At 43.1% G+C, this 144,179-nt stretch overlaps 1 protein-coding gene across 2 annotated transcripts; it reads left to right on the forward strand.

Moving 5' to 3' along the window:
- Positions 1–23,663: 23,663 nt before the first annotated feature.
- On the forward strand, positions 23,664–120,071 carry GTF3C3 (general transcription factor IIIC subunit 3). Of its 2 annotated transcripts, XM_089673545.1 has the most exons (19): positions 23,664–23,764; positions 29,928–30,091; positions 33,212–33,326; positions 36,940–37,121; positions 41,809–41,932; positions 45,510–45,701; positions 48,348–48,513; positions 51,750–51,897; positions 71,238–71,304; positions 73,468–73,565; positions 77,485–77,656; positions 81,036–81,238; positions 86,464–86,565; positions 89,609–89,744; positions 91,382–91,619; positions 102,114–102,304; positions 108,044–108,168; positions 113,604–113,756; positions 119,882–120,071. In XM_089673545.1, exons 2-19 carry the CDS (start codon positions 29,990–29,992, stop codon positions 120,002–120,004), a joined length of 2,637 nt encoding a protein of 878 aa, XP_089529671.1. In that variant the 5' UTR covers positions 23,664–23,764; positions 29,928–29,989; the 3' UTR covers positions 120,005–120,071. The 2 variants fall into 2 exon arrangements, with proteins under 2 accessions (XP_089529671.1, XP_089529672.1); XM_089673546.1 differs by lacking the exons at positions 113,604–113,756; positions 119,882–120,071 and having other exon boundaries at positions 102,114–102,404; positions 108,044–108,169.
- The last annotated feature ends 24,108 nt before the right edge of the window (positions 120,072–144,179 follow it).

Consider the following 144,179-nt stretch of genomic DNA (forward strand, 5'->3'; position numbering starts at 1 on the left):
AAATGTGGGTGTCGGATTATAACTTTTTTTTTTGAATGGTTAAACTGGATGTCTTGTCTTTTTTCAGCCAGACTATGTAACTATATCAATGATGGAGAAGGATCTGGGAGTTCTGATAGATCTCAAGCTTAATAATGGCATGCAATGCCAAGCTGCGGTTTCTAAAGCGAACAAAATCCTCTCTTGTATGAAAAGAGGTATAGACTTCAGGAAGGAAGGATCAGGGGACTGTGAGGGGGTGTCACCATCACTAACACATTAATATTATTATTATTATGTATTCTGGAATTGTGATATATTTTCTATTTTTGGATTATAGCACATTAATCTGTATGGTTTGTATAAGGGGGTGTAACCATCACTTCTAGTATGCAATCAGCTGTTGAGTTATTGAGTAGTTATTAGTATCTTTTTATTGAGTATATTTTTCCAAGTTGGAGGAGGAAAACATTCTATATGCGAATGATTTGATCTTTTTTATAGACAACACAGATTTATCCCTGTGGGAAACATTACACATCTAACAAACTTTTCCACATATTCAGGTCTAAAAGTGAAATGGGAAAATTAAACAAACCTGCCAATAGACCTTCCAAGGTCTACTAATCTACAGTCATCTGCTCCACTACATCTGGTTCCTAAAATAAAGTATCTTGGCCTAGAAATAGCTAAGTCAGTGCTTGAGTTCATCCCTCTGAATATTTCTCATCTGCTCACCTATCTTAACAATAAATTGGATGCCTGGAGAATCCTCATATTGTCCCTAAATGGGAAAATAAAGCTTATTAAGCTGACCATTCCACCCATGTTCTTATATGGTCCCAAGAACTTTAACATGTGCATCTTGAGAGCGATCTTTAAACAAAGTGATAGGCAGGTCTCTGGTATTCTTTGGAATAAAGAGAGGTGCCCAGGGTGTGTACAACAATATTACAACAACCTTGGCCGGAGGGGGGAAGCTGGCAGTAATCAACTTCTAATAATATATTTTGGCTGGGCAGATGGTCTATGTACATGGGTGGTTGATGTTAACCAGATGACTGGGTGTATTCACTGTAAGCACCAATGATGGGGGTCTTACGTAGGTTTTGACACACCAGGTCCTTAGAGGACCTGTCTTGTCACAACCAAAAACACTATTGATAGAAAATGCTGTCAGGGCATGGCAGAATATCCATAGCTAAACCCTCTCTACCTCCACTTCCCTTCTTCCCTTTACACCATTATGGAAAAATCCCAAGTTACCCCATTCTTTTAGTTATATCTATTCCAGTCATATGGACTGCCCGGGGAGTCAAAACCTTGCATTGTGTTTAATAGAATGGGTCCTTTGAAACTCTTAAATCCTCACATCAACTTCCAAATCATTTTTTCGGATACCTGCAACTGAGACATGCTTATTATTCCCAGTTTTGGATGAGCCGTTGCCCTCCAGCCAACAAAATTTGAGCTTCTGAGAGTTGTGAACCTTCATAAACCACTATTGTGTATTTATAAACTGTGGTACCGAGAGGATCACAAATGATCACAATCAAGTAGATTTGCCTGGTTGTAAAGCTTTCTGGGTTTTGATGAATGATGGGTTGGATCCGAACCCAAGCTTATCACTAGTTTTGATGGAGAGGACTGGGAAGACATGTGGAGACCACTCCTAACAATACTGGTTTCTGTCAGAGGACAGTTGATCATCTATATATTTATACACTGTACTTTGTAAAATTTACCTAACTCACCGTACGAAATGCTGGTGGTGCCCCCAAGATTTCCTGCATTGGCAAACCTCTCTCCAGACTCACTACTATCCTACTTACTATTGAACCAAACATCTGTCTGTTGGGTCTAGTAGAACATTTGGCCAATACAGTGGTCAGATCCTTTTTGAATGTATTATTCTTTCATGCTAGGAAAATTCTTATCCTAAATTGGAAAAAACCTAGCCCACCTACTGTACAAGCCTGGAAATCGTTTATCAACCCATTGTTGCCTTTGTATCAAGCTACTTATGCCAGTAGGGCTAAACACTTAAATTCAGAAGAGTATGGGACAGCTGGTCAGAATCAGAACACACTATAGATGAGAGACTCTTAAGCGTCAACATCAACTTAGACCCCCGAAAAGTGTTGGCTTTTTGAATTGTACCCCTGAACTGTAATGGAATAAAGTTGCTGCTGGACCTTTTAGCAGTGGTGTGGTGCTTCAGTTTCAACTCTTTTTACAACATCAACTCTCCTAACCACTGGATATGATGGAGACCACCTCTCATAAACTTATTTGTCCCAGAATTAATTCTGGACATTTATTTCATTCTTTGACTTAGACAACAGTTCCCTCGGAATCCACATTGGATGTTATATTATTGAAGAGTGTATTTTGCACTGGATTGGCCTGGCAACATTCACCCTGCCCAAATGGTCACTCTAGAAGAAGGCTAGCATCTCCACCAAGACCAGAATTCACCCTTTCCCAACACTGATCCTGCAGTTCACCCGTATAAATCGAAAACATGAACTCTACTCAAACCTTATATGAACAAACTTGAGATCTTCCAAATGCAAAGCCTGAGACAGACTTTGAGTGTTTCTCTTCAAGATCGCCATCAGAATGAGACAATTCGGAGAAGCTGTGACCACCAACCATCAGTCAATGTACAAATCTAAAAACACAGACTGCTATGGTTTGGCCATGTTTTCAGAATGAGCAACAGCTGGCTGCCATATGAACTCTTCTGGTAAAAGTGACCTGTCCACTGGATGGTTTTACAAGCAGCACCAAAGAAAACATGACTCAAACACATCGAGGAAGATCTAAGGAGCCTGCAACAGACCTTAGACGTGGCCAGGAATTTTGCCAATTTCCAAAGGTGGACTCGTATTGTGAACAACACATGGAATTCAGTGGCACCTACAGAAGAGTACTGGTTGAAAGGATGACCTGCTCCCCAATAGGTAACTATGGATTAAAGAAGAAGAATGTAGTACTAGCTGCAGTTATATGAGTCAGTTTTGCTTGCATGCACGCAATGTCAGTTTGCTTGAACTTTGGTTTTATTGGTCTGTGACCTTTTTTAACTTGTAATTGTATGTCTTTATTACATGATTAAACTAAATAAAATGAATTTACAAAAAAACAATTACTAAGAAGGAGAGAAAATACTTGATGTCATACAATCCATGGATGCCATAGTCAAATGGAAGACAAGAAAAATTGCCAAAGGTAGAAGCATATTGTGAACACATGGAATGCAGTGGGGTCCTACTGGAGCATATTGGTCGTGAGGACCCCCTGCTCCCCAATAGCCAGCTGAGGTCCTCCAAATGCAATGCTTGAGACAGATTTTGGGTGTCTCTCTTCATGATCGCCATCAGGACAAGACAATTTGGGCAAGTTGCGATCACCGAGCTTCAGTCAAAGAACAAATCTAAAAAGACAGATTGCTATGATTTGGCCACCTTTAAAGAATAAAAACCAGTTGGCTGCCATATAAACGCCTGTTGTGAGGGATTTGTCCATTGGTGGCTTCAATGAGTAGCAACACAACACAGTTTAATCACTTTGAAGAAGACCTTAAAGAAGAAGAGGAAAGAATGAGAAACCGGGACTAGTTGTAATTAGATAGTAAATCAGTTTTGCTTGCAGGCTGGTAATGTCAGTATTCTTGAATGTTTTTATTGGTCCTTGACCTTTTTTAACTTGTTACTGTGTGTCTTTATTACATTATTAAACAAAATAAAAGAAATCAGAAAGAGAAAATTCTCTGTTGTAGTGGGTGGCAGCAAACTCATGGATGCTAAACCCAAATAGAAGGTCAGAAATATCTCCACTGATCACCAAAGGTGGACAAAATACAGAATCCAGTGGCACCTACATTAGTGTTTTGGTTGAGAGGTTAATCTGCTCCCCAATCTTTAACTGTATGTCTTTATTACATGATCCAACTGAATGGAAATCAATTACAAAAAATTGACTATAAAGAAGAGAAAATATTTTGTTGATGGAAGGCAATCCACAAAAGCCATAACCAAATAGAAAAGTGAAGTGATGTCAGAAAAAAAGACCTAGTGGACCATTGAGTCTGCCCATTTTTTTTGGCAATGTCATGGTTTTTGTGAATGTTTTTATTGGTCTGGGACCTTTTTTTAACTTGTTACTGTATGTCTTTATTACATTATTAAACTAAATAAAAGAAATCAGAGCAAACATTTTGTTCTGATTAGTGGCAGGCAACCCATGGATGCCATACCCAAACAGAAAGTTGAAAATGTCTCCATTGATAGCACATGGAATCCAGCGACACCTACAGAAGCATATTGGTTGACAGGACAACCTCAACCTTTTTCATCTTGTAGCTGTATGTTTACAGTGCATTATTAAACTGAATAGAAATAATGTACAAACAAATGACTGTAAAGAAGAGAAATATTTTGCTGAAGTTGGTGGCATCAATCCACGAATGCCATACCCAAATACAAGGTCAGAAATATCTTCAATGATCACCAAGGATGGAAGCGTATTGTGAACAACACAAAGAATCCAGTGGCATCTACAGCAGTTTGTTTGTTGAGAGGACAACCTGCTCCCCAAAAGCCAGCTAAGAATTTGAAAAAGATGAAGAAGAAGAGCATACACAGCAGTGTGTTGATTGAGAGGATGATCTGCTTCCCAAAAGCCAGCTAGGTATTTAAAGAGGAAGATGAAGAAAAATAGTGTACACAGCAGCGTGTTTGTTGAGAGGATGACCTACTCCCCAAAAGCTGGAAAGAATGTGAAGAAAAGAAGACGAAGAAGAAGAGAGTACACAGCAGTGTACTGGTTGAGAGGATGACCTGCTCCCCAAAATCCAGCTAAGAATATGAAGAAGAAGAAGAATATGAAGAAGAAGAGTGTACACAGCAGCGTTTTTGTTGAGAGGATGACCTGCTCCCCAAAAGCCGAAAAGAATGTGAAGAAAAGAAGATGAAGAAGAAGAGTACACTCAGCAGTGTGTTGGTTGAGAGGATGGCCTGCTCTCAAAAAGCCGGCTAAGAATGAAAGAAGAAGACAAACAAGAAGAAGGTGAAGGAGAAGAAGACAAAGAAGTGCGTACACAGCAATATGTTGGTTTAGAGGACAACCTGCTCCCCAATCTTTTTTAACTTGTATGTCCTTAGTACATTATTAAGCTGAAAATAAATAATTTACCAAAAAAGACCATCAGGAAAAGAAAAAAAAATTGGTGAAGTTGATGGTAGGCAACCCGTGGATGTCATACCCAAATAGATGGCAAGAAACATCTCCACCAAATGCCAAAAGTGGAAGTGTATTGTGAACACCAAACAGAATCCAGAGACACCTACAGCACAGTGTTGGTTGAAAGGATGACCTGTTCCCGAAAGCCAACTAAGAATTAAAGAAGAAGACGAAGGAGAAGAAGAATGTGCACACAGCGTGTTGGTCAAGAGCATGACCTGTTCCCCAACCTTTTTTAACTTGCAACTGTATGTCTTTGTTAAATTATTAAACTAAATAAAAATAATGTAAAAAAAACAAAAAGAGGAGAAAATACTTTGCTGAAGTTGATGGCGGGCCACCTGTGGAACTGATACCCAAATAGAAGGCCAGAAGTATAACCACTAAGAACCAAAAATGGAAGCATATTATCAACAACACATGGAATCCAGCGGCACCTACAGCATTGTGTTGTTTGAGAAAATGATCTGCTCCCCAAACGCCTACTGAGAATTAAAGTAGAAGGCAAAGAATTAGAAGAAGAAGACAAAGAAGAAGGAAAAGAGGAAGATGAAGGAGATGAAGACGAAGAAGAAGACAAAGAAGTAAGAGAGAAAGAAGACAAAGAAGAAAGAAAGAAAGAAGAAAACAAAGAAGAAAGAGAGAAAGAAGAAGAAGACAAAGAAGAAAGAGAGAAAGAAGAAGAAGACAAAGAAGAAAGAGAGAAAGAAAGAAGAAAACAAAGAAGAAAGAGAGAAAGAAGAAGAAGACAAAGAAGAAAGAGAGAAAGAGAAGATGAAAAAGAAGAAAGAGAGAAAGAGAAGATGAAAAAGAAGAAAGAAGATGAAAAAGAAGAAAGAAGGAAGAGGGAAGAGGGAAGAAGGAAGAAGAAGAATGCATGCAGCAATATTTTGGGTGAGAGGACAACCTGATCACCAACCTTTTTTAACTTGTAACTGTATGTCTTTGTTACATTATTAAATTAAATAAAATAATGTACAAAAAAAGAGGAGAAAATACTTTTCTGAAGTTGATGGCAGGCCACCTGTGGAAACCATACCCAAGTAGAAGGCCAGAAGTATCACCACTAAGGACCAAAAGTGGAAGCATGTTCTGAACAACACATGGAATCCAGCATTGTGTTGGTTGAGAGGATGATCTGCTCCACAAAAGCCAACTAAGAAGATGAAGAAGACAAAGGAGAAGAACAATACAAAGAAGAAGACGACAAAGAAGGAGAAGAAGACAAAAAAGAAGGAGAAGACAAAAGAGAAGAAGGAGAAAAATAAGGAGGAGAAGAAGAAGAAAACAAAGGAGAAGAACAAGATGAAGAAGAAGGAGAGTAAGAAGAGGAAGGAGAAGAGAAAACAAAGAAGGAGAAGTACAAGACGAAGAAGAAGGTGAAGAAGAAGAAGACGACAACGAGGAAGATGAGGCAGAAGAAGAGAAAGAAGGAGAAGAAGACAAAAGAGAAGAAGAGGGAGAAAAAGAAGGAGAGGAAGGAGAAGAAAACAAAGAAGGAGAAGAACAAGACGAAGAAGAAGGAGAAGAGGAAGATGAAGGAGAAGCTGAAGAAAAAGAAAACAAAGAAGGAGAAGAACAAGACGAAGAAGAAGGAAAGGAAGAAGATGACAATGAAGAAGATGAGGCAGAAGAAGACAAAGAAGGAGAAGACAAAAGAGAAGGAGAAAAAGGAGAAGTAGAAGCAGAAGAAAACAAAGAAGGAGAAGAATAAGACGAAGAAGTAGGAGAAGAAGAAGATGAAGGAGAAGAAGATGAATAAAAAGAAAACAAAGAAGGAGAAGAACAAGACGAAGAAGAAGGAGAAGAAGAAGACAATGAAGGAGATGAGGCAGAAGTAGAAAAAAAAGGAGAAGACAAAAGAGAAGAAGGAGAAAAAGAAGGAGAAGAAGCAGAAAACAAAGAAGGAGAAGAACAAGACCAAGAAGAAGGAGAAGAAGAAGATGAAGGAGAAGAACAAGACAAAGACGAAGGAGAAGAAGAAAATGCAAGAGAAGAAGAAGAAAAAGACAAAGATGAGGAAGAAGAAGACACAGAAGAACAATGCACACAGAAATGTTTTGGCTGAGAGGACAACCTGCTCACCAACCTTTTTTAACATGTAACTGTATGTCTTTATTACATTATTAAACTAAATATAAATAATTTACAAAACAATTCCTATAAAGAAGAGAAGATACTTTGCTGATGTTGATGGCCATCAGTCCATGGATGCCATACTCAAATAGATGACAATTTCTAGTATTTATGAAATTTCCTTCACTTCTATGGAAATTGATTGGGAATTAAAGAATTCTTATGTATCCAAAAGAATAAAAAATATAATACAGCAATGATTGTGAGAAGCAATACAGCCCTTCGGAGATGGACTGGAGCCAAATTATCAGTCTTAAGAGCCCATCTCCAAATATCACCTTCCCCCCCCCCCCCCCCCCCCTACGCTGCGGTTTATTCCCGACATTCCTTTCTTGCTTCTAACCGAAGGAACAATATCAACGGAGACTTAAGCGTCAAAACTTTTCCCTGCTCTATAATTAGATATAAAATGATAACATTCCCCCAAAAAGCCTCCAGCAGGGAGAACGCTCAGACACAATGCATCCCATCGCCACCAATGGCCGCGGCTGGCGGGCACGCATATTTAAACCCACCGGAATTCTATAATTAAAACGCCGAGTTCTCCCTGTAAATACAATTGGAAAATTATCCGTAATTTCGAAAGCGAATCTCGGAACATCGAGTCCGCGTAACAAAAGTAAGAAGAAATAACATACCAGATTACACATTTTTTTTTTTTCGGTGAATTGTAATCTTTCCAAATTATCTTTAATTAGTGGGAATGTTTTGTTTTTTTTTTTCTTTTTTTTATATGAAGCGGAATGTAAATGCTTGTATGTTACTGAGCGCATTGTGTAATTCTATAATCCCTTCATTTTCACAACTTGATAATAGGGTAGGAGCTTCGGAAGGCAAGCTTTCTCTGAGGGTGGTCTTACGGTGTATTTTTATGCATCGTGCTTAAAGCTGGACTCCAGCCTCCGCCTTCAGTCTCACACAGTTGTATCGGCTCCTCTCCTCCTGGACTGAAATGGCTTGCTCTGATTTCACTGCACGTCTCATTTCCTGGCTCCAAGCATCATCTAGCCCTTTCCTCCCCAGCCTGACTGTCCCTGAGCTGCCCATTTCCTGGCTGGAGGACGTCCAGCACCATTTAGCACTTTCCTCCCCAGCCTCCATTTCCTGGCTGGAGGACGTCCAGCATCATTTAGCTCTTTCCTTTCCAGCCTGACTGTCCCTGGCCCCAGCCCCTTCTTTCATTGGATTTCAGTTCTGTCAATCCTGAAGACTCAGCATCACAAGTAGGCGATACCTAGGGTGGTCTGTATGCCTAAGAACCCCCCTACTCCTCCAGAATTATATCCACCCATCATTTGCATAGCTCCTCCCAAGAGCCTGCCCACTGCTTGCTTTAGGACGTCCAGCATAATTTAGAGCTTTCCTCCCCAGCCTGACTGTCCCTGAGCTGCCCATTTCCTGGCTGGAAGACGTCCAGCACCATTTAGCACTTTCCTCCCCAGCCTCCATTTCCTGGCTGGAGGACGTCCAGCATCATTTAGTCCCAGGGGTGGACTGACCATTTGAGCACTCAGGCAGTGCCCGAGGGCCCAGGGTCAGTAGGGGGCCCCATGAAATGCCTCTGGTACCTTTTATAGGCTTTTTTGGGTGTGCTTTGAGTGTGGGCAAGGACACAGGGGCCCCATGAGTTGTCAGTCCGCCCCTGTTTCGTACAGCATCATTTTAGTTCTTTCCTCCCCAGCCTGACTGTCCCTGGGCTGCCCATTTCCTGGCTGGAGGACGTCCAGCATCATTTAGCACTTTCCTCCATAGCCTGACTCTCCCTGAGCTGCCCATTTCCTGGCTGGAGGATGTCCAGCATCATTTAGTACTTTCCTCCCCAGCCTCCATTTCCTGGCTGGAGGACGTCCAGCATCATTTAGCCCTTTCCTTTCCAGTCTGACTGTCCCTGGCCCCAGCCCCTTCTTTCATTGGATTTCAGTTCTGTCAATCCTGAAGACTCAGCATCACAAGTAGGCGATACCTAGGGTGGTCTGTATGCCTAAGAACCCCACACTCCTCCAGAATGACATCCACCCATCATTTGCATAGATCCTCCCAAGAGCCTGCCCACTTCTTGCTTTAGGACTTCCAGCATAATTTGGCTATTTCCTCCCCAGCCTGACTGTCCCTGAGCTGCCCATTTCCTGGCTGGAGGACGTCCAGCATCATTTAGCCCTTTCCTTTCCAGTCTGACTGTCCCTGGCACCAGCTTCTTCATTCATTGGATTTCAGTTCTGTCAATCCTTAAGACTCAGCATCACAAGTAGGAGATACCTAGGGTGGTCTATATGCCTAAGAACCAGGGGCGGACTGACCATTTGGAAACTTGGGCACTGCCCGAGGGCCCGGGGTCAGTAGGGGGCCCCATGAGATGCCCCAGTACCTTTTTCATAGGCTTTTTTGAGTTTGGGCAAGGACACAGGGGCCCCATGATCCCCTATTGCCTGGGGGCCCCATGAGTTGTCAGTCCGCCCCTGCTATGAACCCCCCACTCCTCCAGAAGGACATCCACCCATCATTTGCATAGCTCCTCCCAAGATCCTGCCCACTGCTTGCATTAAGGCTGAGGGCTCTTTAGAGAAGTACCGAGGCAGACTGCTATGATGTTTTCAGGAAGCTATGCACAGCCCCTCCCACCAGCATTGATCTCCCTGCATTGCATAGAGAATCACAGAGACCATTTCCGTCCTTTATTTCTTAACCCAGCATCACTGGGCAGCCAATCTTTGTTCCCGATCATGATCCCACCGGCTCCCATTTAGGTGACCACTATAACACCCAATCACAGCAGTCACAATCTTTTGGTGCTTTTTAAAAGGACGTTGGGGCAGGCGGGAAGGGGTTAAAGAGTATCTAAACCAGCTTACCGTTCCTTAGATGTGGTGGCTGCATTCGTTTTCTTTTTTCAGACTTTTCCCCCATGGAAGAAAAATATATTTGAAATATATTTTTTAAATATTCTTCTCAAATATAGTGACATATACAGTTAGCTCCATATATATTTGGACACAGGAACGATTTCAGGTATTGACCAAAACATATTCAAGCTCTAGTTATATGATGGATATGGGCTGAAAGTGCACACTCTCAGGTTTAATTTGAGGGTAAGTACATCCAAATTGGAGGAACGGTTTAGGAATTACAGCTCTTAAGAGTAGCCACCCCCCCCCTTTTTTCATGGGACCAAAAGTAATTGGACAATTGAATCAAAAGCTGTTTCATGGCCAGGTGTGGGCTACTCCTTCATTATTTCTTCATCAATTAAGCAGGTAAAAGGTCTGGAGTTGATTCTAAGTGTGGGATGCAAGTGAAACAGGCCATTGTAAGGAATCATCAGAGAGATTGCATCAATATTAGGAGTGGCCAAATCAACAGTTTGGTACATTCTGAGGAAAGAAGAACACACTGGTGAGCTCAGCAACATAAAAAGGCATGGACGTCCATGTAAGACAACAGTGGTGGACAGGGGCGGACTGACCATTTGGAAACTCGGGCACTGCCCGAGGGGCCCGGGGTCAGTAGGGGGCCCCATGAGATGCCCCTGGTACCTTTTTCATAAGCTTTTTTGAGTTTGGGCAAGGACACAGGGGCCCCATGATCCCCTATTGCCCAGGGGCCCCATGAGTTGTCAGTCCGCCCCTGGTGGTGGATGATCGCAGGTTCCTCTCTATGGCAAAGAAAAACCCATTCACAACATCCAGACAAGTGAAGGACACTCTCCAGGAGGTGGGCGTATCATTGTCAAAGTCTACAATCAAGAGAAGACTTTACGAGAGCAAATACAGAGGGTTCACCACAAGGTGCAAACCATTCATAAGCCTGAAGAATAGAAAAGTCAGATTAGACTTTGCCAAAAAAAATCTAAAAAAGCCAGACCAGTTCTGGAAAAGCATTCTTTGGACAGATGAATCCAAGATGAATCTGTACCAGAATGATGGGAAGAAAAAAGTGTGGAGAAGGCTTGGAACAGCTCATGATCCAAAGCACACATCATCTGTAAAACATGGAGGCAGTGTGATGGCATGGGCATGCATGGCTTCCAGTGGCACTGGGTCATTGGTGTTTATTGATGATGTGACAGAAGACAGAAGCAGCCGGATGAATCTGCAATGTTTACAGATATACTGTCAGCCCAGATTCAGCCAAATGCAGCAAAGGTGATTGGACAGCGCTTCACAGTACAGATGGACAATGATCCAAAACACACTGCAAAAGCAACCCAGGAGCTTTTGAAGGAAAAGAAGTGGAATATTCTGCAATGGCCGAGTCAATCATCTGATCTCAACCCAAATGAGCATGAATTTCACTTGCTGAAGGAAAAACTAAAGGCAGAAAGACACACAAAGAACTGAAGACAGCTGCAGTTAGAGCCTGGCAAAGCATCAGAAAGGAGGAAACCCAGTCTTTGGTCATGTCCATGGGTTCCAGACTTCAGGCAAAGCATCAGAAAGGAGGAAACCCAGTCTTTGGTCATGAACAAGGGTTCCAGACTTCAGGCAAAGGAAAAGAAAGGAGGAAACCCAGTCTTGGGTAATGTCCATGGGTTCTAGACTTCAGGCACAGCATTAGAAAGGAGGAAAGCCAGTCTTTGGTAATGTCCATGAGTTCCAGACTTGAGGCAAAGCATCAGAAAGGAGGAAACCCAGTCTTGGGTAATGTCCATGGGTTCCAGACTTCAGACAGTCATTGCCAGTAAAGGATTCTCAACAAGATATTAAAAATGAACATTTTATTTATGATTATATTCAATTGTCCAATTACGTTTGCTCCCTTGAAAAAAAAGGGGGGGGGGTGGCTACTCTAAACAGCTGTAATTCCTAAACCCTTCCTCCAATTCGGATTGTGTCCAAATATATATGGCCCTAACTGTATTTGAAATGCTACAATTTTGGCCGAATTCAATATATTTCAAAATATATGTCAATAAATATATATATATATATACTTTATGTTGAAATGCATTTTTGTTACAAAATATATGAAAAATATTTTAAAAAATACATTTCAAATATACTATATGTCTTTAAAAATCTGAAGATTATATTTAAAAATATATTTTTTTTTAAATATATTCTTCAGATTTTTTTTAAACAAATAAAAGTCATTTTAACCTACATTTTGACATATTTGTAAATGCATTCCAAAAATGTAGATTTGTATTTTTAAAGACATACGATATATTTGAAATGTATTTTTAAAAATATTTTTCATATATTTTGTAATAAAAAACGCATTTCCACATAAAGTATATATAATATTTTTCATAGGCGCTGCGCAAACTGTTTGCACTCTATAAATCCTGTATAATAATAATAATAATATATTTTGTAATAAAAACGCATTTCAACATAATATATATATTATATATATATATATATATACTGTATATATATATATATATTTATTGAAATGTATTTTGAAATATATTGAATATGACCAAAATTGTAGCATTTCAAATATATGTCAATATATTTGGGAAGAATATTTTTTAAATATATTTCAAATATATTTTCCTTCCATATGGGTTGTTTCACCTGGTGATCCTGCCAGCTAACCCACTTTCTGTCCTAGGGTGACAACGCTCACTCACCCTACTCTATCAGGACAACAGAAACCTCCCCCTCTCCTCTATACCATAGATGGGTGGCTGCGTTTGTTTTTTTCTCCTTTATTTTGTACCTGGGGAATCCTTAATAACAAATTTCTTGTTCCTGAGTGACTACACTCACTCATCCACTATATTTATGGAGGGAGCCGTGGTCACCCAGGCTGGACTACAAACATTTCTGCCTTTGTTCATCTCCATTACAGTTTACAGAAGAAAGATGACATTGATTTTTGCTTCTTGTTCACCTCAGGAGAAGTGACAAGGATGCAGCATTTCTGGCAGGATCAACAACAGGTACTTTCTGAACATGCCGCTAGCTTGAAAGAAAAGAAAACTATTGCAGCCACCACATTTAAGGCATGCTATGCTGAAATATATTCAAATTTTGTTCTTGGGTTTAGTTTTACTGTGGAAGCTGTGCCCCAAAAAATGAATGGCCACCAGTATTGCCTTGCGCCCCTGTGCAGCTGATCTTTCTGCCATTAGTGGCTTACCATGCCTTTTGTCTCCATGTTGGATTGGCCATGTTGGTAGAGGCAGGGCTTTGCTTCCTTATATCGGAACCTCCAGCAAGGAGAACCAAATCTCACTCCAAATCTCCTGGAATGAGCAGTCAGAGGCAGCAGCTCCTAGGACTTTGCTTCCTTATGTCGGAACCTCCAGCAAGGAGAACCAAATCTCACTCCAAATCTCCTGGAATGAGCAGTCAGAGACAGCAGCTCCTAGGGCTTTGCTTCCTTATGTCGGAAACCTCCAGCAAGGAGAACCAAATCTCACTCCAAATCTCCTGGAATGAGCAGTCAGAGGCAGCAGCTCCTAGGGCTTTGCTTCCTTATGTCGGAACCTCCAGCAAGGAGAACCAAATCTCACTCCAAATCTCCTGGAATGAGCAGTCAGAGGCAGCAGCTCCTAGGGCTTTGCTTCCTTATGTCGGAACCTCCAGCAAGGAGAACCAAATCTCACTCCAAATCTCCTGGGATGAGCAGTCAGAGGCAGTAGTTCCTTAGATGATCTCATTCTACAGATATCCAGCTATGAGCATACAGAACGGATTTTCTTAGGCACAGGTCCAGAGAATTAATAAAGTAGAAGCAGGGAGCTCCTTGCACTGCAGATCCTCAGGTGCAGCTTCATCTCCAGCAAGGAGAACAATGAGCAGAACAGTAGTGAAGTCACCAAATCTCATTCAAAATCTCCTTAGGCTAGCAGTCAGAGGCAGCAGTGCCTTAGATGATTTTACACTGCAGATATTCAGCTATGAGTCTACAGAACATTTGTGCCTAGATGTGCCCACATTTCAGGAAGTGCACTCCTATTTTTCAGGAGGAATTTAACCATTTGCCGACTGCCCATAGCAGATATACTGCTTCAGGGTGGCTGGGCTGTGCAAAATCATGTATATAAACGTTAACTTACTGCACTTCCTGGTCGTGGGTGCATGCATGCTGGCTAGTGGATGATATCTATCTACTGTATATATATATATATATATATACATACACACACTATATTGCCAAAAGTATTGCCCCCCCCCTTCCAAATCATGTGATTCAGGGGTTCCAATCCCCTCCATGGCCACAGGTGTGTAAAATCAAGCCCCTAGGCATGCAGACTGCTTCTACAAACATTGGTGAAAGAATGGGTCGCTCTCAGGAGCTCAGTGACTCCAAGCGTGGTCCCGTGATAGGTTGTCACCTGTGCAATAAGTCCATCCGTGACATTTCCTGGCTACTAAATATTCCACGCTCAACTGTTAGTGGGATTATAACAAAGTGGAAGCAACTGGGAACAACAGCAACTCAGCCACCAAGTGGTAGGCCACGTCACATGACAGAGCTGGGTCAGCGCATGCACAGTGCGCAGAAGTCGCCTACTGTCTGCAGAGTCAATAGCTAAAGACCTTCAAACTTGGTGTGGCCTTCAGATTAGCCCAACAACAGTGCGTAGAGAGCTTCATGGAATGGGTTTCCATGGCTGAGCAGCTGCATCCAAGCCTTAAATCACCAAGTGCAATGCAAAGCATCGGATGCCGTGGTGTAAAGCACGCTGCCACTGAACTCTAGAGCAGTGGAGATGTTTTCTCTGGAGTGACAAATCACACTTTTCTGTCTGGCAATGCGATGGACGTGTCTGGGTTTGGGGGTGGCCAGGAGAACGGTACTTGCCTGACTGACAAGTGTAAAGTTTGGTGGAGGGGGGATTATGGTGTGGGGTTGTTTTTCAGGGGTTGGGCTTGGCCCCCTAGTTCCAGAGAAGGGAACTCTTAAGGCGACATTTTGGACAATTTCATGCCCCCAACTTTGTGGGAAGAGTTTGGGGATGGCCCCTTCCTGTTCCAACATGACTGCGTACCAGTGCACAAAGCAAGGTCCATAAAGACATGGAGGAGCCAGTTTGGGGTGGAGGAACTTGACTGGCCTGCACAGAGTCCTGACCATAATCAGGTGAACGTACTGAAAAAAAAAAGCATGAATAAAAGAAAATGAATGCAGCCATCACCTCTAAGGACTGGTAAGCCACAATATATAACATTATTGTTAAAGAGATTAGATCTGATTTAAGCTTCTTCTGCTTGTCTGTTATATTACAGTTTCAGTAAACTTCTCAAGCCAAACTTTTATTTTTTTTAATGCAACAGTGCCACCAAGTGGAAAAATACAATAACTGCAAGTTATCTTTAAAAAAAAAAAAAAAAAAATAATGATAAAAAAATAATATTCATAATAATAAGAAATGTTCTGTAATTACCAGAAATAGTGCACAGAAGTTTTGTGAGGTTTATATACAAATAATAAATACAATTAATAAATAATAACAATAATAATAAATAATATTCATAATAGCAAGAAATGTTCTGTAATTACCAGAAATAGTGCACAGAAGTTTTGTGAGGTTTATGTACTTAAATAATAAATACAATTAATAAATAATAATACTATATAATTATCATAATAATAAATGTTCTGTAAATACCAGAAATAGTGCACAGAAGTTCTGTGAGGTTAATATACTTAAATAAAAAATAATAATAAGAAGAAGAAATAATATTCAGAATAATAATAACTGTTCTGTAAATACCAGAAATAGCGCACAGAAGTTCTGAGGTTTATATACTTAAATAAATTAAATAAATAAATAATAATAATACTAAATAATATTCATAATAATAAGAAATGTTCTGTAATTACCAGAAATAGTGCGCAGAAGTTTTGTGAGGTTTATATACTAAAATAATAAATAAAATAAATAAATGAATAATAATAATACGAAATAATATTCATAACAATAAGAAATGTTCTGTAATTGCCAGAAACAGTGTGCAGAAGTTTTGTGAGGTTTATATACTTAAATAATAAATAAAATAAATTATTAATAATAATAATAATAATAATAATAATAATAATACTAAATAATATTCATAATAATAAGAAATGTTTTGTAATTACCAGAAACAGTGTGCAGATGTTTTGTGAGGTTTATAAACTTAAATAATAAATAAAATAAATTATTATTAATAATAATAATAATAATAATAATAATAATAATAATAGTAATAATACTAAATAATATTCATAATAAGAAGAAATGTTCTGTAATTACCAGAAACAGTGTGCAGAAGTTTTATGAGGTTTATATACTTAAATAATAAATAAAATAAATTAATAATACTAATACTAAATAATATTCATAATAATAAGAAATGTTCTGTAATTACCAGAAACAGTGTGCAGATGTTTTGTGAGGTTTATATACTTAAATAATAAATAAAATAAATTATTAATAATAATAATAATAATAATAATAATAATAATAATAATACTAAATAATATTCATAATAATAAGAAATGTTCTGTAATTACCAGAAATAGTGCGCAGAAGTTTTGTGAGGTTTATATACTTAAATAATAAATAAAATAAATAAATGAATAATAATAATAAGAAATAATATTCATAACAATAAGAAATGTTCTGTAAATACCAGAAATAGTGCACAGAAATTTTGTGAGGTTTATATACTTAAATAATAAATAAAATATATAAATTAATAATAATAATACTAAATAATATTCATAATAATAACACATGTTCTGTTATTACCAGAAACAGTGTGCAGACATTTTGTGAGGTTTATATACTTAAATAATAAATAAAATAAATAAATTAATAATAATAATACTAAATAATATTCATAATAATAAGAAATGTTCTGTAATTGCCAGAAACAGTGTGCAGAAGTTTTGTGAGGTTTATATACTTAAATTATAAATAAAATAAATTAATTAATAATAATAATACTAAATAATATTCATAATAATAAGAAATGTTCTGTAATTACCAGAAACAGTGTGCAGATGTTTTGTGAGGTTTATATACTTAAATAATATTTAAAATAAATTATTAATAATAATAATAATAATAATAATAATAATAATACTAAATAATATTCATAATAAGAAATGTTCTGTAATTACCAGAAACAGTGTGCAGATGTTTTGTGAGGTTTATATACTTAAATAATAAATAAAATAAATAAATTATTAATAATAATAATAATAATAATAATAATACTAAATAATATTCATAATAATAAGAAATGTTCTGTAATTACCAGAAACAGTGTGCAGATGTTTTGTGAGGTTTATATACTTAAATAATATTTAAAATAAATTATTAATAATAATAATAATAATAATAATAATACTAAATAATATTCATAATAAGAAATGTTCTGTAATTACCAGAAACAGTGTGCAGATGTTTTGTGAGGTTTATATACTTAAATAATAAATAAAATAAATAAATTATTATTAATAATAATAATACTAAATAATATTCATAATAATAAGAAATGTTCTGTAATTGCCAGAAACAGTGTGCAGAAGTTTTGTGAGGTTTATATACTTAAATAATAAATAAAATAAATAAATTAATAATAATAATAATAATACTAAATAATATTCATAATACTAAGAAATGTTCTGTAATTAGCAGAAACAGTGTGCAGAAGTTTTGTGAGGTTTATATACTTAAATAATAAATAAAATAAATTATTATTATTAATAATAATAATAATAATAATAATAATAATAAATAATATTCATAATAATAAGAAATGTTTTGTAATTACCAGAAACAGTGTGCAGATGTTTTGTGAGGTTTATATACTTAAATAATAAATGCAATTAATAAATAATAATAAGTCCTCTCTGTTGGAGGGACTGCGGGCAGGTTGGGAATCTGTATCCTATTTTTTGGGCCCGCAATAACCTAATAAGCTTTTGGAAGGCAATTTTTAGATCCCTAGCTGATATCATAGGCGTCATCATCCAGCCCAACCCAGCATTGGAAATCTACAAATAAATTAAATACCCTCCCCCCCCCCCCACACTTCGAACTGTAGTTAATCATATTCTCTTAGCAGCCAGAAACATCATAGTTAAACGTTGGAAGGCCTCCCTAGCTCCCAATGTGATGGAAGTGATTGCAGATGGAAAACCTTTGGAATGGAACCCGTAGGCGGACTGGTGTAGCAGACACCATACCAATCTTTAATGCTGTTTATTGATATTTATTGATCCTGTGATGTTGGGGTAACAACTCTTTATGTGTACGTGGAACACTGACCTCTTTCTTTTTCTCTCTCTTTTTTATTCTATTTTTTTTCGTTCTTTTATTGCCCTGCGGGTAGGAATGCCTTTTATGGATTGTCGTGTTTTGTTGATGCTCAGACCTTCCATGTGCTATTTTTGAAAACTCCAAAAAAAATTGGTTGATAAAATAAATAAATAAATAAAAACATGAAATAGTATTAATATTAAACAAAAAAAAAATAGTGTCAAATTATTTTTTACAGACACTATGTGGGGACTGGGTGAACATAGCCACCCAGGACTTTATTTGAAAAGAAGTGCCTGCGCAGTCCCAAGACGCGCGGAGGGATATCAGGGTTGTACGTTCTATTTACTAGCCAATGCAGCAAGCCTTCCTACCAGACGTCAATGGGAGTTTGACTTGGGGGCAAAGGCGGACTGACAACTCATGGGGCCCCCGGGCAATAGGGGATAATGGGGCCCCTGTGTCCTTGCCCAAACTCAAAAAAGCCTATGAAATAGGTGCCAGGGGCATCTCATGGGGCCCCCTACTGACCCCGGGCCCTCGGGCAGTGCCCGAGTTTCCAAATGGTCAGTCCGCCCCTGCTTGGGGGAGACTGTAGTGTGGGTACAATGATCAATAGACGTGTGCGGTTCGTTTTGTTCTGAATTTGAATTTGGACAAATTTTTCGCTATTCGGACCTTCGGATGTCTCAGAATTTCCAAATTACAATAGTAACGAATCAGAAATAACAAACTGAAATTCGATTTCGAATCGCATTAGAATTGAATTCAAATCAAATTTGAATTGATTTTGAATATGAAAAGAATAGAATAGAACATAAAAGATTAGAGTTGAACAGATTAGAATAGAATATAAAAGAATAGAATAGACAATAAAATAATAGAATTGATTAGAATGTAAAATAATAGAATAGATAATAAAAGAATAGAATTGAATATAATATAAAATATTAGAATAGATTATAATAGAATATAAAATAATATAAAATAATAGGATATAAAATAATAGATTAGATAAAATAGAATAGAATAAAAAAAATAGAAAAGAATAAAAAAGAATATACCTGTCTTCCACAATCTGAATTCCAAACAGAATAATTTTGAATTCCAACAGAATAGATTAGAATAGAATATAAAAGAATAGAATAAACAATAAAAGAATAGAACTGAATAGAATATAAAAGAATAGACTATAAAAGAATAGATTACAATAGAATATAAAATAATAGAATAGAATATAAAAGTATAGAATATACTAGTAAAGAATGCAATAGAAAAGAATAAAATAGAATATAACTGTCTTTTAAAATCTGAATTCCAAATAGAATAAAAAAAAACCAGTAGAAAAGAATAAAATAGAATATACCTTTCTTCCAAAATCTGAATTCCGAATAGAATAAATTTGAATTCCAACAGAATAGATTAGAATAGAATAGAAAAGAATAGAATAAACAAAAAAAAATAGCATTGAATAGAATATAAAAGAATAGACTATAAAATAATAGAATAGATATCTGGTCTCCCCGGACTCTGCATTCACTATATCTGGTCTCCCCCAGACCCTGCATTCACTATATCCACTCTCCCCGGACCCTGCATTCACTATATCTGGTCTCCCCAGACCCTGCATTCACTATATCCGCTCTCCCCGGACCCTGCATTCACTATATCTGCTCTCCCCGGACCTCGCATTCACTATATCTGGTCTTCCCAGACCCTGCATCCACTATATCTGGTCTCCTCGGACCCTGCATTCACTATATCTGGTCTTCCCGGACCCTGCATTCACTATATCCGGTCTCCCTAGACCCTGCATTCACTATATCTGGTCTCCCCGGACCCTGCATTCACTATATCTGGTCTTCCCAGACCCTGCATCCACTATATCTGGTCTCCTCGGACCCTGCATTCACTATATCTGGTCTTCCCGGACCCTGCATTCACTATATCCGGTCTCCCTAGACCCTGCATTCACTATATCTGGTCTCCCCGGACCCTGCATTCACTATATCTGGTCTTCCCGGACCCTACATTCACTATATCTGGTCTCCCCGGACCCTGCATTCACTATATCCGGTCTCCCTAGACCCTACATTCACTATATCTGGTCTTCCCAGACCCTGCATTCACTATATCTGGTCTCCCCGGACCCTGCATTCACTATATCTGGTCTCCCCGGACCCTGCATTCACTATATCTGGTCTCCCCAGACCCTGCATTCACTATATCTGGTCTCCCCGGACCTCGCATTCACTATATCTGGTCTCTCCACTTCATGGCTGTTGTTCCCAGTTGCTTCCACTTTGTTATAATCCCACTAACAGTTGAGTGTGGAATATTTAGTAGCCAGGAAATGTCATGGATGGACTTATTGCACAGATGACAACCTATCACGGGACCACGCTTGGAGTCACTGAGCTCCTGAGAGCGACCCATTCTTTCACCATTGTTTGTAGAAGCAGTCTGCATGCCTAGGGGCTTGATTGTATACACCTGTGTCCATGGAGGGGATTGGAACACCTGAATCACATGATATGGAGGTGATTGGAATGCCTGAATCACATGATATGGAGGTGATTGGAATGCCTGAATCACATGATTTGGAGGGCGGGGACAATACGTCTGGCAATCCAGTGTACGTCAGTGGCAGTGAAATGACTAAATCAATAAAACGATCAATCACAAATATAATATCATTTGGACACGATCAGTCGGTAAATAACGAAACAATAAAAGTAAATCATATTTTAGTAGTTTGAAGACTTCATTTTCAAGAATTAGCCGCAGAAATCCCAGGCAGGCGTCATGAAACGAGCGCGATGCAGCGAGCCGCGACATGTTGTTTATAACAGAGAAAACACACAAGAAGACGGATAATATAAACATTTCATCAGATTATTTATTACAGATTTCATTTTCTCGGTATGTGTAAACAGCTCAGCAATGGAGAAGGTGCAGCCGGTCCGGTCTGGCGGGAGGTAGTCTCTCCTCTGTCTTCGGTGGACTTTTCCAACCTTGTTTCCAGGGAGGAACCCCAGAAATCAGCGGAAGGTCTCGGGGACCCCCTGTTCAATATTATTACACCTTCAGATCCCGGGACGTTGCAAGGATCAGAAAAGTGTACAAAATGTGAAACAAAATGTTAACAAGCACCCCATCACACACCTCACCTCCATGTTGAGGATTCGACTCGATAAAATTGAATTAAAATTGATGAAAATTAATATTGTTACCAAAACGTAGATAGTGAACGCTGCGGTGAGACCCCAACATTGAGGGTTAGTATAGAGAGAACCCCTTTTTAAATAGAAAATTGCCCCCCTGAGTTGATGCTCGGGGGGGGGGGATATCTAAAGGATGGTCTAGAATAAAAGTAATATTAACAGACCACCGCACCCCATCACACACCTCACCTCCCCCGCCGCACCCCATCACACACCTCACCTCCCCCGCCGCACCCCATCACACACCTCACCTCCACCGCCGCACCCCATCGCACTCCTAACCTCCCCCGCCGCACCCCATCACACACCTCACCTCCCCCGCCGCACCCCGTCACACACCTCACCTCCCCCGCCGCACCCCGTCACACACCTCACCTCCACCGCCGCACCCCATCGCACACCTCACCTCCACCGCCGCACCCCATCGCACACCTCACCTCCACCGCCGCACCCCATCGCACTCCTAACCTCCTCCGCCGCACCCCATCACACACCTCACCTCCACCGCCTCACCCCATCACACACCTCACCTCCCCCGCCGCACCCCATCACACACCTCACCTCCCCCGCCGCACCCCATCACACACCTCACCTCCACCGCCGCACCCCATCGCACTCCTAACCTCCCCCGCCGCACCCCATCACACACCTCACCTCCCCCGCCGCACCCCGTCACACACCTCACCTCCCCCGCCGCACCCCGTCACACACCTCACCTCCACCGCCGCACCCCATCGCACACCTCACCTCCACCGCCGCACCCCATCGCACACCTCACCTCCACCGCCGCACCCCATCGCACTCCTAACCTCCTCCGCCGCACCCCATCACACACCTCACCTCCACCGCCTCACCCCATCACACACCTCACCTCCCCCGCCGCACCCCATCACACTCACCTCCCCCGCCGCACCCCATCACACACCTCACCTCCACCGCCTCACCCCATCACACACCTCACCTCCACAACCACACCCCATCACACACCTCACCTCCACCGCCTCACCCCATCACACACCTCACCTCCCCCGCCGCACCCCATCACACACCTCACCTCCCCCGCCGCACCCCATCACACACCTCACCTCCGCACCCCATCACTCACCTCCACCACCTCTCCCCATCACATACCTCACCTCCACCACCTCCCCCGCCGCACCCCATCACACACCTCACCTCTGCACCCCATCACACACCTCACCTCCGCACCCCATCACACACCTCACCCCATCACACACCTCACCTCTACATCACACACCTCACCTCTACATCACACAACTCACCTCCGCACCCCATCACACACCTCACCTCTACATCACACTTCACCTCCGCACCCCATCACACACCTCACCCCATCACACACCTCACCCCATCACACAACTCACCTCCGCACCCCATCACACAACTCACCTCCAACATCACACCCCATCACACACCTCCCCTCCACACCCCATCACACACCTCACCTCCAACACCACACCCCATCACACACCTCACCTCCAACACCACACCCCATCACACACCTCACCTCCGCACCCCATCACACACCTCACCTCCGCACCCCATCACACACCTCACCTCCGCACCCCATCACACACCTCACCTCCGCCTCACCCCATCACACACCTCACTATCAGATTGTAAGCTCATATGACCAGGGCTCTCTTAACTCTCTGTTGTATTATATCTGTATTGTCCCCTTTATATTGTACAGCGCTGGGCATACTGTTGGCGCCATTTACATCCTGTATTATAATTCCATCCCTCTACTCCTAGGACGGTGTACTCGGCGCTCAGCATACACCCATCATACCACACCCCCTGACAGCCTCAGCTCCTCCCCCTCCTGCGCTCATTACCCCCGCCCAGCACACATGCTATCGCTGGCAGTGCGGGCTCCGCCCCATGTCCTGACGTCAGGTCCGGCTCCTCCCATCGCCCCTGACCGGTGTCTTCCGTAGAGCGGAGAGGGGTGAGCTGTGTACCGGGAAAGGGGGGGGTCATGTGACCTCCGTGTACCGAGAATGATACAGAGTGTTACATTGTATCCTCTCCTCATACCGGAAGTATAAAGGGGCGGGGACTGGAGCGGGGCGCGCGGCAACCAATCACAGCTTCGGCTTCTTCCAGTAAGACTGGGAAATGAGAGCTGGAAGTTGATTGGTTGTCCAGGTTTGCTGACCTCCCTCCAAGGAGAATGTTGTATATTGTGTGATTTCATTATTGTTACCTCAGGTGTGGTCTGCAGCCTTTATTATAGTAATCTGGAGGCAGGGATCCTGCCATGATGGCCACTTCCTGTTCCAGGGTGACAACACTCCGCACCAGCCCTCACAATCCTCTCCTGCGTTGTCACCCTGCCATGCTCTGTACTGGACGCTTCTCATATCTGGGGATGTGTGTGGTGAAGGAGGGAACTCGTGTGTTAGGGGTGTACGCCCCAAAATGTACCACCCTGACTGTGAGTCATGCTCAGTACAGTGCTCAGACGCCGAGTCTTTCAGCCCATTGTAGATGGGGATTGGCTGCCCGCAGTGGGGTTGGAAACAGCAGGATTTCATGCCGGGGGGCCACACCACCCTGCGAGGGGTGAGCCGAACATCGGAGTCATTGTTGGGGGGAGGGGCTGACCTTCTGAGTCATTGTTTGGGGAGGGGCTGACCTTCTGAGTCAATGCTGGGGGCTGAAAGATGTGCTGCTGAGAGAATGACAAGCTTCATTCCTTCTGCTGTGAATTTTGAGAATGAATTCTCTTCCCACTCAGAGCCTCTGCTTTAGGTTTACCTGGAAGCTGAGCCACTGCTGGGAGGGGGGAGCAGGGAGGTCTGCAGTGTCACTGCTGGGAGGGGGGAGCAGGGAGGTCTGCAGTGTCACTGCTGGGAGGGGGGAGCAGGGAGGTCTGCAGTGTCACTGCTGGGAGGGGGGAGCAGGGGGAGCTGCGGTGTCACTGCTGGGAGGGGGGAGCTGCGGTGTCACTGCTGGGAGGGGGGAGCTGTGGTGTCACTGCTGGGAGGGGGGAGCAGGGTGAGCTGCGGTGTCACTGCTTGGAGGGGGGAACTGTGGTGTCACTGCTGGGAGGGGAGAGCAGGGAGGTCTGCAGTGTCAATGCTGGGAGGGGAGAGCAGGGCGAGCTGCGCTGTCACTGCTGGGAGGGGAGAGCAGGGCGAGCTGCGCTGTCACTGCTGGGAGGGGAGAGCAGGGCGAGCTGCGGTGTCACTGCTGGGGGGGAGAGCAGGGCGAGCTGCGGTGTCACTGCTGGGGGGGGAGAGCAGGGCGAGCTGCGGTGTCACTGCTGGGGGGGAGAGCAGGGCGAGCTGCGGTGTCACTGCTGGGAGGGGAGAGCAGGGCGAGCTGCGGTGTCACTGCTGGGAGGGAAGAGCAGGGCGAGCTGCGGTGTCACTGCTGGGAGGGGAGAGCAGGACGAGCTGCGGTGTCACTGCTGGGAGGGGAGAGCAGGGCGAGCTGCGGTGTCACTGCTGGGAGGGGAGAGCAGGGCAAGCTGCGGTGTCACTGCTAAGGGGGAGAGCAGGGCGAACTGCGGTGTCACTGCTGGGAGGGGAGAGCAGGGCGAGCTGCGCTGTCATTGCTGGGAGGGGAGAGCAGGGAGGTCTGCGGTTTCACTGCTGGGAGGGAGAGCAGGGCGAGCTGCGCTGTCACTGCTGGGAGGGGAGAGCAGGGCGAGCTGCGCTGTCACTGCTGGGAGGGGAGAGCAGGGCGAGCTGCGCTGTCACTGCTGGGAGGGGAGAGCAGGGCGAGCTGCGCTGTCACTGCTGGGAGGGGAGAGCAGGGCGAGCTGCGCTGTCACTGCTGGAAGGGGAGAGCAGGGCGAGCTGCGGTGTCACTGCTGGGAGGGGAGAGCAGGACGAGCTGCGGTGTCACTGCTGGGAGGGGAGAGCAGGACGAGCTGCGGTGTCACTGCTGGGAGGGGAGAGCAGGGCGAGCTGCGGTGTCACTGCTGGGAGGGGAGAGCAGGGCGAGCTGCGGTGTCACTGCTGGGAGGGGAGAGCAGGGCGAGCTGCGGTGTCACTGCTGGGAGGGGAGAGCAGGGCGAGCTGCGGTGTCACTGCTGGGAGGGAGAGCAGGGCGAGCTGCGGTGTCACTGCTGGGAGGGGAGAGCAGGGCGAGCTGCGGTGTCACTGCTGGGAGGGGAGAGCAGGGCGAACTGCGGTGTCACTGCTGGGAGGGGAGAGCAGGGCGAGCTGCGCTGTCATTGCTGGGAGGGGAGAGCAGGATGAGCTGAACCCTCAGCTCTTATGCCCACTAGATGGAGATGATGATCACATGATATCAAAGTATTAAAGTGGAGCTCCAGGGTCCCCCCAAAAATTCCTGCATCTGCTGACTTTTCCTGTCCAGGGGTCCAGTGCCGTCCTCATCCGGGCAAGTTCCTCACTAGCCTGCGGGTTCCCGGCATCGGCATTGCAAGTAAGGGAAACCACTTTTGGGCGGATCTCTCCGCTTTAAGCAGGTGGCGAGGGTGGAGGTTCGTCCAACAAATTTTTTTTTTACAGAAAAGTTTTGCCTGAAGAGGTGATGATAGAATCCTGTGTCCTGGTTGGTGTCAGGATAGAATCCTGTGTCCTGGTTGGTGTCAGAATAGAATCCTGTGTCCTGGTTGGTGTCAGGATAGAATCCTGTGTCCTGGTTGGTGTCAGGATAGAATCCTGTGTCCTGGTTGGTGTCAGGATAGAATCCTGTATCCTGGTTGGTGTCAGGATAGAATCCTGTGTCCTGGTTGGTGTCAGGATAGAATCCTGTGTCCTGGTTGGTGTCAGGATAGAATCCTGTGTCCTGGTTGGTGTCAGGATAGAATCCTGTGTCCTGGTTGGTGTCAGGATAGAATCCTGTGTCCTGGTTGGTGTCAGGATAGAATCCTGTGTCCTGGTTGGTGTCAGGATAGAATCCTGTGTCCTGGTTGGTGTCAGGATAGAATCCTGTGTCCTGGTTGGTGTCAGGATAGAATCCTGTGTCCTGGTTGGTGTCAGGATAGAATCCTGTGTCCTGGTGGGTGTCAGGATAGAATCCTGTGTCCTGGTGGGTGTCAGGATAGAATCCTGTGTCGTGGTGGGTGTCACGATAGAATCCTGTGTCGTGGTGGGTGTCACGATAGAATCCTGTGTCGTGGTTGGTGTCACGATAGAATCCTGTGTCGTGGTTGGTGTCACGATAGAATCCTGTGTCGTGGTTGGTGTCACGATAGAATCCTGTGTCGTGGTTGGTGTCACGATAGAATCCTGTGTCGTGGTTGGTGTCACGATAGAATCCTGTGTCGTGGTTGGTGTCACGATAGAATCCTGTGTCGTGGTTGGTGTCACGATAGAATCCTGTGTCGTGGTTGGTGTCACGATAGAATCCTGTGTCGTGGTTGGTGTCACGATAGAATCCTGTGTCGTGGTTGGTGTCACGATAGAATCCTGTGTCGTGGTTGGTGTCACGATAGAATCCTGTGTCGTGGTTGGTGTCACGATAGAATCCTGTGTCGTGGTTGGTGTCACGATAGAATCCTGTGTCGTGGTTGGTGTCACGATAGAATCCTGTGTCGTGGTTGGTGTCACGATAGAATACTGTGTCGTGGTTGGTGTCACGATAGAATCCTGTGTCGTGGTTGGTGTCACGATAGAATCCTGTGTCGTGGTTGGTGTCACGATAGAATCCTGTGTCGTGGTTGGTGTCACGATAGAATCCTGTGTCGTGGTTGGTGTCACGATAGAATCCTGTGTCGTGGTTGGTGTCACGATAGAATCCTGTGTCGTGGTTGGTGTCACGATAGAATCCTGTGTCGTGGTTGGTGTCACGATAGAATCCTGTGTCGTGGTTGGTGTCACGATAGAATCCTGTGTCGTGGTTGGTGTCACGATAGAATCCTGTGTCGTGGTTGGTGTCAGGATAGAATCCCGTGCGCTGGTTGGTGTCAGGATAGAATCCCGTGCGCTGGTTGGTGTCAGGATAGAATCCCGTGCGCTGGTTGGTGTCAGGATAGAATCCCGTGCGCTGGTTGGTGTCAGGATAGAATCCCGTGCGCTGGTTGGTGTCAGGATAGAATCCCGTGCGCTGGTTGGTGTCAGGATAGAATCCCGTGCGCTGGTTGGTGTCAGGATAGAATCCCGTGCGCTGGTTGGTGTCAGGATAGAATCCCGTGCGCTGGTTGGTGTCAGGATAGAATCCCGTGCGCTGGTTGGTGTCAGGATAGAATCCCGTGCGCTGGTTGGTGTCAGGATAGAATCCCGTGCGCTGGTTGGTGTCAGGATAGAATCCCGTGCGCTGGTTGGTGTCAGGATAGAATCCCGTGCGCTGGTTGGTGTCAGGATAGAATCCCGTGCGCTGGTTGGTGTCAGGATAGAATCCCGTGCGCTGGTTGGTGTCACGATAGAATCCCGTGCGCTGGTTGGTGTCACGATAGAATCCCGTGCGCTGGTTGGTGTCACGATAGAATCCCGTGCGCTGGTTGGTGTCACGATAGAATCCCGTGCGCTGGTTGGTGTCAGGATAGAATCCCGTGCGCTGGTTGGTGTCACGATAGAATCCCGTGCGCTGGTTGGTGTCACGATAGAATCCCGTGCGCTGGTTGGTGTCAGGATAGAATCCCGTGCGCTGGTTGGTGTCAGGATAGAATCCCGTGCGCTGGTTGGTGTCAGGATAGAATCCCGTGCGCTGGTTGGTGTCACGATAGAATCCCGTGCGCTGGTTGGTGTCACGATAGAATCCCGTGCGCTGGTTGGTGTCAGGATAGAATCCCGTGCGCTGGTTGGTGTCACGATAGAATCCCGTGCGCTGGTTGGTGTCACGATAGAATCCCGTGCGCTGGTTGGTGTCAGGATAGAATCCCGTGCGCTGGTTGGTGTCACGATAGAATCCCGTGCGCTGGTTGGTGTCACGATAGAATCCCGTGCGCTGGTTGGTGTCACGATAGAATCCCGTGCGCTGGTTGGTGTCACGATAGAATCCCGTGCGCTGGTTGGTGTCACGATAGAATCCCGTGCGCTGGTTGGTGTCACGATAGAATCCCGTGCGCTGGTTGGTGTCACGATAGAATCCCGTGCGCTGGTTGGTGTCACGATAGAATCCCGTGCGCTGGTTGGTGTCACGATAGAATCCCGTGCGCTGGTTGGTGTCACGATAGAATCCCGTGCGCTGGTTGGTGTCACGATAGAATCCCGTGTCGTGGTTGGTGTCACGATAGAATCCCGTGTCGTGGTTGGTGTCACGATAGAATCCCGTGTCGTGGTTGGTGTCACGATAGAATCCCGTGTCGTGGTTGGTGTCACGATAGAATCCCGTGTCGTGGTTGGTGTCACGATAGAATCCCGTGTCGTGGTTGGTGTCACGATAGAATCCCGTGTCGTGGTTGGTGTCACGATAGAATCCCGTGTCGTGGTTGGTGTCACGATAGAATCCCGTGTCGTGGTTGGTGTCACGATAGAATCCCGTGTCGTGGTTGGTGTCACGATAGAATCCCGTGTCGTGGTTGGTGTCACGATAGAATCCCGTGTCGTGGTTGGTGTCACGATAGAATCCCGTGTCGTGGTTGGTGTCACGATAGAATCCCGTGTCGTGGTTGGTGTCACGATAGAATCCTCTGCGCTGGTTGGTGTCACGATAGAATCCTCTGCGCTGGTTGGTGTCAGGATAGAATCCTCTGCGCTGGTTGGTGTCAGGATAGAATCCTCTGCGCTGGTTGGTGTCAGGATAGAATCCCGTGCGCTGGTTGGTGTCAGGATAGAATCCCGTGCGCTGGTTGGTGTCAGGATAGAATCCCGTGCGCTGGTTGGTGTCAGGATAGAATCCCGTGCGCTGGTTGGTGTCAGGATAGAATCCCGTGCGCTGGTTGGTGTCAGGATAGAATCCCGTGCGCTGGTTGGTGTCAGGATAGAATCCCGTGCGCTGGTTGGTGTCAGGATAGAATCCCGTGCGCTGGTTGGTGTCAGGATAGAATCCCGTGCGCTGGTTGGTGTCAGGATAGAATCCCGTGCGCTGGTTGGTGTCACGATAGAATCCCGTGCGCTGGTTGGTGTCAGGATAGAATCCCGTGCGCTGGTTGGTGTCACGATAGAATCCCGTGTCCTGGTTGGTGTCACGATAGAATACTGTGACCTGGTTGGTGTCATGAAGTAATCGACTTCTTTGTGTATTTTTAGGATCGTTGGTTTTCTCGCAGATATTCTGCCACCCGAAGGATGTCCCCCTCTCCCCCCTGACAATGTCTGGCTTCAGTCCGGAGCTCATCGATTACCTGGAAGGGAAGATCTCATTCGAGGAATTCGAGAAACGCCGAGAGGAGCGACAAGCCAATGAGAAGAAGGTATTTGTGGGGAAAGAACAGCCGCAATGCTGCTGCCCTGCTCCTGATGTCCAGCTTGGGGGCCACATGTGGCCCTTTGGTGTTTGGGCTCTCAGGCTCCAACAAGAAGTCCCGGGAGTGACAACATTGCAGTCTCTGACCAATTCTTGTAGTATCTCTGCACGGTTGTACCGCCTCCTCTCCTGATTACTCTGATGTCACTGCACACTGTGAGCTTCTCACAATGTGCATTAGAAGCTGCAGCAAGTCCGATAGAGCTCCGCCTCATTTCCTGCCTGAAGCACTTCCAGCATCATCTAGCCCTTTCCTTTTCTGCCTGACTGTCCCTGGCCCCACCCTTTTCATTCATTGGATTTCATTTTTTTCCTTTTCTGCCTGACTGTCCCTGGCCCCACCCCTTTCATTCATTTCTTTTCCCTGCTGCCTTCAATGTCCCTGGCCCCGCCCCTTTCATTCATCGGATTAATTTCTTTCCTCTTCTGCCTGACTGTCCCTGGCCCCACCCCTTTCATTCATTGGACTTCAGTTCTTTCAGTCAAGGAGGCTCAACATCACATGTTACCTATGCAAATACTTAAATGCCTAGGAACGCCCGCCCCTCCAGACTGACATCCACTCATCAAGGCTTTTTGATATCGGCACAACTCCTCCCAAGAGCCAGCCCACTGCATACATCACTATTGGGGCTATGTACAGCCCCCTGCCAGCTCCTCCCACCAGCACCGCATAGAGAAACACAGAGACCCAGTGTTCCTAAGTCTAAAAGAAGGTCTGTAATGAAAATGGAAAGCTTTTATTTAACCATTTCAATACCGGGCAATTTTACACCTTCCTGCCCAGGCCATTTTTCAGGTCTCAGCATGCTCACATTTTGAATGACAATTGCGCGGTCATACAACATTGTACCCAAACTAAAATTTTATCATTTTCTTCACACAACTAGAGCTTTCTTTTGGTGGTATTTAATCACCGCTGGGGTTTTTATTTTTTGCTAAATTAACAAAAAAAGACCAAAAAGTTTGAAAAAAAAAAAGTTTCTCTTTGTTTCTGTTATAAAAATTTACAAATAATTGTTGTTCATAAATTTAGGCCGAGATGTATTCTGCTACATGTCTTTGGTGAAAATAACCCAAATTAGGATGTATTATTTAGTTTGTAGGAAAGTTATAGAGTTCACAAACTATGGTATAGATCTGAATATTGATCAATCCTGAAGTACTGACAGCCAATCTAATTTCTTGAGGTCCAAGAATGTCAGAATAGTACAGATATCCCCCAAATGTCAGGACAGTACAGATATCCCCCAAATGTCAGGACAGTACAGATATCCCCCAAATGTCAGAACGGTACAGATATCCCCAAATGTCAGAACGGTACAGATATCCCCAAATGTCAGAACGGTACAGATATCCCCAAATGTCAGGACGGTACAGATATCCCCAAATGTCAGGACGGTACAGATATCCCCCAAATGTCAGGACGGTACAGATATCCCCCAAATGTCAGGACGGTACAGATATCCCCCAAACGTCAGGACGGTACAGATATCCCCCAAACGTCAGGACGGTACAGATATCCCCCAAACGTCAGGACGGTACAGATATCCCCCAAACGTCAGGACGGTACAGATATCCCCCAAACGTCAGGACGGTACAGATATCCCCCAAACGTCAGGACGGTACAGATATCCCCCAAATGTCAGGACGGTACAGATATCCCCCAAATGTCAGGACGGTACAGATATCCCCCAAACGTCAGGACGGTACAGATATCCCCCAAACGTCAGGACGGTACAGATATCCCCCAAACGTCAGGACGGTACAGATATCCCCCAAACGTCAGGACGGTACAGATATCCCCCAAACGTCAGGACGGTACAGATATCCCCCCCAAACGTCAGGACGGTACAGATATCCCCCCCAAACGTCAGGACGGTACAGATATCCCCCCCAAACGTCAGGACGGTACAGATATCCCCCCCAAACGTCAGGACGGTACAGATATCCCCCCCAAACGTCAGGACGGTACAGATATCCCCCCCAAACGTCAGGACGGTACAGATATCCCCCCCAAACGTCAGGACAGGACAGATATCCCCCAAATGTCAGAACAGTACAGATATCCCCCCAAAATGTCAGAACAGTACAGATATCCCCCAAATGACCTCTTTTTGCAGAGTAGACAGTCCGACGTACTTCATAAGAGGCATGGCGAGTTTTTTGAAGTTGTATTTTTTTTGTCATAATTTTTTGGAAAATTAAAAAATTTGTTTCACTATTTTTTTTTACATACTGTCACCAGTGCAGTACAGCGTCATCATATAACTGGCATGGCGGTGATCAGGGACACTGACTGGTGACAGTATGAAAAAAAAAAATATTATATATATTTTTTTTTGTTTAATTATTTTTTATTTTTTATTAAATTCTTTTTTTTTTTTAAAGATTTATTTTTCATATTTCACTATGACCACTATGGGGAAGTGATCAGTATTTTTTTTTATACACAATTTGCTTATAGCAAAGAATTACTTTGCTATAAGCAAGCATTTACCTGAATGACATCAATTCATTCAGGGTTTTTTTTTGTTTTTTTTTGTGCTTAGCTGTGATTTGGCCACAGCTAATCACATGACATGTGCATGTGATCGCTATGACCATTCACAGCTAGACACTAGTATACAATGGATGGCATGAATTAAGCCATCCATTGTATACAACTGTCATGTGACCTGCTGGGATTGGTAGCAGCAGGTCACATGGTACCGGCAACGGGGCCGATACTCAGATCTGTCATCGGCCGTGTCTGAGGTACACGGCCGGTGACAGATCACGCCGCTCTGCAGGAGCGCAATCTGCGCGGGAGGACGCCATATGGCGTCCACCCGGAACGCTGATGATATTTGCTGCCCGCCATTCGGCCATAGGGCGGGCGGCAAATGGTTAAACATGTAATTCAAATGTTGATGGTGGGGGAGGGAGGAACCAGGGAAAGTCCAAATAGCAGACTAAACCTCAGCATTATTGATCTATATCAACAGATCTGATTGTAGGTTGCATGGTGTATTGTGTGATGTCTGTGTACAGTATAATAAAACCAATCTCACTGTGCCGGGATCAGGGTGAATCAAAGGAGGCCGATGCAGACAGAGCAGAACGTGACGCTGATGATCCCAATGTGCCGTCCACATCTCAGCAGCTGTACTCGGAGAACACGCAGGGCACTGAAGATACAGGTAGGTCCTTAGGAATAAGTGCGCATAATTTCACTCAGATGTGCTAAAAATGTGCTTACATATAAACAATAACAAATACATTCATATAAAATAATCACTTCTAGTACATCATTTGCTTACATATAGAAAAAATGGCCGCTTTGCACGTTTTTGATACATTTTGTAATGCTTATTGCATTTTTTTAATGTTTCCCCCCCAACTTGTTGCTGGACAGGTTAACCCCTCGCCCTCCAGAGGATTCCTCCTCCCTTCCTGACCAAGCCGTTTTTTTTGCATTACGGTGCTGCGTTACTTTATCTGACATTTGCGCAGTCGTGCGACGCTGCACCCAAATGAAATTTACGTCCGTTCCCCCCACCCCACCCCCACTAATTAAGCTTTCTTTCAGTGGTATTTGATCGCGGTTTTTATTTTTGCGCTATAAACGAATAAAACAACTGACAATTTTGAGAAAAAAAAACAATATTTTGGACTTTTTGCTATTAAACATATCCAGTAAAAAAAGGTAAAAAATCGTCATGAATTTAGGCCAAAATGTATTCTGCTCCGTGTCTTTGCTAAAAAAAAAAAATCCTGATACGTGTAAATTACGTGAAAGTTACAGCGTTTACAAATGGCGGTATATATAGTGGGATTTTAATTTTTACTAGTAATGGCAGCGATCAGCGACTTGTAGCGGGACATTCTGACACTGGGAAGAACTGACTTGGTGTCACTAACATCCCCAGTGACACCAATACAGTGATCAGTGCTAAAAGAAAAAAAAAGCACTGACACTGTACTAACGGCACTGGGCAGGAAGGGGTTAACATCTGGGGCGATCAAAGGGTTAACTGTGTGCTGGGTGTGTTTTACTAGGGGGTGGGGTCTGTGTGTTTCAATGTAAGCACACTGCTCTCGATGGCTGTGCTGTGCAGTGTGCCCGAGCTGACAGGGAGGAGAACTGTTAGTAAACCGTTTTCCTCCTCTTCGGAGATCCTTGGTAATCATTGGGCACCAGCGAGTAATTACTGGCCGGGACCCGGTGATTGACGGCCGCGAATGGCGGCTCACACTCCCTCCTACCCGGAAATGCAAAATCACGTATATACATGATTTTGCACACCCATGCCACCCTGTAGCACTATTTCTGCTATAGGGTGGTCAGGAAGCGGTTAAAAACGTATTAAACCGCAACACGTGTGCATTTTTGCTGCGTTTTCAGCGCATATCCAGTCTGGTTCACACCAGTGCAGTTTGCTTTTTGTCTGTTTTGCAATGCGTTTTACGTTTTTGCGCGCTTGTTTTTGATGCTTTTTTGAATGTTTTTTTTTTTTTTTATTTGGCCAACTTGTTGCTGGGCAGATTAAACATGAAAACCGACTTACATGCGTTTTCTGCAAGGTCTCCATTGAAGTCTATTGAACCAAAAACGCAACGTTTTGCTTTTAAAAAAAAGTCCGACCCTTTCCAAAAACGCAGCAGCTCAAAAAAAGCATAAATGTGAATGTGTCCCATAGGAAACCATGTTAAATGGACTGTAGTGCATTTCTGCAAAAAGCCCTAAAAAAAGCGCATTGGTGTGAATCAGGCCTCAGTGAGGAGGTGCGTTTTTTTTTTTTTTTTTTTACCTCGCCAAATATGCACCAATATTGCGGCAGGCAGGATTTTTACCCCGCAAGAGAAGTGCACCGGATCAGTGTGAAGACATGCATTGAATTTAAAGTGATGCATTTTTTTTGTGTCTTTTTATAAAGCTCTGCAAAAACTGCTTGGTGTGAAAGCAGCCTATTGGCTGAAAAGGTGCTGAAAATAAATTCATTTAGATTCATGATATTAATTAAAAAATTGAATACAATACAATTATATTTATAAAAAAATATATATTTTTTTAATTTCCATTTTGATTTTGGTTTTCAGCCAAATGCATCTTTCTGAATTTTCAGGTTTCGGTCCAAGAATTTTCATTTCAGCGCACCGCTAGTTTTATTGGGAGGAATAGTGCCCCCTTGTTGATAACAATGAGATGAATAGTGCTAGGCAAGGGCAAGCAAGGGGCCACATGTGGCCCCTGGGCCACAAGCTGGAGACCTCTGCACTAAAGGATGCTACAACAGGTGTAAGAGACGCGGGCTGCCAGAGGTTTACAGTCACAGCAAAATAATCCACACACATCCCCTACTTCATGGCCCTGTAAACTACACTACTCAAAAAAATGAAAGGAAGACTTTGAAAACCCATCAGATCTCAATGGGGAGAAATCTCCTGCTGGATCTCTGTACTGACCTTGACGGGGTAATGTGTGAGGAACGTAAGGATCCCCCATCGTTTGATGGAAATGAAAATGATCGACCTACAGAGGACTGAATTCAAAGACACCCCGAAAATCAAAGTGAAGAAATGATGCAGCAGGCGAGTCCATTCTGCTGAAATGTCATGGCAGCAACTCAGAATGGTCCTCAGTAGTTTGTATGGCCCCCATGTGCTTGTATGCATGCCTGACAATGTCGGGGGAGGATCCTAATGAGACCACGGATGGTGTCCTGGGGGATTTCCTCCCAGATCTGGACCAGGGCATCACTGAGCTCCTGGACAGTCTGAGGTGCAACCTGGCGGGGTCGGATGGACCGAAACATGATATCCCAGAGGGGTTCTATTGGATTTATGTCAGGTGAGCGTGGGGGCCATTCAATGGTATCAATTCCTTCATCCTCCAGGAACATCCTGCATACTCTCACCACATGAGGCCGGGCATTGTTGTGCACCAGGAGGAACCCAGGAGCCACTGCACCAGGAGGAACCCAGGAGCCACTGCACCAGGAGGAACCCAGGAGCCACTGCACCAGGAGGAACCCAGGAGCCACTGCACCAGGAGGAACCCAGGAGCCACTGCACCAGGAGGAACCCAGGACCCACTGCACAAGCGTCGGGTCTGACAATGGGTCCAAGGATTTCATCCCAATACCTAATGGCAGTCAGGGTGCCATTGTCTAGCCTGTAGAGGTCTGTGCGTCCCTCCATGGATATGCCTTCCCAGACCATCACTGACCCACCACCAAAACAGTCATGCTGAACGATGCTCTCATCTGTGAAAAGCACAGGGTGCCAGTGGTGGATCTGCCAATTCTGGTGTTCAATGGCAAATGCCAATCCAGCTCTATGGTGCCGGGCAGTGAGCACAGGGCCCACTAGAGGACGTCGGGCCCTCAGGCCACCCTCATGAAGTCTCTCCCAATGTGTTCGCCTGTGATCTCTGCATCAAACAGCCCACATGTCACTCAACAGAGAGGAAGGGGGGATTTCGGAGGAATCTGATTTGGGAGTAGAAAATGATACAAGATGGAGGCCTTTGCCAAAATGGAGGTTCGCATCCATCTGTGTGCACGATTGCTACACACGCTAGTTAGTCATGCTGTATGTACACTACAAATCCCATAGTCCATAATCAATCTCAGCGAGCAAGAGAGGGTGGCCACGTTCCTACAGTGGGATAATGGAGAACGAACGTAGCCACCCTCTAACAGGAAGTTGGATCACAGCAGCAAAAAATAATCAGTTTATAGTAATATGATGTAAAAATATAAAATAATTACAATTAATAAAAAAAAGTAAATTTTTTGCTTTGTTTTGCAGATGAAACATCAGATGGCGTCAGCAAGTCCGTTCAGCGTGCGTTTGCGTCGATGCTCGGAGAAGATGACGGAGAAGAGGAGGACGATGAAGACGAAGGAGAAGATCGTTCTGGACAGCTCTCTGCTGGGGATGTCTTTGCCTTGGAAATGCAACTGGACAGAGAAAACAAGAAGATGATGAAGGTATTCTATACATCCCATCGTGTGCGGTCTCTCCGGGTATATATGGACCCAGGATTGGCTGTTTATAGGGATTCTAACAATACAGAGTCGGTATGTTTTTGTTGATCTGATGGGATCAAAAAAATTCCACCTAATCTCAACGAACATTACATTTTTACAAATCTTTACCGAACAGTTAATGAGCTCTAAAGAGCAACTCCACTTTTGTTGAGACAGATCCTCCCCTCGGGGTGATCTATGCACCTTGCAGGGATTTTAGCAACCTTTGTTGCAGATTCCTACCTCTCGTTATTCTGAAGAAATAGCTGTGTGTTTCTTTATGTCCATGTGTAGAGTAAATCCGTATAGAAGTGAACTTATAATTATCAATCAGCTGCTGCACTTGCAGGGCTCTGAGGAAAGTGGCAGGGTCTGCATCCCTTTAGACATGATTTCGTTTTTTTTTTTGAGTATCTCACCAAAAATGAGATTTGTGTTGCAGGGGATGGCAAATACCTGACTTGTATTTTAGTGCAGACTTCTGGGGAAATCAGTGGGCCAATTACACAAGTAGGAAATGACATTTCTGGGGGGGGGAGGGGTATTTTGTATACCATCTGTATACAGAACACCTCCAGGTTGCCATATTGCATTTTTCAGAGAAATACAGTGCTGCAGTTTGAAAAGCAAATGTCATTATAATAACTCAATTATAATCTGGCTGTCGCAATTGTATACGCTATATTATTATTATTATTTTTTTTATTTGCAATTTTTTTACCCAATGAAAGTGGAGTTACCCTTTAACCAACCTCAATACCAACATGTGACACCCCCTTCCTGTCAAGGCCATTGTTCAGTTTTCAGTGCTGTGATAGTCTGACTGACATCTACTCCATCATGCATCAACCACTGTAACCAAATGAATTTTATATAACCTGTAATTTTCTTTAGACAGATAGTAATTTCTCTATTTGTTACTATGTAAAGGAAAAAAAATTAGCAAAATTCTGAAAAATACCCATAACTGGTGGTCAGTGGCATTTTAGGACCCCCCTTTCCCAGACCAAAAAAAAAAAAAAATGGCACAATTCTTGCTGGTCAGTGGTATTTTAAAACCACCTCACCTATCATTAGTGATCAGTGGTACTTTAACCCTCCCCCCCATTACAAGCTGATTGTGCAATCTCCTTTAGATTGCAAGTTGCTTGCCTAAAATACATTTCTATTGTCCAAACCTTCTTCGGGTTCATCTTTTTAAGGGCCTGTGTCGATGGACTTTTAACACATTTCAGATGGATATTACATTTCCATGCAAGTTTATAGGAAGGAAGCAGGTCAGAAGGAGGTTACCTACAGGTCAGATGCAGCTGTCACTGAATTCTGAAGAACCTCAGAAGTTCTAAAGTCCATCAAAACAATACTAACACGTGAGTCCTAAAGCCCTTCAACGGGAGTCCTAAAGCCCTTCAACGGGAGTCCTAAAGCCCTTCAACGGGTTCCTAAAGCCCTTCAACGGGAGTCCTAAAGCCCTTCAACGGGAGTCCTAAAGCCCTTCAACGGGAGTCCTAAAGCCCTTCAACGGGAGTCCTAAAGCCACTCAACGGGAGTCCTAAAGCCACTCAACGGGAGTCCTAAAGCCACTCAACGGGAGTCCTAAAGCCACTCAACGGGAGTCCTAAAGCCACTCAACGGGAGTCCTAAAGCCACTCAACGGGAGTCCTAAAGCCACTCAACGGGAGTCCTAAAGCCACTCAACGGGAGTCCTAAAGCCACTCAACGGAAGTCCTAAAGCCACTCAACGCGAGATCTAAAGCCCTGATAAAGAAGCCTCTTAGAACCCATGAAATGTATTAGAGATTGCAATGGACAACCTGGCACCCTGACTGGGTGCCTCCGCCAACCAGTGCCTTCTGCCATCTAAACCCTTCCAGCAGACCGAATGCTAATACCAGCCCTTTACCCCAAGCCTCATACATAGACAAGATGCTGAGGTAAAACAGAAGAACTGTTTATTAAAACCTAGCCACATACTTTCTACCTCCCTGGGAGGACATTTGCCTCTTGGGGATATTAGCATAGATAACGTACAACTAGTAAAAACATGACAATGCAACCTTTGAACAATTCTTGCTGGTCAGTGGTATTTTAAAACCACCTCCCCTATCATTAGTGATCAGTGGTACTTTAACCCTCCCCCCCATTACAAGCTGATTGTGCAATCTCCTTTAGATCTACCAAAAATGATTGTAGTGCAAGTGTCTGCCTGACTGGATACAAATTGATCGGTTCGATCAGATAGGTGCTCATATTACATTAGTTTTGGTAAATTTAAAGTTGACTGTGTGGTCAGATTGCAACATGTATGGTGAGCCGACGGGGAAGGGCTTTCCTATGGATGATGATGCAGTGACCGCAAGGCCCAGAGTTACTCTGAATGGCTCTGTACCTTCAGCTTATGGCCTCCTCTGTCTAATGCCGGTGGGATCACAGGCATTTTGCATACACCGGGTGCGTACCAATGTTTATAAACGCCCACTTAGAATAACCATTTCACCTATCGGCAGTCTTACTGTAAGGCCTTGTAATCAGGTGGTTAAAATGGGATTGGAATTCATTTTAGGATTCTGCCAAAGTTGCTTGCCTAAAATACATTTCTATTGGCCAAACCTTCTTCGGGTTCAGCTTTTTAAGGGCCTGTGTCAATGGACTTTTAACACATCAGGTGGGTATTACATTTCCATGCAAGTTTATAGGAAGGAAGCAGGTCAGAAGGAGGTTACCTACAGGTCAGATGCATCTGTCACTGAATTCTGAAGAACCTCAGAAGTCCTAAAGTCCATCAACACAATCCTAACACGCGAGTCCTAAAGCCCTTCAACGCGAGTCCTAAAGCCCTTCAACACGAGTCCTAAAGCCCTTCAACGCGAGTCCTAAAGCCCTTCAACGGGAGTCCTAAAGCCCTTCAACGGGAGTCCTAAAGCCCTTCAACGGGAGTCCTAAAGCCCTTCAACGGGAGTCCTAAAGCCCTTCAACGGGAGTCCTAAAGCCCTTCAACGGGAGTCCTAAAGCCCTTCAACGGGAGTCCTAAAGCCCTTCAACGGGAGTCCTAAAGCCCTTCAACGGGAGTCCTAAAGCCCTTCAACGGGAGTCCTAAAGCCCTTCAACGGGAGTCCTAAAGCCCTTCAACGGGAGTCCTAAAGCCGCTCAACGGGAGTCCTAAAGCCGCTCAACGGGAGTCCTAAAGCCGCTCAACGGGAGTCCTAAAGCCGCTCAACGGGAGTCCTAAAGCCCTTCGGCGGGAGTCCTAAAGCCCTTCGGCGGGAGTCCTAAAGCCCTTCGGCGGGAGTCCTAAAGCCCTTCGGCGGGAGTCCTAAAGCCCTTCGGCGGGAGTCCTAAAGCCCTTCGGCGGGAGTCCTAAAGCCCTTCGGCGGGAGTCCTAAAGCCCTTCGGCGGGAGTCCTAAATTCGCTCAACGGGAGTCCTAAAGCCCTTCAACTGAGTTTTTTTTTTTTTACATATAATGCTTTACATTGTAGAGGAAAGATGTGGGGTCTTCTTGACCCCATATCTCTCCATAAAGGGGACCTGTCACTAATTATTTCTATCACAAGGGATGCATGCATTCCTTGTGATCAGAATAAATGTGATTCAAATTTTTTTTAAACGGACAGTGCAAAAAAACCCCATTAAATAAATTAATAAAAAAAAGTTTAACGTGCCCCCGTCCCTCCGTGCTCGCTAGTGATGAACGCATACGTAGGCCATGCCCACATATGTAAACGGTGTTCAAACCACACACGTGAGGTATCGCCACGCACTTCGGAGCAAGAGCAATAATTCTTGCATTAGACCTCCTCTGTAACTATACACTGCTAACCTGTAGAAATTTTTCAAGCATCACCCATGGAGATTTTTAAGTACCGCAGTTTCACGCCATTCCACGAGCGTGCGCAATTTTAAAGCGTGACATGTTGGGTACTCGCCGTAACATCCTCTTTCCTATTTGATAAAAAATTAAGGTATATAATTTTTTTTTTTTGGAATCAAAGTGTATCTTTTTTCCAAAAAAGGGGTCAATAGGGGGCCCCATGAGATGCCCCTGGTACCCTTCATAGGCTTTTTTGGGTGTGGTTTGTGTTTGGGGTGAGGACACGGGCCCCATGATCCCCTATTGCCCAGGGGCCCCATGAGTTGTCAGTCCGCCCCTGTGCCCAAGAATAGTCCCATATCACAGGTTGGTGAAGGTGCGTCTGCCCGATCATTCTGACACAGTGTTCCCGCAGACGCACCACTGTTCTGGGGACTTCCTGGCTGCATAATCCCAGTAGATATACCTGGATAGTCAGAGGGTTTCAGGATCTGGCCTACCTCCATGCTCTGACTGGGAGAAGCAGACATGGGCCATAATCAGTGGGTAGCCCATAGTCTCCTCCAAAAGCCCCTGTGTTGGTTGGGTCTATCACAGCTATTTCAGGACTGCATCCACTGCCTTGTGCTCCCCTCTCTGCATATCTCATACAGATTTAGTTGGCATTGGTTGGATACATAACATGCGTTTATTGCAGTGTGGGGAGCCCCACTGTAGGGGTGTTTTGTAAAAAAAAAAAAAAAAAAAAAGTCCCAGAGTTCAAAAGCTTGCTTGTGATGATGTTTGCTTGAAACATTGATGCGTTTGTTTATTTTATTTTTTACTTCTTTTACTTTAGGCTAAAAGGCCACGCAGCAAACTGCCGAGAGCTCTCAGGGGCCTCATGGGAGAGGCCAACATCCGCTTTGCTCGGGGAGAGCGGGAAGAAGCCATTATAATGTGTATGGAAATCATTAGACAAGGTATGCACTCTCCGTATTTAGGTCTGACGGCTTCAATGTCAATCTTTGCGTCGGTAGCTGTAAGGAGGGAAAAAAAACGGATAAACCACATAATTGTGTTCAGCGCTTAAGGAAGTTTTTGTGGTGTTTTTTTTTTGAGGTTGTACTGATTGCATCGAGGATTAAAGGCCGAAATGTTATTATAGAGAGTTCATTATATTGTCAGAGGAGAAAAAAAAGGAACCAGCATGCTTAGGAGAGCCTTCATGGGCTGAATCGGAAGGACGCAAATACGGCGGACCCTCTCTTTACTTCTTTACCATCCTTCCTCATCGCACAAACAACACACTTTTCTAACCACCCACACCACTACAACACTTAAAAAATCTGTGATGCCCTCGGATGGTGTCTTCTGGTGGCTATTGACTGTCCATCTCACGTCACATACCTGGACATCATTGTACACGTTCCTGACATCTGACATAAGAATCAACAAGAACTCCTTTTTTTTTTTTATATTTCATAAGTCTTTCTTACATGTGTATACTGTACGTTGTTTATTTGCTCAATGTTCTGGTTAATACATCTCTGTACAACTGTTACTGTATGTACCATGTCATCTCTTATGAAAAATATGCTCGGGTTGCATCAATATGTAAGTACCCTCCTGGTTTGTCCAAATAGTAAAATAATAAAGCAATAAAATTCTCCTTAGGATATTAAGTTTGCTTACAAGTCACAGAGGTGCACCGAGTGCAAAAAGATTCACTGGATGGCGCAGAGCACACCAGGGAACACAGGGGGCAGACTAGAGTCACTTTGGTCACTAGGTGGCACAGGATCAGGGGGCACTGGGGGCACAGGTATCATGGGGGGACACAGAATGATCTGGTTGAAGTGGAGTCACAGGGGTCATGAGGTAACATTTGATGTTCAGGGTGTGCTGAAATCACAGGGGTAATGGGGTAATATTGGATGCTCTGGGTGCGCTGCAATCACAGGGGTCAAGGGGTAACATTGGATGCTCAGGGTGCACTGAAATCACAGGGGGTATGCGGTTACACAGAATGATCTGGGTGGAGTGGAGTCACAGGGCTCATGGGGTTGCATTGGATGCTCAGGGTGTGCTGAAATCACAGGGGTCATGGGGTAAATTTGGATACTTGGGGTGTGCTGAAATCATAGGGGTCATGGGGTAAAATTGGATAATTGGGGTGCACTGAAATCACAGGGGGCATGGGGTAACATTGGATGCTCAGGGTGCACTGAAATCACAGGGGGCATGGGGTAACATTGGATACTCGGGGTGCACTGAAATCACAGGGCTCATGGGGTAACATTGGATACTGGGGGTGCACTGAAATCACAGGGGTCATGGGGTAACATTGGATACTCGGGTGCAATGAAATCACAGGGGGTCATGGGGTAACATTGGTTACTTGGGGTGCACTGAAATCACAGGGGTCATGGGGTTACACAAAATGATCTGGGTGCACTGGAGTCACAGGGGTCATAGGGTAGCATTGGATGCTCAGGGTGTGCTGAAATCACTGGGGTCATGGGGTAAAATTGGATGCTTGGGGTGTGCTGAAACCACAGGGGTCTTGGGGTAACATTGGATACTCTGGGTGCACTGAAATCACAGGGGTCATGGGGTAACATTGGATACTCGGGGTGCACTGAAATCACAGGGGTCATGTGGTTACACAGAATGATCTGGGTGCATTGGAGTCACAGGGGTCATGGGGTAGCATTGGATGCTCAGGGTGTGCTGAAATCACAGGGGTCATGGGGTAAAATTGGATACTTGGGGTGTGCTGAAATCACAGGGGTCAAGGGGTAAAATTGGATAATCAGGGGGCACTAAAATCACAGGGGTCATGGGGTAACATTGGATACTTGGGGTGCACTGAAATCACAGGGGTCATGGGGTAAAATTAGATGCTCGGGGTGCACTGAAATGATAGGGGTCATGGAGTAACATTGGATACTCGGGGTGTACTGAAATCACAGGGGTCATGGGGTAACATTGGATGCTCAGGGTGCACTGAAATCACAGGGGTCATAGGGTAAAATTGGATACTCGGGGTGTGCTGAAATCACAGGGGTCAAGGAGTAAAATTGGATGCTCAGGGTGCACTGGAGTCATAGGGGTCATAGATTGACATTGGATGCTCAGGGGTCACAGAGTGATACAGAATGGCTAGGGTGCTGTGTGGTCACAGGGGTAATGGGGTGACATTGGATGCTCAGGGTGCTCTAAGTCACAGAGTGACACAGGTTGCTTAGGATGCAATAGAAGCACAGGGCTCATGGGGTAACATTGGACAATCAGGATGCACTGAAATCACATGGGTCATGGGGTAACATTGGACGATCGGGATGCACTGAAATCACATGGGTTATGGGGTAACATTGGACGATCGGGATGCACTGAAATCACATGGGTTATGGGGTAACATTGGACGATCGGGATGCACTGAAACCACATGGGTTATGGGGTAACATTGGACGATCGGGATGCACTGAAACCACATGGGTTATGGGGTAACATTGGACGATCGGGATGCACTGAAACCACATGGGTTATGGGGTAACATTGGACGATCAGGATGCACTGAAATCACATGGGTTATGGGGTAACATTGGACGATCGGGATGCACTGAAACCACATGGGTTATGGGGTAACATTGGACGATCGGGATGCACTGAAATCACATGGGTTATGGGGTAACATTGGACGATCGGGATGCACTGAAATCACATGGGTTATGGGGTAACATTGGATGATCAGTATGCACTGAAATCACATGGGTTATGGGGTAACATTGGACGATCAGGATGCACTGAAATCACATGGGTTATGGGGTAACATTGGACGATCGGGATGCACTGAAATCACATGGGTTATGGGGTAGCACAGGATGCTCAGGGTGTTCTGGAGTCACAGGGGTAATGGGGTGATACTGGTTGCTCGGGGTGCTCTGGAGTCACGGGGTGACACTGGAAGCTTAGGTTGTTCTAAGTCACAAAGGTCACGGATTGACAAAGGTTGCCCGGGGTGTTCTGGAGTCACAGAGGTCATGGGATGATACTGGATGCTATGGAGAGACATTGGATGCTTAGGGTGCTTTAAGTCATAAGGGTTACAGGGTGACGATGCTCAGCATGCTCTGCAATCACAGGGTGACACTGGAGACATGAGATATTGCTACAAGGGGCTCAGCTTAGGCATAATGGCACGTTGCTCCAACACCAGGACAGATACCGCTTCTCTGTTTTAAACCAATCAGGAGATCTACCTTGTGATTGTCCATAAGGCTGGTGCTCAAGGTGATACTTGGAAGTGCCAATGGCCATGTGCTGGAGAGACCTGGTCCCGGAATGCAGGAGAGGTGAGAATGACAACACTTGGACAATCTGTCATTGTACTCTTGCCCCACAACAGGTTCCTTCCAGGCTTACATTTATTACATGCAGTGCAGTGATTTGTGAACCATGGCCACATTGTAGACAATGTCCACTCTTGAAGACCAATTAAATTAGCAACAGTTTCTTTTTGGAATTCTATTTCAGCTTTTCTTCTTTTCATTTTAGCTCCTCTGGCCTATGAGCCTTTCTCTACCCTGGCGATGATCTATGAAGACCAGGGGGACATGGAGAAGTCTCTGCAGTTTGAGCTGATCGCTGCCCACCTGAACCCCAGTGATACGGAGGAATGGGTGAGACTGGCTGAGATGTCCTTAGAACAGGATAACATCAAGCAAGCCATATTTTGTTACTCCAAAGGTAAAATAATAATGGTGGCATTGATTTGTTCTTGTATGTTGTTTGGAGATAAAGAAGTGCTCTGCTCCCCCCTGGGAGGGTGAGGGTGGTATGCCCAACTCCAACCATCCCCCTTTTCCCTCTGGGCCATCCAACAAGGTAGGTAGTGAGCAGACGGCTGCATTAATAGTCGGTGTTTAAGACCAGCAGCAGCAAGAACAAAGCAAAGGGGCGCATGTAGTAGTTTGTCCCATGCGCCCAACACCATGCCCCCTCCCCAGGCTGTTCGTATGTAGTAAGAGGACAGCTGCATTAATAGTCAGTGCCTAAAGCAAGCATTGATGAGAGGACTGGAGAGATGGATGTGTCTGCACATGCCTGTCAGTATTTCTTTTTTTCTGGCGCTTGTCTCAGGCAAGTGCTTGGAGCCGGGACAAGCAGCCATCTCCTTGCTAAGTGTGTTTTTGGATGGCCATGGAGGTTGGGGGTGGCACACCCAACCCCAACCATCCCCTCTTGACCATCCAACAGCATAGGTAAGGGGACGGCGGCATTAATAGACGGTGCCCAAGACCAGCGGGGGCAAGAGGAATGCAGATGGGGCCGTGTCTGTACATATGTGTGCTTGGAGCCGGGACAAGCAGTCACCTCCTTGCTGTGTTCTTGGATGGCCATGGAGGTTGGGGGTGGCACACTCAACCCCAACCATCCCCTCTTGACCATCCAACAGCATAGGTAAAGGGACGGCGGCATTAATAGACGGTGCCCAAGACAAGCGGGGGCAAGAGGAATGCAGATGGGGACGTGTCTGTACATATGTTTGCTTGGAGCCGGGACAAGCAGTCACCTTGCTGTGTTCTTGGATGGCCATGGACGGTGGGGGTAGCACACCCAACCCCAACCATCCCCTCTTGACCATCCAACAGCATTGGTAAGGGAAAGGCTGCATTAATAGACGGTGCCCAAGACAAGCGGGGGCAAGAAGAATGCAGATGGGGACGTGGCTGTACATTTGTAAGCCAGCATTCCTTATGCCAATGCTTTTCTCACACAAGTGCTTGGAGCCGGGGCAAGCAGTCATCTCCTTGCTAACTGTGTTTTCGAATGGCCATGGAGGTTGGGGTGGCACATCCAACCCCAACCATTCCCCCTGACCATCTAATAGTGTAGGTAAGTACACTGCTGTATTTTTAGACAGTGCTCAAGACAAGCGGGGGCAACATGAATGCAGAGGGGGACGTGTCTGTACATATGTAAGCCAGCATTTCTTATGCCAGTGCTTGTCTCAGGCAAGTGCTTGGAGCCGGGTCAATCAGTCATTTCCTTGCTAACTACATTTTTCGGATGGCCGTGGATGGTGGTCCAATATGGCACGCCCAACCCCAACCATCCATCTCCCTTGCTATCCAACTACATAGGTAGCAAGGGAGATGGCACGCCCAACCCCAACCATCCATCTCCCTTGCTATCCAACTACATAGGTAGCAAGGGAGATGGATGGTTGGGGTTGGGTGTGCCATCTCCCTTGCTACCTATATAGCTGGATAGCAAGGGAGATGGATGGTTGGGGTTGGGCGTGCCATCTCCCTTGCTACCTATGTAGCTGGATAGCAAGGAAGATGGATGGTTGGGGTTGGGTGTGCCATCTCCCTTGCTACCTATGTAGTTGGATAGCAGCTTGTCTCAGGCAAGTGCTTGGAGCCGGGACAAGCAGTCATCTCCTTGCGAACTACATTTTTCGGATGGCTGTGGATGGTGGTCCAACATGGCACGCCCAACCCCAACTATTCATCTCCCTTGCTATCCAACTACATAGGTAGCAAGGGAGATGGCACGCCCAACCCCAACCATCCATCTCCCTTGATATCCAACTACCTTGGTAGCAAGTGAAATGGCACGCCCAACCCCAACAATCCATCTCCCTTGATATCCAACTACCTTGGTAGCAAGTGAAATGGCACGCCCAACCCCAACAATCCATCTCCCTTGATATCCAACTACCTTGGTAGCAAGTGAAATGGCACGCCCAACCCCAACAATCCATCTCCCTTGATATCCAACTACCTTGGTAGCAAGGGAGAGGGCACGCCCCAACCCCAACCATCCATCTCCCTTGCTATCCAACTACATAGGTAGGAAGGGGATAGCTGCCATAATAGTTTCTGACCAAGACAAACGGCAGTAAGAGAAATGTAGGGGGGTGGCTGGGCATGTCATAATTTCTTATGCCGATCTCAGGCAAGTGGTTGGAGCCAAGACAAGCAGCCATCTCTTTGATAGCTACGTTTTTGGACAGCTGTAGAGGGTGAAGAGGTGATGTGCTCTGTCCAACCTTGTAGCCAGGATTACAAAGAATGTAAGAACATGGGGCAAAGTATCACATGAGATGTACAATGTTCGGGTGCAAGCGAAATTGACATATTTGGTAGCCAGTTGAGGGAGCAAACCTATCCACACTACAGATCAGTAGAAAGAAAAGGCGACTGTACCTTGATAGATGCAACTTTTGGCACTTTTATGGTAAATCGATGAGTTAAACAAAATAAACAGTTCGATGCCAGTTTTATACACGTTGTTACTTTGTATCCATACTGTATAGACAGACACATGAGGTCATTGTGTTATCTAGATATTGTGATGTAGAATAATTGACGTTACGTTTTACAGCTCTGAAGTACAACCCTACAAACGTCCGTTACTTGTGGGAAAGATCGAGCCTGTATGAGCAGGTGGGAGAACACAAACTGGCCATGGATGGATATCGTCGGATCTTGAATCTGTTGTCTCCGTCCGATGGAGATCGCTTCATGCAGTTGGCAAGAGATATGGCTAAGTATGTCATTGTAACCTGTTTCTCTTAAAAGCAGAACTTCGTATTTTTCGTAATTACATTGGGCCAGCTTGGCACGATGTAAGTATGTATCAATCAGAGAACGCCTTGCTTTTTTTTTCTCGGTGAATGCAAAGGGTTTTCTGATTGGACAAGATGGAGAGGAGGGGTAGTGATGTCATGATCTCCACCTCATCCAATTCAGAGAGTGTGTTGTGTTTTGCCAGGCTATGATCATTGAAGAATCTGCAAATCCTTTACAGATCGTAATTTAATTTTAAAACAAGCCTTCATTGTTCTCTGTAGCTGCGAGCACCGTGGAGCAAATAATCCTTAAAGTTCACTGCAGAAAAACAAAAGTAATTTAGTTCATTATCTGAGCAGCTCAACTCTCCCCCTCCCAGCAGTAACTCAGCAGCTTATTACCAGCTGTGACTCGGCAGCCTTTCTAATCAGTAATACAGCCGTCATCAACCAGGGTTCCTTCAGTGGTGTCTCGGGGTTCCTTGAGCTGTAGCTGATTGACCTGCCATTTGGTGGTGCCTGCACAGTTCTGGGACCAACACCACTTGTGAAAGCCGGCAGTATGACACCAATGATCTTATTACCTGTATAAGAGGGGCAAAACAAAGGGTTCTCCCAATACCTGACAATTATTTTAGGGCTTCCTCTGGGGTAGAAAGTCTGAGAAAAGCTGCTCAAATCTATGCACAGAGCAGGAGTGGGGAGATGAGCTACTGACAGAACAATTTGGTTGACCTCACTGCACTGCTTCTGAATTTTGAAAATGAATTGCTCCACAGTGCCTGCAGCTACACAGGTCATTGATGGCTTGTTTTAAAGCAAATTTATTCCTGGATAAGAATTTGTGAATATGTGAATGTCAACTGTAAAATAAGGCTGTAGGGGAACCCGGGGATTTTGTTTTTCATTTAGGCACTGCTTGTTGACCAAGGATTGTCCTATTTCAGATGTGGCTTTATGCATTGACATAACATTTTACACCCAGTGTCTGGACAGTATGGTTGCCTCCTGTTTGGCACCATCCACAGGCACCCAGTGTCTGGACAGTATGGTTGCCTCCTGTTTGGCACCATCCACAGGCACCCAGTGTCTGGACAGTATGGTTACCTCCTGTTTGGCACCATCCACAGGCACCCAGTGTCTGGACAGTATGGTTACCTCCTGTTTGGCACCATCCACAGGCACCCAGTGTCTAGACAGTATGGTTACCTCCTGTTTGGCACCATCCACAGGCACCCAGTGTCTGGACAATATGGTTGCCTCCTGTTTGGCACCATCCACAGGCACCCAGTGGCTGGACAGTACGGCTGCCTCCTGTTTAGCACCATCCACAGGCACCCAGCTTCTGGACAGTATGGCTACCTCCTGTTTTGGCACCATCCACAGGCACCAACTAGTGCTAAACAGGAGGGAAGGAAAGAGGAAGCTACCAAATCACATAAGTAAAAAGTTACAGTGGCCCCCGTGGGCCGGAAAATCCTTCAGTTGTGGTCTACCTGTTGACTGCGGGCAGGTAGACCCTGCCTTTTAGGTGCCATTCCTTCTCCCTACCCCCGCCCCCTCCCTCCACTGTCATCCACATGGCACAGCGGAGAGCGGGAGGCAGCACAGCTCAGGACGGAGGGCAGGAGGAGGAGCTGGCCAAATTTATCTTTTCAAGGGAGGTCCTAGCAACCAATCACGAGCTGGTTAATATGAAATGTCACTCCAACAGCCCCTGCCCTCTCTCATCTGTAAACGCACAGGTAGGACACTTTTCATGCTTGTGTGGGGGTGATGTTAAGGAAGCAGAGGATGCTGTTATGGGGGGGACACTGCTATGGGAGGGGAAGGGGGCAGATGACACTGCTATGGGGGGAGGGGGGGGGGCAGGGGACACTTCTATGGGGGTGGAGGGCGGGGGCAGGGGACACTGCTATAGGTGGGAAGGGGACACTGATATAGGTGGGAAGGGGACACTGCTATGGGAGGGGGGCAGGGGGCACTGCTATAGGTGGGAAGAGGACACTGCTATGGGAGGGGGGCAGGGGGCACTGCTATGGGGGTGAACGAGGAGCAAGGGACACTGCTATAGGGGGCAGGGGTGAGGACACTGCTATGGGGGTGGGGGGCTGATGACTGCCTTGGGGGGGCAGAGGACACTGCTATGGGGGGAAAGGGGGGGCAGAGGACACTGCTATGGGGGGAATGGCAGAGGACAGTGCTGTCAGGGGGAGAGGACATTGCCTTGGGGGGCAGGGGTGAGGACACTGGACAGTGCTGTCGGGGGGAGAGGACACCGCTATGGGGGGGGGGGGAGGGGGGCCAGAAGTCACTGCTAATGGAGGAAAAGGGGGGGCACTACTGTGGTGGTGGGGGGAGGGGGTGATGTGAAGACACTACTATGGGCAGGGCCAGCACCAGCACAGCATTAACCTGCTTAGGCAGCCACTTTAGGGATCCAGGGTAGGGGAGGGGGGTGGTAAAATCCAAACCACTTGCTGGGAATGCAGATTTTAGAATCTGCATTCCAATAACCCCCTTTTTCTTCCTGCAGCAGATGAAAGCCTGCAGCCTCCTCTTCCTCCAACCGGCATAAAGCAGCTCCAGTAGGAAAATCCAGGGGATCAGTTCCAGTAAATGCTTTCCCTCCGCAGCCCCTCCTGTCCTTGTTTTCCCTTTTTTTTTTTCTCCTGCTCGGCCCCCCGTGTGCTCCCCTTTCAACAAAACTCCCCAACAGTGCTTCTAAAAAAAAAATACAAAATAAAATAGTAAAAATAATAAAATCATTAAAAAGAATAAAAATAAAAACTACTGATACTGTGCACTGCCCTACTGACACCAACCTCTGCCTTACTGACACCATCCACTACTACTGACTGACACTATCCACTTTTAAAGGTAGGCTAAGTTTATATTTTTTATTTTTATAGTAACTTTTGTTTGATTAAAGTTTTCTATACTTTTTAGTTAGGTCTTAATAGTTAATTTCTTTGATGTTGTTCAGGTAGATCTCCACCTCACAAAGGTTGTCTATTCCAGATCTAAACTGCCACTAGATATCAGGATACTCCAGAAAAATGATAACGTTCTATACAAGACATAAAAAATATACATAAAATGTAACAAAAATAAAGTGGGACATTGATAAATGGTATGCTGTGAGTGTATCGATCGGATTTGTTCGGTTTAATTTCCTTTGGCGTCAATCAGTTTTGCGCATCCTCTTTCTGCAGGAGTTATTATGAAACAAACGATGTCGCCTCCGCCATCATCATCATCGAAGAAGCTTTTTCCAAACACCAGAATCTGGTTGCGATAGAAGATGTGAATATTGCAGCGGAGCTGTACATCTCCAACAACCAGTATGACAAAGCTCTGGAGGTACGTCTGTTCTGTCCTGAATCCCCTCCTACCCAGCTTCCCCCTTTATCTGGGTTGTAATGATCTAAAGCAGTGGTCTCCAAACTGCGGCCCTTTGTTTGCTTTTATCCAGCCCTTGGGGCATTGTTTCTCCCACTGACACCAACGTTGGGACACTATTCCACCCGCTGACACCAACGATTGGTTACTATTCCTCTCTTTGACACCAATGATGGGGCACTATTCCTCCCACTGACACCAATGATGGGGCACTATTCCTCCCACTGACACCAATGATGGGGCACTATTCCTCCCACTGATACCAATGATGGGGCACTATTCCTCCCACTGATACCAATGATGGGGCACTATTCCTCCCACTGACACCAATGATGGGGCACTATTCCTCTCACTGATACCAATGATGGGGCACTATTCCTCCCACTGACACCAATGATGGGGCACTATTCCTCTCACTGATACCAATGATGGGGCACTATTCCTCCAACTGACACCAATGATGGGGCACTATTCCTCCCACTGACACCAATGATGGGGCACTATTCCTCCCACTGACACCAATGATGGGGCACTATTCCTCCCACTGACACCAATGATGGGGCACTGTTCCTCCCACAGACACCAATGATGGGGCACTATTCCTCCCACTGACACCAATGATGGGGCACTATTCCTCTCACTGATACCAATGATGGGCACTATTCCTCCCACTGACACCAATGATGGGGCACTATTCCTCCCACTGATACCAATGATGGTGCACTATTCCTCCACTGACACCAATGATGGGGCACTATTCCTCCCACTGATACCAATGATGGGGCACTATTCCTCCACTGACACCAATGATGGGGCACTATTCCTCCCACTGATACCAATGATGGGGCACTATTCCTCCACTGACACCAATGATGGGGCACTATTCCTCCACTGACACCAATGATGGGGCACTATTCCTGTCACTGATACTATTGATGGTGCACTATTCCTCCTGTGTTTACAAACAATCTTCCTCCCTGTCAGCTCGAGCACACTGCTTGTGATGGCTGTGCACAGTACAGCCATCCCGAGCAGTGTGCCTACAGTGAAAAACAGCCCACCCTGCCCCCTAGTACCTAGTAAAACACTCCCAGCACACAGTGCCATTAGTACAGTGTCAGTGCTGGTTTTTTAGCACTGATCACTGTATTTGTGTCACTGGAGATGTCGGTGACACCAAGTTGGTCCCCCCCCCAGTGTCAGAATGTCCGCCGTAGTCCCGCTAAAAGTCGCTGATCGCCGCCATTACTAGTGGGAAAAAAACAAAACAATCCCATTATCTATACCGCCATTTGTAGACGCTATAACTTTCACGTAAACCAATGAATTTACACGTATTGAGATTGTTTTTTTTTTTTTTTTAGCAAAGACATGGAGCAGAATACATTTTGGCCTAAATTTATGAGGAAATCTGATTTTTAAATTTTTTTTTTTTTTTACTGGACACGTTTAATAGCAAAAAGTCCAAAATATAGTTTCTCTCAAAATTGTCGGTCTTATAGCGCAAAAAATAAAAAAGCACCGGCGAACAAATACCACCAAAAGAAAGCCCAATTCGTGGGGAAAAAAGGACGTACATTTCATTTGGGTGCGGCGTTGCATGACTGCGCAATTGTCAGTTAAAGTAACGCAGCGCCATAACATGAAAAATGGCCTGGTCAGGAAGGGGGGGGGGGGGGACTCCTTTGGAGGGCAAAGGGTTAAAGGTCACCTAAAAATCATCACATAGGGGACTTTGTGTCCCCTATGTGATAAAAAAAAAAAAAGTTAAGAAATGAAAAAAAAAGTTGCACCCAAGCACGTCATATTCCCCCCGCCCCCAAAAAATGTTGAGGCCCCCACGTTTACATATATGCATGTACGAACGTAAACTGAAGCATCGGGGTCTCCTACGCGTGAAAACGTCGATTGCGATACACGTTACATATCGCCGCACACGCCGGCGCGAGATCGATTAATTCTAGCAGCAGACCCCCTCCATAACAATATAATGATGACCTGTAGGGGGCTTTTGAAGTGTCGCCTATAGAAAATAGAGGGTGCGGTCACCATTTCACGGGCGCACACAAATGTATGGTTTGACATGTTGGGTATCTGTTTACTCGGTGCAACCTCCTCTTTTATATTTTGGGCATACACAAATGTATGGTTTGACATGTTGGGTATCTGTTTATTCGGTGCAACCTCCTCTTTTATATTTTGGGCGTACACAAATGTATGGTTTGACATGTTGGGTATCTGTTTATTCGGTGCAACCTCCTCTTTTATATTTTACCAAAAATGTGGGTAATTTATTGTATTCGTTTGCCCTAAAATTCACTCTAGTGTGTTTTTTGCTGAAATTCTGCGTTTCCGAGACCTTTGTGGGAACATCGTGGGACATAAAAAAAAATTGGAACTTCCGCTGTTTTATTCTCAAGGGTGTCTGCTTTCAGAAAATATGGGTTTTAGGGGTTTTAAGTCATCTTCAGGCCCAAAAGGATTTTATATATGACTTTTTGTGGGTTTTGCACCGCAGTCAGACATCTAAATCCACCATTGAAGTACATAGACACGACCTCTGAACCTGCTGATGGTCTTCATAGAGCCTTCTACTAGACAACATAGCCTAGCCAATGCCTTCCTTGTTCAAAACAATGCAACCTGGTCACCAACCCGCCCCCACAACCTGATTGGACAACAGAGGAGAAGCAGCACACTGATGAGGTCATCATTCCATTCAGATCTTTGATTGATACAAAGCAGTACTCTATAGCTAGGAGGCTAATTTAAGCCCCTTGTTCAGGTGAGCTCATTCACACTTGTGCGACTTGTCATGCAACTTTCAGAAAATCTATCACATTTGGGGGTTTGGTAATCTTTAGTCCAAAATTTTTTATTTATTTTTTTGTGTGCAAAAATGCAAAACCAGCTCTGGCAGCGAAAAAGAGTTAAATTAACCCCTTGCCTACCGGGCACTTCTACCCCCTCCCTGCACAGGTCAGCTTTCAGCACTGTCGCACTTTGAATGACAGTTGCGCGGTCATGCAACACTGTACCCATATGACATTTTTATCATTTTTTTCACACAAATAGAGCTTTCTTTTGGTGGTATATAACCACTTGCCCTCCAGAGGATTTACCCCCCTTAATGACCACGCCTCTTTTTGCTACTCGGCGCTGCACTAATTCAACTGATAATTGCGCGGTCATGCAATGCTGCACCCAAACAAAATTTACGTCCTTTTTTTCACACAAATAGAGCTTTCTTTTGGTGTAATTTGATCACCTGTGCGCTTTTTATTTTTCACACTATAAACAAAAAAAGGCCAAAAATTTTGAAGAAAAACAATATTTTTTACTTTCAGCTATAAAAAATATATAGTAAACTCAAAGTTGGTTATAAGTTTAGGCCAAAATGTATTCTGCTCCATGTTTTTGGTAAAAAAAATCCCAATGAGTGTATATTGATTGCTTTGTGTGGAAGTTATAGCGTCTACAATCTATGGTATAAATACTGCAATTTATGCCATTTTTCTGCTATACAGCGCTGCGCTAGTTTAACGGACAATTGCACGGTCATGCCATACGGTACATAAATGAAATTTACATCCTTTTTTTTCCCCACAAATTGAGCTTTCTTTAGGTGGTATTTGATCGCCTGTGCGGTTTTTATTTTTTGCGCTATAAAAAAAAAGGCTGACAATTTTGAGGAAAAAAAACAATATTTTGGACTTTTTGCTATAAAACATGTCCAGTAAAAAAAAAATGCAAAAATCAAATTTAGTCATAAATTTCTGCCAAAATGCATTCTGCGACATGTCTTTGTTAAAAAAAAAAAACCAATACGTGTAAATTAATTGGTTTACGTGAAAGTTATAGCGTTTACAAATGGCGGGAAAGATAGTGGGATTTTTAGGTTTTTTTTTTATACTAATTATGGCGGCGATCAGAGAATTATGGCAGCGATCGGCGACTTATGGCAGCGACCAGCGACTTATGGCAGGACTGCGGGACTGCGGCGGACATTCTGACATTGGGGGGTACTGACTTGGGGTCACTGACATCCCCAAAAACACTAATACAGTGATCAGTGCAAAAAAAAAAAAAAAACACTGACACTGTACTAATGGCACTGGGGAGGAAGGGGTTAACTTTATTTTGCAGGGAAGGGTTATAGGAGTGAGGGGAGTGTTTTACTAGGGGGCGGGGGTGTGTACTGGGCGGGACAAGGCTGATTGAGAAAGAGAAACTGTTCTTTCTCGATCAGCTCATCCTCGAGCTGAGAAGGAAGTGACAGACAGCACAGCTACTGCAGCTGTGCTCTTTGTCACTGTTTGCTGCCGATCGCCGGGACATAGCCGCTAAGGAGCGGCTGTGACCCGGCGACTGACATCTGCGGTGGTGATCGGCGGGACAGATAGGGCGGCAGCGCGCGCCCCCTATTTGTTTACAAAACATACGTTTTAAAACGTGGTTTTGCCTGCGAGTGCCGCCCTGCCTCCGTATATGTACAGTGGCTGGGCGGCATGTAGTTAATCGCCGCTGGGGTTTTTTTTTTTTTTTGCGCTATGAACAAACAGAGCAAAAAATTTGAAAAAAAAAAAGTTTTTCTTTGTTTCTATTATAAAATTTTGCAAGCAGGTAATTTTTCTCCTTCGCTGATGTGCATTGATGAGGCTGCACTGATGGGCACTGATATAGTCGGCACTGATGAGGTGGCACGGATAGGCAGCACTGATTAGCACTGATAAGAGGCACAGGCGGGTGGTACTGCTGGGCACTGATCATCAGGTCACTGATGATCAGTGCCGATCACTTCTCTGGCAATGACAGTGTGAGGAAAGTGGCATTGGACACCGCTGATCACGTGGTAAAAGGCCGCTGTGATTGGGTGTTTACCGTATCATGTGATCAGCTGTGTCCGTAGGACACAGAGATCACTGGCGGCGTCGGGTCCGCGCCGCTGGGGGCTCGCAGGGGGCACATCCATGGACGCCCTCCCAGAACTAGACAACCGCGATGTAGCCGTCTTTCAGAACCGCTTAAACGATATGTGAAGCTGCGTCGGCAAACTGCAGCGCTGTGCGTAAATCTCACCTTCTCGCTACTTTAATGCGCCATTCACATCTCACAAGTTGGGATTGCGGGCAGAATCGCAGCTATCCCAAATTTCGCGGCATTCTGCAGCACTGAGCGCGTTTGGACGCCGTTATCCTTCAATGGCACCCCCAGTCGCCATGAGATTCTGCTGCGATTGTCGCTTGATAGGATTTAAAAAATCGTGTGAATCTAAAAAAAGGACCAGGAGTTTCTTGGAGCAACGAACACGTGCAGCGCAGCCCATTCATGTGAATGAGCCGCCCTATGCGGCACGCAGAGTAATGCATGTCAACATCGCATAGTGAGAAGCTGCAGTGTAAACAGGACCTTAGCCTGGGTTCACACTATGCGGTGCGGGACACCGCGTGTAATTTGCACAGCAGTCGCACCGCAATCCTGTGCAGATTACATGCAAATGTCTGTGTGGTGCGATTTGAGCCATACACTGACTCCAATCGCATGGCATCCACAATAAAAAGGTGCAGGAGCCTCTTTTAAATCCGCACCTGAATCTCATCGCATGGGTGTTCTCACCCCATGCGATGCGATTTCTGACAATCGCATTTCTGACAGTCGCATCCCGTTTTGCGATCTGTTCCGGGGTGTCATTAATTTATGATTGACACCCGCACCAGATTGCGTGAACGCAACGCGGTCATTTTTGCAGCACAACACGCTGAGCATGTTTGGTTGTCATTCTCCTTTAATGGCACCCTCAAACGCCACGTGGTTCTGCTGCGATTGTCGCCTGAAAAAAATTGCGTGAAACTTGTCGTCTAAAAAAAAAAAAAAAAAGGACCAGGAGCTTCTTGTTGGAGCGACAAATGCGTAGGGCAAGCCCGTTCATGTGAATGAGCCGCCCTATGCGACACACAGAGTAATACATGTCAAAATCATTCATTTATCATTGACATCCGTACTGGATCGTAGGAACGTGATGCGATTGCCAGAAATCGTCTCGCATGGGGTGAGAACACGCAGAACATTCAGGTGCGGATTTAAAAAAGGGTCCTGCAGCTTTTTGTTGCAGACACCATGCGATTTGAAAACTCACAGAATTTGCAGCGTTTCCTGCACCGCATCGGTGTAAACCGTGATCTTTTTTTATTAAAAGTAACATAAAAGCAAATTGCCAGCAACATAAAAGAATAATAAAAAAAAAAACCTAAAGCGGTTTTTTTTTAACCCTTTGTATACCAGACCGTTTATAAACGTACTTTCATAGACAAAGTAAAAAAAAAACCCCAAAAAACAAAAATAAATTCCAAAAAAACAAACAAAAAAAAACTTTTGGCTGCACATACTCTTTAAAAAATATTGCATTTTTTTTAGTCTTTTTAGTTCTCTTTTTATTAGGAATTTTAGTCGGTCAGCTGGGCTGGAATTTACCTTCGATGTTGATAACATGCTTTGTGCGTCACGCGCCTACTTTCCATATTATTTTCATACTGGATTCGGTTCCATGACCCACGCGGTTATTTTTAATTTTTTTTATACCGATTTGAACGCCGATAAAAGGAAAAAGCCCGGCTTTGCCCGTTCCGCCTTTTGGCAGCGGTACCAGGAAAAGCAAAATAAAGATGAGATTTGGCGAATGTCTAAATAGTGAGCCCTCTATCATAGGGAGGGGCATTGGACATTCATTACAGGTCACCCACCCATTTCCAGAGTCTCTGTACATGCTGACACATGCAAGCCGTGCCGCCGGTTCAAGAAGCGGACCACGTGTTGTCACCTGTATAACTGAATGGTCATTAACTCTTTCACTGCCTTTTTTTTTTTTTTTTTGTGTGTGACGTTGAACCACTTCCAGTCCGGACACTTTCATCCTCTTCCAGTCCAGGCCAATTTTCAGCTTTCAGCGCTATCACACTTTGAATGAAAATTGCGCGCTCATGCAACACTGTACCCATATGCATTTTATTGCATTTTTTTAGACAAAACTTTATTTTGGTGGTATTTATTCACCACTGGGATTTTTTTTTTATATATATAAATGAAAAAGTACCAAAAATTTGAAATAAGTGTTTTGTTTTTTTTATAAAGCTTTGCAAATAATCTTTCTTCATAAATCTTGGCCAAAATGTATTCATCTATCTTTTAATAAAAAAAATAACCCAAATTATTTTATAACCAAAAATTATAATTTTTCATATTTTTTTTGTATATTTTTATTTTATTTTATAAAATTTTGCAAATAATCTTTCTTCATAAATCTTGGCCAAAATGTATTCATCTATCTTTTTAGTAAAAAAAAAAAAAACAACCCAAATTATTTTATAACCAAAAATTATAATTTTTCATAAATGAAAAAGTCCCAAAAATTTGAAATAAGTGTTTTTGTTTTTTTTATAGAATTTTGCAAATAATCTTTTTTCATAAATCTTGGCCAAAATGTATTCATCTATCTTTTTAGTAAAAAAAAAATAACTCAAAATATTTTATAACCCAAAATTATAATTTTTCATTTTTTTTTTTGTATATTTTTATTTTATTTTTTTATATTATTATTTGTTTATTTGAGACAAAACTTTATTTTGGTGGTATTTATTCACCACTAGGATTTTTTTTTATATATAAATGAAAAAGTCCCAAAAATTTGAAATAAAAGTGTTTTGTTTTTTTTTTATAAAATTTTGCAAATAATTTTTTTTCATAAATCTTGGCCAAAATGTATTCATCTATCCTTTTCGTAAAAAAAAAAAACTCAAAATATTTTATAACCCAAAATTATAATTTTTCATATTTTTTTTGTATATTTTTATTTTATTTTTTTATATTATTATTTGTTTATTTGAGACAAAACTTTATTTTGGTGGTATTTATTCACCACTGGGATTTTTATTTTTTTCTATATAAATGAAAAAGTCCCAAAAATTTGAAATAAGTGTTTTGTTTATATAATTTTGCAAATAATCTTTCTTCATAAATCTTGACCAAAATGTATTCATCTATCTTTTTAGTAAAAAAAAATAACCCAAATAATTTTATAACCAAAAATTATAATTTTTCAGAAATGAAAAAGTCCTGAAAATTTGAAATAAGTGTTTTGTTTTTTTTATAACATTTTGCAAATAAATAATCTTTCTTCATAAATCTTGGCCATTCATCTATCTTTTTAGTAAAATAAAAATAACCCGAATTATTTTATAACCCAAAACACTTATTTCAAATTTTTGGGACTATTTCATTTATATAAAAAAAAATAAAAATCCCAGTGGTGAAAAATTCCACCAAAATTATTATTATTATACAGTATTTATAAAGCGCCAATAGTTCGCTCGGCGCTGTACATTACAAAGGGGGACAGAACATGTGACAGAACAATACCAATACAATGCAAAACATGAGGGGATTGAGGGCCCTGCTCTTTCGAGCTTACAATCTAGGAGGGAAAAATAAAGTTTTGTCTCAAATAAACAAATAATAATATACAAAAATAAAATAAAAATATACAAAAAAATATGAAAAATTATAATTTTTGTTTTTTTTTTATAAAATTTTGCAAATAAATAATCTTTCTTCATAAATCTTGGCCATTCATCTATCTTTGTAGTAAAAAAAAAATAACCCAAATTATTTTATAACCAAAAATTTATAATTTTTCATATTTTTTTGTATATTTTATTTTTTTATATTATTATTTGTTTATTTGAGACAAAACTTTATTTTGGTGGTATTTATTCACCACTAGGATTTTTTTTATATATAAATGAAAAAGTCCCAAAAATTTGAAATATAAGTGTTTTTTTTTTTTTATAAAATTTTGCAAATAATTTTTTTTCATAAATCTTGGCCAAAATGTATTCATCTATCTTTTTAGTAAAAAAAAAATAACTCAAAATATTTTATAACCCAAAATTATAATTTCTAATTTTTTTTTGTATATTTTTAGTTAATTTTTTTATATTTTATTTTTTGTTTATTTAAGACAAAACTTTATTTTGGTGGTATTTATTTACCACTGGGATTTTTATTTTTTTTTCTATTTAAATGAAATAGTCCCAAAAATTTGAAATAAGTGTTTTTGTTTTTTTTATAAAATGTTGAAAATAAATAATCTTTCTTCATAAATCTTGGCCATGCATCTATCTTTTTAGTAAAAAAAAAAATTACCCAAATTATTTTATAACCCAAAACACTTATTTCAAATTTTTTCATTTATATAACAAAAATAAAAATCCCAGTGGTGAATAAATACCACCAAAATAAAGTTTTGTCTCAAATAAACAAATAATAATATACAAAAATAAAATAAAAGTATACAAAAAAAATATGAAAAATTATAATTTTGGGGTTTTTTTTATAAAATTTTGCAAATAATCTTTCTTCATAAATCTTGACCAAAATGTATTCATCTATCTTTTTAGTAAAAAAAAATAACCCAAATTATTTTAGAACCAAAAATTATAATTTTTCATAAATGAAAAAGTCCCAAAAATTTGAAATAAGTATTTATTTGCAAAATTTTATAAAAAAAACAAAACACTTATTTCAAATTTTTGGGACTTTCATTTATATAGAAAAAAAATATACAAAAAAAAATTTAAAAAAATTATAATTTTTGGTTATAAAATAATTTGGGTTATTTTTTTTTTTTTTTTACTAAAAAGATAGATGCATGGCCAAGATTTATGAAGAAAGATTATTTATTTGCAAAATTTTATAAAATAAACAAAACAATCTTTCTTCATAAATCTTGGCCATGCATCTATCTTTTTAGTAAAAAAAAAAAAAAATAACCCAAATTATTTTATAACCAAAAATTATAATTTTTCAAAATTATTTTTGGTATATTTTTTTTTAATTTTTTTATATTCTTATTTGTTTTTTTTAACATACCGTCACCCTAGCAGTACCATAGTGACACTGTACTACTTGTGGGGGGGTGATGAAAATAATTTTTTACACTGATTGCTTTTATACCCATAAAGACTGTAAAAGCAATCATTGCTCCTTCTCTCTGGCTGCATTCTTGCAGCCATTAAGAAATACTGTGAGAGCTGTGATTGATCACAACATGTCACATGGTTCAAGGCTGTTGTGAATAGCCCTGTACCATGTGACCGCGGTGATCATTCACAGATTTCACAAGTAGTAAGCAATGATGTCAGGAAGTGACTTCTTGTTTAATACTGTTCATGTGATCACTTATTGGCCAATCAGTGATCACATGATCGTGACCTCGCACAGAGGTTCCGTACAGCGATCTGTGTTCTGGTGTGTCTGGAGGACAGGGAGCGCGCACAGGCAATGGATGTGGGGTGACGTTTAGAAACGTCCACCCGCATCGGCAGCGCTCTCCTCCGGCCGTTTATCTACATGGGCCAAACGGGAAGAGATTAAAAAAAAAAAATTGTTAGTTAAAACCCCCAAAACCTTTATTTTCTGAAAGCAGAGACCCCAGAGAATACAATAGTGGTTGTTCCAACTTTTTAGGTCACTCGATATTAGTGCAGTGCGGCAACATTTCAATAAAAAATGTACTTAACCCCTTCGCGCCAGCGCCTTCCGGCCCTTTAAGGGGTTTCTGACGCCGGGAGGCGGGGTGGAGAGTTAAGGTTATGTGACCGCCGTGATTGGCTGTCACGGTGGTCACATGATCGGAAAGGTCCTGATTGCAAGGAGAGATCGGGACCTCTCCGTGGGACGCCAACACATGTGCTTGGAGAGCGCAGGGCGTGCGCTCTCAACACGTTTGTCTACAAATGGTACGCAAATATGCGGCCGCTCGGCGTGAAGGGGTTAAAGCGGACCTGGGTACCACAAACAAAAAATGTTACAGAATTCATTTTTGATATTCAAAACAAACTCCATGTCCCCATGCTATATTTTGCCGAGAAAGCATTTTGATCAACACCTCCCGGATTTTCTGGCAGTGGCCATCTTGAGTAAGGGCAGATGATTCAAGTAGCAGTTACTTCCTGGAATCCATCTGTCCTTAGCTCAGGCATTGGCTGAGCTGAGAACCCTCCCTCACCTCCTGAAGACTTCTGGGATGTATGACATCATTTGCCTAGGCATGGAAACCAGGAATTCAATGAGGTTAACCACTTGCCGCCCAGCCACTGTAGATATACAGCGGCAGGGTGGCACTGGCAGGCAAAACCACGTTTATAACGTGTGTTTTGTAAACAAATAGGGGGTGCGCGCGAGGCGCGCCGCCGCCCTATCTGTCCCGCCGATCACTGCTGCAGATGTGAGTCGCCAGGTCACAGCCCGTCCTTAGCGGCTGTTTCCCGGCGATCGGCGGCAAACAGTGACAGACAGCACAGCTGCAGTAGCTGTGCTCTCTGTCAGTTCCCTGTCAGTTCCCTGTCAGCTCGAGGATGAGCTGATCAAGAAAGAATAGTTTCTCTTTCTCGATCAGCCTTGTCCCGCCCAGTACACACCCCGCCCCCTAGTAAAACACTCCCCTCACTCCTATAACCCTTCCCTGCAAAATAAAGTTAACCCCTTCCTCCCCAGTGCCATTAGTACAGTGTCAGTGTTTTGTTTTTTTTTGCACTGATCACTGTATTAGTGTTTTTGGGGATGTCAGTGACCCCAAGTCAGTACCCCCCAATGTCAGAATGTCCGCCGCAGTCCCGCCATAACTCGCTGGTCGCTGCCATAATTCGCTGATCGCCGCCATTATTAGTATAAAAAAACCCTAAAAATCCCACTATCTTTCCCGCCATTTGTAAACGCTATAACTTTCACGTAAACCAATTAATTTACACGTATTGGTTTTTTTTTTTAGAAAAGACATGTCGCAGAATGCATTTTGGTAGAAATTTATGACTAAATTTGATTTTTGCATTTTTTTTTTACTGGACATGTTTTATAGCAAAAAGTCCAAAATATTGTTTTTTTCCTCAAAATTGTCAGCCTTTTTTTTTATAGCGCAAAAAATAAAAACCGCACAGGCGATCAAATACCACCGAAAGAAAGCTCAATTTGTGGGGAAAAAAAGCATGTAAATTTCATTTATGTACCGTATTGCATGACCGCGCAATTGTCCGTTAAACTAGTGCAGCGCTGTATAGCAGAAAAATGGCGTAAATTGCAGTATCTATACCATAGTTTGTAGACGCTATAACTTCCACACAAAGCAATCAATATACACTTATTGGGATTTTTTTACCAAAAACATGGAGCAGAATACATTTTGGGCTAAATTTATAACCAACTTTGAGATTACTATATATTTTTTATAGCTGAAAGTAAAAAATATTGTTTTTCTTCAAAATTTTTGGCCTTTTTTTGTTTATAGCGTGAAAAATAAAAAGCGCACAGGTGATCAAATTACACCAAAAGAAAGCTCTATTTGTGTGAAAAAAGGACGTAAATTGCGTTTGGGTGCAGCATTGCATGACCGCGCAATTATCAGTTGAATTAGTGCAGCGCCGAGTAGCAAAAAGAGGCGTGGTCATTAAGGGGGGTAAATCCTCTGGAGGGCAAGTGGTTAAAACATGTAAATATGATATACTTTCCTATCTATTTACTAATGCTGGCAGCATAAGGATTAGAAATCCTCCATGTTGATCAAGAGAGCGAAGTTCCACTTTAAGTTCATTTTTGGGCACAAAAACCCAAAATATTACCCAATTTTTTTGGTGCAATATAAAAGATGAGGTTGCGCCAAGTACATAGATGCTCAATGTGCCAAGACTTAAAATTGTGTGCACCATTTTTTTTTATTTTTTTGGTTTACATGTTTAAAAATCCTTTTAGACCTGAAGATTAGTTAAAACCCCTAAAACCTATATTTTCTGCAAGCAGACACCCTGTAGAGTAAAGTAATGGTAGTTCCAATTTTTTTTAAGTCAACACAAAATTAACCCCTTGCCCTCCAGAGGATTTATCCCCCCCCCCCCCCTTCCTGAGCAGACCATTTTTTGCAATGCAGCGCTGCTATACTTTAACCATTAGCCACCCGGCCTATTTAGCGGCTGCAAAAATGCTGTAGATTTCCGGGGTATACGCCATTTGGCGTCCTCCCGCACATGCGCAGTTCGCGCGGTTGCAGAGCCGCGCAGCGGCGCGATCTGTCACCGGCCGTGTACCTCGGACACGGCCGATGACAGATCTGAGTACCAGCCCCCGTTGCCGGTACCATGTGACCTGCTGTGACCAATCACAGCAGGTCACATGACAGTTGTATACAATGGATGGCTTCATTCATGCCATCCATTGTATACTAGTGTCTAGCTGTGAATGGTCACAGCTAATCACATGCAAATGTCATGTGATTAGCTGTGGCCAAATCACAGCTAAGCACAAAAAACAAAAGCCCTGAATGAATCGATGTCATTCAGGTAAATGCTTGCTTATAGCAAAGTAATTCTTTGCTATAAGCAAATTGGGTAAAAAAAAAAAATACTGATTACTATGGTAACATTGTACTACTTTGGTCATAGTAAAATATGAAAAAAAATCTTAAAAAAAATGTAATAAAAAATTAAAAATAATAAAAAAAATATATATATATATTTTTTTCATACTGTCACCAGTCAGTGTCCCTGACGACCGCCATGCCAGTTATATGATGACGCTGTACTGCACTGGTGACAGTATGTAAAAAAAAAATTGTGAAAATAATTTTTTTAATTTTTTCATTTTCCGAAAAATTATGACCAAAAAAATACAACTTCAAAAAACTCGCCATTCCTCTTATGAAGTACGTCTAACTGTCTGCTCTGCAAAAAGGGGTCATTTGGGGGATATCTGTACTGTCCTGACATTTGGGGGATATCTGTCCTGTCCTGACATTTGGGGATATCTGTCCTGTCCTGACATTTGGGGATATCTGTCCTGTCCTGACATTTGGGGGATATCTGTCCTGTCCTGACATTTGGGGGATATCTGTCCTGTCCTGACATTTGGGGGATATCTGTACTGTCCTGACATTTGGGGGATATCTGTACTGTCCTGACATTTGGGGGATATCTGTACCATCCTGACATTTGGGGGATATCTGTCCTGTCTTGACATTTGGGGGATATCTGTACTGTCCTGACATTTGGGGGATATCTGTACTGTCCTGACATTTGGGGGATATCTGTACTGTCCTGACATTTGGGGGATATCTGTACTATTCTGACATTCTTGGACCTCAAGAAATTAGATTGGCTGTCAGTACTTCAGGATTGATCAATATTCAGATCTATACCATAGTTTGTGAACTCTATAACTTTCCTACAAACTAAAAAATACATCCTAATTTGGGTTATTTTCACCAAAGACATGTAGCAGAATACATCTCGGCCTAAATTTATGAACAACAATTATTTATTTGTAAACTTTTATAACAGAAACAAAGAAAAACGTGGTTTTTTTTCAAAATTTTTGGTCTTTTTTTTTGTTAATTTAGCAAAAAATAAAAACCCAGCAGTGATTAAATACCACCAAAAGAAAGCTCTAGTTGTGTGAAGAAAATGCTAAATTTTTAGTTTGGGTACAATGTTGTATGACCGCGCAATTGTCATTCAAAGTGTGAGAGCGCTGAAAACTGGCCTGGGCAGGAAGGGGGTAAAATTACCCGGTATTGAAATGGTTAACTGACAAATATGCTGCACCCAAATGAAATTTTTGTCTTTTTTTTTTTTTCTTTTTTCCCCCACAAATGGAGTTTTGTTTCGATGGCATTTGAGCACCTGTTTTTTTTTTTGTTTTTCCGCTATCAACAAAAAAAAAAAAGACAGACAATTTTGAATTAAACCCCCAATATTTTTGACTTTTTCCTATAAAACATGTCCAGTAAAAAAATTTAAAAAATTTAATTTAGTCATAAATTTAGACCAAAATGTATTCTGCTCCGTGTCTTTGCTAAAAAAAAAATCCCAATACGTGTAAATTAATTGGTTTACGTGAAAGTTATAGCGTCGACAAATGGCGGTATAGACAATGGGATTGTTTTTTTTTTCTACTAGTAATGGCGGCAATCAGCAACTTTTAGCGGGACTGCGGCGGATATTCTGATACTGGGGGGGAACTAACTTGGTGTCACCGGTATCCCCAGTGACACCAATACACTGATCAGTGCTAAAAAAAACAGCACTGACACTGTACAAATGGCGGTATAGATACTAGAAATAAAAAAATATATATATTTTTACACTAGTAATGGCGGCGATCAATGACTTATTGCGAGACTGCGGTGGGCATTCTGAAACGGGGGGGGGGGGTGGACTGACTAAATGCCACTGACATCCCCAGTGACACCAATACACAGTGATCAGTGCTAATAAAAAGCACTGACACTGTACTAATGACACTGGGCAGGAAGGGGTTAACATCTGGGGCGATCAAAGGGTTAACTGTGTGCTGTGTGTGCCTTACTATGTAAGCATGCTGCTTTGTATTGCTCTGCTAAGCAGCATGCTGGTGCTGACAGGGGAGAGATCTGTATTGCTTGCATACAGACTTCTCCCCTGTCAGTGTTCCTCGGCGATCGCCGGGTGGCAGCAGGGAATCTACAGCCGGGACCCAGTGATTGCCAGCTGTAGCTGCCAATGGTGGTTACGCACGCCCCCTACCTGGAAATACTAAATCTTGTGTGTATATGTATGTATGTATATATATATATATATATATATACAGTCAGATCCATAAATATTGGGACATCGACACAATTCTAACATTTTTGGCTCTATACACCACCACAATGGAGTTGAAATGAAGCGAACAAGATGTGCTTTAACTGCAGACTGTCAACTTTATTTGAGGGTATTTACATCCAAATCAGGTGAACGGTGTAGGAATAACAGTTTGCATATGTGCCTCCCACTTGTTAAGGGACCAAAAGTAATGGGACAGAATAATAATCATAAATCAAACTTTCACTTTTTAATACTTGGTTGCAAATCCTTTGCAGTCAATTACAGCCTGAAGTCTGGAATGCATAGACATCACCAGACGCTGGGTTTCATCCCTGGTGATGCTCTGCCAGGCCTCTACTGCAACTGTCTTCAGTTCCTGCTTGTTCTTGGGGCATTTTCCCTTCAGTTTTGTCTTCAGCAAGTGAAATGCATGCTCAATGGGATTCAGGTCAGGTGATTGACTTGGCCATTGCAGAACATTCCACTTCTTTCCCTTAAAAAACTCTTTGGTTGCTTTTGCAGTATGCTTTGGGTCATTGTCCATCTGCACTGTGAAGCGTCCAATGAGTTCTGAAGCATTTGGCTGAATATGAGCAGATAATATTCCCGAAACACTTCAGAATTCATCCGGCTGCTTTTGTCAGCAGTCACATCATCAATAAATACAAGAGAACCAGTTCCATTGGCAGCCATACATGCCCACGCCATGACACTACCACCACCATGCTTCACTGATGAGGTGGTATGCTTAGGATCATGAGCAGTTCCTTTCCTTCTCCATACTCTTCTCCTCCCATCACTCTGGTACAAGTTGATCTCGGTCTCCTCTGTCCATAGGATGTTGTTCCAGAACTGTGAAGGCTTTTTTAGATGTCGTTTGGCAAACTCTAATCTGGCCTTCCTGTTTTTGAGGCTCACCAATGGTTTCCATCTTGTGGTGAACCCTCTGTATTCACTCTGGTGAAGTCTTCTCTTGATTGTTGACTTTGACACACATACACCTACCTCCTGGAGAGTGTTCTTGATCTGGCCAACTGTTGTGAAGGGTGTTTTCTTCACCAGGGAAAGAATTCTTTGGTCATCCACCACAGTTGTTTTCCGTGGTCTTCCGGGTCTTTTGGTGTTGCTGAGCTCACTGGTGCATTCCTTCTTTTTAAGAATGTTCCAAACAGTTGTTCTGGCCATGCCTAATGTTTTTGCTATCTCTCTGATGGGTTTGTTTTGTTTTTTCAGCCTAATGATGGCTTCACTGATAGTGACAGCTCTTTGGATCTCATCTTGAGAGTTGCCAGCAACAGATTCCAAATGCAAATATCACACTTGAAATGAACTCTGGACCTTTTATCTGCTCATTGTAATTGGGATAATGAGGGAATAACACACACCTGGCCATGGAACAGCTGAGAAGCCAATTGTCCCATTACTTTTGGTCCCTTAACAAGTGGGAGGCACATATGCAAACTGTTGTAATTCCTACACTGTTCACCTGATTTGGATGTAAATACCCTCAAATTAAAGCTGACAGTCTGCAGTTAAAGCACATCTTGTTCGTTTCATTTCAAATCCATTGTGGTGGTGTATAGAGCCAAAAATGTTAGAATTGTGTCCATGTCCCAATATTTATGGACCTGACTGTGTGTGTGTGTGTGTGTGTGTGTGTGTGTGTGTGTGTATATATATAACACACACAGTATCTCCCAGAAGTGAATCCACCCCTCACATTTTTGTAAATATTTTATTCTATCTTTTCATGTGACAACACTGAAGAAATGACACTTTTGCTACAATGTGATGTAGTCAGTGTACACCTTGTATAACATGTAAATTTGTTGTCCCCTCAAAATAACTCAACACACCGCCATTAATGTCTAAACCGCTGGCAACAAAAGTGAGTCCACCCCTAAGTGACAAGGTCCAAATTGGGCCCAAAGTGTCAATATTTTGTGTGGCCAGCATTATTTTCCAGCACTGCCTTAACCCTCTTGGGTATGGAGGTCACCAGAGCTTCACAGGATGCCACTGGTGTCTTCTTCCACTCCTCCATGACGACATTACGGAGCTGGTGGATGTTAGACACCTTGCGCTCCTCCACCTTCCGTTTGAGGATGCCCCACAGATGCTCAATAGGGTTTAGGCCTGGAGACATGCTTGGCCAGTCCATCACCTTTACCCTCAGCTTCTTTAGCAAGGCAGTGGTGGTCTTGGAGGTGTGTTTGGGGTCTGTATATAGCACATAGTGCCATATACAGAGTGCAGAGTTCAGGAGTGCGCTATGTGCAGAGTTCAGGGGTGCGCCTCGTACAGAGTGCAGAGTTCAGGAGTGCGCCTCGTACAGAGTGCAGAGTTCAGGAGTGCGCCTCGTACAGAGTGCAGAGTTCAGGAGTGCGCCTCGTACAGAGTGCAGAGTTCAGGGGTGCGCCTCGTACAGAGTGCAGAGTTCAGGGGTGCGCTGTGTACAGAGTGCAGAGTTCAAGGGTACGCCTCCTACATAGTTCAGGGGTGCGCTATGTACAGAGTGCCGAGTTCAGGGGTGTGCCTCGTACATAGTGCAGAGTTCAGGGGTGCGCTATGAACAGAGTGCCGAGTTCAGGGGTGCGCTATGTACAGAGTGCAGAGTTCAGGGGTGTGCTATGTACAGAGTGCCGAATTCAGGGGTGTGCTGTGTACAGAGTTCAGCGTTCAGAGGTGTGCCTCGTACATAGTGCAGAGTTCAGGGGTGCGCTGTGTACAGAGTGCCGAGTTCAGGGGTGCGCTGTGTACAGAGTGCCGAGTTCAGGGGATGCGCTGTGTACAGAGTGCCGAGTTCAGGGGATGCGCTGTGTAAAGAGTGCCGAGTTCAGGGGTGCGCTGTGTACAGAGTGCAGGGTTCAGGGGTGTGCCTCGTACATAGTGCCGAGTTCAGGGGTGCCCTGTGTACAGAGTGCCGAGTTCAGGGGTGCCCTGTGTACAGAGTGCCGAGTTCAGGGGTGCCCTGTGTACAGACTGCAGTGTTGAGGAGTGAGCTACATACAGAATGCAAGATTAAGTGGTGTACTATGCACAGTGTGGAGGGTTCAGCTCTCTTTCACAGGCTGTCCACATATCAGCTCCACCCCTCCCCCCGGGGGTGAGGGCCACATGAAATGGCCCGGCGGGCCCGATTCGGCCTGCGTGCCTTGTGTTTGACACATGTGACATAGAGGACCAAAAATCCCCTGTGATACTATTTTGTAGTGACAGGTTCTCCTTAACGAGGCTTCATTAGCTTCCAGGTTCTTATTAGGTAGGGGAGATCAGCAAATGGATGTTCACTGATCTCCCTTCCCTCTACCTGGCAATGCCCACCATGCTGGTCCTGGGTCCACGGATGGGAACTCAGAGCCCAGTAAACACAGTGGGGGGAGGGGTGAAAAAGTTTTTTTTTTTTTTTTGGATTATGAGGTTTTTTTTGTACCATAGCCTTATGTTTAAATGCTATTAACCCCGAATGTGTTGAGGCGTTCCAGGATCACACTTCAGAAGCCCAGTCATTAAATTGTGCTGGAAAAGCCGTGGCCCGTCTGTGTATTTATAGTGTGATGTTTCCGTAGCCATTGTGCTCAGTTCGTCCTTCGCCAGGCGCTGTGGTTTTATATCATGCATTAATTTCTCCCAAAGGTCATAACGCAGTTTTCCGGAATCACTCTGAACAAGAAAGAGTCCGCGAGCCCCGAGGAGAGTTCAGGTAATTTTTTGATGCGCTGCTCTTAGGGAACTATATCAATTTTTTCTTTTCATTAACCCCTTGCCCTCCAGAGGATTCCCCCCCCCACCCCTTCCTTCCTGACCAGGCCATTCTTTTTGCGTTACGGTGTTGCGTCACTTTTAAGTGACAATTACGGTTTTTATTTTTTGCGATATAAACAATAAAAGAACAATAGGCTAAAATGTATTCTGCTGCATGTCTTAGGTTACAAATAAAAAAAACCCCCACTGAGTGTATATTAACCACTTTGCGCCGCCTGGCCCTTTAAGGGTTTCAGAAGCTGGGAGGTGGGCGTGGTTTCACGGCGGTCACATGATCAAAAAAGGTCCCGATCGCGAGGGGATCGGGACCTTTCTGTGAGTCACAGACATATGTGCTGGGAGCACTCTCAGCTCATATGTATTTTCTAATGGCACGCAAATATGTGTCCGCTCGGCGTCAAGGGGTTACCACTTGCCCTCCAGAGGGTTACTACCCCCCCCCAGGCCATTTTTTTTGCGTTACGGCGCTGCGTTACTGTCAAGGTCCTACCTTTTCCCAGAGGTTTTGTTACTCCATGTGCTAGCATCCATCTTGGATTTCTGCTGAGCATGATGGGAATCTTTTATGCCTTCAGGTCTCTGAGGTCCATCCCTCAGAGGGGCGTGGCTGAGTACATATAAGCCTGGGAGCTGCACATGCTCTTTGCACTTGTGTCTTGTGTCTTTGTCTTGCTACAGCTCTGTGTATACGCTCGTGACTCTTCTGGTATTCTGACTCGGCTTGTGACTAAGACCATTCTCTGTGTTTCCCTTTGATCTGACCTTCCGTTGCTGAACCCGGCCCGTGACCTGTGATTCTCTGTCTACTGTTCTGTACTGTTTTGTCCCGTTGTTATTGACCCGGCTTGTCTGACTACGCTATTGTCATTCTCACCAGCTACACGCCATTGGCGGCGGCCATTACCGCAGCTGGGGTGTCTCGGGGGCCGCGACCTGGTCCCTGTTTGCGTCAAGTCCATCCCCACCATCAGGGGCCCTGGTGAAGGGCAGCCTGGGACTTAGACTCCGCGCCCTGAGGGACTTCAGTCTGTTGGTGGTGGTTGTCGTCAGCCAGTGCGTTACCCTGCCACTAGGCCTACCTGTCCGTTCCACAGCCCTGCCCTGACAGTTACCTTTAACTAACAATTGCCCGGTCATGCAGTGCTGCACCCAAATGAAATTTACATCCTTTTTTCCCCCCCCCCACAAATCGAGCTTTCTTTCGGTGGTATTTGATCGCCTGTGCGGTTTTTATTTTTTGCGCTATAAAAAAAAAAAAAATCGATAATTTTGAGAAAAAAAAACAATATTTTTGACTTTTTGCTATTAAACATGTCCAGTAAAAAAAAATTTTAAAAATCCAATTTCTGCATAAATTTAGGCCAAAATGTATTCCACTTCAGGTCTTTGCTAAAAAAAAAAAAAAAAATCCCAATACGTGTAAATTAATTGGTTTACGTGAAAGTTCTAGAATTTACAAATGGCGGTATATATACTGGGCTTTTTTAAAATTTTTAGTAATGGCGGCGATCAGCAACTTCAAACAGGACTGCGGCGGGCTTTCTGACCCTAAGGGGAGCTGACTTGGTGTCACTGACATCCCCAGCGACACCAATATAGTGATCAGTGCTAAAAAAAAAAAAAAAGCACTGACACTGTACTAATGGCATTGGGCAGGAAGGCGTTAACATCTGGGGCGATCAAAGGGTTAACTGTGTGCCGTTTTATTATGTGCTGTGTTTTTGCTTCACTGTAACCACACTGCTTTGGATGGCTGTGCTGTGCAGTGTGCACAAGCTGACAGGCAGGAGAACTGTTTTTTTTTAACAAACAGTTCTCCTCCCTGTCGCAGATTCTCGGCAATCATTGGGCACCGGTGAGTAATTGCCGGCCGGGACCTGGTGATTGACAGCCGCGGCCGCTAATGGCTGCACGGGTAGGGCACGCACGCCCCCTACCCGGAAATGCAAAATCACGTATATATACATGATTTTGCACACCCGTGCCGCCCTGTAGCAGTATTTCTACTATAGAGCAGACGGGAAACGGTTAAATAAATGTAATTTCTCACATGGTGTTTATCTTCCGCTTTTTGTATTTTTTAATTATTTTTTTTTTTAAGAAATTGTCATCTGTCGTGTTCCGGAAGGCGTCCCGATTGATATCACAGTGAAGATGATGCTGTGTTTGATTCACCTGAATATCCTAGAACCTGTTGGTGTGAGTCATTTTGACTATAAATCATTTATATTCCATTTTCTTTGTTTTTTTGGGGTTTTTTTTTCCCATCACAATACACACACAGTGCTATTATATTATAATCGATAAGAAGATTCGACCTCGCTTACTGCAGAATATAGCCTAATGCAGCCTCTCTCAGCCTTTGTACCCCAGAGGAACCCTTCAGATTTTTAGGTCTTGGGGAGCCCCTTCTAAAAGACAAGACAGCAACGCATGTACACAAATGCGAGTCGTTAAGGCCCACCCACGCTGCTGCATCGCTGTTGTAAAAAGTTAACAGTAATAATATTATTATTTTTTTATAAATATTTTATTAATTTTCAATATTTCAACTTAACATAAAAAAATTATATTATTCATATACCAAAAAAACCCCAAAAACTATTTCATTTAAACGATTCCCCTCCCAAACTCTACCCCGTCCCCTGCCCTAACCCTACCCCCCGCCCCACCCCCTGCCCTAACCCCACCCTGCCCACTGCCCTAACCCTACTCCAGCCCGCCCACTGCCCTACCCCACCCCGCCCACTGCCCTAACCCTACTCCAGCCCGCCCACTGCCCTACCCCACCCCGCCCACTGCCCTAACCCTACTCCAGCCCGCCCACTGCCCTAACCCTACCCCGCCCACTGCCCTAACCCTACTCCACTCCGCCATCTGCCCTAACCCCACCCCGCCCCCTGCCCTAACCCTACCCCGCCCCCTGCCCTAACCCTACTCCACTCCGCCATCTGCCCTAACCCCACCCCGCCCCCTGCCCTAACCCTACCCCGCCCACTGCCCTAACCCTACTCCACTCCGCCATCTGCCCTAACCCTACCCCGCCCCCTGCCCTAACCCTACTCCACTCCGCCATCTGCCCTAACCCCACCCCGCCCACTGCCCTAACCCTACTCCAGCCCGCCCACTGCCCTAACCCTACTCCAGCCCGCCCACTGCCCTAACCCTACTCCAGCCCGCCCACTGCCCTAACCTTACCCCACCCCGCCCACTGCCCTAACCCTACTCCAGCCCGCCCACTGCCCTAACCTTACCCCACCCCGCCCACTGCCCTAACCCTACTCCAGCCCGCCCCCTGCCCTAACCCTACCCCGCCCCCTGCCCTAACCCTACACCCCGCCCCCTGCCCTAACCCTACTCCACTCCGCCATCTGCCCTAACCCTACCCCGCCCCCTGCCCTAACCCTACCCCACTCTGCCATCTGCCCTAACCCTACCCTGCCCCCTGCCCTAACCCTACCCTGCCCCCTGCCCTAACTCTTACCCACCCACTCTGTTCCCTATCTCTCTCGATGTTCTCTCTTCCCTAGCTCGCTGTTCCTCTATTTCTAATTTGTTCACGAGACTCCCTTCTCCTTCCTCCTAATCCACCTATCTCTCTTTAATTTGTCAATTTCCTCCTCCTTCTCCATCTCTTTCATTCAACACAACAAACACTTTTCTCCTGCTCTAGGAAAGGAATCAGTAGACCCAATAGGAATGTTCTGGAATTTTCTGGAATATGCACTGCTTGCTGCCCTCAACAGACCGGGGTGGTCCAAATACACTGGATACAAATAGAGAAACAGAAAAAGGGCGCACTTTTTCTGTTTCTCCATCTTTCGTTATATGGTTTTCTATAGATATCCCATTTTTTTCCACTTTTCCAAAAATCTCTCCATTTTGTCCTCCTCCAAATGGCAGGGTTCCTCCATCAGTTTCAACAGTAATAATATATTTAGGAATCAAGCCTGCAACCCCTGTTTGCAGGCTTCATTTGTAAAGGAGGCCCATTGCACTCCTGAGACACCCAGCTGTGCTCAATTTCACCGAAAAGAGCTGGGCGTACCAGGTATGCCCTTAATATTTGGATAACATTATGCCACTACTGTACTTATTGCTGTTGTAGAGGGGTTAACATATTTGGGAATAAAGCCTGCAACTCCTGTTTGCAGGCTTAATTCATACAGGAGGCCCACTGAGCTCCTGAGACACAGATCAAGACCCAACTGTCGTCAATTTCACCGAAAAGAGCTTCACTAAAGCCCTGGGCGTACCAGGTATGCCCTTAATATTTGGATTACATTACACGGTAAGTGTGCATATTGCGGTCTTAAAGGGGTTAACATATTTAGGAATAAAACCTGCAACTCCTGTTTGCAGGCTTCATTCATACAGTAGGCCCACTGAGCTCCTGAGACATAGATCAAGACCCAACTGTCGTCAATTTCACCGAAAAGAGCTTCACTAAAGCCCTGGGTGTACCAAGTACGCCCGTATTATTTGGATTACATTATGCCGCAACTGTGCGCATTGCTGTCGTAAAGTTGCTAACAGTACTCCTTTTAACATTTTGTATGAATAAAGCCTGCAACCCCTGTTTGCAGGCTTCATTCATACAGGAGGCCCATTGCAGTCCTGAGACACAAATTAAAACCCAGCTGTACTCTGTTTTACCGAAAAAAGATACAGTAAAGCCCTGGGCGTACCAGGTATGCCAGTATTTGGAATATATTATGCCCCAACTGTGCGTACTGTGGTCATAAAGGGGTTAACAGGAATAATTTTGTTATATTTGGGAATCAAGCCTGCAAACACTGTTTTCAGTCACTGCAGGCTTCATTCATACAGGAGGCCCATTGAAATCCTGAGACACAGGTCAAGACTCAGCTGTTGTCAATTTCACCAAAAAGAGCCGTAGGAAAGCCCTGGGCGTACCAGGTATGCCCTTCTTATTTGGATTACTTTACACCTCAACTGTGCATACCCACATGAAGAAAAATATATTTGAAATATATTTTTAAAATTGTTTTCCCAAATATATTAAGATATATTTGAAATACTACAATTTTGGCCATATTCATTATATTTAAAAATTTATACATACTGTATGTTGAAATGCGTTTTTTATATATTACAAAATATTTGAAAAATAATTTTAAAAATATATATTTTTTAAATCTATTCTTCAGATTTTTTTTTTTAAACATAAAAAAAGTAATTTTTACATATAATTGTAAATGCATTCCAAAAATGTAGACGAAATGTATTTTTAAAGACATACAGTATATTTGAAAATTTTTCATATATTTTGTAATAAAAACTCATTTCAACATATAGTGTGTGTGTGTGTGTGTGTGTGTGTATATATATATATGTGTGTGTGTGTGTGTATGTGTGTGTATATATGTGTGTGTGTGTGTGTGTATATATAGATATATATATATATGTATGTATATATGTGTGTATGTATATATATATGTGTGTGTGTGTGTGTGTGTGTGTGTGTGTGTGTGTGTATGTATATATGTATGTATATGTATATATATATATATATATATATATATATATTGAATGAGGCCAAAATTTTAGTGTTTCTAATATATTTAGGAAGAATATTTTTAAAATATATTTAAAATATATTTTTGTTCCATGTGGGTACTGTGGTCTTAAAGGGGTTATCATATTTAGGAATCAAGCCTGCAACCACCGTTTGCAAGCTTCATTTATACAGAAGGCCCATTGCAAACCTGAGACACAGATCAAGACCCAGCTGTCAGTTTATTCGAATAGAGCCCTGGGTGTACAAGGTACACTCACAAGTTTTTCGATGACATTTTTTCAAGCCAAAGGTCTTGAAGTGGTTTAAATGGAAGAAATCACCAGGGTAGGAAAAGCTGGAAGCCTCATGTACAATTTGATGAAAGTGTTACTATATTGCATTGAATATAATGGCTGAAGCTTAAAATAGCCGGCATAAAAAGTATTCTCTCTGACTCTTCTTATTCATAAATATTCGGTCATCTTGTCTGTACCCATCATTATTTGATTATTGCATGATATAATTATAGGAAAACCTATGATTGTATATTATTCATTGTTATTTTTTTGTGATTTTTTTTTTTTTTTCTTTTCATAGCCGATGCTTACGTCGCTAATGGAGCAGAATCCGGAGGAAGTGGGGGATTTGTATCTAGACGTCGCTGAGGCGTATCTTGATGTTGGAGAATATAATTCTGCTTTGCCTCTCCTGAGCGCTTTGGTGTGTTCCGAAAAATATAATATGGCTGTGGTGTGGCTGCGCCACGCAGGTAAGTGGATGGAACTCAACTAACAGCAATGGAGCAGGACCTCCTTAACCCATGGAAGAAAAATATATTTGAAATATATTTTAAAAATATTCTTCCCAAATATATTGCCATATATTTGAAATGCTACAATTTTGGCCATATTCAATATATTTCAAAATACATTTCAATTAGAAAAAAAAAAAAATATATATATATATACTGCATGTTGAAATGCATTTTTATTACAAAATATATTAAAAGTATTTTTTAAAATACTTTTCAAATATACTGTATGTCTTTAAAAATACAAATCTACATTTTTGGAATGCATTTACAAATATATGTAAAAATATACGTTAAAACTACTTTTTTATATGTTAAAAAAATTCTAAAGAATATATTTAAAAAAATATATATTCTTCAGATTTCTTTAAATAAAATTCTTCCGATTTTTTTCAACATAAAAGTCATTTTAACATATATTGTTACATATATTTGTAAATGCATTCCAATGCATTTGTATTTTTAAAGACATACAGTATATTTGAAATGTATTTTTAAAAATAATTTTCATATATATATATATATATATATATATATATATATATATATATATATATATATATATATATATATATATATATATATATATATATTTGGGAAGAATATTTTAAAAATATATTTCAAATATATTTATCTTCCATATGGGTTTACTGCATATGGCGGTGGCTACAAGGAGGCCTGTTGGCTGTCCTATGGAAGTGACAGTTGCTAGATTTCTTCAACTCACCCCTTTGAGTTCTTGTTCCCCCCTCATGCATGCCTCGCAAGGTTTCATAGGCTCCGTACGCAGACTGGCAGAACCGGGACCGGCATGACGGGTACTACCGGGTACAGGGGAGGGAGATCAGCAGACCTGGGAACGGATTGGTAGGTGCTGCCAGGTACAGGGGAGTGAGATCAGCAAAACGTTACCATGAATGGGCTTGGCAGGTGCAGACCCGGAACTGGCATGATGGGTACTGCTGGGTACAGGGGAATCCGCAAACGTCAGCTGCCCCGGGAGCGGCATGGTGGGTGCTACCAGATACAGGGGAGGGAGGTCAGCAGACCTGGGACTGGCATGGTGTGTGCTACCAGGTACAGGGGAAGGGAGATCAGCAAATGTCACCAGGACCAGCATGGCAGGTGCCACTAGGTACGGGGAGGGAGATCAGCATGGTGAGTGCTGCCAGGTACAGGGGAGGGAGATCAGCCAACGTCACTGGACCCGGGACCAGCATGGTGAGTGCTGCCAGGTACAGGAGAGGGAGATCAGCCAACGTCACCGGATCTGGGACCGGCATGGTGAGTTCTGCCAGGTACAGGGGAGGGAGATCAGCCAACGTCACCGGATCTGGGACCAGCATGGTGAGTCCTGCCAGGTACAGGGGAGGGAGATCAGCCGTCACCGGATCTGGGACCGGCATGGTGAGTGCTGCCAGGCACAGGGGAAGGATTTCTCCTCTTCCTGCTAATGAGTCAAAAGCGAAGTGTAAACATGACATTTTTTCCAGTCAGTATGCTCAGGAAGGAAGCTAATGAAGCTCAATCTGTACTCCATTAGCTTTATTGGAAGGCAAGTGAGACATCTTTTAGACCCCTGATGTCTCACTAAAGAGAACCTGTCGCCAAAAAAAAATCACATAGTGGATTTTTTTCAACGTGGAATCATCTCTTACAATCTCTGTACAGCAGAGCTCAGACTGGAGGAGGGGAAAGCAGCACATGGAGCCAATCAGTTGTGCTGCAGTACTAGTGTGGTTCAGGCTGAGGGTAAGACCTGTCACATGATCACTGATCCATCCCACACCCCCTTGCCCCCTCCCCCCCCGGCATGGGATGTCAGGGCAGACGGGAAGGGGTTCACTGCAGCAGAGGACTAAAACAGGCCTTCTGCATTGTCAGACCTGTGCTGTGTGGCAGAGCTGTGTAATTCTCAGGGTTGGATGGACAGAAATCCACATCCTTTGGCGGATTGCCTGAAGTTCTCCCTTCAGTCGAGTATTTGTCCTAACCAGCTCAGGTTTGTTTGCTTTAGCAAGAAAAATCTGGTTTGACTTGTAGACGTGAAGAATCCCTTTTTCCATCTGTAGTTATACACTTGCAGACATATGCGGTACCAGGTACAGTCAGATTACAGCATTCCATGAGCCCATCTCTACCTGAAGTGGAAAAAATATAATATAGAGAGGAAAAATGAATGACATTTGGGTTAAATCAACAAGGAGGTGAGAAAGTTACAGGAAGGAGAGAGAGGCATGTATGAACAAATCCAAGAAAGTTCCAGAGGCCAAAAATCTGTCTGAGATCTATTTAAAGTGGGTTTAAACCTATGAAATGAAAAATGAACAAAGCACGTCCTTCTACCATGTTTACTTGCCTCAATCCAAAGCACTCAGTGTGATCTCTTCTCCTATCTCATTCCTTTGATATTTGCAGAGCCACTTCTGAGAGGTGATATCGACTCCAAAGGATCCAGGGGGGCAGGGAGTTGCAGCACACAGACTGTGATTGACAGCCACAGCTGTGCATGTTTCCCTATGAGACTGTGTAGATGGGATGTGTCCTTTTTCTCCACTCAGGTCTCAGATTATATTCAGCTGCCTAGGTCAGATCCCCGCCCCCTGCCTTCTGGAGCTCAGAAATGCTGTGTAAATTCTGGACAGATATAGAGGAGAGAGAGCTACAGATAAACATGTGCAACTTATGTAAGAGGATTTCTTTCATCTGTGTATCACCTGAGGCCATTCACTTCAATGGTAAATCAATATGTAAGGGTTTACCATCACTTCAACCCTTTTATCTCCATGTGTTGGTGATGGTGTTGGAGTTTAGACACTCAAGACTCAACGCGTTTTGCTGAAAAGCTTCATCAGGAAGGACACTACTACAGGGCACACCAGTAAAATACGAGGCTGTACTGGCATGTTCTCCCTTTTGACTTGATGTATATACCAAGATGAATAAGTAGTTTGACCCTTGTGGCACATATATATATAGGTTTTTTTTTTACATCTGTTCCTCCATACTCCTGATGAAGCTTTTCAGCGAAACGCGTTGAGCCTTGACTTGGTCTGTATTCAGCTTGCAGGAATAATTCAGACCAAGAACTCAATTATTGTATGCCATAGGATAAACTTAAAAATGTAGCAGATCAAGTCATCAAAGGCTTTTATTACATCCAGTTGGTTCCTTTTGAACGATGTAACTATGTTGGTGTATGCTATTTTACTATGACATTTTTTTAACAGACTTGTAATATCAATTTTATTGAATATTCGGTGTTGCTGGTTTTGGACGCCACCAGGAAAGTCCCATATATTTCCTTTATTTTGTTCTGATTCGTCTTTTGTCTCAGACTGTCTGAAGGCTCTGGGTCATATGGAAAAAGCTGCGGAGAGTTACACCAAGGTGGTGGAAATGGCGCCATTACACTTGGATGCCAGGATCTCCCTTTCTACTCTTGAACAACAGTTGGGACATCCGGAGAAAGCTTTGGAGGCTTTGGAACCAATGTATGACCCAGATACATTAGCACAAGATGCCAATGCTGCCCAGCAGGTAGGAGGAACTTAGTGGCTTCACCCAATGTTTTCTTCTCCAGGCATGTTGCCATTGGAATGTGATACCAAGGTTGCCCATAAAATGGTACATTGACATTAATAGGGTTGTAGAGTGTATGTCTTCATCGTACAGTATAGGCCACAGGCTTGGTATTCATAGACCCTGTGTTATATGCTCATACCTTCAGGTGATCGGACTCTGGTGAAGCTTTGAAGGACACGTCCCCTGGGCATCCTTCTATATAACCCTACCCCTCTCTGTCAGTCCTCAGTTCTTTGGACTTCTTTTCCTTCATGGAGAAATAACTCTTAGCCAACTAGTTTATTATTTTACTTTAGATCCTTCAATCAACTCCACACTGTCTTCTAGAACCACCATTGAAACCGCGCATCTGGATCAGTGCAGCCTCGGTCTAACCTTGGTCACCGTACCCAGACACACACTGTTTGGTCAGCCTGTAATGTTGCTTCGGACACTGGATACTGCATGGGCACTCACCTTGTGCAACGCGTTAAGTCATCCGCAGGGCCGTGGTCCATCCCTATGGAACCCAGACCCTGAAGAGCCATTTGGGGATATGCCCACCATGATGAGCAAAGCCCTGGACTTTTTTTCAGGGATCAGCATCATGGACAGGTAAATTATGGTCCCCCTGTATACAGCACCATTATTGTAGCCCTAAACACCAAGGACTGTTTCTTTTGTAGCGTAAACGTTTTCAAAACTGGTGCTAAAATCCAACCGCTCAGAGCTTGGTCTCAAAACTGGTGCTAAAATCCAACCACTCAGAGCTTGGTCTCAAAACTGGTGCTAAAATCCAACCGCTCAGAGCTTGATCTCAAAACTGGTGCTAAAATCCAACCACTCAGAGCTTGGTCTCAGGTGGATGACCAGGCGTAACATCCAAACAAAAATCAGTTTTCCATCCTAGTTTGGGCATCGCAGTGTGTTGTATATGGGGTTGTGTAGCTGCAGACTGTTCCGGGTGCGCATGCTGTCCAGTGTACACGGCCAAAAGTGCCTACAATGGGCACATGAGCATCAGAACTGGACCACAGAACAATAGAAGAAGGTGGCCTGGTCTGATGAGCTGCGTTTCCTTTTACATCATGTGGATGGCCGGGTGCGTGTGAGTCGCTTACCTGGGGAAGAGATGGTACCAGGATGCAGTATGGGAAGAAGACAAACCGGCGGAGGCAGTGTGATGTTTTGGGCAATGTTCTGCTGCGAAACCTTGGGTGCCAACATTCATGTGAATGTTCTTTGATACATTCCATCTACCTAAACATTGTGGGTGACCAAGTACATCCCTTCATGGAATTGGTATTCCCTGATGGCAGGGGCCTCTTTCAGCAGGATAATGTGCCCTGCCACACTTCAAAAATGGTTTATGAATGGTTTGAGGAACACAGCAGTGGGTTTGTTGGGGTCAAGCATTGACTTGACCTTCAAATTCTTCAGATCTCAATCCAATTGAGCAACTGCGGGATAAAAAACAAGTCCAATCCATGGAGGCCCCACCACGCAACTTAAAGGATCTGCTATTGACAGTTTGGTGTCACATACCCCAGAGGTCTAGTGGAGTCCATGCCTTGATGGGTCAGGTGCTGATTTGGCGGCAAAAGGTGGACCTTCTTAATAATAGGTGGATGGTCATAAAGTTATGACTGATCGGTGTGGATACAGTATATATATAATTTTTTTTTTTTTATGCAGTACATTTATTTTTGGATGGCCGCTGTATATATTTGTACATAGTAATTATATCACCTCCTGAGGTTCATTTTTTCTACAATGAATTTCCCGGACGGTCTGTCATCATCTCTTTCATAACACTTGTGTGTTTTCCATTTTTTCCTATTTTCAGAACTTTTTACAATGTCCTTGTGCTGGCACCCTCATTACATCACCAGGACATCTGTAATAATTCTTATCTGAAAACATTTGCTCTACGTTTGTGAGTTTGAACCACGCTTATTGGCTTCAAAGGATGGATGAAAGAATTCTGGAAAAAGCTTGTTTTGTTGTGTGACTCATTCTCCAGAAGTAATGGGATTGTCTGCATGAGGATTTGCCGGTATCCAAAACGCAAACTTCAAAATTACACTGAACCTCGTGGGAGAAAAAAATACTAGATACCAGGTGTTCTTTAAAAGTTCAAGGCTAGGGTAACATTTGTGCCATGCAAGGATGCAGGCAAAAATTGCGTGCATCTCTTTTGCAGGTGCACATTGGTGCCATTAATTCTTAATGGAACCCTAACTAACATGTGTGTGAAAGTGCACGCCATGACATATGGATAGCGATCTAGTGACTCTGGGGTAAGGACATCTCTACAATCAAGCCGGCATTTGGGCGAAACGCTTTAGGGTTGGACGGTCTGCAGGTGGGGTCTCCTTTCGTTTTCTGTGGTGGCATATAAAGTCGAGTGATGGCATCAGAGTGCGACCTTGTGTTCGGCTTGGTAAACCTGCAGGAAGGGCTGTTTTCTTTTGCCTATGCTAATACTACTCTTGAAGTGGACCTGAACTCTAACATTGAAGATTTTCTGTTATAGGGACTATCTGGAAATGTTAATTGTGCCTAAGCAGTACCCTATAAAATCTACCTCTGGAATTGCTCCTGAAAAATGGTAATACACTTCCTGTGCCTAGACACACTGTGCCTTGGGCCTCATAGCTGTATATCTGCACTGTGAGATCTAAGGCACTCCTGCCTCTAGCTGCTAGTCCCACGGTTTTCCTTGCTGGAAGCTTTTGACAGGAGGAAACAAAGCCCTGCCTCTGCCAAGATGGCCACCTCCATACAAAGACACATTACAGAGACAAGAGTCCAAGATCCTTTATATTTAGGAACTTTTGCATTAAGCCAAAGAGATGCCTTTGTCCCCCCTAAAACGCATTGGCTGTCTTTTGCCTTACCCTTGTTACGTGTGGGAAGATCTTGGACTTTTGAGACGATTGTTTGGCGCTCTCTCTTTTCGTTTCGTGGACATCTCAATTTTGGTGACTCCCATCTTTCAAGGGGAGGCCCACCTTGTGGGGAGCTGACAAAGCCAAGCCGTTAGGCATTAGCTGGTGATTTCATGTTAAGGGTTAAGTATCCGTGTCCAGCACCACACCCCATCTCTTTTTGTGGTACAGTGCAGAACAAGGCCTAGTAAGTCAGTAATGGGGGAAAAAGATCAGCTGCAAGTGCACCCTAGGCAAAACTAGTGACCAGTTCTAGTCTTATGACCTCTGCCTGCCTTTTTTGGTGGGGCACAGCTTTCCGGGTTCATTTCTTTTAGGAATGAACTGAAGGTGTGTGCTGTCCAATTGTGGGGGGAAGATATACACCATTGGTTTACTTTGAACATAACTAAGAGTTGTAGAACAAAACCCAAGCTCCTTCAGCTCCATTTTCCAAGGTCCCTTTGTGCATACAGGGTAATTGTGCTTGAGTAGCTTTCTGGCTTTCAAAAGACCTTTACATTAGAAGTCCCACCCAAGGTCCCTTGGTGCGTAGATGGTAACTATGGTTGAGTAGTCTTCTGGCTTTCAAATCACATTTACACTAGAAGTCTCACCCAAAGTCCATTAAAGCATAGTTGGGAATTGTGTTTGAGTAGCCTTCTGGCTTTCAAATGACCTTTACATTATAAGCCTCACCTAAGGTCTTTTGGTGTGTGGAGGGTAACAATGGTTGAGTAGCCTTCTGGCTTTCAAATGACCTTTACATTGGAAATCTGGCCCAAGGTTATTTAGTTTGTAGACAGGAACTGTGGTTGAGTAGCCTTCTGCTTTTTAGGCGACCTTTACATTATAAATCTCACCCAAGGTCCCTTGGTGCGCAGAGGGTAACTATGGTTGAGTAGCTCTTTGACTTTTAAACCTTTACATCAGAAATCTCAAACAAGGTCTCTTATGTATATGGGAACTGTGGTGGAGTAGACATCTGGCTTTCAAACGACCTTTACATTATAGGGCTCATCCAAGATCCCTTGGTGTGTGGAGATAACTATGGTTGAGTAGCCTTCTGGCTTTCAAATTACTTTACATTTTAAGTCTCAACCATGGTCCCTTGGTGTTTAGAGGGTAGCTATGGTTGAGAAGCCTTTGGGGTTTCAAATGACCTTTGCATTAGATGTCTTGCCCAAGGTCCCTTGGTACATTGAAAGTAACCGTGGTTGAATAGCCTTCTGGTTTTCAAAATATCTTTGGATTGAATGCCACTTCCTTCTAGACCATTCTACATGCGTAGTTAGGAACTGTGGATGAGTAGCCTTCTGGGTTTCAAACAACCTTTACATTATAATTCTCACTCAAGGTCCCTTGGTACATCAAAGGTAACTATGGTTGAGTAGCCTTCTGGCTTTCAAATGACCTTTACATTGGAAATTTTGCCCAAGGTCCTTTAGTGCATAGATGACAACTGTGGTTGAGTAGCCTTCTTCATTCAAACAACCTTTACATTAGAAGTCTCACCCAGGTCCCTGGATGCACAGAAGGTAACTGTGGTTAAGTAGCCTTCAGGCTTTCAAACAACCTTAACATTGTAAGTCTCAAACAAGGTCTCTTAGTGTGTATATGGGAACTGTGTTTGAGTAGTCTTCCAGCTTTCAAACAACGTTTATATTATAGGGCCCATCCAAGGTCCCTTTGTGTGCAGAGATCACTATGGTTGAGTAGCCTTCAGGGTTTCAAATGACCTTTACATTAGAAGTCTCACCCAAGGTCTTTTAGTGCGTAGATGTGAGTAGCCTTCAGGGTTTCAAATGACCTTTACACTTTAAGTCTCAGCCATGATCCCTTGTTGTTTAGAGGGTAACTATGGTTGAGTAGCCTTTTGGCTTTCAAATTACCTTTACATTTGAAGCTTTTCCCAAGGTTCCTTGGTACATTGATAGCAACTGTGGCTGAGTAGCCTTTTGGCTTTCAAACGACTTTCACATTGTAAGTCTTATCCAAGGTCTCTTAGTGTGTAGAGAGTAACTGCGTTTGAGTAGCCTTCTGGCTTTCAAAACATTTTTGGATTGAATGCCACTCCCGTCTAGACCATTCCACAGAATAAAAACCCAGCAGAGGTTCTGATTCTTCTAGGCTGCCCAAAACTTGAACAAAGTTTGAGCTGCAGCTACACTTTTGTTATTGTTACAAGTTCTTTATTTTATTCTTTCACTCTTTCCACAACTTATTGAGTTGGTCAATTTGATTTACAAACGCATTCATTTTTTTTTTCAGGAACTTAAGCTTCTTCTGCATCGGTCAACACTTCTCTTCTCTCAGGGAAAGATGTATGACTATGTGGATACTTTACTCACCATGCTTGCCATGTTGCTGAAGGTGAGTGTTTATTGGAGAAGATCATCACATTTTTTTTTTTTTTAAACCAAAAACCATTGGTAACCAAAATTCTGTTAGTGTAGATTTAAAAAATTTAGTGATCAGAGGAGTTTGAAGTTAAATGCTCCTTCCATGTTTTTGTTTATGGTGTCATCATTGTACACATTGACTGTAGAGGCATACTCCCCAACATTTGTAGAGACCGACTGTGGAAGGTTGAACTGTAGGATTTCAAAACTGCCCCAAATAACACTTACAAAAATTACACAAATGTCCATGGTCATGAAACATTGTGCACTGAACAGGTTCATGGGGATAGAAACTGCCGTTGCTTTATGTTGTGCAGAGCTAACCATAAACCTGTTCTGAAGACGTTTGCTGGAAGAGTTTGCAAACCATTTCCACAGTGTTGGAAATGCACAATTGTCAAAAATGTATGAATTGTAATGTTACAAAAATTATTAAAAATAACAATAAAGGAAATTTAAAAATTACAAAATAGTACATTACGCAGATGTCCAGTTTTGAAATATTGTGCATTTGACAACCGTCACTTGATGATGGTGAGCGACTTCTATGTCAAAACGTCCTGTGAGCAAGTGGTTATACCAGGATAATGGCTTCAGTTCAGCCTTAATCCTTCTACTGTTTTTCTCAGCGGGTGATCAGATGTCTTTGTAAAAGTGATCACTTTTAAAGCGTTTGGAAGTGTGTGTTGTCCCCACCCCACCCCCCTTTGCCGGTGTCCATGGTGGTTCCAGGGATCTCCCATTCCTTCGGAGAGTCCAGGACTGCGATATTTGGTCAGGATCTGTGAACACAGAGGAGATGCCTTTCTGGTACAGACAGAGAAGCAGCTAACCAAACACACTCTGTACTTTGTTAGCTGCTTTGGAGAGCAGGAGAGATATCAGGGGTCTAATAGACCTTTGATGTCTCCATGAAGAGATACCCATCACCTACTTAAAGCTATCACAAGGGGGCATGTTCTAAGGCCCTAATTTATGATTAACTCTACACTGTAAAGGCTTTTAAAGTGTCATCTGTGGACAGTTTTAGGTACTGTGGTTGATCACCATTTCGAATGTGCGCACACTTTCAAATCTTGACATGCTGGAACAGAAAAGAGCCTTCCTCAAACCATTGCGACATGGTTGGAAGAGCACAATTGTGGAAAATATCCTTGTATACTCTAGTATTACCAGGACCCATCCACTGGAAACACCTGGACTGTCCACAAATTCCACTCAAGTAGCTCCCACTTCTTCATTCCTTGTCTTGGTGAGAATAAGAGCACCTTGGTCTGCCCCATCCTAGGAGGATGCAGGACCAGTCCCTTGGTAGAACGTATCTTGTGCATACTTAGTACAGAGCTGACCTTGAGCCAACAGGAATTGACAGCAGGATCCCAAAACCAAGATGGCACACGGACGAACGGGCAACTTAAAAAGCTTTGGCTGAATAGATAACAGTGCTGGACTGCATAGACTTATAAGTATCTATTTCTTAATTTTAACATTCCCTGCTGACATTTATCTTTAACTCTTCCCCTAGAGTTCAGATTCATTATGTTATCTGGACTCCCAGTGGGATTACATTGCCCAGTGTGTTTATCTCTAATCCTTTAATATATAAAAAATACTCAGTGGTCTTGACAGCAGAACTGTTCCTGATGCATTTTTTTTTTGAAAGGGTGACAACGCTCTTCCTCTGCTATGTAAAGCCATTGCAATATTGTCACCATAGCTGTGCCAGCTGGATGATGACGTCAGCGTGGCTAAACGACCTTTTACTGCTGATAGACCAATTTCTATGTAGTCATTCAGTTGCGTGCAACACCTACCCCTCACACATGCTTATAAGTAATGCATTTTGTGCATCCTAGGGAAATGCTGTGCAAACCTTTTTGAAATCCACCACAACCTACCTAAACCAACCAGCACAACCCACCCACCCACCACAACCTACCTAAACCAACTAACAAAACGCACTCAAACCCACCATTACAACCCACCCAAGCCAACCAGCGCAACTCACCCACCTAAACCAACCAATACAAACCACCCAAACCAACACCATTCACCTACCACAACCCATCTAAACCAACCAATGCAACCCACCCACCACAACCCACCCAAACCAACACCATTCACCTACCACAACCCACTAAAACCAACCAGCGCAACACACCTACCACAACTCCCCCAAACCAACCAACTCACCCAACTCACCTTCCACAACACACCCAAACCAATCAACACAATTCACCTACCACAACCCACGCAAACCAACCAAATCAACTCGCCTATCACAAGCCACCCAAACCAACTATCACAGCTCACCAACCACAACACACCCAAATCAACCCTCCCAAACCAAAACCATTCACCTACCACAACCCACCAAAACCAACCAACGCAACACCCCCACCACAATCCACTTAAATAAACTAATACAACTCACCTACCTCTACCCACCCAAACCAACTAACACAACTCACCTACCACTACCCACCCAAACCAACTAACACAACTCACCACTAACCACCAAAACCAACTAACACAACTCACCTGCCACAACCCACTCAAACCAGCCAACTGAACTCTTCAACCACAACACACCCAAACTAAACAACACTATTCACCTACCACAACCCACCCAAACCAACCAAATCAACTCGCCTATCACAATCCACCCAAACCAACTCAACTCACCCACCACAACCCACTCAAACCAACCAACCAACACAACTTGCCTACCGCAACCCACCCAAACCAACCATTGCAACTCGCCTCCCACAACCCGCCCAAATGAACCAACTCAACTTACCCATCACAACGTGCCCAAACCAACCATTACAACTTGCCTGCCAAAACCCACTCAAACCAACCAATGCAACCCACCCACTGCAACCTGCCCACTTTCCTCTTTGCATGCAAACTGAATTTCCAAAAGATTTTCTGCAATATGTGGTATAAATATTGAAAAGTTAGCATTTTTAAAGCCCTCTAACTTCTTGTGATTTTTTTTTTTTTTTTTCTAGATGGCAATGAACCGAGCCCAGGTATGTCTGATTTCAAGTTCAAAATCTGGAGAACGACATTTGTATCTAATAAAAGTGTCAAGAGATAAAATTTCTGCAAGTGATGAACAGGAGACTGCAACTTCTGACGCAAAAGGTAAAGAAGTCGTACTAATTTCGGTGTTTAACGCTCTCGACTGGAAGTTACTGATAGAATGGAGCAATTTTTTATATTTCCACTATGGGCCTGATTAGATCTGACCTTCGGCCTTCCGCTTCAGTCTTGCACAGTGTACAGGCTTCACTCCTGGACTGAAATGGGCCTACTCTGATTTCACTGCACACTGTGAGCTTCTCACAATGTGCATTAGAAGCTGCAGCAAGTCAGATAGAACCCATGTGTGATGCTGAGCTTCCTTAATTGAAAGAACTGAAATCTATTGAATGAAATAGCTGGGCCAGGGACAGTCAGGCTGGGGAGGAAATGTCAGGATGATGCTGGATGTCTTCCAGCCAGGAAATAAGGCAGCCCCTATCTTCCTTGCTGCAGAATATAATCCACATTGTGAGAAGTTTTAATTGCCATTATATGCAGAACAAAGGTCCCTCAATTGTTCCTTCCACCATCACATGTAGATTAAAGGTCCCTCAATGGTTCCTTCCTTCATCACATGTAGATTAAAGGTCTCTCAGTGGTTCCTCCCACCATCTGATGCAGATCAAAGGTCCCTCTGTGGTTCCTCCCAGCATCAGATGCAGATTGAATATCCCTCAGTAGTTCTTCCCACCATCATATGCAGATCAAAGATCCCTCTGTGGTTCCTTCCACCATCAGTTGCAGATCAGAAGTACCTCAGATCATGAGGTACTTTGGGACCTTTGATCGCATGCAGATCAAAGGTCCCAAAGTGGTTCCTCTCACCATCACATGCAGATCAAAGGTCCCTCAGTGGTTCCTCTCACATTCATATGCGGATTAAAGGTCCTTCAACGATTCCTTCCACCATCACATGCAGATCAAAGGTCTCTCGGTGGTTCCTCTCACCATCATATGCAGATAAAAGGTCCCTCAGTGGTTCCTCTCACCATCATATGCAGATCAAAGGTCCCTCAGTGGTTCCTCTCACCATCATATGCAGATCAAAGGTCCCTAAGTGGTTCCTCTCACCATCATATGCAGATAAAAGGTCCCTCAGTGGTTCCTCTCACCATCACATGTAGATCAAAGGTTCCTGAGTGGTTCCTCTCGCCATCACATGTAGATCAAAGGTCCCTAAGTGATTCCTTTTGCCATCACATGCAAAGCAAAGGTCCCTCAGTGGTTCCTCCTACAATCAGATGTGGATCAAAGGTTGCTCTGTGGTTCCTCCCGCAAGCAGATACAGATCAAAGGTCCCTCAGTGGTTCCTACTACTGTCAGATGCAGATCAAAGGTCCCTCCGTAGTTTCTCCCACCAGATGCAGATCAAAGGTCCCTCAGTGGTTCCTCCTATGTACCCCTACATATCTGTTATGTTCTGTAGTGACGTGAAGGTCAGCGGGAGGAACCACTGATTGGAGCAAAAGACCAGGAGATCAACACTTTATGACATAATTGGGGGTGGGTAAGTGACCACTTTTCAATAGAGCACTTTTCAGCAACATGGGCAGTCGGAGAGGTAAGTACTTCTTTGCCTTAAAAAAAAATTAAGTTCAGCTCAGTGACAGGGTCACTTTAACTGAAGTTGTCACCTGGTGGCATTTGAACATGTAGGAGTCCTAGAATAGCATTTTCTGCTTTCCTGTTCCCCATAGCAATCTTCACTGTACTGACCAGCGTGCTCAACAAGGACGACTGGTGGAATCTCCTTCTAAAAGCCATTTACGCCCTTTGTAACCTCAGCCGATATAAAGAAGGGGAGCTGCTTGTCGATTCCTCCCTGGAATATTATTCCTTTTATGATGACCGGCAGAAAAGGAAAGAGCTGGAATATTTTGGCCTCTCCACTGCTATTCTTGACAAGAATTTCAGAAAGGCGTACAACTATATAAGGTACATTATAAGCCTGATTCCAAACTGCAATATTAGTAATAATCTGTTATTTTTCAAATTCTAACTATAAATATGATCGATAACTAGGCACCAGGGGCAGACTGACAACTCATGGGGGCCCCCGGGCAATTGGGGATCATGGGGCCCCTGTGTCCTTGCCCACACTCAAAACACACCCAAAAAAGCCTATAAAAAAGGTACCAGGGGCATTTTATGGGGCCCCCTACTGACCCCGGGCCCTCGGGTAGTGCCCGAGTTTCCAGATGGTCAGTCTGCCCCTGCTAGGCACTCTTAAAGCCTCAAGTGATTCTAAGGTCTCATGCACACTAGAGAAGCTAAAAATCGCTTTAGAAACGTGGGATTTTCTAAAGCCGCAGGATTTTCCCTCTAACAACTAAATGTAATGAAAACATTTTTAAATAATTGCCGACAATAAAAAAAAATGTGAATAAAACAATGTGGGGGGGTCCCCTCCCAATCCATACCAAGCCCTACGGGTCTGGTTTGGATTTTGAGGTGAACCCCCACGGCAAATTTTAAAAAAAATGGTGTGGGGGGTCCCTCCCAAAATCCATACCAGACCCTTTTCCAAGCATGCAGCCTATCAGGTCAGGAAAGTGGGGGGGATGGACGGACGAGTGAGTGCCCAGACCCCCCCCCCCCCCGAACCATACCAGGCAACATGACCTCAACATGGGGGGGGGTATAGTTTGTTGCCCATGGTGATGAGGACAAGGGTCTCCAATGGTTGTGAGGGTCTGCAGGTGGTGGGCTTCTAGATCTGGAAGCCCCTTTTAACAAGGGGGCTCCCTGATCCCAGTCCCCCTTCCTATGTGAATGAGTGGGGGGTACCCCTACTCGTACATCAAAAAAATAAAAACACAACATAAGTTTTTGACATGTCCTTTATTAAAAAAAACAAAAATCAATCGTCAATCACGAAGCCAGCCACCACCGCCAAAAAAATAAATCCCTCCGGTCCCACTGTCTGACAGCGCTTAACCACTTGCCTACTGGCCACTTATACCCCCTCCTTACAAGGCCAATTTTCAGCTTTCAGCACTGTCGCACTTTGATTGACAATTGCGCGGTCATGCAAGATTATACCCATATGAAATTTGTATCATTTTTTTCTTACAAATAGAGCTTTCTTTTGGTGGTATTTAATCGCTGCTGGGCGCTTTACTTTTTGCGCTATAAACAAGAAGTGTGCAAAAAATGTAAAATTTTTCAAACAGGTAATTTTTCTCCTTCACGGCAGCACTGAAGGGCACTGATAGGCAGCACTAATGAGGTGTCACGGATAGGCGGCACTGATGATGGGTACTGATAGACAGCACTGATAGATGGCACTGACTGGGATCACTGCCGGGCACTGACTGGCGCAACTGCTGGGCACTGACTGGCGCAACTGCTGGGCACTAACTGGTGGCAGCACTGGTGGGCACAGGTGGGTGGCACTGGTGGGCACAGGTGGGTGGGCACAGGTGGGTGGCACTGCTGGGCACAGGTAGGTGGCACTTCTGGGCACAGGTGGGTGGCACAGGTGGGCACTGCTGGGCACAGGTGGGTGCACTGCTGGGCACAGGTGGGCGGCACTGCTGGGCACAGGTGGGCGGAACTGGTGGGTTGCGCTGCTGGGCACCGATCATCAGCGCACTAATCATCAGTGCCCTGATGATCGGTGCCAATCCCTGCTCTGACAACTGCCGGTTCCCGGCAGTACTTTCCTCACGCTCTGACAGCGTGAGGAAAGTTCAGCCGAGAACCGGCAATTGCATTTCCCGGCGTGTCATTGGACATGGCTGATCACGTGTTAAAAGGCCGCTGTGATTGGCCTTTTACCACATCACGTGATCAACTGTGTCCGTAGGACACAGCAATCACGGAGATCGCCGGGGGCGCGCAGGAGAGCGCGTTCTGGGAGGACGTCATATGACGTCCTCCCAGAACTAGCCAGCCGCAGTGAAGCCGTTATTCAGCTATCTGCAGTTGGCAAGTAATTAAATAACCAAGGGGTGGGGCCATCCAGTGATGTCACAAGGGGGCGGGGTCTCCCGCTGACAGCTGATGACTCATCCATTGTTGAGGACAGGGTGGCTGGCTTCCTTACCCTCTCCTTAATAACCAGTGAAAAAGAAAAAACTGGTGCCCAGCGTTTAGCAGATTTTGGGAGAATTTAGTAGCGTTTAGGAGCGGTCAGCCTTTTCTGCAAAAACACTGCTGCTCCTGGACGACTGGTCCTATGTTCTTTTTCCTGCTGTTAAACGCTACTGCTACTAATAGCTTCTAAACATCTGTGTGTACACGGACACATAGGATAACATGGAGGGCCATTTGGAAGCAGTAAAAAAAAAAAAAAAAAAAGGCCGACGCCCCTAAAAGTGGCTGCAATAATGCCCTGTGTGAATGAGGCTTAATTAAAGCTGATCATTGGAAGCACCCCTGTCAGCGGTAAATGGTTTGTCTCAATCCTCTAACTGCCATTTTTACTCCTCCCTCGAGAAGGCGCTCTGCTATGCCCTGTGCCCAGGCTGTGTGCAGTGTGGGATGGGAGGAGGAGCTCAGCGGGTCGAGCACACCCACATGGAAGAAAAATATATTTAAAAAATATTCTTCCCAAATATATTGACAGTATTATAGTATTTGAAATACTACAATTTGGACTATATTCAATATATTTAAAATAATAAATAAATGAAAAAAAAAATCTATATATATATACACTGTATGTTGAAATGCGTTTTTATTACAAAATATATGAAAAATATATAAAAGAAATACATTTTCAGATATACTGTATGTCTTTAAAAATACATTAAATCTACATTTTTGGAATGCATTTTACAAATATATGTAAAAATGTAAGTTTAAATTACTTTTTAATATGTTAAAAAAAAAAAAGCTGAAGAATATATTTAAAAAAATGTGTTTAGAAAAATATTTTTCATATATATTGTAATATATAAAAAATGCATTCCAACATGAGGTATGTGTGTGTGTGTATATATATCAGGGGCGGACTGACCATTTGGAAACTCAGGCACTGCCCGAGGGCCCGGGGTCAGTAGGGGGCCCCATGACATGGCCCTGGTACCTTTTTCATAGGCTTTTTGAGTTTGGGCAAGGACACAGGGGCCCCATGATCCCCTATTGCCCGGGGGCCCCATGAGTTGTCAGTCCGCCCCTGATATAGATATATATATATATATACACACGCTGCATGTTGAAATGCAGTTTTTACATATTACAAAATATATGAAAAATATTTTTCAAAATACATGTTTTTTTAAATATATTCTTCACCTTTTTTTTTAACATATATGAAAACGTAATTTTAACTTATATTTTTACATATGTTTGTATATGCATTCCAAAAATGTAGATTGGATGTATTTTTAACCATTTCAATACCGGGCAATTTTACACCTTCCTGCCCAGGCCAGTTTTCAGGTTTCAGCGCTCTCACACTTTGAATGACAATTGCGCGGTCATATAACATTTTAACCAAACTAAAATTTTATCATTTTCTTCACACAACTAGAGCTTTCTTTTGGTGGTATTTAATCACCGCTGGGGTTTTTATTTTTTGCTAAATTAACAAAAAAAGACCAAAAATTTTGAAAAAAAACATGTTTTTCTTTGTTTCTGTGATAAAAGTTTACAAATAAATAATTGTTCTTCATAAATTTAGGCCGAGATGTATTCTGCTACATGTCTTTGGTGAAAATAACCCAAATTAGGATGTATTATTTAGTTTGTAGGAAAGTTATAGAGTTCACAAACTATGGTGTATATCTGAATATTGATCAATCCTGAAGTACTGACAGCCAATCTAATTTCTTGAGGTCCAAGAATGTCAGAATAGTACAAATATCCCCAAATGACCCCTTTTTGCAGAGTAGACAGTCTGACGTACTTCATAAGAGGCATGGCGAGTTTTTTGAAGTTGTATTTTTTTTGTCATTTTTCGGAAAATTAAAAAATTTAAAAAATTATTTTCACTATTTTTTTTTTACATACTGTCACCAGTGCAGTACAGCGTCATCATATAACTGGCATGGCGGTGAACAGGGACACTGACTGGTGACAGTTTAAAAAAAAAAAAAATTTTTTTTTTTATTTTTTTTATTATTTTTAATTTTTTATTACATTTTTTTTATTTTTTTAAGATTTTTTTTTTCATATTTTACTTCGACCAAAGTAGTACAATGTTACCATAGTAACATTGTACTACTTTGGGGAAGTGATCAGTATTTTTTTTTTTTTCTTTTTACACAATTTGCTTATAGCAAAGAATTACTTTGCTATAAGCAAGCATTTACCTGAATGAAATCGATTCATTCAGGTTTTTTTTTTTTTTTTGTGCTTAGCTGTGATTTGGTCACAGCTAATCACATGACATGTGCATGTGATTAGCTGTGACCATTCACAGCTAGGCACTAGTATACAATGGATGGCATGAATGAAGCCATCCATTGTATACAACTGTCATGTGACCTGCTGTGATTGGTCACAGCAGGTCACATGGTACCAGCAACGGGGGCCGGTACTCAGATCTGTCATTGGCCGTGTCCGAGGTACACAGCCGGTGAGAGATCGCGCCGCTGTGCGGCTCTGCATTAGCGCAAACTGCGCATGTGCGGGAGCACGCCAAATGGCGTGCACCCGGAATGCCGAAGCACTTTTGAAGCCGCCAAACGGCCATTGGCCGGGTGGCTAATGGTTAAAAAATACATTAAATCTACATTTTTGGAATGCATTTTACAAATATATGTAAAAATGTAAGTTTAAATTTACTTTTTAATATGTTAAAAAAAAAAGCTGAAGAATATATTTAAAAAAAATGTGTTTAGAAAAATATTTTTCATATATATTGTAATATATAAAAAATGCATTCCAACATGAGGTATGTATGAATATGTGTGTGTATATGTGTATATATATATATATATATATATATATATATATATATATATATATAGGGCAGACTGACCATTTGTAAACTCAGGCACTGCCCGAGGGCCCAGGGTCAGTGGGGGGCCCCATGAGATGCCCCTGGTACCTTTTTCATAGGCTTTTTTGAGTTTGGGCAAGGACACAGGGGCCCCACTATCCCATATTGCCCGGGGGGCCCATGAGTTGTCAGTCCGCCCCTGATATAGATATATATATATATATATATATACACACGCTGCATGTTGAAATGCATTTTTTACATATTACAAAATATATGAAAAATATTTTTCAAAATACGTGTTTTTTTAAATATATTCTTCACCTTTTTTTTTAACATATATAAAAAAATAATTTTAACTTATATTTTTACATATATTGGTAAAATGCATTCCAAAAATGTAGATTGGACGTATTTTTAAAGACATACAGTATATTTTGAAAATGTATTTTTAAAATTATATTTTTTATATATTTTGTAATAAAAACACATTTCAACATAATAAAAAAAAAAAAATATATATATATATATATAATTTTTTTTTTTAGTACGACCAAAATTATAGTATTTCAAATATATGTCAATATATTTGGGAAGAATATTTTTAAAATATACTTCAAATATATTTTTCTTCCATGTGGGCAGTGGGGAAGGGGGCAAAACCGTAATCTCTCGAAAGCTCAGCACCCTCCTTTCCCTAGATCCGGCCATGGTAAAGGGCCATGGCGGGCGGATGGGTGGGAAGGAGTTAATGATCCAGGTTTCTGAAATTGCGCTGGAATTCCACCATGTGTCTGATCAAAAGGGGCTCAGAACAGTGCGCAGGTCGCTTCCTATAAACGCTCTATCATTAACATTCTCCGATCTTTCTGCTGAAGTTCCAGGAGATTCCCGGAACTGGAGATGATGCAGATAATTGGGACAGCTCAGTGCTTTGAGCAGCAAAACCTTCTACTGAGGAACCCCGCTATGATCTATACAGGAAAAAAGTAACATTGTATCTAAATGATGAATATACAAACCTATGCAAGAGGCTGCGGGTGTCAAACTGGCGGCCCTCCAGCTGTTGTCAAACTACAAGTCCCATGAGGCATTGCAAGATTGACAGTTACAAGCATGACTCCCAAAGGCAGAGGCATGATGGGACTTGTAGTTTGGCAACAGCTGGAGGGCCGCCAGTTTGACTCCCCTGCAATAGGCAGAATGTGGGCAACTAATTCTGTGAGACTTCAGCATGCTGATTTGCTTCCCAAAACCTTGATAAATATTCTGAAATTGTATCAGACGGATCCTCACACTCAGGCGCCGGTCGCTCTATGACGCGCGATGTCAGGCGTAACGCATATACTTTTGTGCATTGTTGTGCTGTATGCATAGAGCAGCCCATTCATTTCTCCCCATTTCCTTGCAAGTGGTTGAGTATTCTTTGGAAAAGTTCTTGTTCACCTGGCTTCACCTCATTCACCAACCTAAGTGAAATTTCATTACTTTAGTAAATCAACCCCATAGTGAGAGATCCTGCAAAGTGGGACTTCACTCTCTCTCACCATAAACTATTTTTAATCCTTATGCCGCTAGCATTCGTAAATAGATAGGAAGGTAAATTATGTTTACTTGTTTTAAACTTTCTTTTACATTTCTTCAGCTGCTTTCTGGCCTAGGGCGAAATTCTGCCACATAGAATCCCTACCTCCAGGACGAAACGCGTTGGGGAGGGGCATGGCATGGTTGGAACTAGGCTGAGACTGCTATCGCCTATATGACCGTCGGGTTTGTTTGGAGTACGGCGTTTGGGACTCTTCTTTCTTTTTTCAGACAGATCATATATATATATTATTTTTTTTTATAATTTAATTTTTTTGGAATATTGAATACGGCCAAATTTGTAGTATTTCAAATATATGTCATGGGTCTCTCCACATCGAGCCAGCCCCCACTGGGCTTGGATTCAGGAGCCTGAGCGGCAACTCAAACTTTCATTTAGGCCAAAATGAAGTCCTATGCCCCAGGAGTCTTCATGGGAGGAGTGGTTTTCTCACCTAAGCACACCCTCCTGCCTGCATGCCTGAGCTAAGGGCTGATGATCCACGTTGCATTTACTTTCTGGAATCCATCTGCCCTTAGTTCGGGCATGCACACAGGAGGGTGTGCTTAGCTGAGAGAACCTCAATTACCTAAGATGGTGACAGCCAGTAATGCTAGGGAGTTTTTTGTTTTTTTTTTAAGTGATTTTTCAACAAAATACAGCATGGAGACACGGATGGATGGGGAAGTTTACTTTGAATATTTAAAATGAATTAATTGGTTTTCGATTGGTGGTGCTCAGATACAGTTTTGTTCCCTCCTCCTTCTAAAGCAGTTTCTTCATCTTTAATCCTTACCTGTGGTCTTCTTTAAGCCAGTTCCGTGACCTTTGCAGATTCCTATGGAACCACTCTTGCATTCAGGGACTGGAGATGTCTCGCTACACTGTGTGCATCAATAGAAATACACAGCCCCATAGCCTAGAATGCCAAGACACTCTAATGCACCTCTCTCCTCCTAGCTAACAGACTCCATAATGCACGGTCTACTGGTAACATTTTCCTGTGAATACAGGAAGTTCAGGGAAGCAGCTGTCAGGGCTCCCAGGTGTGACCAGAGATGTGTGACTGACGCAGGGAAACGCAGACCTCAGATATGTTATAAACAATATAATTTATTAACACTAACAATACAAACATAAACGCAGTGCAATACTAAACATAATACAGTGCAAACAAACCAAACCAAACCACCCACAGATAACAGTATATACAAGCAAGCGTCGTCAGGCAGGCCGGGTCAATATCAATAGGGCAGGTAGGTACAGGGGGAGCAAGCGGAGATTGGTCAGGGATCACAAGCCAGGGATCAGAACAGGTAGCAAGCAGCGTGGTACAGAGGGTCAGACAGAGGGATGGTCAGGAGCGAGCCGGGATCAGAGCAGGAGAAGTCAGCAGCGGTTCAGAAACAGGATGCAGGACAGAAACAGGATACAGGGCCCAGGACAAACACACACCAAGGCAGAGTCTGTGGGTCTGGCCATCCCTTAAATACCCCAGCATAATCCGTTACAGGTGTTAGCTGGCTGCAAAGTTGAGTCTCTGATTGCTGGGAACACCCGCTGGCCAGCCCTAGTACTGCAGATCAAAAGGCAGGTGAGTCCCACCATAGCTGGCCAGTCCATTCCTGACAGCAGCACTGAGAGTGCAGGAGTCAGTATTGAAAGCTAAACACTTGCCACCCAACCACAGTCCGTTACTGAGGCCAGGCAGGTTATGTACATCATCCTGCCTCTTCCAGGTTAGTTGCCACTGGACACTGCAGGCTGTGAGCCCGAGCCCGGTGCCGGGAGCCACAATCTGCTGTGCTATGTGATCACAATGTCAACAAAGCTGTTGTGAATGAATTTCCTTTATAACAGCTGTGTTTCCTGTAGCGATGCTGCGATTGGCTCACAGCTATCACATGGTGCCTGGACCAATCACCGCACGCCGTAGCCAATCACAGATCACTAGTAATCACAGCTTTTATGAATGTAAACCATTCATTACTGTTCAGAACATTTGTTTCTACAGTGATCATCACTGTAATAGCAAAGTCTAAAAAAAAATAAAAAATCCCCGATCACCCCCCCCATTCTGGTGACACAAAACAACTGATGAAAGTATGTAAAAAAAAAAAAGAATAGAAAATATAAAAAATAAAGTTTTTAAAAGTATTTACATATTGTCACCAGTCAGTATCCTTGATCACCGCTACACCACTCGTATGATGACGCTGTACTGCACTGGTGACAATAGGTGAAAAAAATAGTAAATTGACAAAAAAAATGTAAAATTTTTTTTAAAAAAATTATTTAATTTCTTGATTCTCTAAAAAATTGTGATAAAAAAATTGCACCTGGAAAAAATTTGCCACGGTTCTTACTAAATACCTAAAAACTGCTTACTTTCCAAAAAGGGGTCAAGTTCTGAGATAAACATTTTATTGCGGAATTTTTTTTTTTTCTTTTCTGGGGGCTCAATATGTTCAGAAAACAAAACAAAAAAAAAAAAACCAAAAAAAAAAAAAGGTAAATAAGTAAATGAGGATTTAAAGTGGTATTAAACGCAAAACCAGAAATGTCATATATTGCAGTTTACCAATCATTCGGTGCGGTGGCTGCATTAGTTTTCTTTTTTTATTTATTGCAGGTACTTATATAGCGCCGTCAATTTATGCAGCACTTTACACACATATATATTATTTATACTAGGGCCAATTCACCTACCAGCATGTCTTTGGAGTGTGGGAGGAAACCGGAGTACCCGGAGGAAACCCACACAGGGAGAACATGCAAACTCCAGGCAGGAGGTGCCGTGGTTGGGATTCGAACCAACGATCCAAGTACTGCCAGGCAGGACTGCTAACCATTTAACCACTGTGCTGCTAATTGGCTTTTCTCCTCTATTTTCACCCTGTGATCTGGCCAGTAACACACCTCCTGTATTATAGCGCCCCCATTCTGGATGAAGGAACACAGGAGGCACCTTTGGACACAAGCATTGTCAGTTTGGGGGGAAGGGAGTGTTAAACAGACTAGCAGATTTAGATACACTAACAAATTGAAGCCAAAATCCATCTCACACTTTATAAGCAGATATAGCAAACAGTTTGTTTTGTTTTTTTTTTCCTTTTGGGATAAAGTAAAAACTGATCATTGTAACCTCCCCTGTCAGTAGTAAATGGTTTGTCTCCTTCATCTAAACGGATACATTCTGCTGGAGAGTTTCTGTAAACGGATACATTCTGCTGGGGAGTTTCTATAAACAGATACATTCTGCCGGAGAGTTTGTATAAACGGATACATTCTACCGGAGAGTTTGTATAAACGGATACGTTCTACCGGAGAGTTTGTATAAACGGATACATTCCGCTGGATAGATTACTGATCATTGTAATCTCCCGTCAGTAGTAAATGGTTTGTCTCCTTCATCTAAACAGATACATTTTGCTGGAGAGTTTGTATAAACGGATACATTCTGCTGGAGAGTTTGTATAAACGGATACATTCTGCTGGAGAGATTACTAATCATTGTAATCGCCCCTGTCAGTAGTAAATGGTTTGTCTCCATCATCTAAATGGACACCTTCTGCTGGAGAGTTTGTATAAACGGATACATTCTGCTGGAGTTTGTATAAACGGATACATTATGCTGGAGAGATTGCTGATCATTGTAATCTCCCCTGTCAGTAGTAAATGGTTTGTCTCCTTCATCTAAACGCATACATTCTGCTGGAGAGTTTGTGTTTTTGAAAAACAACAGACTTACTGACCAGATCACCAGATGACAATAAAAGAAATAAAGCATAAAAAAGAAGAAACTAATGCAGCCATCACATCTAAGAATCGGTAAGCTGCCATACAGGAAATGTTTGCTTTTGGGTTTAATAAAACTTTAGCATATTGAATGTATTAAATGTCTTCTTTATGCTGTTATACCGCTTTCATCACTGGAGGATTTCTATTCCAGGCTGATGTTAATGGAGAATGTGAACCGACCGCAGCTCTGGAACGTCTTCAATCAGGTGACGATGCATTCCCAGGACGTGCGGCACCATCGCTTCTGCCTGAGGCTCATGCTGAAAAATACCGACAATCTGGCCCTGTGTGTCCTGAGTGGCCACAATGCTTTCGTGTCTGGAAGCTTCAAGCATGCGCTCGGTAAATGCCTAACTTCATGTTCGTATGATTTCTTGATGAAGAGCACCGTGCGTGGAAGAATCCAACATTCTACATCTCCATAGTATGAGGGCCACATATGGTATATTTTGCAAATATTTGTATACAATATTACATTTAAATCTATTAATTTAACACAGGCTTCTTTACAGTAAGAGCTGTGAAAACGTGGAATAGACTCCCTCAAGGGTTGGTTCTGGCCAGCTCAGTGGATTGCTTGAACCACTTCAAGTCCGGACGCTTTCACCCCCTTCCAGTCCGGACGCTTTCACCCCCTTCCAGTCCGGACGCTTTCACCCCCTTCCAGTCCGGACGCTTTCACCCCCTTCCAGTCCGGACGCTTTCACCCCCTTCCAGTCCGGACGCTTTCACCCCCTTCCAGTCCGGACGCTTTCACCCCCTTCCAGTCCGGACGCTTTCACCCCCTTCCAGTCCGGACGCTTTCACCCCCTTCCAGTCCGGACGCTTTCACCCCCTTCCAGTCCGGACGCTTTCACCCCCTTCCAGTCCGGACGCTTTCACCCCCTTCCAGTCCGGACGCTTTCACCCCCTTCCAGTCCGGACGCTTTCACCCCCTTCCTGTCCGGACGCTTTCACCCCCTTCCTGTCCGGACGCTTTCACCCCCTTCCTGTCCGGACGCTTTCACCCCCTTCCTGTCCGGACGCTTTCACCCCCTTCCTGTCCGGACGCTTTCACCCCCTTCCTGTCCGGACGCTTTCACCCCCTTCCTGTCCGGACGCTTTCACCCCCTTCCTGTCCGGACGCTTTCACCCCCTTCCTGTCCGGACGCTTTCACCCCCTTCCTGTCCGGACGCTTTCACCCCCTTCCTGTCCGGACGCTTTCACCCCCTTCCAGTCCGGACGCTTTCACCCCCTTCCAGTCCGGACGCTTTCACCCCCTTCCTGTCCGGACGCTTTCACCCCCTTCCTGTCCGGACGCTTTCACCCCCTTCCAGTCCGGACGCTTTCACCCCCTTCCAGTCCGGACGCTTTCACCCCCTTCCAGTCCGGACGCTTTCACCCCCTTCCAGTCCGGACGCTTTCACCCCTTTTCAGTCCGGACACTTTCACCCCCTTCCAGTCCGGACACTTTCACCCCCTTCCAGTCCAGGCCAATTTTTAGCTTTCAGCGCTATCACGCTTTGAATGACAATTGCGCGGTCATGCAACACTGTACCCATATGAATTTTTTAGCATTTTTTGAGACAGATAAAACTTTATTTTGGTGGTATTTATTCACCACTGGGATTTATATTTTCCTTACTAAACAAATGAAAAAGTCCAAAAATTTCAAAAAAAGTGTTTTTCTTATAAAATTTTGCAAATAAATAATCTTTCTTCATAAATCTTGGCCAAAATGTATTCAGAGATCTTTTTAGTGAAAACATATTATTTTTTTTATACATACTGTCACCCTTGTAGTGCAGTGACATTATGCTACTTGTGGGGGGGGGGGGGTGATGAAGATTTTTTTTTCTTTTTTTTTTACACTGATTGCTTTTACATTCATAAAGGCTGTAATCATTTCGCCTTCTCTCTGGTTGCATTCCTGCAGCCATTGAGAAATACCGTGAAAGCTGTGATTGGTCACAGCTTGTCTCATGGTACAAGGCTGTTGTGAATAGCCCTGTACCATGTGACCTCGGTGATCATTCACAGATTTCATACGTAGTAAGCAATGAAGTGATCTTCCGATCCTTACCTTGCCCTGCAATCCCCCCGATGTCCTCTGGTCATGTCCTCCAGCCGATGCCGGCACCCTTCTTCCGGGTTCCCTTCCCTGCGAGTGTCGCGACGCAGGGGGGCGGAACCGGCGGGAGATTCAAAAAAGTAAAAACATGACATACACACAATACATTGTAATCTGTGAGGATTACATTTCTGTTTCCGTTTCCCCTCCGTTTTGTCCCGAGTGCTTATTCCTGCGCCCTGCCTGCACTTCTGCCGTTCTGCCTGGAAACTTGTGAACCTCCATGGCGTCCAATAAGTGTCTCTTTTAGGTCAAAAGCGGTTTTAGACCGGCTAGAAAACAGCGACCGTGAAATAGAATCACTTGCAGAATTGAGCGATCTTGATTCGTGGGGAAATTCGTCACCAGACACTGAAAGTGACAACAGCGATGATTCTGCAGCTGAGCGCAGCGATGTGCGAACTTGGTGCGATATTTCATATTTCAGTGTTTTTGGTTTGATTACAATATTGAATTAAATTTTTTTTTTTTTTTATAATTATTATATTATAATTTATAGTTTTGTGTCAAATTTAATTCAATAATTTAATCCCGGGTATGATAAAAGTTTGAAACACAAAATCCTAAATTATAATATAATAAATGAATAAAAATTTTTATTATTATTATTTTTATATATATTATATTATAATTTATGATTTCGTGTTTCAAACTTTATCAAACCCAGGATTACATTATTGAATTAAAATTTTTATTATTATTATTTTTATATGTAATAATGTAATCCTGGGTATGATAAAGTTTATTATTATTTTTATAATTATATTATAATGTATGATTTCGTGTTTCAAACTTTATCCAACCCAGGAATACATTATTAAATATAAAAATAATAATAATAAAAATTTTAATTCAATAATGTAATCCTGGGTTTGATAAAGTTTGAAACACGAAATCATAAATTATAATATAATAAATATAAAAATAATAATAATAAAAATTTTTATTCATTTATTATATTATAATTTAGGATTTTGTGTTTCAAACTTTTATCATACCCGGGATTACATTATTGAATTAAATTTATTATTTTTTTAAAATAATTATTTATTATATTTTATGGTTTCGTGTTACAAATTTTATCATACCTGGGATTATATTATTGAATTATTTTTTAAAATAATTTAGTATATTATAATTTATGGTTTTGTGTTTCAAACTTTATCATACCCGGGATTACAGTATTGAATTAAATTTATTATTTTTTTTTAATAATTTATTATTTATGGTTTCGTGTTTCAAATTTTATCATACCTGGGATTATATTATTGAATTTTATTATTAGTTTTTTTAATAATTTAATATATTATAATTTATGGTTTTGTGTTTCAAACTTTATCATACCCTGAATTACATTATTGAATTAAATGTATTATTCTTTTTTTTTTTAAATAATTATATTATTTATTTCGTGTTTCAAACTTTTATCATACCCGGGATTACATTATTGAATTAAATTTATTATTTTTTTTTAATATTTATTATAATTTATGGTTTCGTGTTTCAAATTTTATCATACCTTGGATTATAGTATTGAATTTTATTATTATTTTTTTAAATAATTTAATATATTATAATTTATGGTTTCGTGTTTCAAACTTTCATACCTGGGATTAAATTATTGAATTACATTTATTCTTATTATTATTTTTATAATTATTATATTATAATTTATGCTTTCGTGTTTCAAACTTTATCAAACCCAGTATTACATTATTGAATTAAAATTATTATTATTATTTTTATATAATTATTATATTATTTATGATTTCGTGTTTCAAACTTTTATCATACCTGGGATTACATTATTGAATTAAATTTATTATTATTATTTTTTAATTATTTATTATATTATAAATTACGATTTCGTGTTTCAAACTTTTCTCATACCCGGGACGGTTACTAGACTCTTGTTTGGACAGATCGCAGTGAGTTATTCCTAAGAATTACAGGCCTACAATATAAAACAACAAATTTCCATGCAAAACAATGTAGCGCTTTGACATAATCAGACCGCCAGGGAGGTTAATCCATTTCTCCAAGATATTACCCTTCCCTGGGGGGGATATACTCCGTTCCCACCGGGGGGGGGGGGGGGGAGATCAGTACTGAATTATGTTTCCATCCCTTTTGCTTTACATTCTATCCCAGACACATAAGACTTTCTTGGTCAGTGGACTGACATTCCCATCGATCGTGTGATATTTATGTGGTATCCAATCTTCCCTATCTGCCCTGCTTGGAATCCCTTCTATATTTCCCAACCTTTCCCTAAATAATAATTCCTGCCGTCAGGCCAGCCCAACCCCCGCTTCCCTTTTGCCCAACACATAACCTCATCCCTAATTCTCGGCTTCTCATTTGCTCATATAAACCGAAGTATCGTCTTCTTTTATTATCCCGAAGAAAGACCCTGATAGGTGCCCTGGACACATGTGACACCTGTACAGAATTGTTGGTGCTGTCACCGTCTTTATCAGGTTTACATGACCTATCCGGGAGGCTCCTCCCTTTTTGAAAGTCTCCCCAGCTCCGCCTTCATTTCATTTGTTAATAAAGATAGATCATCATGAGAGAGGATAGAGACGAGGTAATCGGATGGGGGAGGGGTAATCAGATGGGGGGAGGGGGTACACCAGGGTCCTCATTTACATTAAAGCCCTCACCAGCAGAGTCTCTCTTTACATCATTGTCCCAATCAGAGTCCTCTTCTTACAGCCAAGTCATCATGGGTCCCCCCCCCCCCCCTTAAACCAGGGACCCCATTAGAGTCTCCTTTTACATAAGTGTACGTGTCAGAGTTTCCCCTTGTATTAGTGTCTCTATTAAAGTTGACCTTACATCAGGGTACCCCCCACCTTACTTTAGAGTCCACTTTAAAGTCCCCCCTTACTTCAGAGTCCCTATCAAATTCTGACTCGTATCAGGGTTCTTATCAGAGTTCCCCCTTACATCAGACTCCCCATCAGATTTTAACTCTTATCAGGGTTCTTATCAGAGCTTCCTCTTACATCAGAGTCCCTATCAGATTCTGATTTGTATCAGGGTTCTCATCAGAGCTCCCCCTTACATCAGAGTCCTTTTTGTTTCCCCCTCAGAGTCTCCCTTTACATCAGTGTCTGATAATGGAGGGGATTGGAGCACCTGAATCCAATGATTTGGGTGGCTGGCCCAATACTTTGACAATATAGTGTGTGTACACGTGTTTGTGTATGTATGTGTGTGTATGTATATATGTGTGTGTGTATATGTATGTGTGTGTGTGTGTATGTATATGTATGTGTGTGTATGTATGTGTATATGTATGTGTGTATGTGTGTGTGTGTATTTATATGTATGTGTTTATGTATGTGTGTGTGTGTATGTGTGTGTGTATGTATGTGTGTGTATGTATATGTATGTGTGTGTGTGTGTATGTGTGTGTGTATGTATGTGTGTGTATGTATATGTATGTGTGTGTGTGTATATGTGTGTGTGTGTGTGTATATGTATGTGTGTATGTATATGTATGTGTGTGTGTATGTGTGTGTGTATATGTGTGTGTGTGTGTGTATATGTATGTGTGTGTGTATATGTATGTGTGTGTGTGTATATGTATGTGTGTGTGTGTGTATGTATGTGTGTATGTATGTGTGTATATATATATGTGTATGTATGTATGCGTGTGTGTGTATGTATATTATTATTATTATACAGTGTTTATATAGCGCTAAAAGGTTTGCTCAGCGCTGTACATTATAGTGGGGGACAGAATATGAGACAATACAATACATGAGGGGTTCGAGGGCCCTGCTCCTTGGAGCTTACAATTTAGGAGGGAGGGGATAGTGGTACAGGAGGTACCTTTTTGTGTATACCTTATTATGTGTGTGTATATATATATATATATAATTAGTATTTTGTTTTAAATAAAACATTCAGCATGGTTTAGTTTTGTCTTTTCATTTAATAATGTTTCTTCCTGTTGCAGCTCAGTACGTTCAGGCCTTCCGAATGAAATCAGACGACCCCATGCACTGCCTGTGTATCGGATTAACTTTCATCCATATGGCATCACAAAAGTTTGTGCTAAAAAGACACGCTCTCCTTGTACAGGTACTTTTTTTTTCCCTATAAAATCCCTTGGCAGTAGCAGGCGTAGAATTTTCAGCGCAACTTTAATTTTAAAACCACACCGTCTTCTTGAATACTTCCAGGGATACTGAGCGACTTTGCAGATCATTTTTGTTTTTACACATTTGCCTTTTCTTTCTCTGTGCTGTGAGAACCGCTAGGAGAAGCCCAGGCCAGTGTAAATATTGAATATTTTTCTTACGAAAATTTTATTGGTTTGCATGAGAATTTTACAAAAACAGCATTTCAGATGCTCAAATGACCTGGAGCTACTCAACAAACATTGGAAGCCAGCATAGTAGGATGTAGGGAGGGCAGCACTTGATATTCATGAATATCAGAGAAATGTGTATTGATATTGGATGGAGTGGCTCCTTAAAAAAAAAAAAAAAAAAAAAAAAAAAATTGAAACGCCCCAAAAAAGATCCTCTGCCAAACATAGGTGGGACATAGAAGAAAGAAAATAAAAAATAAAACCCCAAAAAGATCTTCTGACAAATGTGGGTGGTGGGAAGAGGGAGGAAGAAAGAAAATAGAGTGAGGAAGGAGAATGAAAAATGAGTAAGAGGGGGAATTGAGTAACTAAGATGTGATGTGTGGGGGCCCATCTGGGGCCCCCAACCCCGTGATTGTTACAGCAAAAATAAGGCGTGGTCCAGATTAATATGGCTTTGGAAATCCAGCCAAGAAGACCACGTCTTGAGAAATTTGGAATGCATGATGTTTAATATGGCTGTGTGTTTCTTTCGTATCATAGCGCCCATAACTCCCGGATTAACCTCTATAAAGTTCAATATTGGCTTCTTCCATGCTTTGCAGAGATCTGCTCAGTGGCTAAAAAAAAATGTTGAACTATCTTTATATAGCCTGTCTGCAGCGCATGCACAAAAAGAGAATTCGGAAGTTATCTGTTCGACAATACACTATACTGCCAAAAGTATTGGCCCCGCCCTCCCAATCATGTGATTCAGGTGTTCCAATCCCCTCCATGGCCACAGGTGTATACAATCAAGCCCCTAGGCATGCAGACTGCTTCTACAAACATTGGTGAAAGAATGGGTCGCTCTCAGGAGCTCAGTGACTCCAAGCGTGGTCCCGTGATAGGTGGTCACCTGTGTAATAAGTCCATCCGTGACACTTCCTGGCTACTAAATATTCCACGCTCAACTGTTAGTGGGATTATAACAAAGTGGAAGCAACTGGGAACAACAGCAACTCAGCCACCAAGTGGTAGGCCACGTCACATGACAGAGCGGGGTCAGCGCATGCTGAAGCGCACAGTGCGCAGAAGTCCCAACTGTCTGCAGAGTCAATAGCTAAAGACCTCCAAACTTGGTGTGGTTTTCAGATGAGCCCAACAACACTGCGTAGAGAGCTTCATGGAATGAGTTTCCATGGCCGAGCAGCTGCATCCAAACCTTACATTACCAAGTGCTATGCAAAGCTTCGGATGCCGTGGTGTAAAGCACGCCGCCACTGGACTCTAGAGAAGTGGAGACGTGTTCTCTGGAGTGACCAGTCATGCTTCTCTGGCAAATCCGATGGATGTGTCTGGGTTTGGCGGTGGCCAGGAGAACGGAACTTGCCTGACTGCATTGTGCCAAGTGTAAAGTTTGGTGGAGGGGGGATTATGATGTGGGGTTGTTTTTCAGGGGTTGGGCTTGGCCCCCTAGTTCCAGTGAAGGGAACTCTTAAGGCGACATTTGGACAATATGGGGAGTTTGGGGATGGCCCTTTCCTGTTCCAACATGACTGCGCACCAGTGCACAAAGCAAGGTCCATAAAGACATGGAGGAGCCAGTTTGGGGTGGAGGAACTTGACTGGCCTGCACAGAGTCCTGACCTCAACCCCATAGAACACCTTTGGGATGAATTAGAGCGGAGACTGTGAGCCAGGCCTCCTCCCCCGACATCAGTGCCTGACCTGACAAATGTGCTTCTGGAAGAATGGTCCAACCTTCCCATAGACACCCTCCTAAACCTCGTGGACGGCCTTCCCAGAAGAGTTGAAGCTGTTATAGCTGCAAAGGGCGGGGCCAACACAATATTGAACCCTACGGACTAAGACTATGAGGACATCAAAGTTCATGTGCGTGGAAAGGCCGGCCGACCAATACTTTTGGCAATATAGTGTACCTCTGTTTCAATAGGTTCCGTTCTAGGAGCCATAAAGGTGCTTTCTTTACTGCAGTGCACTCATGTAATGACTGGAGATCACAGACTGCTAAAAGCAGGGCAGCCCACAACTTAAATTATGCCGTTGCTCTAAAGACCCCCAAGGCTGGAGAATATAGTTTGTTTAGCTTTTCCGATGTACACATTGGCCAGAAAGTTCTTATCTGTCCACAGAGCTTCATTTGAGAATTGTAGTGGAACGTCCAGTTGGTCTTCAGCAATTTTGTGTAACACCGGTTTCCTCCACGGCAACCTCCCATAAATGCCTCTCTTGTTAATGAACATTTAGGAGGAACCTACAAGCTGGTACAAAGAATGAGTCTATGACACCGTGTATTCAGTGCTTTGTAGTTTATGGTTCAGTGACCTGAAAAGGCAACTCTAGAGTCACAGTGCGTTGTTTTGTGTGCGAATACATGTTTTGGTTGACATTGGGAGAAGCACACTTCATTATTGGGATCATTTACCATGGTAGTCCACTATTTTGAAAATGTTGGGCGCCAAGGCATTCCCCACAGGTCGGAGTTTCATTCTTGTTCATTGATACTTTGTTCTGAACTCTTGAACACCGATCATATCAGAGAGATATAGAGACTTTTACCAGTCATCCAATGTTTGTTGTAGAATGGGTATCTCCAAACTTTCTAAACTAAAGGCCAGTTTACTGTCCTTCAGGCTTCTTGGGGGAAGAAATTGAACAGTGCCCCATCATTGGTATCAGTGGAGGAATAGTGCCCCAGCATTGGTATCAGTGGAGGAACAGTGCCCCATCATTGGTATCAGTGGAGGAACAGTGCCCCATCATTGGTATCAGTGGAGGAATAGTGCCCCATCATTGGTGTCAGTGGGAGGAATAGTGCCCCATCATTGGTGTCAGTGGGAGGAATAGTGCCCCATCATTGGTATCAGTGGGAGGAATAGTGTTCCATCATTGGTGTCAGTGGGAGGAATAGTGCCCCATCATTGGTATCAGTGGGAGGAATAGTGCCCCATCATTGGTATCAGTGGGAGGAATAGTGCCCCATCATTGGTGTCAGTGGGAGGAATAGTGCCCCATCATTGGTGTCAGTGGGAGGAATAGTGCCCCATCATTGGTGTCAGTGGGAGGAATAGTGCCCCATCATTGGTGTCAGTGGGAGGAAAGGTTTCCCATCATTGGTGTAAGTGGGAAGAATAGTGCCCCATCATTGGTGTCAGTGGGAGGAATAGTGCCCCATCATTGGTATCAGTGGGAGGAATAGTGCCCCATCATTGGTATCAGTGGGAGGAATAGTGCCCCATCATTGCTGTCAGTGGGAGGAAAGGTTTCCCATCATTGGTGTCAGTGGGAGGAATAGTGACCCATCATTGGTATCAATGGGAGGAATAGTGCCCCATCATTGGTATCAGTGGGAGGAATAGTGACCCATCATTGGTATCAGTGGGGGGAATAGTGACCCATCATTGGTATCCGTGGGAGGAATAGTGACCCATCATTGGTATCAGTGGTGGGAATAGTGACCCATCACTGGTATCAGTGGGGGGAATAGTGACCCATCATTGGCATCAGTGGGGGGAATAGTGACCCATCATTGGTATCAGTGGGAGGAATAGTGCCTCATCATTGGTATCAGTGGGAGGAATAGTGCCCCATCATTGGTATCAGTGGGAGGAATAGTGCCCCATCATTGGTATCAGTGGGAGGAATAGTGCCCCATCATTGGTATCAGTGGGAGGAATAGTGCCCCATCATTGGTATCAGTGGGAGGAATAGTGCCCCATCATTGGTATCAGTGGGAGGAATAGTGCCCCATCATTGGTGTCGTGGGAGGAATAGTGACCCATCATTGGTATCAGTGGGGGGAATAGTGACCCATCATTGGTATCAGTGGGAGGAATAGTGCCTCATCATTGGTGTCAGTGGGAGGAATAGTGCCCCATCATTGGTATCAGTGGGAGGAATAGCGCCCCATCATTGGTGTCAGTGGGAGGAATAGCGCCCCATCATTGGTATCAGTGGGAGGAATAGTGCCCCATCATTGGTATCAGTGGGAGGAATAGTGCCCCATCATTGGTATCAGTGGGAGGAATAATGCCCCATCATTGGTATCAGTGGGAGGAATAGTGACCCATCATTGGTGTCAGTGGGGGGAATAGTGCCCCATCATTGGTGTCAGTGGGGGGAATAGTGCCCCATCATTGGTGTCAGTGGGGGGAATAGTGCCCCATCATTGGTGTCAGTGGGGGGAATAGTGCCCCATCATTGGTGTCAGTGGGAGGAATAGTGACCCATCATTGTTGTCAGTGGGAGGAATAGTGCCCCATCATTGGTATCAGTGGGAGGAATAATGCCCCATCATTGTTGTCAGTGGGAGCAATAGTGACCCATCATTGTTGTCAGTGGGAGGAATAGTGCCCCATCATTGGTATCAGTGGGAGGAATAGTGACCCATGATTGGTATCAGTGGGGAGAATAGTGACCCATCATTGGTATCAGTGGGAGGAATAGTGACCCATCATTGGTATCAGTGGGGGGAATAGTGACCCATCATTGGTATCAGTGGGGGGAATAGTGACCCATCATTGGTATCAGTGGGAGGAATAGTGCCCCATCATTGGTATCAGTGGGGGGAATAGTGACCCATCATTGGTATCAGTGGGAGGAATAGTGCCTCATCATTGGTATCAGTGGGAGGAATAGTGCTCCATCCATGGTGTCAGTGGGAGGAATAGTGCCCCATCCTTGGTATCAGTGGGAGGAATATTGCCCCATCATTGCTATCAGTGGGAGGAATAGCGCTCCATCATTGGTGTCAGTGGGAGGAATAATGCCCCATCCTTGGTCTCAGTGGGAGGAATAGTCCCCCATCATTGCTATCAGTGGGAGGAATAGTGCCCCATCATTGGTGTCAGTGGATGGAATAGTGCCCCATCATTGGTGTCAGTGGGAGGAATAGTGCCCCATCATTGGTATCAGTGGGAGGAATAGTGCCCCATCATTGGTGTCATTGAGAGAGTTCACTATCATTGATGTCAGTGTGAGGACTAGTGCTGCCTTCCACTGGGGGGAACAGTGCCCCAGTGACCAGACAAAGGCAAACAAAGGGCCTCAGTTTGGAGACCACTGTTCTAAAGTAATAAGTATGGTCATATGATATGAGGAAGACTATATTGTGAAAACATTGTGTAAATTATTGTATTATTTATTTATTTATTTTATTTGGCACTTGAAAAAATATATTTTTTCTTGGTTTGTCTTTTAGGGATTTTCCTTTTTGAATCGTTATCTTGACCTGCGCAGCCCTTGCCAGGAAACCTATTACAATATTGGCCGTGCCCTGCACCAGATGGGTCTGACGTACCTTGCTATTCATTACTACCAGCAAGCCCTGGAGCTTCCAGCACTCCAGCTCGAGGTACAATGATAAATGTATGCGGAGTAATCTCATTGACATATTGCTGCATCTCGCGGGGGCAAATTCCTCGCTATCAAGCTTTCCTTGGTGAAATGCATTTAGAAGAAAGTTACTCTGGTGTGCGTCTCCCATTGACCAACAGGACGTTACTAACACACTTTAGTGGCTAATCAACACTGGCCAGGGGTTTGGGATGGCAAAAAACATGAGAGAACTGAGGTTTCTCCCAATAGTTTACTATTGTTTGAGAAAAAACTGGCTTCTATAAGATATATCCCACATGGAAGAAAAATATATTTGAAATATATTTTTAAAATATTCTTCCCAAATATATTGACATATATTTGAAATGCTACAATGTTGGCCATATTCAATATATTTCAATAAATATATATATACTGCATGTTGAAATGCATTTTTATTACAAAATATATGAAAATAATTTTTAAAAATACATTTCAAATATCCTGTATGTCATTACTGTATTTTTAAAAATATATTCTGCCCAAATATATTGACATATATTTGAAATGCTACAATGTTGGCCATATTCAATATATATATATATATATATATATATATATATATATATATATATATATATATATATATATATATATATTGCATGCTGAAATGCGTTTTTAGTACAAAATGTAGGAAAATAATTTTATGTATAAAAAAATACATTTCAAATATACTGTATGTCTTTAAAAATACAGATCTACATTGTTGGAATGCATTTACAAATATATGTAAAAATATCTGTCATAATGACTTTTTTATATGTTGAAAATATCTGAAGAATTTTAGAAAAAATAATCTGAAGAATATATTTTTTAAAATTTATTCTTCAGATTTTTTTTAACATTATTATTATTATTATTATACAGTATTTATAAAACAGTTCGCTCAGCGTTGTACATTATAATAAAAAAGTAATTTTTACATATATTTGTAAATGCATTCCAAAAATGTAGATTTCTATTTTTAAAGACATACAGTATATTTGAAATGTATTTTTAAAAATATTTTTCATATATTTTATAATAAAAACGCATTTCAACATGCAGTGTGTGTGTGTGTATACAGTGAGGAACAGAAGTATTTGAACCCCCTGCGATTTTGCAAGTTCTTCCACTAAGATATCATGGAGGGGTCTGAAATTCACATTGTAGGTGCATTCCCACTCTGAGAGACAGAATTTAAAAAAAAAATTCAGGAAATCACATTGTATGATTTGTAAAGAATGTATTTGTCTCGCACTGCTGAACAGAAGTATTTGAACACCTGAGAAACAGCAAGAATTCTGGCTCTCAAAGACCTGTTACTGCGCCTTTAAAAAGTCCACCTCTACTCCACTCATTAATCTAACTTAGTAGCACCTGTCTGAGCTCTTTAAAGACACCTGTTCACCCCACAGTCAGTCAGACGACAACTACCACCATGGGCAAGACCAAAGAGCTGTCAAAAGACACCAGAGACAAAACTGTGGACCTCCACAAGGCTGGAAAGGGCTACGGGGCAATTGCCAAGCAGCTTGGTGAAAATAGATCAACTGTTGGAGCAATTGTTAGAAAATGGAAGAGGCTAAAGACGACTGTCAGTCTCCCTCGGACTGGGGCTCCATGCAAGATCTCACCTCATGGGGTATCACTGATAATAAGAAAGATGAGGAATCAGCACAGAACTACAAGGGAGGAGCTGGTCAATGACATGAAGAGAGCTGGGACCACAGTTTCAAAGGTCACTGTCGGTAGAACACTACGCCGTCATGGTTTCAAATCATGCATTGCACGGAAGGTTCCCCTGCTCAAGTCATCACATGTCCAGGCCCGTCTGAAGTTTGCCAATGACCATCTGGATGATCCAGAGGAGGCATGGGAGAAAGTCATGTGGTCAGATGAGACCAAAGGAGAACTTTTTGGTCTAAACTTCACTCGTCATGTTTGGAGGAAAAAGAAGGATGAGTTGCATCCCAAGAACACCATCCCTACTGTGAAGCATGGGGGTGGTAACATCATACTTTGGGGGTGCTTTTCTGTGAAGGGGACAGGCCGACTGCACCGTATTAAGGAGAGGATGAATGGGGCCATTTATTGTGAGATTTTGAGCAACAACCTCCTTCCCTCAGTCAGAGCATTGAAGATGGGTCATGGCTGGGTCTTCCAACATGACAACGACCCGAAGCACACAGCCAGGAGAACCAAGGAGTGGCTCCGTAAGAAGCATATCAAGGTTCTGGAGTGGCCTAGCCAGTCTCCAGACCTAAATCCAATAGAACATCTTTGGAGGGAGCTGAAACTCCGTGTTGCTCAGCGACAGCCCCAAAACCTGACAGATCTAGAGCAGATCTGTGTGGAGGAGTCGGCCAAAATCCCTGTTGCAGTGCAAACCTGGTCAAGAACTACAGGAAACGTCTGTCCTCTAATTGCAAACAAAGGCTTCTGTACCAAATATTAACACGGATTTTCTCAGGTGTTCAAATACTTATGTTCAGCAGTGCAAGACAAATACATTCTTTAAAAATCATACAATGGGATTTCCGGAATTTATTTTTTAAATTCTGTCTCTCAGAGTGGGAATGCACCTACAATGTGAATTTCAGACCCCTCCATGATTTCTAAGTGGGAGAACTTGAAAAATCGCAGGGTGTTCAAATACTTCTGTTCCTCATTGTATGTGTGTATGTATGCGTGTGTGTGTGTGTATGTATATATGTGTGTATATATATATATATTTATTTATTTATTGAAATATATTTTGAAATATATTGAATGTCGTCAAAATTGTAGCATTTCAAATATATGTCAATATATTTGTGAAGAATATTTTTAAAATATATTGCAAACATATTTTTCTTCTATATGAGATGTGTGGTGTTGAGGAAGGTTGTACTGAGGACACGTGTGTGTGTGTGTGTGTGTGTGTGTGTGTGTGTGTGTGTGTGTGTGTGTGCGTGTGTGTGTGTGTGTGCGTGCGTGTTGGGGGGGGGGGGGTGACGGGATTTGTGCTAGGAGGGGAGACTTGTGCTTGAAGGGGAAATTTGGAAGGGGGGGGGTATTAGTGCTAGGAGGGTTTTTTTTGGGGGGGGGGGGGGATTTGTGTTAGGAGGGGGGAATTTTGCAATTTTAATTGGGGAAAACATAGACGGAATTCATGCATGGTGGTGGTGGGGGTGTGCAGATCAGTGCTGGATTTTGTTTTGGAAAGGGGGGTGGATTTTTGTGGAGACATGATGCTCACACTTTACATGGGGTGGGGGTGGTTTTGTCATTTTTGCCCTGAGCACTTACATGACCTTGTCGCGGCACTGATTGTGAAAATGATTTATTTGTGTTCTGTTTGTTCGTTAACTATAGATTTTTATGTTAATTGATGCTTAACCACTTGACCTCCGGAAGATTTTACCCCCCCCCCCATCCTTCCTGACCAGGCCATTTTGTGCGATACGGCGCTGCGTTACTTTAACAATTGCGCGGTGATGCAGCGCTGTGAAATTTATAATTTTTCTTTTTCCACAAATAGAGCTTTCTTTTGGTGGTATTTTTTACTTTTTGCGGTATGAACAAAAAAAAGACCGACAATTTTGCAAAAAAAGAAGATTTTTTATTCTGCTATAAAACATATCAAATAAAAAAAAAATCTAATTTCTTCACCGATTTTAGGCCAAAATATATTTTACTACATATTTTGGTGAAAAAAAAAAAAATCCCAATAAGCGTATATTGATTTGTGTCTATAAATAGTGGTATATATACTGGAATTTTTTATGTTTATTTCTTAATAGTAATGGCAGTGATCTCAGCTTATAGCAGGACTGCGATATTGCGGCGGACTTTTTAACATTACCTTACACTTTGTGGGAACCAGTGACACCAATACAGTGATCGGTGCTAAAAATATGCACTGACACTGTACTAATGACACTGGTTGGGAGGGCAATCAAAGGGTTAAGCGTGTGCCTAGCTACACTAGGTGGTGCTTGTACTAGGAGATGTGAAAGATCGTGTTCCCGGCTTCACAGGGACACATGATCTTTCCCTCCCCATGTGTCAGAACAGAGCTCTGCCTTGTTAACATAGGCAGAGCTTTGTTTTTTGTCCCTGACGGAGGATTGGTGCTCACAGATCGGCTTCTGTTGTCCCTGCCGGATGATCGGTGCTCACAGATCGGCTTCTGTTGTCCCTGCCGGATGATCGGTGCTCACAGATCGGCTTCTGTTGTCCCTTCCGGATGATCGGTGCTCACAGATCTACTTCTGTTGTCTCTGCCGGACGATCGGTGCTCACCGATCGGCTTCTGTTGTCTCTGCCGGACGATCGGTGCTCACCGATCGGCTTCTGTTGTCTCTGCCGGACGATCGGTGCTCACCGATCGGCTTCTGTTGTCTCTGCCGGACGATTGGTTTCTCACAGATCGGCTTCTGTTGTCCCTGCTGGACGATCGGTGCTCACAGATCGGCTTCTGCTGTGAATGTTCACAGCAGAAGCGAGCTGCCGGCAGTGCGTGCGTGGCCTTTGTCAGAAGTGCATAATCACGTGTATATATACAGTGGCTAAATGGTTAGCGCACGGGTGTCAAACTGGTGGCCCTCCAGCTGTTGCCAAACTACAAGTCCCAAGAGTCATTGAAAGATTGAGGATTACAAGTATGACTCCCAAAGGCAGAGGCATGATGGGACTTGTAGTTTTGCAACAGCTGGAGGGCCGCCAGTTTGACACCCCTGGGTTAGCACTTCCGTCTGGCAGTACTAGTGTCGTTGGTTCAAATCCCAACCACGGCACCACCTGCCTGGAATTTGCATGTTCTCACTGAGTACTCCGGTTTCCTTTCACACCCAAAGACATTCCAAAGACATGCTGGTAGGTTAATTAGCTCCTGTCTAATTTGGCCCTTGTATGTGTATGTATGAATTAAAGTTAGGGACCTTATATTGTACACCCCTTGAGGGTTAGGGACTGATGTGAATGTACAATCTATATGTAAAGCACTGCATAAATTGACAGCGCTATATACATAAATAAATAAAAATAAAATAAATACATGATTTTGCACAGAAGGGCTGCCCTGTAGCAGTAAAACTGCTATAGGGTGGTCCTAAAGTGGATAAAATTATGACGACGTTGTTGTCGCAAAGGTTTGCTGAAAACAATTCAGTCGCTCGTAGAGTTCCCTCCCAGGGTCACAGGATGAAAATCATTATAACTTCTAGATTGTCCATCCTACAACATTCAGTATGTAAAGCTCGAGCAGTGTAAGTCCTCAGAGGGATGTTCGGAACAGACTGATGGCCTGATCAGATGCAGAGAAAGTGATCCTAAGTGCTCCCAGTTTGCAGATAGGTAGACAGGGCACATACTGAGAGTAGCAGATGATCAGGGTCAGAACAGAGCATCTTGAGTCCAAACGTTGTCCAAACAGTTCATAACGGTGATCCAAGGCTTGAACGTACAAAAGTCAGACCTCAGTCCAGTGCATGAGTAAACAGACTACTTCAAGCTGAATATCTAACAGCCTACTTAAACTCTCTTGATTGGAGCAGGTGTGCACAGCAGAGACCTGAGCTGCAGTGCTTTATAAGACCTGCAAATGAAGAAGGCTCAAGGTTTTTCAATGTCAGATGCCACTCTTTAGTTTGCTGTGATGTCTGTGTGCTATAGGCATATGCAGAACATCAGAGAAGTTTGCAAATGCATGTAACAGTAAATAACAATGGGGGGTGGGGTTTGGTTTTGTGACAGTGCAAACTTAACACTTATGCGGATGAACATAGAAGGATGGTCGAAAAAAATGCCAAGTGGTCCATTACCTCTGCTCTTTTTTTAACATTTTTAAACTTTTTAATTCTTTCTTTCTTTTTTTAAATCGCCGTATAAGTCCATGTTTGTCCCGAGCATGTTACTGTTGATTGACTCGCTACCTCCGGGGGAAGTCTACTCCAAGCTCAGGCATTCCTGCTAGTTCTTGGCCATGGCCGATGAGACCAGATGTTCATACAGCTCGGAGCTCAGCCAGATCTTTCATTCCTGTGTAGGTGACAGTCAGCCAAACAGAACTAGGAGTTGTTGTCAAAAACATATCCCGCTCAATTATATATTATTATATGATATATTCTGCCTTTTTAGGGGATTACCGATGACCAAGTGGACCTAAGGAGAGACATTGCCTTCAATCTTTCTCTCATTTACCAGAGCAGTGGCAACACGGAAATGGCTCGAAGACTTTTGTATACTCATTGTATCATATAGCGTGGTTTTTTTTTTTTTTTTTTATTTAAAGTATGGAAATAAATTTTTTTGTATATAAAATTGTAAATTGTGTCTGTGTGTGTTTTGTTGAGATGATAGATATGCTAAAATCGCTTGTGAGCATGCTTTTACATTGAGGTAATACCTTCATATGAATTCATAACCATGAATGTTGACTGATGAAGGACCGCAGAATCATTATTATTATTATGTAACTATAGCTGCGCTTTCTAAAGCGAGCAAAATCCTCTCTTGTATTAAAAGAGGTATAGACTCCAGAGAGAGAAATATAATTTCCCCGGTACAAATCATTAGTAAGACCTCATCTGGAATATGCAGTTCAGATTTAGGCACCAATTCACAAAAAGAACATTGGGGAACTGGAGAAAGCACAGAGAAGGGCAACCAAATACCATCACTAGGAGGTGTACCTTTATTACATAAGAGTCAAATTATGATCACAATGGACGTCACCACGGTCTACGAAAGAAGCGGAAGGGAAGAACCTGCCCTGGACTGCAAGCCAAAGATGGAGGTTGGTAACCTAGACAACGCGTTTCGCCCGCATGCGTCTTATCAAGTCTTGTAGACCGCGGTGACGTCATTCCGTGACGCCACAGTCTCATGGTCTATCGCTAGGGACAGGAGTTCCCTCTGCCCTACAACTTCACATCGGAGCGGATGGGCTGTCCACCCTGGCCTGGGCCACCCCTCATCTATTGTGATCATCATCCAGCCTATCCGCTCCGATGTGAAGGTGTAGGACAGAGGGAGCTCCTGTCCCTAGTGATGGACCACAAGACCTTGGCGTCCCGGAATGACGTCACCACGGCTACGAAACTTGTTAAGGCGCATGCATGCGAAAGGCATTGTCTAGGTTACCGGACTCCATCTTCGGCTTGTGGTCCAAGGCAGGTTCTTCCCTTCCGCTTCCTTCGTAGACCAGGGTGACGTCCATTGTGTTCATCATTTGACTCTGTAATGTAATAAAGGTACACCTCCTAGTGATATTCTCACACCGCAGATTTCTTTGATGTTCTTCAGACATTAGTTACAATACAATTTGGTACAAGAGGAAATAGAGGGTCCTGCTCGTTAGAGCTTACAATCTAAGAATATCATAAAATGAAATGGTTCTCTGTGGATGTTAAATGTAGAAAATACCCAAAAAACAAACCCTCCACCAGGATGCTATCCAGAGGTGTGCATGCACCATTACTCAGGCTGGAAACTTCTGCCAGTACCCAAGGTGAGCATACATGTTACTCGGACATCTGTGGGTGCTGGTGCATGCGTGTGCACGTTTAATTCCAGAACTGGCGCCAAACACCCTATTTAAATGCAAAGGAGTAGTTGAAGGATGATCTTCATCTAGTCCCTGATCCTTGTTCCTGTTTACCCTGATCCTGCGTTGACACTTGACTACCGGTTACCTACTTGGCTTGCCCCTGGACTTTCCTTTTCTTGTCTCCTGGTTGTGACCGCAGCTCGCTGAAGAGTTCACTGATCTACCATTTATGGTTTGGCTTGGCTCCTGACTGCTCCATCATCTCCAACTATACTGCTCACCTGTGTATGACATCGGCTTGGCTCCAGACAACGTTTCTCTTACCACATACTATTGCTCACCTGTGTATGACCTCAGCTTGGCTCCAGACAACGTCTCTCTTATCCACATCTCATTGTTCACCTGTGTATGACCTCAGCTTGGCTCCAGACAACGTCTCTCTTACCCACATACTATTGCTCACCTGTGTTTGACCTCAGCTTGGCTCCAGACAATGTCTCTCTTATCCACATCCCATTGTTCACCTGTGTATGACCTCAGCTTGGCTCCAGACAACGTCTCTCTTATCCACATCCCATTGCTCACCTGTGTATGACCTCAGCTTGGCTCCAGACAACGTCTTTCTTATCCACATCCCATTGTTCACCTGTGTATGACCTCAGCTTGGCTCCAGACAACGTCTTTCTTATCCACATCCCATTGCTCACCTGTGTATGACCTCAGCTTGGGTCCAGACAACGTCTCTCTCCTATCCAGATTTCACCTGTGTATGACCTCCACATAGCTTTTGACCTCGGCACTGCTACCCTCTCTAATTTTCCTATCCTGCATCATCCTGCTGCGAGTGTTGTTATGTTTTCCAGCTGCTGTGCCTCTCCATAACTCCTCTGAGACTCTCCTGTTCCTACCTGTGACCAATCCTGCTGGCTACCTCCAGGACAGCCACCAGCAACCTGGACCTTTTGGCACCTATGTCACTTGCATGCCCTGTCACCATATCCAGGGTTGTTTTGGACCCGAGTCACAATGGAAGCCCTCTCGTCACTTTGGCAACCAGGTGGAGGGAGCTTAGACAGTGGGTTGACATCATGGGATCCCCACATAACAGTGTTTTTGGACTTGGAGATTGTCCTCTTATCTGCTGGCTCGGCTTTAGGTGGTAAACTATCTGCAATGCCTGGTGTACTTCCCTTGCTATAATGTATTGTTGGAGTACCAGACTCTATCCCAGCACTTTCCCTTGCTCCTTGCTATTGGGTTCAACCTGCAGACATCAGAGAGCAAGTCCCACACAATCACGAGTCACTCTTCTTGTATGACGGTGTAGGCAACTTCTCTGGGCATGTTTTCTGATCAAATTAAATAAAAATACTCCTGCCTTCTTTTTATCACACCCAGGCCGTAGGTAGAGGTATCGCTAGTCTTGTACTTGCACACATAGAAGGCAACTCATCACCTCCTGGAGGCATTAACTGTTATAGGAAAGATATACTTCTTGCCCAAACTCCCAGCTATAGCTAGGGTTCCTGTCTACCGTAGCCCGCTTGAAAGGTACATACATATTGAAACCAATGGGGCTTTGACATTATCCACTGCTTTACCTGCAGTAAAGCACCTTTAGTGTTACTTTATATAGAACACCCTCCAGGAGTTTTCAGAAACCCATAGGAAGCGTTTTTTAATTTTAAGCCCTGATAAAGGGGGATTGGTGGATACCTTTTTATCCTCCTTGTTGTCGAATTGAAATTGGTTGTAAATATTTATGGGCTCTTAGATGACCCTCTGCAGCTGTTGGCAAGTGATTACCAATGTCCTTTTCCTTATATAGAAGCCCCCCCCCCCCCCCCCCCAGTCCCATAGACTTTTTGATTGTAAGCCCTGATGAAGGAAGACTGGCGCCACATGAAACGTGTTGGATATCTTTGTATCCTTTTTGCTGTCATATTAATATTAGCAATAAATGATAATAGACACTTGAGGCGACCCTCTGCAAGCATCAACTTGGGCAAAACCTTTTAATAAATAAGATCCAGTGTCTTGTCTCGAGAACAATAAATATGTTCTAAAGTGATTGACTTCTTTTGTAACTAGTTTAGTTTATCAAGTGATGAGAAACAAAGTACAGGCAAGAGTGTGGGCTATCGGGATATAGCAGCAGCCGATCCAACAAGCCACAAAAAAGTACAATGACATCATTATCATCACATGCTCAGTCTATCAGCTAATGGCAGGATGCATCATCTATCACTAGCTCAAGTTTCCGAGATCTGGTTCAGATTTCTCTTAATAGTAATCCTTCATTGTAAATGATAAACGCCAACTTTTTTTAACGTGATTATTAAAGCAGTGCAAAGATCATTGTTTCTATGCAAATCATGGCAGCCAAGATGGTCAATAAAATATATATTTTGGTTGATTCCAATAGATCACCGAACTTTACCAACTATTTTTTGCTGTGAAGTGGAAATAAACCCATTGATGTAACTAATTCCCAAAACCGTTACATTTAAGGCATGCCGTGAATGATAATTGTCAAAGTTACTTGTGCTCTCATCCGATCTGTGAAGCCAAAATAAATAAATCCAGTGGCTGATGTCATAACTAATCGCGTGTGGAGCTCCATGGTAGCTGCAGATTAAACAGTAAAACCAATGTAAGGGGCATTCTTTGCATTGACCACCAATGAGAGGAGCATTCTTCCTACTGTCCACCGTAAGGCGCATTCTTCCAATTGACCACCACTGTAAGGAGCATTCTTCCCATTGACCAGCAATGTAAGTGGCAATCTTCCCATTGACCACCACTGTAAGGAGCATTCTTCCCACTGACCACCAATGTAAGGGGAATTCTTTCCATTGACCACCAATGTAAGGGAAATTCTTCTCAAAGGCCACCAATGTACAGGGCATTCTTTCCACTGACCTCCAATGTAAGGGACATTCTTCTCAAAGGCAACCAATGTAAGAAACATTCTTCCCACTGACTACTAATGTAAGAAACAATCTTCCCATTGACCACCAATGTAAGGAACATTCTTCCTACTGGTCTCCATTGTAATGAACATTCTTCTCACTGACCACCAATGTAAGGAGCATTCTTCGCATTGACCACCAATGTAAGGATCATTCTTCCCACTGACCACCAATGTAAGGAGCATTCTTTCCACTGACCATCAATGTAAGGATCATTCTTTCTACTGGTCACCAATGTAAGGAACATTCTTCCTACTGGTCACCAATGTAATGAAAATCCTTCTCACTGACCACCAATGTAAGGAGCATTCTTCGCATTGACCACCAATGTAAGGGGGCATTATTCTCACTGACCACCAATATAAGGGGCTCTCTTCTCATAGACTATCACATAATGTACCATGACCTAAAGATATAGTAATTATAGACAGTAGTTCCCTGAGACCCGAAGTAATTTCAAGGTTTCTTCTATGATAAAAAGGTTGAGAGAGGCTAATCTAAGGCATAGAAGTTCATATTTATAGTAGGTATCTAATCAAAGTTTCCCAAGGTCTGTAAAGTGATGACAGTCTGTAAAAGTTCTTTAATAACAAACCGTAGTTACTCTGTTGCAGCCAATTTTGTTCTTTCCCAAAGTAAGAGTCGGCGCTGGTATCTTCAGCATCCAACACTTCCAGATGTTCCAGCACCTAGGACCTTCAATCCTTCCATCACCGTTGCAGCTCTTGGCTTCCAGGGGTGCTTGGATGGGGATTGTGCATCTGCGGCTCCTCAAACAGGTACATGACATTGCTGTTGATTTCATTCATTTCTTTTGCTTCGTTATTGATTCTTCTCAAAGCAAAATTTAAGTATAACTAAAGGCAAAACTTTTTTTTTTTTAAAGTATTGGACAGAGTGGAGATGGATTAGAACACCTAGTAGATTTGTATTGCTGTCTGTGTCCCCATTAGGGAGATTCACCTTCTATTTGTCCAGTTTACCATTATCATTGAAAGGGAAAGTAAAAGAAACCCCCCAACTTTTGGTTTTTCCCCAGAAAATTAATAAAAGGGACATTTTCCATTGGGGACACTAGTTCTGGTGACCTGGGAGTCCCCAAGAAAATCCCTTAATATGTGGGGAGTGCCCCTCATTTCCTGTTTTGGCTATGGGACAGGAAGTAAAGGTAAATCTCCCCAATGGGACACAGTTGGCAAAAATAAACTGACAGGCGTTATAACCCTTCTTCTCTATCCAAAATGAAAAAAAAAATTTTGCCTATAGTTCTACTTTAACCCCTTCCCGTCTGGCCCATGTAGATAAACGGCCGGACAGGAGCAGTGCAGGAGCGGGTGGACGTTTCTAAACGTGTAACAAAACACTTTCGATGGTATATTTAACAGACCAAAGGGAGCAAATAAGAGACATTATATATATATATATATATATATATATATATATATATTAACATAAAACAATATTTATTTCAGGTACTTCTATAGCGCCGTCAATTTACGCAGTGCTTTACATATATATTGTACATTCACATCAGTCCCTAACCCTCAAGGGACGTACAATCTAAGGTCCCTAACTCGCGTTCATACATACACATACTAGGGCCAATTTAGACAGGATCCAATTAACCTACCAGCATGTCTTTGAAGTGTGGGAGGAAACCAGAGTAAACCCACGCAGGCACAGGGAGAACATGCAAACTCCAGGAAGGTGGTGCCGTGGTTGGGATTCAAACCGACGACCCTAGCCAGGTGGAAGTGCTAACCATTTAGCCACTGTGCTGTCCATATATATGCAATAGGTATACACTTAAGGTTTACTTAACTTGGTTTTTTAGGTAATGGAGTGTTCTTCCTTATATCCAGGATCTCTTTCCAGACTGCTCCTTGCTTCTCAGAGTCTTCCAAAACCACTTCTGCTTTCTTTTCTCAGCTCATGACTGTGTCCAAGTCCTCTGTTCCCTCCCTCTGCTTCCTGTCAACATCGATTCATCTCCTGAGCTCATGAACCAGTCCAACAAGTTCATTAGCTCACAAATAGGGGAAGCCTAGCTTCTACTTCTATTTATGCTATAATAATCACTAAAATAGCCATAGTAGACCTATGGTTAACATCTCCTCTTACATAATGTGACCTATAAGCCCTACCTATCTACCAATACTTGAGTATAGCATTTGAGTGTAAAATGTGTCTAATTTCTAAAAAGTGGTAAAACATTTGGTATTGATCATTGCATTTGTGTCTCCGTTCTTCTGCCCCCTTAATTTCTTGAACCTTCAACACCCAGTCCTTCATTGTGGGAATGCTAGATGTCTTCCGCTTTTGGGTTATCAAGCTTTTACCAGCATTTAAGAGATGGGGTGTTAGGGATTGCTTATATTAACCTATGCTTGTGGCATGAAACGGGACCATCAGGGGTTCATCAATGTAATATACTCAATTACACCTCGGATCCCAGTCCAGAACAGTTTTCAATGGGGACAGTCCCAGCATATGTGCAAAAAAGTGCTCCTCTGTCAACGACTTCTCCAACACTCAGCTGAAACCAAGGGATAGGCTTTTGATGACATCTCGGTGACCTTGTACCATCACGCTAAAAAATTTATTTTTTGTTCCTGCAATTCGGATTTAATGGGCTTCATGGAATATCTGAATGAAAATATTAGCACACGATACACCTATGATTTTTTCACATTTATATCTTTCACCTTTAAACTCTAAAACAAAAGCTATTATCTAACAAAGCACGTATCTAATATTTCTATTCAGTAGTTCATGAGGGCATGTCAAACGGGATGTCTGAAGTCTACTGACTTTATCACCGCTTTCCAAAGCTTCCTGTAAGGGCAGAAAACACATTGTTTGGCCTGATAAAGCGTTTTCAAGCATTGTCGCGGAAAAGCTTATTTTAGGTTTCCCGAACGCAACCGACTTATTTTATCTGCAGAAGACAAAATTCAGAACTTTTTTGTGAATGAAAGAAAATTTGTAATCCTTCTGGGAAACTGAGCAGCCAAACTGATGAAAGGAATTTGTTCAATAAATGTGAATGCTCTTCAATAAACTTGCACCTGTAATATCCATCAAAATATATTCGCCTTACCCCTTTCATCATGAGAGATGGTGTTTAAATGGGACATAAAGCCCAAGGCCTGTAAGAGGGGCCCCTAGGCATGCTTCACTGTGATTGTCTTGATGTTGTCCTCGGCAGCCCATCCTAACGGCTCCTGATTTTGAATAGTTGACTCTGAGCCGTTGGCCGATGAAATGTTCTCCAGAACAACACAGTGACACATTTATGCAGCAGCTGAGCATTTGGGACCTGGTGCCCTGGCATTGCAAATGTTACCGGTCGCTAGCTTTGTGACTACATCCTGAACCTTGGTGGTCTGACCACTGGGAATGCTGGAGACCACTTCTCCGAGTAACAGCTACCACTCGGCCACCTTCCCACCATGCAATATATGTGTCACCTCCTTCCCATGGTGTCCCTCTAACAAAACAGGGCTGCATTTAACCCCAATGACTTTAAAAGTCACAGCTCAAACTCTACCTAAGGGAGCATCTGGTTCCCTAGCCTACAATGAAACCCATGGGGTCCTTTTCTCCCTCTTTTTGTCCTTGGATGTCGGCGGGTCCTAAATGATGCATAAAACATACTCATGCAATTATATGGCACTCTTCTCTGCTGCATTCTTTTGGAAGTCCAGGGCAGCTTGATGACATACCCCAAAGGGTTCGAGTCTTTGATACATTGGGCTCTCTAGGACTGGAGTTTTATTTTATAAAAGACCGGGGCAGTATTTTTTTTTTTATTATTGTAAGCTGAAATTGGCAATTTAAAAAGTGATGTTGACAAAGAACGAGGAAGAATAGAACATCTGTGTGTCACCTTCAAGCTGAGGAAGTGGCAAGTTTGAGCCATGAAATGCATCTTTGATGAAATAAAGTAATTTGATATTACTCCGATCCATCCCTAGACACACCATACCACACATCCAATGGGTGTCTCTGCCAATCGATTCACCATCAGGTTTTCAGGACCCCTGAGGCATTAGGAGCGTCCAACTCTATTTTTCATGGAAACAAGAGTGTTCCCCACTTGCTCCCTCAGAAGGTTGTGAGTCTCACCCAGTAGGGTTACCACAAGCTCACCAATTGTAAGTTACCGTGTTCAGTATCCCTACCTAAACGACTATTTTTGAAGGTATTTGTCCTATATACAAGTGAAACTCGAAAAATTAGAATATCGTGCAAAAGTTCATTTATTTCAGTAATGCAACTTAAAAGGTGAAAAGAATATATGAAATAGACTCATTACATACAAAGCAAGATAGTTCAAGCCGTGATTTGTCATAATTGTGATGATTATGGCTTACAGCTCATGAAAACCCCAAATCCACAATCTCAGAAAATGAGAATATTGTGAAAAGGTGCAATATTCTCGGCTCAAAGTGTCCCACTCTAATCCCCTAATTAAGCCATAACACCTGCAAAGGGTTCCTGAGCCTTTAAATGGTCTCTCAGTCTGGTTCAGTAGGAATCACAATCATGGGAAAGACTGCTGACCTGACAGTTGTGCAGAAAACCATCATTGACACCCTCCATAAGGAGGGAAAGCCTTGAAAGGTAATTGCAAAAGAAGTTGGATGTTCCCAAAGTGCTGTATCAAAGCACATTAATAGAAAGTTATGTGGAAGGTAAAAGTGTGGAAGAAAAAGGTGCACAAGCAGCAGGGATGACCACAGCCTGGAGAGGATTGTCAGGAAAAGGCCATTCAAAAGTGTTGGGGACTTTCACAAGAAGTGGACTGAGGCTGGAGTCAGTGCATCAAGAGCCACCACACACAGACGGATCCTGGACATGGGCTTCAAATGTCGTATTCCTCTTGTCAAGCCGCTCCTGAACAACAAACAACGTCAGAAGCGTCTTATCTGGGCTAAAGAAAATCAGACCTGGTCTGTTGCTCAGTGGTCCAATGTCCTCTTTTCTGATGAGAGCAACTTTTGCATCTCATTTGGAAACCAAGGACCCTGAGTATGGAGGAAGAATGGAGAGGCCCAAGGACCCCGAGTATGGAGGAAGAATGGAGAGACACAAGGACCCCGAGTATGGAGAAAGAATGGAGAGGCACACACTGCAAGATGCTTGAAGTCCAGTGTGAAGTTTCCACAGTCTGTGTTGATTTGGGGAGCCATGTCATCTGCTGGTGTTGGCCCACTGTGCTTCATTAAGTCCAGGGTCAACGCAGCTGTCTACCAGGAGATTTTGGAGCACTTCATGCTTCCTTCCGCAGACAAGCTTTATGGGGATGCCGACTTCATTTTCCAGCAGGACTTGGCACCTGCCCACACTGCCAAAAGCACCAAAACCTGGTTCAATGACCGTGGGATTACTATGCTTGATTGGCCAACAAACTCGCCTGACCTGAACCCCATAGAGAATCTATGGGGCATTGCCAAGAGAAAGATGAGACATGAGACTGAACAATGCAGAAGAGCTGAAGGCCGCTATTGAAGCATCCTGGTCTTCCATAACACCTCAGCAGTGCCACAGGCTGATAGCTTCCATGCCACGCTGCATTGAGGCAGTAATTGCTGCAAAAGGGGCCCAAACCAAGTACTGAGTACATATGCATGCTTATACTTTTCAGAGGTCCGATATTGTTCTATGTACAATCCTTGTTTTATTGATTGCATGTAATATTCTCATTTTCTGAGATTGTGGATTTGGGGTTTTCATGAGCTGTAAGCCATAATCATCACAATGATGACAAATCACGGCTTGAACTATCTTGCTTTGCATGTAATGAGTCTATCTCATATATTAGTTTCACCTTTTAAGTTGCTGCACTGAAATAAATTATCTTTTGCACGATATTCAAATTTTTCAAATTTCACCTGTATATTGTGATATGTGCGGGGTTTGCTCAAGGTATAGTGCTTACCAATGAGTTCAGTCCAGCCAGGAAGTCCTGTTTTAGGGATTCTTGACCCACTTTTATTTAAAGAGGAAGTAAAGTTCCACAAAATGGTTGACCTGGCAGAGGTTTTCACCATCACTTCAAACACAAAGAAAACTACTTATGTCTCTTGGCTCCCTCTTGTAGCTCAGCTGCTCAGGCCTCAATCGGTGACCGTTGGTCAGGTCCCACAGACCATTACACTACATTACTGTGCTCACATAAAAATCTGTATCTCTCTTAACTCTCTGCATTCTCGCAGCACCCTGTTGTACTGGCCCACTGGCAGGCTAGGGAAGGGGACCCCTGTCTCCTGGGGGGGAGCCCCGAGCTACTGTCAAGCTCTTGATTATAAGGGCTGTTCACACCTGCATACACAGCCTGCTGATAACTGGTAGGTCAAACAACAAAGAAAAATCCGCAGCTCAACTTACCAACCAGCCTGCAACCAACCGAATTGCCATTTGTTAACAGTTCACGTTAAAAACGGGTTTAGTTTGCACACATTTGCAAATACATGTGTAATCTGTAGAGCCTCTTCACGGCACCCCAGTATTCTGCAGTCCTAATATACATTTTTGAGAGCCTCCGTAGTCGAAGATATCAACATCAAATCACTTAAACTGCAGGCAGCAACCCAGACATACTACTGCGAGCTCCAGTGACTAATAAACAAGGTCCTCTGCGTGGTCTTCTCGTAATGTTCTGCAGATGGTTCCAATATTTGTGGTTAATGTCTCGCTCTGGGTTATGTGCTATTTTATGTTGTGGTTATCCATTTAAGAAAGTTTTATTATCATTTACTGTATTACCTTTTCTTTTACACTGAGTACTGTTTTGTTTTTTTCAGTTCAGTTGTTTTCTCTAGGTTTTTAATGGGAATCACTTTAAAAACTGTCAACAGTAGAATATTTACACTATTCACACCTCTTAGTGCAATATAATCTGGTGGTTTTCTAAGGTCCGCTGTGCTCAAACATCTCAATAAATCTTGTATTCATGTGGTGGTGGTCTTCAGGGGTCAAACTGGGTATAACTGAGGAAGCAGGGTAGGTACCCAAAAAACTACCCGGAGTGTCCTGGAAAAACAAGTGGAGAAGAGGGAGAACCCTTCTAGTGTAGTATATATTGTGACTGAGCTGGACCCTGCCACTGTGCAAAAAGAAAAAGCACACGGGTCTCATGAATACAGACTAAGGGCCTCCAGAAGGACTGTTCTAAGTGGAGAAAATTGTTTTTTCACTTTTCTCCTTGGGTTTTGTCATTTCTGGATTTGGTTCCAGATTCGGAGGCTTTAAAGAGTTTTAGGAGGAACAAACTCTCTAACCTTGTGTCCAGGTCCTACTAGAGACCAACAGTACAAACAAATGGCAACTGCCGCAATCTATACCTGGCCTTTGCAGCATGGAGCAAATGGAAGAGCGACGCACATCAAACAACAACAACGAAAAATACCCAGCTCAACTTACCAACCAGCCTGCAACCAATCGAATTGTCCTATCTATCTATTTTGCACACGTTTGCAAATACATGTATAAGCTGCAGAGCCTCTTCAAGGTATCCCAGTATTCTGCAGTCCTAACTCTATACATTTTTGAGAGCCTCCATAGTAGAAGCACATGTATAATAATGGATAGACTGAGGGCAGGTAAGCCTGGAGGGAGCCCACCCCTCTTTAAAGGCACAGGAGCGCACTGGATACCCAGCATATAGCACAATGGCAGCTAAAGTTTCAAGTTCATCCCCTCATCAATAGACCAACAGTACAAGTTGGTAATTTGAGCTGGGAATTTTGTTTTTTCACATGCGTTACTATTCCATGTGCTCCATGCTGCAAAGGCCAGTTATAGATTGGGGCAGTTGCCATTTGTTTGTACTGTTGGCATATTGTGAGGGGATGCACTTGGACACCTTGGCTGCCATTGTGCTATATGCTGGGTATCCAGTGCACCCCTGTGCCTTACGGTAGGGGTGTGCTCCCCCCAGGCTTACCTGTCCTCAGGCTATCCATTATTACACATGTACTCCTACTATGGAAGCTCTCAAAAATCTATAGAGTTAGGACTGCAGAATATTGGGGTGCTATGAAGAGGCTCTGCAGCTTTCACATGTATTTGCAAATGTGTGCAAAATAAAGCCCTGTTTTTAACGTGAACTTTTAGACAGGACAAATTTGGTTGCAGGCTGGTTGGTAAATTGAGCTGGGAATTTTTCTTTGTTGTTGTTTGCCATGCGTTACCCATCCATGTGCTCCATGCTGCAAAGGCCAGTTATAGATTGGGGCAGTTGCCATTTGTTTGTACTGTTGGTCTCTGGTAGGACCTGGACACAAGGTTAGACGGTTTGTTCCTGCTAAGACTCTTTAAAGCCTCTGAGTTCTGGTACCCAATCCAGAAATGATAAAACTCAGAGTAAACCGAAAACCCATCTTCTCCACTTTAGAACAGGTATTCTGGAGCCACTTAGTCTGTATTCATGGGACTCCATTTTCTTTTTTACCTCTTTTTGCACAGTGGCAGGGCCCAGTCCTGTCACAATATATACTACACTGTAAGGGCTCTCCCTCTTCTCCTCCTTATTTTTCCAGGGGACACTCCAAGTAGTTCATTGGGTACCTACCCTGCTCCATCAGTTATGCCCCGTTTGACCCCTGAAGACCACGACCACATGAATACAAGATTTATTTAGATGTTTGAGCACAGTGGACCTTGGAAAACCACCAGATTATATTGCACTAAGAGTCCTGAATAGTGTAAATATTCTACCGTTGACAGTTTTTAAGGTGATCTCAATTATAAACCCATAGAGAACAACTGAACTGAAAAAGAAAACCGGTATTCAGTGGAAAAGAAAGGGTAATACAGTATATGGTAATATACTTTCTTAAATGGATGTTGTTTAACCACAACAAAACATAGCAAATAACCCCGAGCGAGACATTAACCACAGATATTGGAACCATCTGCAGAACATCACGAGAAGACCACGCACAGGACCTTGTTTATTAGTCACTGGAGCTCGCAGTAGTACGTCTGGGTTGCTGCCTGCAGTTTAAGTGATTTCATGTTGATATCTTTGAACCGCTCTAATACATCAAGACAAATATATACAAACAAGGCAGAATAACATGCACAATTTAAACAGAAACGACAAACCTGCTATCTTTCCGTGATGTGTTGGTTCTGTGCAAGCCTTTAACAATTTATTATCTGTAAAAAGTTAACCCATCTTCATAAAACACGGGATAGGACACAGCTACGGTAACAAATTACGCAATGAATAGTACAGAGTAAAACAGACAAATATCTTAAACTGTCCTGAAAAGTCCACAGGCTACTTGAGAGGCGGCCCACATTTTATTGGAAGCCAATATAACCTATAATAATAAATGCTAACCAGGTTTTTACGGCACAAGCCAAATGATAAAACCAACAAATTTTTAAACTAAGACCATCCAAGAGTAGCCCCTTTATGAACATCATGAGGCTAAGAGACCACACATAGGGATACACATAGGTGGTTCCATAGAGGTGTCCAAAAAGATAAGTAGAATAGATGTAGACAAATACCTTAAACTGCCCTGAAAAGTCCATAGGCTACTTGAGAGGTGGCCCAAATTTTATTGGAAGCCAATATAACCTATAATAATAAATGCTAACCAGGTTTTTACGGCACAAGCCAAATGATGGAACCAACAAATTTTTAAACTAAGACCATCCAAGAGTAGCCCCTTTATGAACATCATGAGGCTAAGAGACCACACATAGGGATAGCTGGTAGGTGGTTCCATAGAGGTGTCCAAAAAGATAAGTAGAATAGATGTAGACAAATACCTTAAACTGCCCTGAAAAGTCCATAGGCTACTTGAGAGGCGGCCCAAATTTTATTGGAAGCCAATATAACCTATAATAATAAATGCTAACCAGGTTTTTACGGCACAAGCCAAATGATGGAACCAAGAAATTTTTAAGACCATCCAAGAGTAGCCTCTTTATGAACACCATGAGGCTAAGAGACCACACATAGGGATAGCTGGTTCCATAGATGTGTCCAAAAAGATGAGTAGAGTAGATGTTGGGCAGACATAAGATACTGTGCATAGCACTCAACTAGAACAAACGCCAAAAATTTGTTAAATGTAACAAAAATTTTAATTTAAGCTTCACACCACTGCTAAGAGGTTAAGGTAAATAAGTCAGGTGGACAATCTAAAAAGTAGCCTTGTCCAATGCTTTGGAGGTCCAAGAGAACCCCCTTCATCAAGGCTTGCGCTTGCAATCACACTGGAAAAAGTAACATGAAAGGTCCAGTTCACTTCCGGTCCATTCACATTGTTGTCAATCAAGCCCTGATAAAGGGGACTCTTTTGGACCCTCAAAACACATTGGATAATTTTTGTATTGTCCCCTTGACTTTTATCAGAATAAAGTTGTATCTGGACCTCATAGTGGTGTGATGCTTCAACTTCAGTTTTTGCCAAGGAGACTGGAAATGCTCCGGGGTGTAGAAGCTGACTACCCGGGAACTAGATCACTTATATCAACATCAGTACTTCAAGATAACAATACCGGTAAAATAGCCCTATTGGTCCAGTGCAGCTTTTTGACTTTCCTCCAAAAATTAGTTCAAGGGTGCAAAATATACTGAAAATTATACAGGGGAGGACAAGAGTAGTGCTATTGTCCATACATACAGAATAAGAACAGATACTGAGAAAAGTAGAAGGCCAACACTAAACTAAAGATCCATATCCAAAGATTGTTAGTAATAGGCAAATATATCCAAGATGACAAGAACACCAACGCGTTTCAGCCATTATTCCCTAATCATAGATGATAGACACTGGTGATGTATCCAGTTCCTCTCAACTGCCCCCTTGGAAGGCTACATCACCAGTGCCTTCCAGGGAGATCTTGCTTGATCTCTTGCATGGGCCTTACGAGATATGTCAAGATTTGCTAACCGTCAGATTTGTTTTTTTTTTGTTTACAAACCTTTTTATTTATTAAGAAATAGGCTGAAAAAAACAGCTTAACAGCATAAGGTATAACATACAATAAAAAAAGGCACATCTGTAATATTCATTCCAATAAGGTACAGTTATGTAGATCATAAAGGTTAAGTACATGAGGAAGGTAGGCAGAGCAATAAGGCCACCAACAGGAAGACACCATCAATTAAACTATGAATGTTCATTGGTCAGACAGTAAGGGGTTTATTTACTAAAGCTGGAGAGTCCAAAATCAGACTCCCTTCTGCATAGAAACCAATCAGCTTCTAACCTCAGCTTGTTCAATGAAGCTTTGGCAATGAAACCTGGAAGCTGATTGGTTTCTATGCAGAAGGGAGTCTGATTTTGGACTCTCCAGCTTTAGTAAATAAACCCCTAAATGTCTCAGTTTTCCAAACATCCCATTTTTTGTCAAATAAGTGCATCCTATCCAATAACGTATAGTGAATACGTTCCATGAGCATCACCTTATCGACTCTTCGTAAAACTGAGGTCAACGGTACCGTGGGTGACCTCCAATGAAGGGCAATGGCCCATAGGGCCAAGACACAAATGGTGTGAATCAGCCTCATAGCCTCAGTCTGTATTCCCGATATATATGGGCTCCCAGTAGCCAAGTCTGCATAGACAAATGCTTCGGGGCATCAGACACTACAGAGATCTTACGCCATATCAATGAAAGGCCTGGACAGGCCCAAAATGTATGTACAAGGGTGTCAGCTAGGCTAACCTTCAGATATTGTACATTACATGCTCAAGATTAGAAGCAAACGTCACCAGTGGGTCGGCACAGAATAAGGAAGAAGCAAAACTTTTTAAATAACTTACATAGGTCTTTCAACTATCTCATTGGTAGGGTAAGTCTTCCTCTATAGTAAATCTTCTTTTTCATTGCAGGTAAATAATGGATTCCAAGCATAAGCAACTGGCTATCGTTGAGTTCTCAATGACGGAGGTGCAGGATGGCTGACATCCACAGAAGGCTACAGAATGTTTATGGGGATGACACCATTGACAAGAGTCGCCATTGACAAGGCATTGCTCTTCTCAAATTTGTCATCTCCATAAGCGTTGTGTAGCCTTCTGTGGATGTCGGACAGCCTGCACCCCTCCTTCATCAAGAACTCCATGATGGCACGTTGATTCTGCTTGGCATCAATTATTTACCTAGAATGAAGAAGAAAAAGAAGAGGTACTATAGAAGAAGAGTTACTGTACCAACATACGAAAATTGATCAACCCATGCAAGTTAATAAAAAAAAGTTATAGAATTCATGCCCACTTAGCAGCTCAAATTTTACCAAATTTTGGTCACTTTGGGCCAATATTTGATCTGCACGCTAAATATTGTATCATTCATTTTTTGGAAATGGCTAAAAATAGCAAAACTTCCCCTCTAGTTATTTCTACAGTAATTCTCTTGTAAAGTTGTCTTATCTTGTTAAGTCTTCTTCTAAAAACATATGGTTGCATGTCCCAAGTGGTCTCTAGATAGTTGCAGTCAGCCACAATAATAATAATAATGACTGCCTTTCTGCTTTACTGCTTTTCTAGCAGTTAACCACTTCAAGTCCGGACACTTTCACCCCCTTCCAGTCCAAATTGAAATATATTTCTTCCCAAATATATTGCCATATATTTGAAATGCTACAATTTTGGCCATATTCAATATATTTCAAAATATATTTCAATAAATTATTTATTTATATATATATATATATATATATATTGCATGTTGAGATGCTTTTTTATTACAAAATAGACAGTATATTTAAAATGTATTTTTAAAAATATTTTTCATCTGCCTTTACAGATACAAATCTATATTTTTGGATTGCATTTACAAATATATGTAACAATATATGTTAAAATGACTTTTTTATATGTTAAAAAAAAATCTGAAGAGTATATTTAACCACTTCAAGTCCGGACACTTTCACCCCCTTCCTGCCCAGGACAATTTTCAGCTTTCAGTGCTGTCACACTTTGAATTGCACGGTCATGCAACACTGTAACCATATTAATTTTTTGGACTTTTCCTTTTGAGACAGATAAAAATTTATTTTGGTGGTATTTAGTCACCACTGGGATTTTTATTTTTTTGCTATATAAATTAAAAAGTCCTACAATTTTGAAAAAAAAAAAGTGTTTTTCTTATAACATTTTGCAAATAAATAATCTTTCTTTATAAATCTTGGCCAAAATGTATTTATCTATATTTTTAGTTAAAAAAAAAACAAAAAAAAACCCCAAATTAGTTTATAACCAAAAATTATAATTTTTCTAAATTTTTTCTTTTTACATTTTTTTTTTTTTTTACATACCGTCACCCTACCAGTACAGTGTCACCATAGTGACACTGTACTACTTTGTGGGGGGTGATGATTTTTTTTTTTTTTTACACTGATTGCTTTTATGCCCATAAAGGCTGTAAAATCAATAATTTCTCCTTCTCTCTGGCTGCATTCTTGTAGCCATTGAGAAATACTGTGTGAGCTGTGATTGGTCACAGCTTGTCACATGGTACAAGTCTGTTGTGAATGGCCCTGTACCATGTGACCTCTGTGATCATTCACAGATTTCACAAGTAGTAAGCAATGATGTCAGGATGTCAATGATGTAAGCAATGATGGCCAATCAGTGATCACATGGATCGGGCCCTCACACAGAGGTCCCGTACAGCGATCTGTGTTCTGCTGTGTCCGATCGCGGTTTAGAAATGTCCACCCGCTGTGGTAGTGCTCCCGGTCGGCCGTTTATCTACATGGGCAGAACGGGAAGTGATTAAAGGATAGACCTCGAAGAACAGCAGATACCCAGTTAAGCTGTGTCTGCCTGTTACAGGAGACCTGGTTTGTAGCCACAAATTGGCAATGTGTTCTGGCCAAATGCTGACCACATGCGATTGGTTGGTGTTTCTGATTTTACTTGTTGACTCAAAAAATACAGAACAGTTAGGTAATAGAAATACTTGGGGGTTGATTTTACTAAAGGCAAATAGGCTGTTAACTTTGCAAGGGCAGTTGCATTTTGCCAGGTAATTTGCCCCAGAGCTTAGGGAATGTGGTGAAATTTCACTTTTCAAAGAACACCCAATCACATGTAAGAGGATCAAAATAAAACAGCATTTTTTACTAGCGCCTGATTGGATTGATGGAAGTCGGCGGACCGTCAGCTCATTCGCTAAGCTCTGGGGAAAAGTCCCTTGCAAAGCGAAGTTTCCTTGTCTTTCATAAATCAATCCCTTTAACCCCTGATGCCCACGTAACTCCTATGTGCCGTGGCCAAGGGGGTGGGTGCGCTATAATGCCTACATGCCTCACGTATGGGTCCATGGAAAAAGACCTCTCCTGGTCTTTAGTAATGTCAGAACCATGGTCCGATCATGAGACCATTGTGACAGCCAATCACAATGGTCACGTGATCAGGTAGACCAGGAGTCTCCAAACTTTCCAAACAAAGGGCTAGTTTACTGTGCTCTAGACTTTGGGGGGGGGGGGGGCAGACTGTGGCCAATGGGAGTAGAAAATGACCCAGTGTCAGTAGGAGTATACAATTTCAAAGACATGGTGGTCAGTGGGAGGAGTAATAGTGCCTCATCTTCGGTGTAATTGGGAAGAATAGCTATCCAATCATTGGCATAAGTGGAAAAAATAGTGCTCCACTGTTGATGTCTGTGGAAGGAATAGTGCCCCATCATTGGTATCAGTGGGAGGAATAGTGCCCCATCATTGGTATTAGTGGGAGGAATAGTGCCCCATCATTGGTGTCAGTGGGAGGAATAGTGCCCCATCATTGGTGTCAGTGGGAGGAATAGTGTCCCATCATTGGTATAAGTGGAAGGAATAGTGCCCCATCATTGGTGTCAGTGGGAGGAATAGTGCCCCATCATTGATGTCAGTGGGAGGAATAGGGCCCCATCACTAGTGTCAGTGGAAGAAATAGTGCCCCATCATTGGTTTCAGTGGGAGGAATAGTGCCCCATCATTGATGTCAGTGGGAGGAATAGTGCCCCATCATTGGTGTCAGTGGGAGGAATAGTGCTCCATCATTGGTGTCAGTGGAAGGAATAGTGCTCCATCATTGGTGTCAGTGGAAGGAATAGTGCTCCATCATTGGTGTCAGTGGAAGGAATAGGGCCTCCTATCAGTGGAGGAATACTGCCCCAAGGACTGGATAAACTCAAGCAAAGGGCTGCATCTGGCCAATAGGCCACAGTTTGAAGGGTAGACCTTTCCAACCCCAGGCCTAAAATCCAAGTTAAAGGGATCCTGTGGCTGGGTGGAAAGGGGTTTACGACCACCTCTGGGCAGCATAAAAGTTACTCATGCGGTGCCCTCATGTTTCCTGGTGTTATTGCTCATTTGTCAGCAATCAACAAGGATGGCCAGATCTGCGTAGCTACACTAGAAAACTGACACAAGGGGTTATATATAAGTAAAGTAAATGTATTAATAGTAAAACAAAAGACATCCAAACACCAGCACACAGGGAACATGAAAAAGCACGTGAACCACAACCATATAACTGAAATGCCTAACTGAGTAAAAGGAATCCTAACTACAGACTATGTTATACATTATATTATACATATTATATATGTAGAAATATGGGGAACATGGATAGACAAGGTAAACTGGAGATGCAGGGAACAGATGGGAGTAGGGAGCCAAGACTTTTTGCTATTAAACATGTCCAGTAAAAAAATTTTAAAAAATCAAATTTCGTCATAAATTTAGGCCAAAATGTGTTCTGCGACATGTCTTTGCTAAAAAAAAAAAAAAAAATCCCAATACGTGTAAATTAATTGGTTTACGTGAAAGTTATAGCGTCTACAAATGGCGGTATAGATACTGGGATTTTGCTGTGAGAATGTGGATTAGACTCCCTCAAGAGTTGGTTGTGGCCAGCTCAGTGGATTGCTGTAGGAAAGTCCTGGATTCTTTCTTGGATACACAGAATATAACTGGATATAACATTTATAGGTAAAGTTGATCCAGGGAATATCCGATTGCCTCTCGGGGGGTCAGGAAGGAATTTTTTTCCCCTGCAGGAGCAAATTGGATCATGCTTTGCTGGGTTTTTTGCCTTCCTCTGGATCAACTGTGGGTGTAGGATTATAACTTTTTTTTTATATGTTTGAACTGGATGGACTTTTGTCTTTTTTCAGCCAGACTAACTATGTACTAGTAATGGCGGCGATCAGCGACTTATAGCGGGACTGCGGCGGGCATTCTGATACTGGGGGGGACTGACTTGGTATCACCGAAATCCCCAGTGACACCAGTACAGTGCTAATAAAAAGCTACTAATGGCACTGGGCAGGAAGGGGTTAACGTGGGACGATCAAAGGGTTAACTGTGTACTGTTTCACTGTGGGCTGTGTGTGTGTGCTTTCAACTGTAAGCACACTGCTTTGTATGGCTCTGTTATGCAGAGCCATTCAAAGCAATGTGCAGGAGCTGGCTGGGGAGAGAACGGTGTTGTTTATACAGAGGTCTCTCCCCTGTCGGTAATACTCGGGTCACCGGAAAGTAATCACTGGCCGGGACCCGGTGATTGACAGCGGAGGCCGCGAATAGTGCGCCCCCTACCTGGAAATGCAAAATCACATATATAAACGTGACTTTGCACACCCCTGCCGCCCTGTAGCAGTAAATCTGTTATAGGGCTATGGGAAAGTGGTTCATTGTTTTGTGCAAAAGCTATAGTGTCTATATATAGTGTGTGTATATATACTGGAATTTACGCAGCCATGACACTATACTGGCAATGGTGGTGATAAGCAACTTTTAATTTGAAGGTGATAGAGTGGAGAGCAATCTGGCGCTAACAGATACTATCTGGCAGCGTCACTCACTAACTGAGACTGACATCACCAGTGACACTAATACAGTAATTTGTGATAATACCCATATGGAAGAAAAATATATTTAAAATATTTTGACAGATATTTGAAATGCTACAATTTTGGCCATATTCAATATATTTCAAAATATGTTTATATATATATATATATATATATATATATATATATATATATATATATATATATATAAACCATATTTTCTGGCGTATAAGACGACCCCCTACTTTTCCTGCTAAGATGTAGTGTTTGGGCTATACTCGCCGTATAAGACTACCCCTCTTCCAATGCACACCAGTGGGAGGAATAGTGCCCCATCATTGGTATCAGTGGGAGGAATAGTGCCCCATCATTAGTATCAGTGGGGGGAATAGGTGCCCCATCATTGGTATCAGTGGCAGGAATAGTGCCCTATCATTGGTATCAGTGGGAGGAATAGTGCCCCATCATTGGTGTCAGTGGGAGGAATAGTGCCCCATCATTGGTGTCAGTGGGAGGAATAGTGCCCCATCATTGGCATTAGTGGCAGGAATAGTGCCCCATCATTAGTATCAGTGGGGGGAATAGGTGCCCCATCATTGGTATCAGTGGCAGGAATAGTGCCCTATCATTGGTATCAGTGGGAGGAATAGTGCCCCATCATTGGTGTCAGTGGGAGGAATAGTGCCCCATCATTGGTGTCAGTGGGAGGAATAGTGCCCCATCATTGGTATCAGTGGGAGGAATAGTGCCCCATCATTGGTATCAGTGGGAGGAATAGTGCCCCATCATTGGCATTAGTGGCAGGAATAGTGCCCCATCATTGGTATCAGTGGGAGGAATAGTGCCCCATCATTGGTATCAGTGGGAGGAATAGTGCCCCATCATTGGTATCAGTGGGAGGAATAGTGCCCCATCATTGGTATCAGTGGGAGGAATAGTGCCCCATCATTGGTGTCAGTGGGAGGAATAGTGCCCCATCATTGGCATTAGTGGCAGGAATAGTGCCCCATCATTAGTATCAGTGGGGGGAATAGGTGCCCCATCATTGGTATCAGTGGCAGGAATAGTGCCCCATCATTGGTATCAGTGGCAGGAATAGTGCCCCATCATCAGTATCAGTGGGGGGAATAGTGCCCCATCATTGGTGTCAGTGGGAGGAATAGTGACCCAACATTGGTGTCAGTGGGAGGAATGGTGTCCCATCATTGGTGTCAGTGGGGGGTGGAATAGTGCCCCATCATTGGTGTCAGTGGGGGGAATAGGTGCCCCATCATTGGTATCAGTGGCAGGAATAGTGCCCCATCATTGGTATCAGTGGGAGGAATAGTGCCCCATCATTGGTATCAGTGGGAGGAATAGTGCCCCATCATTGGTGTCAGTGGGAGGAATAGTGCCCCATCATTGGCATTAGTGGCAGGAATAGTGCCCCATCATTAGTATCAGTGGGGGGAATAGTGCCCCATCATTGGTGTCAGTGGGAGGAATAGTGACCCAACATTGGTGTCAGTGGGAGGAATGGTGTCCCAACATTGGTGTCAGTGGGAGGAATGGTGTCCCATCATTGGTGTCAGTGGGGGGTGGAATAGTGCCCCATCATTGGTGTCAGTGGGGGGTGGAATAGTGCCCCATCATTGGTGTCAGTGGGGGGGGGGGAATAGTGCCCCATTGTTGGTATCAGTGGGGGGGAGGAATAGTGCCCCATCGTTGGTGTCAGTGGGAGCAATACTGCCCCATCATTGGTGTCAGTGGGAGGAATAGTGCTCCATCATTGGTATCAGTGACACCAATGATGGGGCACTATTCCTCTTACTGACACCAATTACACTTGCTGACCCTGTTCTAGTATGGTGCTCCTGCAGCCAGCATATGTGGTTGCAGCAGCACCTCTACACTGAACACTTACCTGCTGCTCCTGCACTCGATTTTCGCGGGGCCGCTCGGCTCCGCCCCCTCGCCGGTGATTGGCTGCCTGTGTGCCTTTCCTGAGCTACAGTTGTGGCAGCCAATCACCGGTGAGGAGGCGGAGCCGAGCAGCCGCGCGAACATCCAGTGGCTGAACTGAAGGAGCAGCCGCGCTCCCTGGACCGGATCGTCGTGGGACCGGAGCCAGGTAAGAAAGCACGCCGCCCTCCTAAAAAGTGTCAGCATGCCGTATACCGGCGTATAAGACGACCCCCGACTTTTGAGAAGATTTTCAAGGGGTAAAAAGTCGTCTTATACGCCGGAAAATACGGTATATATATGTAATGTACACTGCATGTTGAAACACGTTTTCATAACAAAATATATGAAAAATATTTTTAAAAATACATTTCAAATATACTGTATGTCTTTAAAAATACAAATCTACATTTTTGGAATGCATTTAAAAATATATGTAAAAATATATATTAAAATTACTTTTTTATATGTTAAAAAAAAACACTGAAGAATATATTTAAAAATATATATTTTTAAAAATATATATGTTTTTAAATATATTCTTCAACATTTTTTAATATATAAAAAAAGTAATTTTAACATATATTTTTACATATATCTGTAATTGCATTCCAAAAATGTAGATTTGTAGTTTTAAAGACATACAGTATATTTGAAATGTATTTTTAAAAATATTTTTCATATATTTTGTAATAAAAGCGCATTTCAACATCCAGTGTGTATATATATATATATATATATATATATATATATTCGAAATATATTGAATATGGCCAAAATTGTAGCATTTCAAATATTTGTCAATATATTTGGGAAGAATATTTTTAAAATATATTTTTCTTCCATGTGGGTACTATGTACTGTCACTGTACTAATGACACTGGCTGGGAAGTGGTTAATATCTTGGGGCAATCAAGGGGTTAAATATGTGCCAAACAATGTGCAATATGTGTAATATGTGCTGCTTTTACTTTTCTATGTGGATATTTTTTCTCCCTGTTTTGCAGGGAAATGAAAAAACCCCATCCAGATCACTGATAAGTGTACAGAGTCCTGTGTTGTTTGTAAACACAGGGCTCTGTGCTGTGATTGGCAGATCAGGTCTCAGTCATGAACCATTGGCCAGGACCTGCTAAAAAAAAAAATCATGCTGTGT

This window comes from Staurois parvus, unplaced genomic scaffold (assembly GCF_062004578.1).
Source record: "Staurois parvus isolate SC_StPar_1 unplaced genomic scaffold, SC_StPar_1.0 ptg000140l, whole genome shotgun sequence".
NCBI classification, from domain to species: domain Eukaryota; kingdom Metazoa; phylum Chordata; class Amphibia; order Anura; family Ranidae; genus Staurois; species Staurois parvus.

Coding starts and splice junctions, on each gene's coding strand:
- GTF3C3 (XM_089673545.1), top strand. CDS start 29,990: ATGTCTGGCTTCAGTCCGGAGCTCATCGATTACCTGGAAGGGAAGATC. Junction 30,092..33,211: donor GACAAGCCAATGAGAAGAAG/GTATTTGTGGGG, acceptor TGCCGGGATCAG/GGTGAATCAAAGGAGGCCGA. Junction 81,239..86,463: donor ATGCCAATGCTGCCCAGCAG/GTAGGAGGAACT, acceptor TTTTTTTTTCAG/GAACTTAAGCTTCTTCTGCA.